The 138,179-nt window shown below is 46.3% G+C and overlaps 7 protein-coding genes and 1 long non-coding RNA gene across 8 annotated transcripts; 3 read left to right on the forward strand and 5 right to left on the reverse strand.

The window, feature by feature from the left end:
• The first annotated feature begins 598 nt into the window (after window positions 1–598).
• LOC122372965 lies at window positions 599–2,338 on the forward strand. The gene is made up of 4 exons (XM_043350652.1): window positions 599–635; window positions 1,456–1,627; window positions 1,913–1,971; window positions 2,149–2,338. Exons 2-4 carry the CDS (start codon window positions 1,461–1,463, stop codon window positions 2,328–2,330), a joined length of 408 nt encoding a protein of 135 aa, XP_043206587.1. The 5' UTR covers window positions 599–635; window positions 1,456–1,460; the 3' UTR covers window positions 2,331–2,338.
• Window positions 2,339–40,074: 37,736 nt separating this feature from the next.
• On the reverse strand, window positions 40,075–43,345 carry LOC122372960. Its single transcript, XM_043350648.1, has 4 exons — window positions 43,218–43,345; window positions 41,687–41,849; window positions 41,384–41,433; window positions 40,075–41,062 (listed from the first exon to the last, which is right to left on the reverse strand). Exons 2-4 carry the CDS (start codon window positions 41,842–41,844, stop codon window positions 40,875–40,877), a joined length of 396 nt encoding a protein of 131 aa, XP_043206583.1. The 5' UTR covers window positions 41,845–41,849; window positions 43,218–43,345; the 3' UTR covers window positions 40,075–40,874.
• An 8,923-nt stretch (window positions 43,346–52,268) lies between these two features.
• LOC122372962 lies at window positions 52,269–58,177 on the reverse strand. The gene is made up of 4 exons (XM_043350650.1): window positions 57,979–58,177; window positions 54,104–54,268; window positions 53,589–53,650; window positions 52,269–53,308 (listed from the first exon to the last, which is right to left on the reverse strand). Exons 1-4 carry the CDS (start codon window positions 58,068–58,070, stop codon window positions 53,127–53,129), a joined length of 501 nt encoding a protein of 166 aa, XP_043206585.1. The 5' UTR covers window positions 58,071–58,177; the 3' UTR covers window positions 52,269–53,126.
• Window positions 58,178–67,011: 8,834 nt separating this feature from the next.
• On the reverse strand, window positions 67,012–69,469 carry LOC122372963. Its single transcript, XR_006254957.1, has 3 exons — window positions 69,171–69,469; window positions 68,604–68,748; window positions 67,012–68,078 (listed from the first exon to the last, which is right to left on the reverse strand). It is a non-coding gene; the product is annotated as an uncharacterized LOC122372963 (long non-coding RNA).
• A 6,396-nt stretch (window positions 69,470–75,865) lies between these two features.
• Window positions 75,866–99,094, forward strand: LOC122372956. The gene is made up of 2 exons (XM_043350644.1): window positions 75,866–76,143; window positions 98,783–99,094. The coding sequence occupies exons 1-2, from the start codon at window positions 75,871–75,873 to the stop codon at window positions 98,825–98,827; spliced, it is 318 nt and encodes a 105-aa protein (XP_043206579.1). The 5' UTR covers window positions 75,866–75,870; the 3' UTR covers window positions 98,828–99,094.
• Window positions 99,095–106,341: 7,247 nt separating this feature from the next.
• On the forward strand, window positions 106,342–110,474 carry LOC122372959. Its single transcript, XM_043350647.1, has 4 exons — window positions 106,342–106,557; window positions 107,659–107,821; window positions 108,085–108,218; window positions 109,752–110,474. Exons 2-4 carry the CDS (start codon window positions 107,664–107,666, stop codon window positions 109,940–109,942), a joined length of 483 nt encoding a protein of 160 aa, XP_043206582.1. The 5' UTR covers window positions 106,342–106,557; window positions 107,659–107,663; the 3' UTR covers window positions 109,943–110,474.
• A 5,720-nt stretch (window positions 110,475–116,194) lies between these two features.
• LOC122372958 lies at window positions 116,195–120,914 on the reverse strand. The gene is made up of 4 exons (XM_043350646.1): window positions 120,486–120,914; window positions 118,266–118,455; window positions 117,302–117,432; window positions 116,195–116,851 (listed from the first exon to the last, which is right to left on the reverse strand). The coding sequence occupies exons 2-4, from the start codon at window positions 118,448–118,450 to the stop codon at window positions 116,658–116,660; spliced, it is 510 nt and encodes a 169-aa protein (XP_043206581.1). The 5' UTR covers window positions 118,451–118,455; window positions 120,486–120,914; the 3' UTR covers window positions 116,195–116,657.
• Window positions 120,915–127,534: 6,620 nt separating this feature from the next.
• On the reverse strand, window positions 127,535–134,657 carry LOC122372955. The gene is made up of 2 exons (XM_043350643.1): window positions 134,518–134,657; window positions 127,535–128,456 (listed from the first exon to the last, which is right to left on the reverse strand). Exons 1-2 carry the CDS (start codon window positions 134,611–134,613, stop codon window positions 128,217–128,219), a joined length of 336 nt encoding a protein of 111 aa, XP_043206578.1. The 5' UTR covers window positions 134,614–134,657; the 3' UTR covers window positions 127,535–128,216.
• Between the last annotated feature and the right edge of the window lie 3,522 nt (window positions 134,658–138,179).

The raw sequence follows: 138,179 nt of genomic DNA on the forward strand, positions 1-138,179 counted from the left end.
AGTGAAAAGAAAGATGTCTTGATCAAATTTGAGGCCAGGGAAGATTGCGAGGAAAATAAATACGAACTTAGCAGAGTGCTATTTAAGCGTTTATTACGCAGGAAAAAAAAAACAAGGCAATGTTCCTATTCAAAAAGCAAACCTTTATGTCTCCGGATACTACAGCAAGATCTTCTGCAATCCAGCGCAGCCCATCCAGATGTCTGCTTTTGAATCACATCCAGCCGTGCGTTAACAGGTCAGTCTGCTGCAAAGGCGTTAAGGAGCGACCGCTACGCACATTAATTGAATTACTTAAGCAATAAGCACAACTGAAGCCTGACGATCAGCACACATCTGGCGTTCTTCAAGCATGTAACGGCGATTTCTCCTGTAAGTAGGAAGGACCGCGCGCAGGGAACCGTTTTACCTCTCCTGGGAATGTTGGTGGGCGCTAACTTTACACCTAACCACTGGATAGTTACAAATTATGCTAAAGGTAGAAACTGAGCTGCGGTGGTTTCGCTATAAAGTTCGTGTTGTGCCATAAAGGCGTGAGTGCTGAATTAGAGACGGCGGAGTGTGGACGGTGCTGACTGTGCTGGGCCCGGCGCGACGGCAGGGATTCCAATCTGGAGGACTGTAATTACAATCAGGTAAGAATGACTTTGTTCATTACGATAATGAGTTTGTAAATATGTATGTCCTTTCCAATTATTTGTTAACTTCGGAAACTCGTTGCAGATTAGAGGGCTAACAAGAGATAAATTGTACGTGGGCATCCATGCAACTAATACTTTCATAAAACATGTAATATATTTCCAGATCTCACCGCAGGCTAGTGACATCTGAAATTGAACTGCTCAGTTGTTTTGCGTTTCCGTCTTACCCTTACTTGAAGGACATGACAATTGCAAGCATAAACAATCAAAAGAGTATTGAATACTTTCGTTACAATGGCGCTTATCAGTATGTTATGTCATTTGAGCTCAAATGACAGATGAAAGTTCACCGTTACTCATGCATCTCATGATCACGCCCAGTAAGCGTTGCTCGAAATGCGAAAAATTCAGTACTCAGTACTACTTGCTGATTAAGAACTCGGCAGTGGAGTAAAGGGGGAGGGGCGAAGAAAAGCGTTCCACTTCAAAATGTTGGTCACCGTGAAGGGATCTCCTCCCACTGAAATCGCTAGATGCCCTCCTCGGTCGCTTGCAAGGGATGACCGTCAATCCGAAACAGATGATGTTTTTGGGTCAGTTTTAGCGATAAAAAGGGACAGGCCAATTCATCCACAGCCCATAACATGCTGGTATATGAGCAGTGGACTGGCAGACCAAGAGGAATTACTTGTCCAAAAGCGACTCAGGCTCTGTTACGCATATCATAGAAGTAATTTACAAACTTATTTTGATTACGTTATTTTGCGAGTAAGAAGACGTCTGCTTGACTTCAGTTTTCATTCTGTGCCCTCAGAAATCATGAAGCTCTCCATTGTCATGTTGCTGCTCTTGGTCGCCCTGGTGAGGACTGACACCTCCTACCAGAACTTTGAGTCCTACGAGAGCAGTCACGACCTGTCCAGCGCCTCGTCCAACTACTACGAGCACTCCCAGCCAAACCGGAGGATCAGCACCGGTCTCACTGGGTGAGACAATTGTGGCGCTGGCGAGACACTTTGTTGAGGAAGGTTTTTTCACGAATGGTTTGCAAATATGGGGATGGTTTAGGGATGATAATGATGAATGATGATTCGAATAGGTATTTACCGTGGTTGAAGCAGTGAATTGTTGCATTTTTTTCGGAAGTGAATTTCGTTTTAACTCTCGTACCTCGCTAGATATGGAGAAATGTGTAGCATTGCTGACATGTGCACGTAGAGTGATATGCAGGCTGCAGATTATTGTAAGTGACAAGTGTTGCATTTTCCCAGGTATCTTCGACAGTATTTGAATCCTATTCGTCGTCAAGGATTCCAGGGAGTTATACCTTGTAAGTTCCATACATTGTTTGCGACTTTTTCTAAATAGGAAAGGTTGTTTATGTGATTATAATTTTGTTGTTAATGGCTTGCAACATGTTTAAATTTTGTCCTAAACCATCCCAAGCTCATCTTGACGAGCCAGGTGGAAAAATTCTGACACATAACCTGTGTGCTTATCCCTGCAGATCTCTGGCCTTTGGGACTGCTGTGCATCGTCATCTTTCTTGCCCTCATCGGCTACGGCTATTACTCTGCACTGTACAACTCGTCGGGCCGTGGCCTGGACACGGACGAGTGGGAGGTGGACCACTCGGTCTGGATGAGCCAGCTCCAGAAGGACTTTGAGGACTCGTGGTCCGAGCACTGAATGACTGCGAAGTCATTCAGAAGTCAAGTCAAGTAAAGAAGAAGTCAAGTAACATTTCCTTTTTGGAAATTATTTCCTTGTGATCAGGCCATTACTACCTATCTAAAAAGATTATCTAAGCTGACTGAATAGTATGAACTATATGTTATTGAAATTTGCATAATTATGTCTTTTTATTGACCTGAAATGTATTTATGGATGTCTTATTTAGAGAGCATAAACTACAATATCAAAGAAAACTAGTCAGATGACATAGCATCGAAAACACTGAATGCTCAATAGTAATTATTTTCAGAAGCATTGTTATAGTGATTTCAATGATCGTTTTCATATACATACCAAATAACTAGCATTCACAGCAAATTATAGTCTATGCCGTAGATATTCATTAGTTCATCAACATGATTTTAATTAGAACTTAATTCTCCCTTGTTTTGTAATGTATTATTTACCAGTTCTCGCACATTAAGTCATTTACGGTAGCTAAGGTTTTAGAACCTACTCCTTTTTTCTGTTACATCATGTCGTGTACCTGAGCAAGATGGTTCGTGTATCAGAAACACGATGACAAAATGGTTAAATTAGAAACTATTAACATCAGATTGTTAACACAGGTTTTCTATGAAAGTGAATTTAGTGAGGAGCTACTAGAACAATGTTTTCTGGAAATTTATATTTTCCTCCAATGTGTCATGGTTGACAAACTTTATCGGAATGATGCTTGTCGCGGAGGACCGCTTGATTACATAGCAGGTTCAGCGCGAGCTCCAAATAAATTTGAGCTGATTTAGAGGAGAAAAAGTGGGAACGACTTCTGAAGTGGGTCAATAAAGTGAAGCAATGTAGAAACAGTATTTGAATATTAAGTCGAATTAACCCTCGCACGACCAGGCCATTTCTCATAACACGAACGACCAGGGGGGGGGGGGGTTGTTACGACCCCCCCCTGGCGTTTCGAAACGGAAGGTCGTAGAGCTTAGCGGAAAAAACCAACGGATTGCTCTCAACGAGATCTCGCGATTGGTGGTATATTTTTTGGTCCTAGGTCAACATTTGACCTACTTTTGACCGGACAAAGGTCAAATTTTCGGAAAAATAGACTTTTTTTCAACTTTCGGCGGCGATTGCGGCAAAATGGTGGGAGATATCGACTTGAAACCTTCACTATCATGTTCCTTGATCAATTCTCTATCGTTTGGTATGTATTTCGTTTCCCTAGCTCTAAAAATGGCGCGTTGGGAGCGCCGGAAGTCGGCAAGGTCACAGTCGGCGGCAGAAATTCGAAAAATCAAAATTTAAATTTTTGAAATCTGATTGTATTTTTGGATTTGGGAGGTCCATTTGCTCCCTATAGAAGCTAATATTGCTGCATATTCTCATTGAGGTGACAAGAATTAGCAAAATAGTGGTTCGGGCGCTTTTCAAAAATAGTACCGGACGCTGTTCCTCTTGTGACGTCATAGCTCCGTGACCTGACCTGACCCGGTCAAATTTCTTATACCATATGATAGCCAATACTTGCCCCAACATGCATGGGAAGTTTCATCACGATCCATCAACCGATGTCCGTACCACCGGCAGGAAACCTCGGGCGTTGGCACTTAGTTTGTGAAAATCCGGCCGGAGGCTGTACCTCTTATGACGTCATAACTCCGTGACCTGACATGACCCGATCAATTTTTTTCGGCAAAAGATGCGCAAAGGTTGCCCCAGAGGGTATTGAAAATTTCAGCCCGCTACGACAAGCTGTTTAGCGTGCACTTCGAAAAAACCTCAGGGGGGTTGATACAACCCCCCCCCCCCAGGCGTTCTAGGGTTAAGCAATTAAGACAAAACACAACGCGAGTAAAATATCACAAACAATGCTAATAAATTTCATCATTACATGTTATTCACTCATATCGTTTTATTTTTATTTTTTATAAAATTTGGTGTCATTTTAAATTTAGAAAACAACTTAGGATCCAAATTAAAAGCGATGTATGAAAATGATAATAATAAACTCTGTTGAGTATGTGCAAAATGCTATAAACAGAAGATGTAGGAACAGAAACCTTAAACTATTTTTCATGCTTAGACAACTTAGTGACAACCTGCTTCAATACAAAACCCTGTGATTGGTCTATTTGAGCAACACCTTTTTAAATCATTGTGAAGGACTTGCTTATGTGCAATTAAAACTAAATAGCATGTAGCTATATAGATGAAAACATCATGCAATAAAAAGACAACAAAGCTTATACAACATTTTTACTAATTCCATCAATGAGTTCTCGTTGTTTAAAAATTTGTTTCATTTTCTCGTCCTGCGTCTTATTGCTAATATCGATAGCAGGCACACCTGTGAACTGTACATGTGAACTGCATTATGAACATGTGAACGCATGTTATGGATGATGCAATAAACTGTCATGGTTGCCACTCAACTCATTTGACATGCACCACGCAGCTAATACACATCTATTGTGTAGGATATTCGTGTGTTCAAGTATTTCTTCATCTGATGATGAATGGATATCTGGATGAATAAAATATCCGACTTGTGAATGTGTTTTTTCTTCAGTGTCAGATAATATGTTCATCGTGTTCTTCAGGCCCGGAGCTATCGTTTGGTATATATGTTACAGGCCGTATGAAAACTCAGTCCGTTTGCAAACGGCCTGGCCCGATTCAGGCCGTTTGCAAACGGCCTGGACAGCCCAGTCAGTATGCAAACGGACTGAAAAGTCAGGCCGTTTGAATACGGGCTGAAATTCCAGGCTGTATGCAAACCGCCTGAAATTTAAGGCCGTTTGCAAACCGCCTAGGCCGTATGACAACTTTCCAGACACCAGACCGTTTGCAAACGGTCTAGGCATTTTGAAAACAATCTGGTCTGCATGAAGTTACAGCTGGACAATGTTGAGTTTGTTGAAGCACGACCGTTTCATGACATTACATGACACCATGAAATCCTGAGGTGCATTCGGCATCCGGAAAAATATTGTCACTCGGATGTTCTCCGCCGCAAAACTATTGTTGAGCGCCTATCTTCAGCATGTCTCGTTATCGCGATACCGTTCGTGATCCCCGATGATTCTCGCTAGTTCCGGACAATTCTCCCTGATTTTCCCGATGACGAATGCAGGTCTGGTCAGGAAGAGATTAGCAGAACTGAGACCCGGCCCGTATCGCGCCCGGTCGACCCGGGCCTCCCCCGGACTTCAAAGTTTCGCCTTCCACCGCAATGGTCGAGTATTGCCGGCGTACGCCACCGGCCAGCCGCCGGCGGTCGAGCGGGCGCGGTGAGGACTCTAATGTGAACCAGTGGCGCGGGAACTTCTTCCAGACTGGGGGGGGGGGGGCTGAACCATAATAGAGATCAACCTAGGGTACCTACCCCCAAATGTAGTTTTCTCACCGGTTTTAGGCCACTTATTTTTCAGACCTTGGCCTTTTCAACAAAAAAAAAAGAGAAAATATTTGCAAAAAAGTCAGGTGTTCCGTCTCAGCCAAAACTACCGTTTTGGCAACCTGGAATAAAGGTATTAATCTGCCAAATGAGTTGCCGAGCCAGTGAAAGAGGTGGACTTTTCACACACACGCTTTCTTCCTTTGTGACCCACAACCCCTAATTTGGGGAGGACAAGTTGCCCCAACGGTTCCTGACCTCAGGAAAAGTTGTGGGGCACCGCCCCCACGGCCGGGCCCCAGAGCTGTGGTGGCAAGCTTCCCCCACTGCCCCCTCCCCCGGTTCCCGCGCCTATGTATGAATCCATGAAATTATGTTGGTAGATTTTCGATTTCGATTCCTCCAGCTGGGGGGCTCAAATACATTACGAGCCCCCCCCCCCCCAGCCGAAAAGTTGGAGGAGCTCAGCCCCCGCTAGCCCCCCCCCCCCTCGGTTCCCGCGCCACTGGTGATGTAATGAGATTACATTTTTTCACCAGACTATGCATAAAATTTTGAACGCAGGCTGAGTTCACTGGTGCACATTCCTCAGCAGCAGGTGTTCCTGTCCCGACCTTCCTTTCCCTCTCCCACGCTACGCGCGAAAACAGCGAGGCATTCCGCCCCAAAATGACGCAGCGAATGGAGCAGGCACACACGCCGCCGCCGACAGATTGGAGGCGATCGGCGCGGCAGAAACGATTGTAACGAGTGTCTATGACCAGACTAACGGCCATTCAGGATGCTCCCAGTAGCAGAGGCGGATCGGCCAAACCTTCCCGAAGTCACGTACTAGAAAGAGGACGCCAACAAATGGCGCGGCCCACCTCCGGCTTCAGTAATTAAGGAGGCAGGTGGCATGCCAAACGGGAAAACAAGGGAAGAGTGAGCAGCAACCACATTGCAACAGCGATCAGCGGGCCAAATCAACGATGAAAGCAATACGACCAAAATCACCATTGCAGGACGAATCCGTAGATACCCGACAACCCACAATCAAATCCAACCCTTGCATAGAAAAGCCATCAGGAGGAGACAGGGATCATTGCAAGACATAAAGCAATGCAGTGAAATTGTCGGTGCTGCAAACCAAAGCTCCGAAGCTAAATGAGAACGGTATACTATTCTCTGGTTCAGGATGCTTATAAACTCAACGGAAGAAAGACAACCGGCAAGGAAGAACAGAGGAATGTACAGTTGACCCAATGTACAGTTGACCCGGTTGCACGACCGCCGGCAAACAGACTGAAAAAAGATGTTTCATGATACCGGCTCGGCAGTACACAGAAAATACGCAAAACATCAGCGGAAGAGTGGTAGTATGAACGGAACCGAATTGTCTGAGTTGATGAGCGGCTTAGTAAATTACAGGCAAAATAGCGAATTCATAATCAAGAACCACTAAAAGAAGAGAAATCGCCCGTGTAGCTCAAAACAGCTAAATCAACAGAGAAGGAATTCGCAAAAAGTTGAGTCCTCACAAAAGCTCACCAAATCTGAAGAAAAGTTAACCGGAAATGAAACCAAGACGCTGCAGAAACTTACTCAACCCGCAAAAAGGGAACCGGTTAATTGCACATGGGAAGGATCCGCCGAATTTAAAGAGCGGGTCAGGTCACCAGAAGATAAACGTGGAACATATCTTTTTACACGGCTGAAACAAATTCAGAAGGGCCGGCTTTTCACGGAATGGATAGATAACTGGAGATGAAACCGTTACGCTTCAGAAAATCGCCCGTCCCCAGAAAGAGCATGTCATTGCAAATTGCAAGGATACGCTGTCAAGGAACAGATCAGGTCACCGTCTAGACACCGGAAACAGACGTGAAACACATCGAATGGTCAGAGTTCGGACCTCTCGGAATCATCCACTTCCAATGCTTGAATGGATAACCATGAAAACAGTTTTTGGTTAAACCAGCAAAGATAAAACATCTGTAAGAGATGAACATCCAGGGAGCTTGACTATGCGTCACAATGTCACATTGAAGATGAGGCAAATATTGGATTTCGCCATGCCGAGACACGAAAGAACAGCAATTTTCTCATCAGGGAATCTGGAGCGGTTTCTGAAAAGAAGGCCAAAACAAGCAAAGATGAGAAGTGAAGACAAATTTAAAATCAATCCGAGCTGAAGTAAAATTAACGGATTACAGCACAAGAAAAACCCGATAAAGAATGGGAAGACCACAGATACAGCAATACTGTCAGGTCATCCGCCTACAAAACCAAGCAAACGCCTCCAGAAAAGGATTTGCAATTGCAACTTTCGTGAAATGGAACAAGAAATTTGTATAACTAAGGCCAGAATCAAGCGAAGGAAATTCACAAAGAACAGAATATCTGAGCACAAGGCCCCTCGAAATCGCGAGAAGCCAGCAAAATGGCGTCGGTGAAAGGCGAAAGATCGAGAGAAAGGACGGAAAGCATAAAAAGGGGAGGAGAGACGGCGCTCCCCCTCACTGTTACTCCGGACGTCACTCCACTCACTGCTCCTCCGGACGTCACTCGCAACAGTGCTCCTCCGGGCGTCACCACGCAGCCGAGATCCAGTCAGCGCTACACTTCGCAGCAGCCTCTTCGGCGACCATCGGTTGCAAGTGAGTCTGAAGCGGACACATCAGAACGCATCCTGGCCCCCTTCACCATGTAACCACGCCTCATAATTCATATTCACCCCTAGCCGCCGGTTACAATTATGATACTTGTTGGTCTTTCCGTTTGTGCGGGTGCCACCCCGGGTATGGTCCAACCCTTTGTAGACATTCACCGGTCGGGGGAGGGGGTTCGTTTAGTAAGTCTACATCGCCCACCCGGTATAGATCATACTGCGGCGCGATAACGGCGAGGCTCGATGAAATACGTCGATCCGAGATTGTAAATACGTTGGGTCAAATGTTTTTTTTTTCCGCGGGCGAGGTGAGCCCGCCCGGCTTCTCAGGCCCGGCAGGATATGTGGGCATTGAATTGCGCTTCAGGATTATCTTTTTTGGGGGGGGCATCAATTATGCATCAGGCATCTAAAGTGTGCCTCCTCCGGTTTTTTTCAGTTAGTGGGGAGGGGTAGATTTTAAGCCTAAGCGGTTTCATCCGATACAAGGGGTTAATGAGTTCGAGTGCAGGAAAGATTTTGTAGCCGCTTGGGGGCTCGCTCCGCCCCAAAACTGTGTGAATAACTTGTTAGGTTACCGGTCGATTTAGTTTTTTTCCGTTCTTTTTTTTTTAATCATTTGCTTTTGTATTGCGAGTTTCATATCTTCTTGTTTGATTGAATATATCTTGGAAAAGTACTCATATCTGTTGGGGATATTAGGGAGGGAATGGTGAACGAGCAGACCCAGCGAGAGCGTTTTGGCCGTCGATACTTGAAAAACCAAGCGAAACATCACCCTTCACACTGCTCTCACCCGTGAGCATGCCGTTTCTTCGCGGAACACAAACACTGGGAAAACGCACGCAGTATCACGCCGAGTCGTTGTTGTACTAGTGACCGTCGTTAAAGCTCTAACTCGTAATAATGAGAGTGAAATAGATATTTGCCTCGGTGTTACATTTAAACTTGATAATGATGAGTCACAGTTACCTTGATTTAGCGTGTTTTTTTTTTTTGTACGTAAGTACATTAAAATCTATGTCTGTTCGCGTTCTCTTCCGAATGTACAAGGATAGGTAGGGTCCACTCTCGCTTAACATGGGCGGAGTCAGCCGGCACGGCCGTCGGTGATCGGCGCAGTTTTTTTCGGGGGGAGAGGTACCGCGTAAGGGACGGGCCCAGCTAGACTAATTTCGGAGAGCGCGGGAGTGACCAGGCTGACCCCGAAGCACCTGAACTGATTCCACATCCTCGTCGTCTGGCCAACTCGCGGCCGAGTTATTATCCTGCCTTAAGACATTGCAGCGCTCGAACGGGAGCTGTTTGATTGTCGTCCGGTCAGAACGGACCGGGTTATGATCCTGCCCTAAGACAATGCAGCGCTCGAACGGGAGCTGTTTGATTGTCGCCCGGTCAGAACGGACCGGGTTATTATCCTGCCTTAAGACACTGCAGCGCTCGAACGGGAGCTGTTTGATTGTCGTCCGGTCAGAACGGACCGGGTTATTATCCTGCCTTAAGACACTGCAGCGCTCGAACGGGAGCTGTTTGATTGTCGTCCGGTCAGAACGGACCGGGTTATGATCCTGCCCTAAGACAATGCAGCGCTCGAACGGGAGCTGTTTGATTGTCGCCCGGTCAGAACGGACCGGGTTATGATCCTGCCTTAAGACACTGCAGCGCTCGAACGGGAGCTGTTTGATTGTCGTCCGGTCAGAACGGACCGGGTTATGATCCTGCCTTAAGACAATGCAGCGCTCGAACGGGAGCTGTTTGATTGTCGTCCGGTCAGAACGGACCGGATTATTATCCTGCCCTAAGACACTGCAGCGCTCGAACGGGAGCTGTTTGATTGTCGCCCGGTCAGAACGGACCGGGTTATGATCCTACCTTAAGACACTGCAGCGCTCGAACGGGAGCTGTTTGATTGTCGCCCGGTCAGAACGGACCGGGTTATGATCCTGCCTTAAGACACTGCAGCGCTCGAACGGGAGCTGTTTGATTGTCGCCGGGTCAGAACGGACCGGGTTATTATCCTGCCTTAAGACACTGCAGCGCTCGAACGGGAGCTGTTTGATTGTCGCCCGGTCAGAACGGACCGGGTTATTATCCTGCCTTAAGACAATGCAGCGCTCGAACGGGAGCTGTTGATTGTCGTCCGGTCAGAACGGACCGGGTTATTATCCTGCCTTAGACAACGCAGCGCTCGCACGGGAACTGTTCGATTGTCGCCTGGTCAGCACTGACCGGGTTATCATCCGTCCACATTTTCCAGCCCATAATAATCTCAGCACAAGGAATGCTTGCCGCTCCGCCTGGTCCGTACGGGTCGATGACTCAAATTGGGAGCGGGGACTCCGCCCGGTAGCCCGGCCGGTGGGGCCGAGCGGCGCAACTACCCGGGGAGGAACGCTTGGGCGGCCCGCCGCCCTGCCATGCGAGTGAACGCTTATGCCATCTAGGGAGTGAATCAGAAACGATAAGCCGAGCCCTCCTCGGTTACCGACGTGACACGCGACCGTAGTGCCGTCTGCAGGACCGACACGACACTTCAAAGGGGGCCGAGCCGACCACGATTACGCTCAGACACTGACAGGTAGAGAATATGTATGTGAGATGCCTGATCGACGTTAAGACAATCCGACAGGGTTAATAGTCAAGTAACGTAACTTACAGAGTCTTCTACTCCCGGTTTCGCTCCATGATAGGCAGAAGTTATCCTTTAGAGAATGTCAGTGATGTGACAGGGGGAGGCTGAATTTAAGTCTTGATTTCGCAGCTGGCAATAAATACACATCTAGGACACTAAAGATACGGGCAGGTTTTGCATGCAGCCCATAATTGGCGATATATTCAATTGAGCACGACCCGATCAACAACTAGTAGACCGCTCTCGGCCATAAGGATCTCAGTAATAGAACACTTGTTTACAACTGATCACCGTCAACCCGGTTTGTGTAGATGACCGATGGCCTCAGTGTAACATGATGATGGGAGGTCATTGAAACAGAAGCCAGTTTCGCTAACACTTAGAGTTTGCAATTACGAGAATTAGCTCGAGTCTAAGGGAAAGATTGACCATCAATTTATATTTGGGTTTCGCGAAACTTCCGTGCATAAATTTGAGTTTCACAGTTAACAAGGATAGTTTTTTTTTATCACACGGCGCCTTAAGGGCATTCGACAGTTTCGGCCGTGAATCGTTTTGCGGGCAATCTCCTGGCGAGACCTACCAGCTATGTAACATTGCTACAGCGCCATTAATAAAAGTTTTGTTTTGTTTTGGGAAATCGTCGATATGAAACAAGACGTAAATTGGGGAAGTATATGCAAACTCGATAATGTGCTATTGATTGAATAAAACCAGTTTCCTTGTATTCAAGTTTACTGTTCAACTTTGCGTACCGGAGCTGCCGTAAAGGTGAATTCCAGTGAAATTGAAATCAACGTAGTAGGCAAGGGTGCTTATCAATTGCTCAGTGCAAACGCTTGCAATTACCACTATTTTCCAGGCCACAGCCTTTAGCGGAGGAACTTATTAAGCCCCGCTACGGTTTTACCTTTTTGAATCAGCGTTCCCTCGGTCGTTAGGATTTTGCTACGATGAATATTGGGGATGTAATTGCAACTCATTAAAGTCAATTAGCAGCAATTTCGGCATAAGGTTGGTGATCCTTGTTTTATGTGGCTTCGGTAATTTCGTGATTAGGCATTTCATTCGGTATCGGCATGATAATTATGGTTTCGTAGTGTGACGGAAATGGTTTCGTAGTGAACAACATAATAGATATCTATCGGGCTGGAGGCCGTTCCATTCGTAACAAAGGGCCTTTACTCGTGACGTTCACCAGGAGGGGCCGTGCACGGTAAAGCACCGCTGACGCTGATTATTCCTCCGCTGCCAATAGTGTTCTGATTTGATCCTCTACACTCTCCCTCTCTCTCTCTCTCTCTCTCCCTCTCTCTCTCTCTCCCCTTCGTTATCTCTCTCTCTCTTCCTCCTTCGTTATCTCTCGCTTCCTCTCTCTTTCTCCCTTTTCTCTCTCTTTTCTCTATCTGTCTCTCTCTCTCTCTCTCTCTCTCTCTCTCTCTCTCTCTCTCTCTCTCTCTCTCTCTCTCTCTCTCTCTCTCTCTCTCTCTCTCTCTCTCTCTTACCCTTACGATGAACACGCAGCTACACGTACGTACAGTCACTCAGGCGGGAACGGGAGACAAGTTTCGAAGGCTGGAGGATTCACGATTCGCCCACCGCGTAGGCATGATATTCTCGCACATATAACCAGGAACCTAGGATTAGAAACGAGACCCCTGACAGGAATGGAACGTACGACATAATAGGACGTGTTTAGCCCGGGCGGAAGAGAGGAAGGAGCATGCGACCACGCCCCTGCGCGTTAAGTTCTGCCGGTAAGGACGCATCATTGGGGAGAAGGGACCTGAAAAACGTCCAAGTATAGTTACATGGGAGCAAACGGAAACGGGACACTAAGACACCTAGGAGCACGCAGTAAAGCGCGAACATACGCTTGTGACCGGAGGGCGGCACTGTAAGACGCGATATACGCTGGTAGTCGGGGAGACACCGTAAGACGCGATATACGCTGGTTGTCGGGGAGACACCGTAAGACGCGATACGCTGGTGGTCGGGGAGACACCGTAAGGCGCGATATACGCTGGCGGTCGGGGAGACGCCGTAAGACGCGATACGCTGGTGGTCGGGGAGACACCGTAAGACGCGATACGCAGGTGATCGGGGAGACACCGTAAGTCGCGAACATAGGTCCCTCACTGGTACTTACACCTCGATAGGTTCGGGAATAACTCCAGTAGAGTTCGGGTAAAATTTAAATATAGGAAGGGCCTGCGTCAAGCTCGGACGTATCCATCACTGGCAGGGTGGATGCCATCGGCAGAGCGGCAGAGAACGTTATATGCGATACGATGGTAACCCAGTGACCGCAGTTAGTCGATGAACGGATCCACATCGCGGTGAGTCGGGTAATTTGGGGGACATTGTGCATTTGTTTATTTAGGTAGGCTGCGACGGCAGTTTAATACGAGGTGCCTCGGAAAGTTACGCCGTAAGACGCCAGTCCCGGTTCCAGGACGGTACGCGCCGTAAGTCGCGAATACGCAATAAAGCGGTGCCAGCCGTAATAAGGCGCGAAATATACGCTGTAAGTCGTCACGTCGTCATCATAGGGCAAGGACGCGGTAAGACGCGAATAACCGCAGGTGATCGAATAGAGACACCGTAAGTCGCGATTATACGCCGGTTATCGGGGGACAATACCGTAAGACGCGAATTATACGCTGTAAGTCGTCACTTAGTCGTTATAGGGCAAGGACGGTGTAAGACGCGAGTTATACGCCGTAAGTCGTCGGGAGATGCAGTAAGACGCGAGATAATACGTAGTAAGACGTGCTTTGTGATCCCAAGTGTAGACCATCGACGAGTAGAAAGGGCCCATCAGGCGGAACGTGTAGAATTAATCGATGTGTTTCGATTAACTCCGATAGGCAGAGTGGAAGTTCAAAGGTTCCAAGGGTACTCCAGAGCCGAGGTAAATTAGGACGTGGGATCGACTGCAGGGATAGGAAAAGGGGGAGGGAAGCGAGACGTCGCAGTTTGGTAATACGGACAAGTTTGAGTCAGATGAGTGAAAGTGTGTGAGACTGGAGGAGTGTCTGCGGGAGCAATTGCGCTTAGGTTAATCAGTTCGACCACCTAGCACCCTTCTATTATCCTCAGGGATGGACCATGCCCGAGGGATCCAGAACAAACGCTTAACTGCCCCCCCCCCGTGTTTTTTGTGGCGGTGAAACCCAATGATGCAGTGCCTGTGTGTTCGCCAAAGACTGACTTGCCTCAAATGGCCTCGCTAAATGCACTCCTCACTGAGGGGGGACGGCAGAGATCTAAGTCCGCTCAGAGCCGACCCGCACCGGGGCCAGCCAACACCAGAGCCCAGGACGAATGAGGAGAGAGGCCCCCCCCCCCCCCCTACAGACTGGCACGCCCAACGTGGGGCCAAGTCAAGTCGATGGCATCACATAAACCCGGCAGAACGGCGCGTGCTCACGAACCCAAAGAAGAAGAATCACAAGCTTACTGAGAGGATCAGGCCAGCCAGCCGCAGTGACGCTCAGGTTTCTTCCACAGAGATGGAGCGATACCGCGTGCTGGGATCTGTCGACAGCTACGATGGACAACAAAACCTAGACGAATGGATCCAGATGCTAACAAGAGCGGCCGAATTTGCGGGATGGAATGAAGAACAGACATTCAAGGCGGCAATGTTCCGGCTTCGCGGAGAGGCCGGAGAACATGCCGAACAACTGCGGGATGAAGGAAAAATTAACACCTGGAAAGAACTACAAACAGTATTAAAGGAACGTTTCATCACATCCGGCAAAGAGCAGTGGCACCAATATCTTTTAAACACGGGAACTCAGGGCACCAAGACTGTCCAAGAGTGGGCCCAGACAGTGAGAAAACTTTCCCTTCTGGCGCTCGGACCCGAGATGCAGGAAATCAAGATGGAAGGAGAAGATGGCGAAGAAAATCAAGATGAGCAACTGAGACAGGAAACAGCCGCCAAAAGGGAAGCTCGCAAGAAACTTTTGGACTACATGAGAAAATCTAACTTCATTCGCGGACTCAAAAGTAGCTTGCGACAAATGGTCTGGAGAAAGAAATGCAAAACGTTTGATGAAGCAGTCCAAGCAGCCGCCGAGGAAGAAGCTGTGGAGGCGAGTCATCGAAAGGAAGAAGTTCTAAGCTGCTACAAACGCGATATCCCAAGCTTCACGAGTCAAGGGCTAATGGAACAGCTAGTGGCTGCCCTAGAAATTCACGACGCTAAGAAAAAGAAAGAGGACACCGACGAAGAAACTACCAAAACAGCTCGAGGAGGACTGAAGAAAGAAACAGCAAAGAAACAAAGCCAGAAATCCCTACCTCGCAACCAGCGCCGACCGATCGACGGGGACTCCGAGGATGAAGACGAAGAGGAGGACGAAGAGGAGGAAGAGGAATACGAGAGACGACCGCGCCGGAGGGGATACCAACAAGGAGGTACAGGATCTCGGCGGAGCGGACAAGATATGGCGGCGGAAGGCTATCAACGCAAACAACACGGGCACAACCAACTACTTACGACAACCAACTACCACTACCCCGTGCAACCCGCAGAGCGACACCAGCCGGCCAGTGGACTCGCCGTGAGAGGAACAACGAAGCGGTTGGAAACGAAGCACGGCCACGGGAATATGACTCACGAGTGATCTGCTTCTACTGCAATGAAGCTGGACCCATCAAGAGGTTCTGTCCCCACAATCGAGAACGGCAGTCGGGAAACGAGAGCCAACGACTGCGCTGAAGCGGCAGACAGCGCATCTGATGCTTCGACGCCCGTACAAAATCCAGCAAAATAATGATGTGGGAAGTTATGTTACGTTCTACCAGATCGAGACCAGAAGGGCAGTCGACCTGACACAATCCCGCTGAATGAAATTATCCAATTTAAAATCTCGCTCAACCTCACGGCTTTCAATGACACAATCCCGCTGAGTGAAGTTATCCAATTCAAAATCTCGCTCAACCTCACGGCTTTCAATACTGAACTACCAGCACTAGAAACAATGAACAAGACAAGCCTACAGGAAATCATCAAACAAACTTCAACCGTGGAAAGAAGCCCGACGTTGTCCGAGCTACAGAAAAAAATGAAGGACTGGGGAACAAAGGAAGAGTCGACCACCTGGGTGGAAGTCGTCGTCGACCACACCGCCCTAATCCTGGGAGCCATTGCCACCCTGGGAGCCATAGGCCTCACCATCCTAGCCTGCCGACGAAGGCGCCAAGAACGAAGGTCCAGTTACGCCCGCACATCCTCGCTTACCACCTCGGACCCGGTACCCGCCATACGCACTCCGGACAAACCAGATCCCTCTGTCATTGCACTCCAAAGCCGTATCTCCCGACTGGAGATAACGGTTCGAGAAATGCAGCGGAAGATGGGGGAACTGAAAGACCAGGAGAGGGAACTGCAAGATCTTAAGAAGAAATGCGACACACTCGCATGCCTTCTGTGAGCAGATGAACGACAGGACCGAAACCGGTCATCTATCAGCGCCACCACCCGGAGGACGAGACAAGGGGCAAGGCGAGGGAGCAGACGTTCGGTGACGCCCACGCCGCGGAATACCGCGGGTCTTCGCGGACGCCCCCCGACGACAGGGAGCCGGAGCGACGGACCAGGCAGCAGGAGAAACTGACAGCCGCTGGGTAAGGGTGCTGGGGAAGGGTGTATGAAGGTTAGGTGTTGTCATGTTTAGAATAGGATTGTGCATGCTCGCGCGTTGACCAACATGTAAAATGACTACCAAAGGGGGGCCCACGGGATGGCACTCGTTCAACCAAAGTAATCAGTCTTGATCGCGGGGTCGCGATCTGAGAAAAGTCAGCCTGAAAATGTAATGAGATTACATTTTTTCACCAGACTATGCATAAAATTTTGAACGCAGGCTGAGTTCACTGGTGCACATTCCTCAGCAGCAGGTGTTCCTGTCCCGACCTTCCTTTCCCTCTCCCACGCTACGCGCGAAAACAGCGAGGCATTCCGCCCCAAAATGACGCAGCGAATGGAGCAGGCACACACGCCGCCGCCGACAGATTGGAGGCGATCGGCGCGGCAGAAACGATTGTAACGAGTGTCTATGACCAGACTAACGGCCATTCAGGATGCTCCCAGTAGCAGAGGCGGATCGGCCAAACCTTCCCGAAGTCACGTACTAGAAAGAGGACGCCAACAAATGGCGCGGCCCACCTCCGGCTTCAGTAATTAAGGAGGCAGGTGGCATGCCAAACGGGAAAACAAGGGAAGAGTGAGCAGCAACCACATTGCAACAGCGATCAGCGGGCCAAATCAACGATGAAAGCAATACGACCAAAATCACCATTGCAGGACGAATCCGTAGATACCCGACAACCCACAATCAAATCCAACCCTTGCATAGAAAAGCCATCAGGAGGAGACAGGGATCATTGCAAGACATAAAGCAATGCAGTGAAATTGTCGGTGCTGCAAACCAAAGCTCCGAAGCTAAATGAGAACGGTATACTATTCTCTGGTTCAGGATGCTTATAAACTCAACGGAAGAAAGACAACCGGCAAGGAAGAACAGAGGAATGTACAGTTGACCCAATGTACAGTTGACCCGGTTGCACGACCGCCGGCAAACAGACTGAAAAAAGATGTTTCATGATACCGGCTCGGCAGTACACAGAAAATACGCAAAACATCAGCGGAAGAGTGGTAGTATGAACGGAACCGAATTGTCTGAGTTGATGAGCGGCTTAGTAAATTACAGGCAAAATAGCGAATTCATAATCAAGAACCACTAAAAGAAGAGAAATCGCCCGTGTAGCTCAAAACAGCTAAATCAACAGAGAAGGAATTCGCAAAAAGTTGAGTCCTCACAAAAGCTCACCAAATCTGAAGAAAAGTTAACCGGAAATGAAACCAAGACGCTGCAGAAACTTACTCAACCCGCAAAAAGGGAACCGGTTAATTGCACATGGGAAGGATCCGCCGAATTTAAAGAGCGGGTCAGGTCACCAGAAGATAAACGTGGAACATATCTTTTTACACGGCTGAAACAAATTCAGAAGGGCCGGCTTTTCACGGAATGGATAGATAACTGGAGATGAAACCGTTACGCTTCAGAAAATCGCCCGTCCCCAGAAAGAGCATGTCATTGCAAATTGCAAGGATACGCTGTCAAGGAACAGATCAGGTCACCGTCTAGACACCGGAAACAGACGTGAAACACATCGAATGGTCAGAGTTCGGACCTCTCGGAATCATCCACTTCCAATGCTTGAATGGATAACCATGAAAACAGTTTTTGGTTAAACCAGCAAAGATAAAACATCTGTAAGAGATGAACATCCAGGGAGCTTGACTATGCGTCACAATGTCACATTGAAGATGAGGCAAATATTGGATTTCGCCATGCCGAGACACGAAAGAACAGCAATTTTCTCATCAGGGAATCTGGAGCGGTTTCTGAAAAGAAGGCCAAAACAAGCAAAGATGAGAAGTGAAGACAAATTTAAAATCAATCCGAGCTGAAGTAAAATTAACGGATTACAGCACAAGAAAAACCCGATAAAGAATGGGAAGACCACAGATACAGCAATACTGTCAGGTCATCCGCCTACAAAACCAAGCAAACGCCTCCAGAAAAGGATTTGCAATTGCAACTTTCGTGAAATGGAACAAGAAATTTGTATAACTAAGGCCAGAATCAAGCGAAGGAAATTCACAAAGAACAGAATATCTGAGCACAAGGCCCCTCGAAATCGCGAGAAGCCAGCAAAATGGCGTCGGTGAAAGGCGAAAGATCGAGAGAAAGGACGGAAAGCATAAAAAGGGGAGGAGAGACGGCGCTCCCCCTCACTGTTACTCCGGACGTCACTCCACTCACTGCTCCTCCGGACGTCACTCGCAACAGTGCTCCTCCGGGCGTCACCACGCAGCCGAGATCCAGTCAGCGCTACACTTCGCAGCAGCCTCTTCGGCGACCATCGGTTGCAAGTGAGTCTGAAGCGGACACATCAGAACGCATCCTGGCCCCCTTCACCATGTAACCACGCCTCATAATTCATATTCACCCCTAGCCGCCGGTTACAATTATGATACTTGTTGGTCTTTCCGTTTGTGCGGGTGCCACCCCGGGTATGGTCCAACCCTTTGTAGACATTCACCGGTCGGGGGAGGGGGTTCGTTTAGTAAGTCTACATCGCCCACCCGGTATAGATCATACTGCGGCGCGATAACGGCGAGGCTCGATGAAATACGTCGATCCGAGATTGTAAATACGTTGGGTCAAATGTTTTTTTTTTCCGCGGGCGAGGTGAGCCCGCCCGGCTTCTCAGGCCCGGCAGGATATGTGGGCATTGAATTGCGCTTCAGGATTATCTTTTTTGGGGGGGGCATCAATTATGCATCAGGCATCTAAAGTGTGCCTCCTCCGGTTTTTTTCAGTTAGTGGGGAGGGGTAGATTTTAAGCCTAAGCGGTTTCATCCGATACAAGGGGTTAATGAGTTCGAGTGCAGGAAAGATTTTGTAGCCGCTTGGGGGCTCGCTCGCGTATTTACAAATTGCAACCGAGCTCCGCCGTAGGGTATTTTATTTCCGCCGTAGTGTATTTCACTTCGGGGGTTTTCTACCATACATCTGCCTGAGCTTAGGGTAATTACAATTTGTCGGCGACGTTAAAAAATGATGCACTTTTTTTCGCAGTATAGGATAACGCATGTGCATATTTCTGCCTTTTTGGGTGCGCTTTATCGGTTTTTCGTGAGTAACTCACGTAAAAACCGTCCGATCGCGACGAAACTTTCAATGCCCCCGATTTTATCAATTTTACACCTACCCTGAAAATTTCACGACCCTGACCCAAATGACCTTTGACCTGTGACCTATTTCTCGAGACCATGTTTGGCCCGAATCGCGATTCGGCGTTTGTCGGCTCGCATTAGCCGCGCGGTTGCAGTCTTCACGTGGTTTCAAGCGTTGAAACATGTGATATGATGCTGGTCCCATGCATTAGGGTGGGTGTCAAGGTCACCTGAAGGTCAGGTCAGCTCAATGACCTTTGATGACCTCGGTTCCTTTTTCGAGTTTTACATGTTTCTAGGCTAGTTTTTGGAGCTGATTTCGAATTTAGCAACCATTTGAACATTACCTACAGGGGGTGTAACGAAATTATACGGACACCTTTCTTCCCGCTGTAATTAAAAAGCAAAACAATCTGGTACTTTTTCTTTTAACTGAGCTTGTAGCCACCTTTCATAAAAACACAGTGGTGAATGTTCTGGAGCATTTCAGCCAATGAATTCTCCAGCACACTGGCTTTGATGCGGACCAACGCCGTCTAAACCTGTGCCTGCGGTTGAGCAGTGCTTATGGCGGGTCTCTTCATACACCTCCTGCTGAACAAGAGCCCACAGGTTTTCGATTGAATTGGGATCGCGACTTTTTCCAAGTCATAAGCGTTAGCCCAGAATGATTGAAGGTTCTATCGGCATCACTTCCCGTTCTTTTAGGGACTTTTAAGTAGCGCGCCGCCCCGCATGAAGACAGCGTGGCTTGAATCAGGCATCAGTGCGCGTTCAGAAATCGTGCCCTCCTATGCCGTCTGGTTGAGCGCCTCCAATCATGCTCCACCACCTTCCTTGGAAAAGCTCCACCCTTGCCTATGGGGCAAAATGAAAGGGACAAAAACACAAAACAAGACAGATAAAAATAAAGCAAAATTAACTCAATACCTAATGAAATTCAGGCTGGAGCAAAAACATAGGTAATAGGTATCTATGTCAAATTAGCATGAAAGATTTAAATCAACCTGACCAGGCCCGGGTCTGACCTGGTTCTAACCACCTTACTTCGCCTAACTTAACCCAATTCAACCTAGCCTACCACCACAACACCTGCAGAGGTACCTTCCTGGAAAAATGACGCCCAGGGAGGTGACTGTCCAACTTATTGGAATACTATCATGATTGCTTGTCAAAATGTGTGTCATCATGCTCTTGTTTGACAAGTGATGTATAATAAATGTGATATTCAATAAGTATCTCCTGGCTGTTGACTGTTGAGTGGTCAAAATATTCAAATAATCAGGGTACAATGTTGTGCATAGTGCCCACTAATCATGTTGTTTTTGTGTAGGGCTAGGCCCTGTGCACATTGTTGTGTGCACTGCTATGTGCACCTTAAGTAAAAAAGTGACTGGTGGTACATGACAAAAGGTTGTGCAACTGCGAAGTTCATGCCCTTGGTCAAGCTGGTGCCAAATGCCTATAGCTATAGCAGGATCAGTGAGGGTTGCAGACATGCTGCTACATACATTGTGCATTGAAGATATTGGCTGGCACAAAGTTCATCCTTAATTTCTATGCTTAACACCTAATGTAAGAAGCGACATAAATGCCCAGATGATAAAACTCTCTGGTCAACATCACACAAATTTATTGACATACTTTGCAGGTGGGTACATATTTACATTCATGGCAAATACTTTTGATTTGATTCAGAAACTAGTTGCTAGTAAGCTTGCATTTTTGTAGGTAGGTACAACAACGACCATATATTAAATCATAAAACCTTCACATGGCATTCATCACATACCTTTTTACTGAACAAGTACCTAGCTACCATGCAATGATTTTAAATTTTTTTCCGCAATCCATCTATATCTCAACTGACACAATGAATTTGAAATACCCTAACAAAACCTATAAATGTACATGAGAAGAATGCAATACTACAAGAACTATGAATTTCTGAAGTTATTCTCACATGCTGGAATGTTGAAACTCTACGTTTGTCGTCCATTTCCACGTTTGATTGAGCCATCACATCGAACTGTTTTCGTTCTTCAGTCACAAGCTTTCGCACAAATCTTGAATTTTTATGCATTATCTTGAACCATGCTCCAGTCTTCCCAAGAAGGTAGGTACTATGTAACATCAAAGCAATTTTGATTTGTTACAACAGCTTCAGATCATGATAGGCTTGAGGTTGTTACACCATTTGTCAGACAAATCTCTACAAAATGTGTATCAATTCCCAAACTAAGTAATTGATCATATCAGTATTATGTTTAGGTATATAAAGAAACTCAAATAATCCACAAATTGTTATTGAAAAACTCCCACTTCAAGAATTCACAGCAATAACAGTACAAGTCAGAAGCAAACAAACATTGCGCCAGATTTCGTATGAAACGCGCCATCGTCCTGAAGTTTCTACCACATACGGTAGTTCAACCGCAGCCGTAGTGCGAAAACCCCTGCCCACCTTACCCCACGGCGGAGCTCGGTTGCAATTTGTAAATACGCGGCTCGCTCCGCCCCAAAACTGTGTGAATAACTTGTTAGGTTACCGGTCGATTTAGTTTTTTTCCGTTCTTTTTTTTTTAATCATTTGCTTTTGTATTGCGAGTTTCATATCTTCTTGTTTGATTGAATATATCTTGGAAAAGTACTCATATCTGTTGGGGATATTAGGGAGGGAATGGTGAACGAGCAGACCCAGCGAGAGCGTTTTGGCCGTCGATACTTGAAAAACCAAGCGAAACATCACCCTTCACACTGCTCTCACCCGTGAGCATGCCGTTTCTTCGCGGAACACAAACACTGGGAAAACGCACGCAGTATCACGCCGAGTCGTTGTTGTACTAGTGACCGTCGTTAAAGCTCTAACTCGTAATAATGAGAGTGAAATAGATATTTGCCTCGGTGTTACATTTAAACTTGATAATGATGAGTCACAGTTACCTTGATTTAGCGTGTTTTTTTTTTTTTTGTACGTAAGTACATTAAAATCTATGTCTGTTCGCGTTCTCTTCCGAATGTACAAGGATAGGTAGGGTCCACTCTCGCTTAACATGGGCGGAGTCAGCCGGCACGGCCGTCGGTGATCGGCGCAGTTTTTTTCGGGGGGAGAGGTACCGCGTAAGGGACGGGCCCAGCTAGACTAATTTCGGAGAGCGCGGGAGTGACCAGGCTGACCCCGAAGCACCTGAACTGATTCCACATCCTCGTCGTCTGGCCAACTCGCGGCCGAGTTATTATCCTGCCTTAAGACATTGCAGCGCTCGAACGGGAGCTGTTTGATTGTCGTCCGGTCAGAACGGACCGGGTTATGATCCTGCCCTAAGACAATGCAGCGCTCGAACGGGAGCTGTTTGATTGTCGCCCGGTCAGAACGGACCGGGTTATTATCCTGCCTTAAGACACTGCAGCGCTCGAACGGGAGCTGTTTGATTGTCGTCCGGTCAGAACGGACCGGGTTATTATCCTGCCTTAAGACACTGCAGCGCTCGAACGGGAGCTGTTTGATTGTCGTCCGGTCAGAACGGACCGGGTTATGATCCTGCCCTAAGACAATGCAGCGCTCGAACGGGAGCTGTTTGATTGTCGCCCGGTCAGAACGGACCGGGTTATGATCCTGCCTTAAGACACTGCAGCGCTCGAACGGGAGCTGTTTGATTGTCGTCCGGTCAGAACGGACCGGGTTATGATCCTGCCTTAAGACAATGCAGCGCTCGAACGGGAGCTGTTTGATTGTCGTCCGGTCAGAACGGACCGGATTATTATCCTGCCCTAAGACACTGCAGCGCTCGAACGGGAGCTGTTTGATTGTCGCCCGGTCAGAACGGACCGGGTTATGATCCTACCTTAAGACACTGCAGCGCTCGAACGGGAGCTGTTTGATTGTCGCCCGGTCAGAACGGACCGGGTTATGATCCTGCCTTAAGACACTGCAGCGCTCGAACGGGAGCTGTTTGATTGTCGCCGGGTCAGAACGGACCGGGTTATTATCCTGCCTTAAGACACTGCAGCGCTCGAACGGGAGCTGTTTGATTGTCGCCCGGTCAGAACGGACCGGGTTATTATCCTGCCTTAAGACAATGCAGCGCTCGAACGGGAGCTGTTGATTGTCGTCCGGTCAGAACGGACCGGGTTATTATCCTGCCTTAGACAACGCAGCGCTCGCACGGGAACTGTTCGATTGTCGCCTGGTCAGCACTGACCGGGTTATCATCCGTCCACATTTTCCAGCCCATAATAATCTCAGCACAAGGAATGCTTGCCGCTCCGCCTGGTCCGTACGGGTCGATGACTCAAATTGGGAGCGGGGACTCCGCCCGGTAGCCCGGCCGGTGGGGCCGAGCGGCGCAACTACCCGGGGAGGAACGCTTGGGCGGCCCGCCGCCCTGCCATGCGAGTGAACGCTTATGCCATCTAGGGAGTGAATCAGAAACGATAAGCCGAGCCCTCCTCGGTTACCGACGTGACACGCGACCGTAGTGCCGTCTGCAGGACCGACACGACACTTCAAAGGGGGCCGAGCCGACCACGATTACGCTCAGACACTGACAGGTAGAGAATATGTATGTGAGATGCCTGATCGACGTTAAGACAATCCGACAGGGTTAATAGTCAAGTAACGTAACTTACAGAGTCTTCTACTCCCGGTTTCGCTCCATGATAGGCAGAAGTTATCCTTTAGAGAATGTCAGTGATGTGACAGGGGGAGGCTGAATTTAAGTCTTGATTTCGCAGCTGGCAATAAATACACATCTAGGACACTAAAGATACGGGCAGGTTTTGCATGCAGCCCATAATTGGCGATATATTCAATTGAGCACGACCCGATCAACAACTAGTAGACCGCTCTCGGCCATAAGGATCTCAGTAATAGAACACTTGTTTACAACTGATCACCGTCAACCCGGTTTGTGTAGATGACCGATGGCCTCAGTGTAACATGATGATGGGAGGTCATTGAAACAGAAGCCAGTTTCGCTAACACTTAGAGTTTGCAATTACGAGAATTAGCTCGAGTCTAAGGGAAAGATTGACCATCAATTTATATTTGGGTTTCGCGAAACTTCCGTGCATAAATTTGAGTTTCACAGTTAACAAGGATAGTTTTTTTTTTATCACACGGCGCCTTAAGGGCATTCGACAGTTTCGGCCGTGAATCGTTTTGCGGGCAATCTCCTGGCGAGACCTACCAGCTATGTAACATTGCTACAGCGCCATTAATAAAAGTTTTGTTTTGTTTTGGGAAATCGTCGATATGAAACAAGACGTAAATTGGGGAAGTATATGCAAACTCGATAATGTGCTATTGATTGAATAAAACCAGTTTCCTTGTATTCAAGTTTACTGTTCAACTTTGCGTACCGGAGCTGCCGTAAAGGTGAATTCCAGTGAAATTGAAATCAACGTAGTAGGCAAGGGTGCTTATCAATTGCTCAGTGCAAACGCTTGCAATTACCACTATTTTCCAGGCCACAGCCTTTAGCGGAGGAACTTATTAAGCCCCGCTACGGTTTTACCTTTTTGAATCAGCGTTCCCTCGGTCGTTAGGATTTTGCTACGATGAATATTGGGGATGTAATTGCAACTCATTAAAGTCAATTAGCAGCAATTTCGGCATAAGGTTGGTGATCCTTGTTTTATGTGGCTTCGGTAATTTCGTGATTAGGCATTTCATTCGGTATCGGCATGATAATTATGGTTTCGTAGTGTGACGGAAATGGTTTCGTAGTGAACAACATAATAGATATCTATCGGGCTGGAGGCCGTTCCATTCGTAACAAAGGGCCTTTACTCGTGACGTTCACCAGGAGGGGCCGTGCACGGTAAAGCACCGCTGACGCTGATTATTCCTCCGCTGCCAATAGTGTTCTGATTTGATCCTCTACACTCTCCCTCTCTCTCTCTCTCTCTCTCTCCCTCTCTCTCTCTCTCCCCTTCGTTATCTCTCTCTCTCTTCCTCCTTCGTTATCTCTCGCTTCCTCTCTCTTTCTCCCTTTTCTCTCTCTTTTCTCTATCTGTCTCTCTCTCTCTCTCTCTCTCTCTCTCTCTCTCTCTCTCTCTCTCTCTCTCTCTCTCTCTCTCTCTCTCTCTCTCTCTCTCTCTCTCTCTCTCTCTTACCCTTACGATGAACACGCAGCTACACGTACGTACAGTCACTCAGGCGGGAACGGGAGACAAGTTTCGAAGGCTGGAGGATTCACGATTCGCCCACCGCGTAGGCATGATATTCTCGCACATATAACCAGGAACCTAGGATTAGAAACGAGACCCCTGACAGGAATGGAACGTACGACATAATAGGACGTGTTTAGCCCGGGCGGAAGAGAGGAAGGAGCATGCGACCACGCCCCTGCGCGTTAAGTTCTGCCGGTAAGGACGCATCATTGGGGAGAAGGGACCTGAAAAACGTCCAAGTATAGTTACATGGGAGCAAACGGAAACGGGACACTAAGACACCTAGGAGCACGCAGTAAAGCGCGAACATACGCTTGTGACCGGAGGGCGGCACTGTAAGACGCGATATACGCTGGTAGTCGGGGAGACACCGTAAGACGCGATATACGCTGGTTGTCGGGGAGACACCGTAAGACGCGATACGCTGGTGGTCGGGGAGACACCGTAAGGCGCGATATACGCTGGCGGTCGGGGAGACGCCGTAAGACGCGATACGCTGGTGGTCGGGGAGACACCGTAAGACGCGATACGCAGGTGATCGGGGAGACACCGTAAGTCGCGAACATAGGTCCCTCACTGGTACTTACACCTCGATAGGTTCGGGAATAACTCCAGTAGAGTTCGGGTAAAATTTAAATATAGGAAGGGCCTGCGTCAAGCTCGGACGTATCCATCACTGGCAGGGTGGATGCCATCGGCAGAGCGGCAGAGAACGTTATATGCGATACGATGGTAACCCAGTGACCGCAGTTAGTCGATGAACGGATCCACATCGCGGTGAGTCGGGTAATTTGGGGGACATTGTGCATTTGTTTATTTAGGTAGGCTGCGACGGCAGTTTAATACGAGGTGCCTCGGAAAGTTACGCCGTAAGACGCCAGTCCCGGTTCCAGGACGGTACGCGCCGTAAGTCGCGAATACGCAATAAAGCGGTGCCAGCCGTAATAAGGCGCGAAATATACGCTGTAAGTCGTCACGTCGTCATCATAGGGCAAGGACGCGGTAAGACGCGAATAACCGCAGGTGATCGAATAGAGACACCGTAAGTCGCGATTATACGCCGGTTATCGGGGGACAATACCGTAAGACGCGAATTATACGCTGTAAGTCGTCACTTAGTCGTTATAGGGCAAGGACGGTGTAAGACGCGAGTTATACGCCGTAAGTCGTCGGGAGATGCAGTAAGACGCGAGATAATACGTAGTAAGACGTGCTTTGTGATCCCAAGTGTAGACCATCGACGAGTAGAAAGGGCCCATCAGGCGGAACGTGTAGAATTAATCGATGTGTTTCGATTAACTCCGATAGGCAGAGTGGAAGTTCAAAGGTTCCAAGGGTACTCCAGAGCCGAGGTAAATTAGGACGTGGGATCGACTGCAGGGATAGGAAAAGGGGGAGGGAAGCGAGACGTCGCAGTTTGGTAATACGGACAAGTTTGAGTCAGATGAGTGAAAGTGTGTGAGACTGGAGGAGTGTCTGCGGGAGCAATTGCGCTTAGGTTAATCAGTTCGACCACCTAGCACCCTTCTATTATCCTCAGGGATGGACCATGCCCGAGGGATCCAGAACAAACGCTTAACTGCCCCCCCCCCCCCGTGTTTTTTGTGGCGGTGAAACCCAATGATGCAGTGCCTGTGTGTTCGCCAAAGACTGACTTGCCTCAAATGGCCTCGCTAAATGCACTCCTCACCGATGGCGGATGGCGGAGGCCAGAGTCCGCCCAGAGCCGACCCGCACTGGGGCACCACAACCTAACAGAGCCCGGGACGAATGAGGAGAGAGGCCCCCCTACAGTGAACTCTGAATTCTGATGTCCATTGCGCGCTCCTGCGTTTTATGCCGCAAAATAATCGGTGAGTCTAGTAGTGATACGTTTCACCAGACTTCACCAGTAGTGGCTTTACCAGGCTCCATCAACTGGATGGCCGTACACAGGCGGACCGTGAACTTGGTCGAAAAACGGCCGGGCCGAGCATCAGCACAGTAAGAAAATGTTCGACGTATGTAGACGAATCCTTTGGCCACATGGATGCAACCTGTTACCTGATCATCGACCAACCTGGATCCATTAAGCTCAATCTTCAGAGGCTGTTGTACTTCGCCAGACCGTTTGAAAACTGACTAGGCCGTTTTCAAACCGTCTAGGCTGTTTCAAACTGCCTAGGCCGTTTTCATACGGCCTGATATTTCAGGCGGTTTGCAAACGGCCGGCTTTTTCAGGCCGTTTTCAAACGGCCTGACTGGGCCAGGCCGTTTGCAAACGGACTGAGTTTTCATACGGTCTGTAACATATATAAGTGTGGAATTCCTCCCCAAATTGTGATTGTATTCGTGGATCAAACGCTGTTCAAGAGTGCGGGAGACGGGTCCGGTCGCAACGATTCAGAACTTCGTCCTTAACCCTCGCCGGCACAGGCCATTTTGAGTCCTTCGACGGCACAAGGGGGGGGGGGGTACGACCCCCCCTTGCCGTTTGGCCCCTGATCGAGCTAGAGCTTCGCGGAAAAAAGCGAGCGTGTTGACCGTCACGAGACGAAGCCGATGATACCCAATTTTAAGGTCCTAGGTCATTGGTTGACCTTGCAGGTCAGGTCAATGACCCGAAAACCGGGAAAATCGGGACCTGTTAGAAAGTCGTAAAGTGTGGCTGCTATGTGGTTTTTCGGGGTGCTGATCACGAATATCGTGTTAGTTTTGATCAGAGATGATGTCTTTAAGCATTTAGACCAGGTCGGGTCAGGTCAGGTCAGGTCAACCGGTAGGGGTTGTGACGGGTATTCGTAATAGGGGAAGCCGGGGGAAGCCCGGCATAGTAAGCTCTTTTTCATTTTTATTACATACCATATGTGCTGTATAAAATGTTGATAGCCTGTTAGCTAGCTAAGTTCATTGGCCGTGTTTTCCCAAAAATTCGGTTTCGTGGAATAAGTATAAGGTTGAGAAAATCGAGTTTTAAAAAAGTGTTGATTTTTCTGGGGTAAGCCCGGCATAGGGGTAACGCCGGCCACCTCCCCAGCGCTTTACAACGAGTTGATGAAACCATTATGTGTCTTCCAAACATTAACGGAAAGTGAAATATTAAGGTACTGATTAGCTCTGGACATCTTAGAGTTTATTTCACTACTGATATTTTAGCTAGCGTCTACCACATATACAGTACAGGTCGATGAAAATCGTGATGCAAAATTCACAAAAAATGTGTATTTCAAAATTCCTTAAAATTTATTTTTCTTTTTACCTTAACCCGCGCCGTGCTGGGGGGGGGGCGTTTTTACGCCCCCCCCTCAGGTTTTTCGCGAATATCTCAAAAACGGCGGCGCGCAGCGCCGCCGTTTTTGGTACACGTGTTCCTACATCATTTCCGCACATTTTGTGAAAATTTCAGACCTAGGCCGTTCAAGGTCAGGTCACCAGGTCACGTCAAGTGACCTTACCTCAGAAAAAGTTCAAAGGCTCGCTATAGCTACACCGACTGAACGATCACTTTGAAACTTTCAGCGATTGATATGAGTAACAGTATGTATAAAATGTATATCTCGGATTTTTGATATCTGTGACCTAAGGTCAGGTCAATTTTGCGACCTCTCCATTATAATGGGAGAAAATTGAAATGCGCCTCTTTTGGACGAATATCGTTCAAAACGCTCTCAAACATCGGTTCATAGGTAAACATGACACACTGAATAGGAAAAATGCACCTGTGACCCCTCTGTGTGCCCCTGAGGTCATCTCAGGTCATGAACGGTCGCCAGCAGTTGTTTGGCTATAACTTTTGATAGAGACGTGCTAGAGCGGTGAAAACACGTCAGATGTGTTCAGCTCGACGATACGGATCGACTGATATGCAACATGACCCTTTTCGGTCAGGTCATGACCTTGACCTGAGGTCATATTTTCAAAATGACCTTTCAAGGTCAACGAATAGTTCATTCGACGCGTCTCGACGAGAGGAACACGATGCTGGCAAAAGTAATGTCATGGCGCTTATGAGTCAAAAGTTATTGACGAAAAAACGTTTTTCGTAAAAACGGCTATTTTTGGAGTTTTTGCCCTCTGGAGGCTAAACCGTTGACCTGAGGTCAAATCTGAGAACATTACTCAGAAAGGTCTGTAAAAGGGCTATCGAATGCGCTTTTCCGCGGCGCTGTAGCTCTATCGGTTCCCGAGATAGCCGTTGGCAGTTTCCAAAATGTTGAAATAGTCAACATTTTACCTTTGGTGACCTCTGGTGACCTGACCTTTGACCTGACCCAAAAAATGACCGAAGTGTTTTCGTCCTTATTTTTGACGCTCTTTCGATTGCCGCTTACCGCGTGTCGCTACGTGGCCCAGGAGCCGAGTTAGACGGGGGGGCGTGAAAACGCCCCCCCCCCCCCCCCCAGCACTCGGCGGAAAGTTCAGGCCACCAGCACGGCGCGGGTTAATGCATCATATTGCATATCATTCGACTCGGCTGATGAAGAAGAACACAACGACACCATTTTTGAAGCTCTAGCTTCATTGTCTGTCGCGTTATCTGCAAAAACGTAGTTTGACCCTAGTTGACCTTAAGTGACATGACTGGCTTTGTCTATGATAACTTGTTTATTTTCGAAATTTATCTTTGATCTAGGTGTAAACCAATCCTGCTCAGTACCTATTATCTCATGGAAAACAATGGTTTAGTGGCATTGCTCTCGGTTGGGGGTAAGCCTGGCCACTCGCCCGGGGTTACCCCAATGTGCTAATTTTTATTTTAGAACAGCGATATTCGAAAAAAAATGTCATACTTAAGCCAGCCTGCCTCGTCACCCCTCACTACAAACACTTAAACGGTCCTTACATAACATTCGTATAAATATTAGTACTGTATGGTATAACATTAACAGTGCAACATATCTCACTTTTTAGCTAAAAACCCTTAAAATATCATTTTTGCGCTATAACTTTAACAATATGCAATTTCTGTTAGCCTTAACTTTTTGCTGGCGTTACCTTAGCTGCCACGCTGAAAGGACAAACAGTTGAGCATTTTATTGTGAATAATTTAGCCGGAAACGAGGTGGCCGGGCTTCCCCCGCGCCCGGGCTTCCCCCGGCTTCCCCTACGTGTCAACCGCCTCGGACAGCTTCGTAACATGTTACGAAGGCACCAAAACTACTTCGTAAATGTTCAAATGGTTACTAAATTCGAATTCAGCTCCAAAAACTAGCCTAGAAACATGTAAAACTCGAAAAAGTGAACCGTGGTCACCCGAGGTCACCAAAGGTCAATGACCTGACCTGACCTTCAGGTGACCTTGATACCCACCCTAATGCATGGGAGCAACATCAAATCACATGTTTGAACATTTTAAACCACGAAAAGCTTGCAAACGCGCGTCTAATGCGAGCCGACAAGCGCCGAACCGCGATTTCGGCCAAACATGGTCACAGAAAAGAGGTCACAGGTCAAAGGTCATTGGGGTCAGGGTCATGAAATTTTCAGGGTAGGTGTAAAATTGATCAATGCGAGGGTACTGAAAGTTACGTCGCGATCGGCCGCTTTTTACGCGAGTTATTCGCGAAAAACCTTAGGGGGGGTTGCATCAACCCCCCCCCCCCCTGTGCCGGCGAGGGTTAAGTTGAGTTTTCGCCAGGAAATAGCAATTGTGTTGGAAAAAGGTAACAGCAATGTTGTATGATCATTTCTGAACAGAACGGTATAAATTTCATTGCACTTCCACAAAGTTCGATTTGTTTACCCATGTCGTGCTAGAACTGGCGATCCGCCCAGTGTGCGGCGCCCGGTGACCGAGTGGTCGGCCAATACCAGTTGACCTTGAGCTGACCTACTCTGACCCCGGGAGGTAGACTGACCCGCTGTTGCTAGGTGGGCAGCGGACAACTGGCTGGGCCGCTCAGCGAAATCGGAAATGTTTGTTTTCAAATAAAAGCGTGATTAGTAGGAACACAGATAACAGTAGTACAGTAGTTTTAACTGTACAGTAGTAGTTATAACAGTAGTTATAACAGTAGTTTTGCTGTCGAGTGAAAATCACCTTAGGGGTTGGAAATTTGGCGATTTTTCCTTAGCTAGAGGCGTATTCAGGATCAGTTTCTCGGTGGTAAATCTGGTCACACTTAACCCTCGCACGACCAGGCCATTTCTCATAACACGAACGACCAGGGGGGGGGGGGTGTTACGACCCCCCCCCTGGCGTTTCGAAACGGAAGGTCGTAGAGCTTAGCGGAAAAAACCAACGGATTGCTCTCAACGAGATCTCGCGATTGGTGGTATATTTTTTGGTCCTAGGTCAACATTTGACCTACTTTTGACCGGTCAAAGGTCAAATTTTCGGAAAAATAGACTTTTTCAACTTTCCGCGGCGATTGCGGCAACACGGTGGGAGATATCGACTTGAAACCTTCACTATCGTGTTCCTTGATCAATTCTCTATCGTTTGGTATGTATTTCGTTTCCCTAGCTCTAAAAATGGCGCGTTGGGAGCGCCGGAAGTCGGCAAGGTTACAGTCGGCGGCAGAAATTCGAAAAATCAAAATTTAAATTTTTGAAATCTGATTGTATTTTTGGATTTGGAAGGTCCATTTGCTCCTTATAGAAGCTAATATTGCTGCATATTCCCATTGAGGTGACAAGAATTAGCAAAATAGTGGTTCGGGCGCTTTTCAAAAATAGTACCGGACGCTGTTCCTCTTATGACGTCATAACTCCGTGACCTGACCTGACCCGGTCAATTTTCTTGCACCACACGATAGCCAATGCTTGCCCCAACATGCATGGGAAGTTTCATTATGATCCATCAAACAATGTGGGTATCACCGGCAGAAAACCTAGGGATTCGGCGCACACGTTTGGTAACTGTCGGCCGGAGGCTGTACCTCTTATGACGTCATAACTCCGTGACCTGACATGACCCGATCAATTTTTTTCGGCAAAAGATGCGCAAAGGTTGCCCCAGAGGGTATTGAAAATTTAAGCCCGCTACGACAAGCCGTTTAGCGTGCACTTCGAAAAAACCTCAGGGGGGGGGGGGGGTTATCTGTACTACTGTTATCTGTGGTAGGAAATAAAATAAATGTAGGGAGCAAAATAGATCTTTGCATTTGGGCCCGGTATCGCTGTACCGGGCCCAAATGCAAAGATCTGTGGCGGCTTGTAAGCAGCAAAAACCGCCAAGAACCAATATATATTATCATTCATTGGAAACACATATAAGGATGGGTTTTGAGGTGTATTAGCGCGACCAGCCTGATCGTGGCTAAAGCTAGTAAGAATAATGAAGAATTACCTATCAAAAGACAAAAACACTCGAAAATATGCGTGATATTCCTAATCCGATAATAATATAATGAAAGCAGAGTTAAATTTGCATTTTAAATCTTATTTGTCATGCTCAGTCATGCTTGTTTTATTTATGACGAGCGATGCCCAGCATGAAGTCCGAAGGTCCATGCCACTAAAAGCTAAATTCTAGGTGTTTACCCTGACCTTGACCCGACTCGTATCCTCCAAATTCAACATTGAAGTATTAATCACAAGTGTATTGTCACCAGTTTTCGTTTGCCGCCTCACGCGTCTCGCTGCGGTTTGGTTATCAGCTTAGTTATCAGCTTAGGCGTTAAATACCCACCAGAAAGTGGTGACGGCAAATAGCCTGGCAACTACCAATCTAAGAAGACATTTGTAGGTATTGAGAGTATGGCTACTGCTCATGAGTCTCTGTGGTTGATTAGATGGTTATGGGCCCGGGTGCTTGTTAAGCGGAGCTTGTTGCGGATGAAACCGTATTGCCCTCGCAAAGCAACCGCTATTAATTAAGATCGAACGCTTCAAGCAGAGAGCGGTAGATGACGTTCTTCTGCGCTGTCAGACTCTCGTTGATGAACAGATCGTTGTGTCCTCTAAGTTCAAGCCGTCTGGTCATCAGCCGGTCGCGCACACTTCCCGGTCCCGAGCGCACGAACCGGACGATAACCTTGTGGTTGGGTCCCGGGAGACGGTGCGCTCGGTCGATGTCGTCCTCCGCGATGTCCAGACCGGGAAGACGGGCGCGCACAGCATCAATCACCAGACCGTTGACGTCCTCCACCTCGCCCGCGCTCCGCCCGCCGCCCTGGCGCTCACCACGCGCCCCGCCCGCGGCGCCGCGGCCGGGCCCGGCCGGCGCGCCAGCTGACGCACGGTCAGCGGGGCCGGCCGCCGCACCGCCCGGAGGTACGGCGTGACCGGCCGGCGGCAGGGGCGCGCCCAGGCCCGGCGAACGGCGGGGCGCCATGGCCCGGCCCGATAGGATGAGGCAGGGGATCCTGGAGTTCATCTCCGCGTTCTCGGTCCTGTTCTGGAGCTCCTTCAACTCCTTCCTCGTTGAGGCCAGGGTGGTGGCCTCAAAAAGAAAATCCAAACTGCGAAGAAAGAAGGAAAAAGAACTGGTCAATGAAGTGGATAAGGCTTATTTACTATACACGCAAGATAGATGCGTAGAAAACGCTTCCCATCTTCAGAAAAGTAAGGAAGAACTAGAGCATCATCGACAAATATACATAAATGGCCTGATCATTAGGTCCAGGACAAAATGGCATGAGGAAGGTGAAAAGTCTTCAAAATACTTTCTAGGATTAGAAAAGAGAAATGCAATTAAAAAAACTGTGACAACACTCAAAGTAAATGATAAAACAATAACAAGTACAGAGTCAATGTTGCAAATATTCACAAATGATATGCAAAATAAATACAACAATACACACACCTTGACACCAGAGGTTGACGATTATATTAACACAAATGTCACGACCACCTTAACAAATAACGAGCAAAACATTTTGGAACAACCTATATCATTCCAAGAATTAACGGACGCAGTAAAGAACATGAAAAAAGGTAAATCTCCTGGGTCAAATGGATTTACCGCATGCTTTTTCAGACACTTCTGGAATAGAGTAGGACCCTTTCTCTTTAGAGCGTTCACTTTCTGCGCCGCTCAAGGGAAAATGCTGCAGTCACATAAGGAAGGCATAATTACATTAATCCCGAAACCTGGAAAAGCAACAAATAATGTAAAAGCCTGGCGTCCTATAACTCTGCTAAACGTCGACTTCAAAATTATATCTTCTGCCGTTTCCTCCAGACTACAGCGTGTAATCGAAAAATTAATAGATCCAGCTCAAACTGCATATATCAAAGGGAGATACATCGGAGAGAATACAAGACTTGTTTATGACGTGATTGATAGCGTGGTCAATAACAAAGATTCCGGTTTAATAATGTCAGCAGATTTCGAGGCAGCCTTCGATTCCCTATCATGGGAATATTTGTCAAAGGTTTTAGGGCAATACAATTTCGGACCTTACTTGCAGAAGATCATTAAAACGTTGTATCTTAACCCGGAAAACTTTTCTAGAGTAATATTAAATGGTCATCTTGGAGATAAGATACATCTAAAATGCGGGATACGACAAGGTGACCCGGTTTCCGGATACCTCTTTAATCTTGCTGTTAACCCGCTTGCAAATCAAATAAAATCTTCCAACAAATTTACAGGTATCAAACTTACAAACAGCATCGAAGTTCGTATATCTCAATATGCCGACGATACTTTACTTTTCCTAAAAAACTCCGTTGATTGCTTGCAGGGTGCATTGCGGGAATTGAAAGATTTCTCGAATATATCCGGCCTAAAGCTAAATGTAGAAAAAACGTCATGTCTTTCCATTGGCGAACCTAAACGGCAGAATATGGAGGATCACGGCGTCAACTGGGTAGACCGTATGAAGGTGCTAGGTGTAACATTCATAAACAATAACAAAAACATTACTCAAATAAATCTAGAACCAAAAGTAGCAAACATTGAGAGGGAAATAGCTCAATGGAAAAGGAGATATCTAACCCCAATAGGAAAAATAACTGTTATTAAATCACTATTGATATCTAAGATAGTGCATCTATTAATAGCTTTACCAAATCCCACCCAACAAGAACTAAAAAAGATTGAACGTCTATTTTTCTCGTTTCTTTGGGGTGGCCAACGGGATCCCATCAAAAGAGCTAAAACAATACAAGACTACGAAAGTGGAGGACTACGGATGCTAGATATCAATGCCTTTGCAAACAGTATGAAACTGACGTGGCTAAAAAGATTAAACACTTCAAATGCTCCGTGGACACAAATGTTAGAATGTAGCTTACCAAACGCCAGAGATATTCCACTATACGGTGCTAAAAAACTAACAAAAGTAGCGAATAGAATACAAAATCCATTCTGGAAGGACGTACTTCAGACATTTATCACTTATAACTCTCTTTCCAAGCCAGACACGCCTTCATTACTAACCGAAAGTCTTTGGTACTCAGACTACGCAAAATTTAAAGGCTCCATCATCAAGGACTGGGATCGTAAAGGAATTCGATTTATCGTAGACCTTTTTGACGAGGAGAATAGAAAGTGGTACACAAAGGATATGCTAGAGAACAGATACAACATAAAAATGACATTTCTTTGCTACTCAAGTTTAATAAGAAGCTTACCAAACATACCAAGCTACGAACTACCTGTCAGTATCGAACGTCCCGTAATACCCTCCAAAATGAATCTGATATTAAATCATCCGAATTTCCCTCGCTTAGCATATCACACGTACGTAAAAAGCAGAAAACGCGAAATAACCCATAATCGTGCCAGGGATAAGTGGATGCGTGATGTAGGATACTTTGCTCAACAGAGTTTCATTAAGCTTTCAAAAGTAACACAATCGACTCGATTAAAAATGTTCCATTACAAGCTCATCAACCGTATTATCACAACAAATAGATACTTAAAGATAATATCCATTAAAGATGACGATTCTTGCACATTCTGCAAGCAGGAATGTGAAACAATATTACATATGTACTGGGCATGTCCAATAGTACAATCATATATAACATCTATAAAAATAGCATTTGGGAGATCATTAGCGATCAATCTAGAAAGCCCGAAATCGTGGTTTTTCTTTGAACATTTAGACGACATAGAAATAGTTATAGTAGCATTAGCGAACATAGTTATTTATGAAGCTAGATACAATGAAATAGTTCCTAACATAGTATCTCTCAAAAATAAACTTAAAAGGGAAGCCGAAGCCGAGTTATGCATGGCTAGGCAGACTAAGCAGTCGAATCTCTTACACACATTCGAAAAGAAATGGGACAAAGTCAAACAAGTGTGCGACATTCAGCCGGAAACTACATTAAACCAGAGAACGACTTAGAGAACTTACTTACAGTCATTCAAAAACTTAAAATCATCAATCCAAAACTCATTCATGTATCAATCCACACATCGTCACAACATTCACAAAAGCAGCGCATTGCTGTACATGGTATGCTTCTGAGTTTAGTGCGTGTGATCCTTAGCTTCCTATCCTATCATCCCCAGAATCCAGTCCTCTATCTTTCAGCGTTCCCCAAGATGATGCTGGCGGCGGGCTGGCTGCGGGGGCGTGCGCCGGCTGGCCCACGCGCCGGTCTGGAGACGGCCATTAACTAGTCCGATATTGAGGGGTGAGCGCGGCGCCCGCCCGGCTGTCGCTGCCGCTGCCGCTGGCGCTGGCGGGTGATCGGCCGCTGCAGCTGCCGCCGCTGCCGCCGGGGACCCGCCTGTTCGGTCCTTCCGCTTTACCTCTACTTTCAAACGCTCTTTTTTGTCATTATGTTCCATTCACTGCTATTTCGTTTTCATTGTGAGCTGCTCTTGTTTTTGCGTTCCGCGTATTTCGTGTTGTTGCGGTCACGTGTAAAACAAATAAGAAAAAGATATGACTGGAATCATGGCGCAAAAAAAAAGTTTCTGGTCAGCATCAGCGAGTGTTCGCGTCACTGACCTTCCCGAACCGGGCACGGGTCTTCGAGGAAGGCACCGATTGTGGGACAGTATGAGAGGTCTACTATACCTTCTACCTGTATTGGCAATGAGAGCCATTGGTTATCTGTCCGTGACATGTGAATTGTGATCATCACACTGATGAACTGTTGAATAAACACGGTCAATTTGAAAAAAAAAAAAAAGATCGAACGCTACCATAGGTACTGCAATAGCTGGCGAATCGACTCCACTGGGTCTAACGCAGCCCCCCTCGGTCCCGACCAGCGCGGCGGTGATAATGTTCAAGATGGTTTGTGTTCAACCACAACAACGACGTTTTTATGGTCAATGTCATTTATTAGTGTTGTGTATGTGTCGAGATGCAGTTTTTGAACATACTGACTGCACGAGTTTGTGTTTATATGCCATTACACCTAATCACATGTAAACAGTAGACACATTTTAACAGGTCCGCAATTCGGTTTATTTGACAAAGACATCGGTTTCAGAGGGGCGTAAAGTAGGAACGGTTATGCATTATACAAGCTGTTCAACAGACATTGTATTCATGAACAAGTCTGGTATTTAGTTGAGCATTGCAATACACATCTGGAAACAAGAACAACTGAGCACAACAAAAAACAAGCGTAACCCTGGACAGTTTGTGTGCTGAGCGTTGGAGTTAGGTCACTTGTTGGGAATCAGGAGTCTGAAGCATTAGGAGAAAGCTTAGGCAAAAAAAAAATTGTAGGCCAGGTCAAATGTTTTGAATTATGTTTAGGCTAGAGCGTTTGATGCATAGACGGGTTATGGTATATTAGAAGTAGATGTAAGCAAAGAGATGGCTCCATGAGTTCTTAAAAATAGCAGTGTCATTGGTAAGTGCTGCGTAGACATGGACTAAACAAGACAAAAAGGCACCACAAAAGGATGAATTCGCAAAGACTACAGGCATGGCAAGCGTCGGTTTCCTTCGAATAGGCAGCGCAACACACGTTACAAATCAACTAATTTAGTAGTGTCAGTATTCACAAGAAACTTGAGTTACATTTGCAATTATGTTCCCGCATGAAAAAGCTGTATACATTTTAGCGAAGTAGAGAGAATGCAATCGTGGCAGCGAGAGATACATTTAACCCGCGCCCAGATGGGGTCTGCCGAGCAACGCGGTCTGATGGGGGGGGGGGCCATTTTGGCCCCCCCCCCTCAGATCTCGAGAACCACGCAACATAGCGACAAGCGGTAAACGGTGTTGGATAGTCCCAGCGGGGAACTACCTTGTGACCCAATTTCATTGACCTCGGTCAAACCGATGACGTCACAGGTCAGGTCAAAGGTCGAATTTTCACCGTTTACAGGCATTTCAAGAAATGCGTTGTAAAATCGAGTAAAATGCATTTCATTGAAAATCATCGATGGAGAAATGTTCTTCAAACACATATTTTGCTATTTGAGGTCACTGATACCAGGTCAGGTCACAGAGGTCAGGTCACTGAGGGGGTCACAATATGAAAGTGTCGTGTGATACATGTTTTATGGTCCATTTTACATGACAAATGCGATTATGTGGGTCAGACAGACTTTAGGGCCAGCTTAGGTCACGTTTTGGTCAAGGTCAGGTCAAGGTCAGGTCAAGGTCAGGTCAAATTAGGTCAAATTTCAAAGTTGATATTTTTGCATAAAATGGGTATCGATTCGATGCAGCTCGTCACGGGGAGTTCAATGGTGGTCTCCGTTTTGCGCTACGAGGTCTAGAATTGCTAAAAATTGAGTTCAAAAATTTGACGTCATCAATTTTTAACAGTTTTTTCGCTATAACTTGGCCAAAAAAAGAGGTATCGATCTAAAATTTGGTATGTATATCGAAGAGCGCAGGGACTATCACATATATTCCGGTTTTTTCGAAATTCGAAAATTTTTTGGAAATTTTTTGAGTTTTTCTAAAAAAATCAATTTTTTTGATTTTGGGGGGTCAAAATCCCAAAATTTCGAAAATCCGAGATAGCAGTTTTGTAGCGCCGTCTTTTCTCTACACAACCACATAAAGAACTTTAAAATTGCTTGTTAACTGTAGAATTGGTGAGCGTTTCAAGATGTCATGTTTTTTGCACATTTTTGCTCGAACATGACCTCAGTTTGACCTCAATAACTCCTGACCTGAGGTGACCTGTGACTTGAAATTTTGTGTGAAGGTGTCAAATTGATGCCCGGTAAGGTACCCAAAATTTGGCGGCGCTGCGCGCCGCCGTTTTCTCGCTATTTAAGAAAAACCACAGGGGGGGCCAAAATGGCCCCCCCCATCAGGGCGCGGGTTAATAAATATGAAGCACAAGCTAAAGGGCAAAAGTGTTAGTAAGCACTGACATTGTTACAATGCGGGAATACGTTTGCTTTCTTAAATATAAGAATCCAAGACTTTTGATCAAACTTTGAATTTCACGTTTAAAAAACAAGTTGTCGGTTTCAGGTACTTCAAACAAAATGAGTGGAGGAACTTTCTGATAAGCATAATCTAGATAGGAAACAGTTGAAAAGAAATGTTTTAAAACCTGTTAATGTGTGTAAAGCAGTTTGGTCAATTATCTCGTAAAAAAGAAATCTATAATAGTAGGAGTCATTTTTGATTAATATCAATTGCAATGTAGCATTATATCTGTAAATTGAGCTATTCAACGCATCAAATGATGACAAAATGTAGCAGGTTGCAACTATGTATATCTTGTGCCTTGCACAGAATAGGACATATTTTAGAAACACACATTTATAAAATGTGGACAGCCAGGTTTTTGTGTGAATCATTTTCAGTTGCAGATAGCGAGAACAGCTAAATGAGGTAGTGGCAAATGATTGTTGGTATGAAGCTAGCAGGAAATACGCACACACAGGGGCGGGACGAATATACAGCTATAACGATTGTCGCAATGTTCCTCTGAGTACCTTAATCACAACACAACATCAACAAAGACTGGGCAGCCGCATAACAAAAACCAACAGTAACAACAGTCTAAACCCAGCAGTAAGTCAACAGTAACGGCGCAAAATATCAACTTCCGCATACCTTCAACCACTTATCAATTGTTGATTTCCGGTCACTTACAACTTCTATTTCACAACGCGATCACTCTTGGGACCACGAATCCTCAAAGTCCTTCTGGAGCTGGCTCATCCAGACTGAGTGGTCCACCTCCCACTCGTCCGTGTCCAGGCCACGGCCCGAGTTATTGTAGACTGATGCGTAGAAGGAGACGCCAATCACAGCCGCGCCGACCAGGAGGGCGGCGCCCACCAAAGGAAGAGCGCTGCTTGCTGTTGGAGAGAAGGCCAGAGTGTCAGAAGTGTGGTCAGGTCACGCAGATCGCCACACGTAGAGTTGTATCAGATACTGAGATAGCTACTGCTGAGTAGTTTGAATTAATTATTCAATAATGATCTTGGTTGATCGTATACAGTTAATTAGGGTTGATAACTGCAACGCTGAAAGACTATGGCGTTATTGCCTTTATCAAATGAAAAAATGCATTTACTTGTCTTCGCCAACACAAGAAATGTTCTGGAGATTGAAAAGTTGCAGTACTTGAATGAGGGCTACTGTTGTACAGAAACACACCAGTCAGCACCCATACATACCTCCGCTCAAGTCCTGGCGCCGGATCGGATTAAACAGTCGCTGGATGAGTCTGAAGCGAAAATAGACAAGCCACGCGTCATTTGCTTGAAACACACCACAGTTGGCTAGCTCTTTGAATAAGTTTCCGACTGTATAGCAATAAACCGGATTTAAAATTTCCTTCGTTCAAACTGCAAACTTACTTATAAAGCAATGCTTTCTCCTTATTTCTAAAAACGTTTGTCCTTCTCTGAGTAGTCCAAACTAAGTGATAAATGATTGTAAACTCTTGCTCTGTTACACTGTCCCGGTGTTTTTCTCACCCGATGACTCCTTTGCTGCTCCGCCTGGCAGGTCGGTGGTCGTAATAGTTTGAGCTGGCCTGGTTGGCATGGTCAGTGTAGGTCTGGAAGTTCTGATAGGAGGTGTCGGCACACGCCGCAGCGGCCAGGGACAGCACGAGAACGGCAGTCAGCTTCATCGTGTCTGTAAAAAAAAGAGAATGACCTTATAGGTAAACACGATAGGTTATTATTCAGAGACTTACCGCATCTATACAATACGTAAATATTGAAACAGCGATATTTCAATTCAGTTATATCAGAATCTGAGGTATATCAAATCGGATAGTTGGCTAGTGAGTTCAGGTCCTATATCAGTAGATGTGACAGGTTTCCCGGAGATCATTGTTTTCAGGTGATCATCCTCGCCTCGCTAGCTCATACGATTGGGCATTATTGGCAAAAGAGCGTTACCGAAAAATCAAATTGAGCTTCAAGCCACGCAAGTCCAAAATAAAAAAGGTGAACATGGGATCGTGTAAAGGATATGCCGAAACCAGTAATTCTAAACTTGAGATAGGATTGCATGTAGTGATGTCGAAGTCGCTAAGAGGCCCATCTGCCTTCAAGTGACTGATGAAATTCCAAAACACACAATATGTGGAGATTCTAGAGCCTTATGCTTCCTCAAAGCTCCGTCATTTTGAAACTGCTTCCTGGCAATAAAAGCACTTCTAAATTGGGACCCTGTTCATGTTCATGCTCAGTGCTCACTTGTGCTGCCAAGTGCTAGCATCCATGCCCTGCCCTGAGACTATCGCTGGTTCAAAACAAAATTTTGCGCGAATCAAAAATCAGTTATACTAAATCTTAGCTCTTCGAATAAGTTATGTGCAATCGCGAAAAAAAAACGTCAGGAACACCACCCTTTTGGCGGGAGGGGGGGATAAAGCCAGAATTGCAGCAGAGTCAACTGCGTTGATATGGTCCTCCCAGACCCTATGTCTGCCTTACGGCTATCCCTGAGCATCTATTCTAAAATCGTTTCGCTGATTTATTTACGATAGCACTTGCCGGTATAAAGTGTATGGCAAATTTACCCAATGTATTGACAAAATTTTCCTGAAACTGTAAGCTATAGTGGAGAATTTGCAGCGAAAATAATCGTCGCTGACTCACCGGGCAACTATTGATTACATGTACAGTTCTCACGAAAACAGTTCACGAAAATTGAATGCATAAACAACAATGCTTTATAGCTAAATTCAAAAACTTATAAGTGATTACAAATTTTATTCACAGGTAGAACTGTGCAACATTTTGTACATATGATAAATAATTGTGGTTGTTATTTGCTATTGGCTTGGCTTTACCCATGGCTTTACTCTCATTGCCATGAGAGTAAGAGTACAACTTTTCAGTTTGCCCTGTCATCGCATCTACTCACGCTTGGAGCTGATCGTGGCACTTCTCGTTCCAAACACTCCGGTCAAGTCATCGTGCGCTACCACCACCAACACTGCACAAAGCTCAACTCTGTCACAAAATAAAACACCGCCACACCACCAGTTACCTGTTTCAAGAGATATCCTGTGTGATGATGAAGCTCCTGAAACCGTCCTTGACTCGTCCTCAAACCACTCTCGCCCTCACCCCACTGTTCACCCCCCGAGTTCGAGCCGAGACTGAAGGGATCTCACCAGCACCGCCTATAGTTATATGCACTGCAGCGGTTTCTTTCGCGGACATCCAGCAATTGGCTCGAGTAATTGCCTCGGCACTGGCCTCCGGTAAAAGTGAAGGCGAGTGTGGCATGGACAAATCTCACGCTGGGGCTTTAGTGGGTCGTCAGCGGGTACACAGACAGACAGACATACACACTGACATGAGTACAGACACACCGACTGCATCGCTCTCGGCGAGGGCTGACTAGAAACCGGGCCCATTCGTCATTATTGACACTGAGCGGAGGCCTTGCAATGCCCTCGTACGAGCGTTAGGTACTTTCTGGGAGTGGCAGTAGCCTAAGTCAGTTGATGAGGGGGAGTGCCACCGCAGAAACGCCTTAAACACACCGCTCAGAGACAGAGTGAGTAAGAGTTGTAATTGTGGTAGCATGAACGCTTGTAATCGTGTGTGAACACATTAGCAAAAAAGCTATGTTTTAACTGACGTCTATAGTTGACAAATGACAAGCTTCAGAAACAAATCACCATACTCAGGACTGCAGTCCGTTAGCGTACTTAACACCAATTTAGAACGTGTCTCAAGCGATGTTTGCGTAACATATGCCAATTGAAAGATTTCTTTGTAGATGTCAGCTCTCAGGTGACAAGTATAATGAACATTGAATTATTCAAAAGCGGCTTTCGATATAGAAACATTTACCACCAATTTATCAACATTCAATCACCATCGATCTTCAAATTTATCCAAGTTCATTCTTCATGGCAATATTGCAAACCAGGTACGTTTTTCACATTAATTAATTCAGTTTTCATCCATTTCCAAACGCCTGAAAAAAAAAATCATCAAAATATGTCTCGCTACACTATAGACGCTTTTCAACGACAGCGAAAATATGTCCGTCGCCATATTGCAGTGTCTTTTCCTGCGGCAGGTACTTCATAAATGAAAGCAAGGAAGCTTCTCACGGGTATGTGGGAGGACTGCTACTTTCATTGGCGCTGGCACAGCGGCATTGCGTCTCCAGGCACTGTGGCAATAGTTATGGTGGGAGCGTATTTACTGCCTAAATGCAGCAGCGAGATAGTTGTGCTGATTGGGGGCTATGCATTACTGGGCAGCGTTGGTTTCTAATCATTTATTCATCAAGCATTGACGCATGAAACTAATTCTTATAAAAAGTGCGAGGTAAAAATTGCTTAGTCGATTTCCGTTTTGCGATATTTTCACATAGACCCGCTAGTTTATGCTTTTTGAACCCGAAGCATGTCTAAACTGAACATTTCTTCACATAATCCTTTAGAATGGGCTTCTTTGAGGGGAACTGGAGCGGTTGCATTTCGGTACAGTGGGAAATGGAAGAGGTCTTATTGGGGATTGGATCATACATTGATTGTTGGTAAAGGCCATGGTTGCAGCGAACGTCTGGCATAGGTGCTTGGTAGGCTCATGAGTTTAAAATTAACCCGCGCATGACTGGGGACTGGGGAGCCCCTTCCGGTTTTTTTTGCAATACCTTCTAAGCCGCTGAATGTATCAACACGAAATAAGCAGTATCCTCGGCTGCACGAATTTGGTACCTTGTGTCTAAAGGAAAATTTCGTAGCTGGAAATGACGTCAGAGTGCATGTCGGCCGATTTTGATGCAAAACTGAACTACGGAAATCGCTCGAAAGTCGAAAGAGCTTACATAGACCCGATTTCTTTACATGAGACGACTCAGATACAAAGGGCAGATCTAAGTGTTATCTCGGATTTTAGCCCGCGCCATGCTGGGGGTGCTTTTACGCCCTGTTCGTGCATCAGTTCCGCACATGTGAAAATTTCAGACCCGGGTCGTTCAAGATCAGGTCACCAGGTCACGTCAAGTGACCTCAGGAAAAGTGCAAAGGCTCGCTATAGCTACACCGACTGAACAATCACTTTGAAACTTTCAGCGATTGATATGAGTAACAGTATGTATAAATGGTAATCTCGAATTTTTGTATATCTGAGAGCTAAGGTCAAGCCAATTTTGCGACCTCTCCATTATAAGTCAATGGGAGAAAATTGAAATGCGCCTCTTTTGGACGAATGTCGTTCAAAACGCTCTCAGACACCGGTTCGTAGGTAAACATGTCATACTGAATCGGAAAAAAAATGCACTTTTGACCCATCTGTGTGCCCCTGAGGTCATCTCAGGTCATGAACGGTCACCAGCAGCTTTTTAGCTATAACTTTTTATAGAGACGAGTAAGAGCTGTGAAAACACGTCAAATGTTTTCAACTCGGCGATACGGATCGACTGATATGCAACATGACCTTGACCTGAGATTAAATTTTGAAAATGACCTTTCAATGTCAAAAAATAGTTCAATCGACGCGTCTCGACAAGAGGAACGCGATGCTGCCAAAAGTAATGTTGTGTCTTTTAACCCTCGCCCGCACATGCCATTTTCCCATCCTAGAACGCACATGGGGGGGGGGTAGTTGCAACCCCCCCGCGCCATTTCGTTCCTGTTGGAGATAGAGCTTAGCGGTAAAGACCAAAAATATTCTTTGCGAAGAGACGAATCTAATGATACCCAGTTTTACCTTCTCAGTTCAGTCATTGACCTTCCAGGTCAGGTCAAACTAAAAAATGTTGCTGTTTTGGGTCACCGTTGGATATCAAGTGCGCTGCTTATCAAATACCGATGACGATGCCGTTTTCTGGTGCCAAGCCAGCTAGAACCTCTTTGTCACACTACCCGACCAGAATTTTGCTGCTGAGGTCATTTCAGGTCAAGTTAGGTCAAGGTCAATTATATGTGGTTGTATGTCTGTGTGTGTCTGTGTGTATACTGATGTGTGCACCGATTGTTTTTGGTTCCATATTACATGAAATCATGATCTGAGAAGCTTTTACCAAAAAATGCAGTCAAAAAACTTCACAAAAAGTAAATTCGGCTTGCCTAAAACGCAATTATGTTAGATGACCTAGGTTGACCTTGACCCTGACCTTGACCCCTGTACATCGTCGAAAAACATGTTCCATGATAGGTGGGAGGTAAGACTGGCAAAAAAGGCCGAAATCAGGGTGTCAAAAGCTCACAAGGCCCATGGCAAACGCAAGATGTTGAGAATTGGCCATTTGGGTCATGACATGACATGAAAAACAAGGTCATATCTCCGAAACCAAAAATCACAGAAACTTGAAATTTTCAGTGGACATCAAGAAAGGATAGAGGAGCAGCTATACGAAAAATCAGCCTTCTAGCTCCAAAAATGTTGAGTGCAGAGCAGAAAGTCTACCTGGGGGGGTGGCAACCGTCCCCCCCCCCCACCCATGTGCGGGCGAGGATTAATTAACCCTCGCCCTGGCAGGGCATTTTTCATAACACGGCCTGGCAGGGGGGGGTCGATGCGACCCCCCCCCCCCCTCGCGATTGGCTCCTATGGCACCTAGAAACACCAAATTTGGTAGGTAGGTGGGCCCCTGGAGTTCTCGCCCCTGTGCAAATTTGGTTGCTCTAGGTCAATATTTAGGGGGGTTTTGGGGGGTATAAATATAAAATTTTTGCTAAAAACAGGTCAAAAGTTTTTCGCTTATAACTTTTGATCTAATTAAGATAGAGCAAAAAGAAAAGCACCATTGAACTGAGCACTTCAAGGCGCGTCGAATGATATACCTTTTAGCTTGCTTAAATGTACTTAAAGTTTTTCTTAAATTTTAAGTAAACTTAAATTAATAAATTAAGTTCAAGTTAACTACATTGCATCATATCGCATATCATTCGATTCGGCTGATCACCAGGAACACAATGATACCATTTTTTAAGCTTTAGCGTCATTATGTGCCGAGTTATTAGCAAAAACGTCATTTGACCTCAGTTGACCTCATTTGACCTGACCCATGGATAATTACACCATACAAAGAAGCACCAAGTGACCTGCTGTTAAGTACTGTGGTTTCAAAGCACAAAAGTGATAGAGCAAAGCGGATATCTCCAGTATTTTCCGAATTTAGTATTTTCCCATAGGCTTAATATTACGACGTAATGACCTCTAACTGACCTCAGGTCAGTGACCTCAAAAAGCCCGAACTATATGTTATACAACTCGGTGAACTTAGCACATCCTGAAAGTTTGAAGGAAATCAGTCCAAAACTGTGAGTTGGACGGGTGCAAAAAGAAAATTGAAATTTGACCATGACTTTGTACCGGTTTTTCTGACCTGGTGACCTGACCCAATGTCACCCGGACCTGAAATTTACAGGTCATGTGTAAAAAGGTTGCCTCATAAGCTGTGCCAAATTTGGCGGCGCTGCGCGCCGCCGTTTTTACGCTATCTTCGAAAAACCTTAAGGGGGTGTCGCATCGACCCCCCCCCCCCTGCCAGGGCGAGGGTTAAGTTAAAAGTTATTGCCGAAAAATATTTTTTTCGTGAAAACGGCTATTTTTGCATGTTCTGCCCTCTGGAGGCTAAACCGTTGACCTTAGGTCAAATTTGAGAGCAATATTCAAAAAGGTCTGTCAATGGGCTATCGGATGCGCTTTTCCGCGGCGCTGTAGCTCTATTGGTAGCTCTATTGGTTTCCGAGTTCGCCGTTGGGAGTTTCCAAAATTATTAAAATGGACTAAATTTGACCTTTGGTGGCCTCTGTTGACCTGACATTTGACCTGACCTTAAAAATGACTCGGGTCTTCCCATCATTATTTTTGACGCTCTTTTGACTGCCACTTACCGCGTGTCGCTACGTGGCCCAGGAGCCGAATTAGAGGGGGCATGGACCCCCCCGCCCTCCAGCACGACAAGGAAAGCACAGGCCACCAGCACGGCGTGGGTTAAAGAGTTTGCAAATTTTGAGAGTGTAACATACAACTTCTTTAATCATTTTCCTATTTTTTTCGTTTTTAGAAAAAAAAACGGAATATATGTGATTAAACACATACCTACCGATGATCTACTCCAGGAAGTTTTAGGCAAACGTATTCAAAAATAGCTCAGTTATACGCTTTGTAGTTCATATTTCACCATTTTTTTTTACATCATACTTTCAGTACGTTTTTTGATAATGTAGAGCAAATGAATAGCTCCATCGTGTTCCTGAGCTCAAACTGCATCTGACAGATGCCTTATTTGTTGAAAAATGTCAATTTAGAAAAATGTGATCCCTTGTAACTGAAAGTGATCTGACCTTAGGCTATATTCAACTGAAAATTACATAAAATGATGCAGACGACACCGTGTTAGAAATATATCGCTGAAATGGGCCGTAAAACATGTGTCACGTGACCGATACATGTTAAAAAAAATCCGTGACCTATGATGACCTGGCCTTGACCTGAAAAGTTTTAACTACAAGTTTGGCACTCTCAGGATATAAGGCGTATATCAAGGAGTGAGTAAACCAAAAATGAGCCTGATCGGACTTGTCGGCGGCCAGAGGCTAAATTGCGAACAAGCAAAAATGCCGATAATTTTTACTTTGACCTGCCCTGTGATGTCATCAGACACCGTTTGAATTTTGAAGATCAGCCCAGTAGTTTTGGAGATAGGAGCGGGGGGAGGGCTTTGTAGGGCTCAGTCAGCCGCGTGAAAATACCCGGCCGAGTCATGGGTGGGTTAAAATTAAACATATAATATATACTTCAACGGAGAGAGGAGTTGGACATCAGGACAGAGAGACAGCGAGAGGGGTTAGAGAGAGAGAGAGAGGGGGGGCAGTGACGCACAGCGCACACCGGGGGAATGCGCCACCGATGCGTGAAGTCAGGAAGTGGTCGTTCCGTCCTTGGCCGCGTGAGGCGCTGGCGAAGGATTCGGTATGCAAATTTCAACCGTCAACAGGGTCTTAGCTGATTGAACAAGGTGGTATGTATTACTGAAATATTGAAAAATGATAGTTTTACCTTTTTCTTTCTTGTAGTCATTTGCTGAATGTGCAGTTGTTTGCTTCGTTAGTTGCAGTTTCTTTTTTTCCTAGCTGTGAATTATCCTATAGGTTTTGAGCAGTAACGCTCGCCGCGCTAAGCCATTTTCTGTCGTTATTTCGTTCGTTATAGAGACTAAAACGACACATTTGTACTAACCCTGAGAGTAATTTGACCAAAACCGAGAGCTTACAATTTGTGGACTGTCATAGTTAGTCAGTCTTTCTCACAAATGGAAACGTCTTTTAGGCATCTTTTCTTCCTGAGATCGTATTAAAAAAAAAATTAGCATGTAGATTTAAGCGCTTATACATTGTCCGTTTAGGACGGCTAGAACTAGCCAAGCTTATCTATTTCAACGACATATGAGTACATATACCTACCATCACATCTCCCCATTTCTGTCATGTACATACTCGTGAGTCGTGAGTCGTAGTGACGTCTGATCCCTCACAATAGTGGCACATTACACCTATGATAACCTTATCGTTCTTATTGACAATGCATGTCTCGCCAGTCACCGTGAGGGCATCAGGTTCATGGCCCATGGTGAGGGTGATTTGATGCTCCATGGCACTTTGGGCAGAATTTGAGGGTTGAGGGCCTTGAGGAGGAGGAAGAACGGAGGTTGGAACCGTATTGGTGGTCTGAAGTTCGACTTCGCATTTTGCAATGAATGCCAAGCAATCGTATTCAACTTCTTAGAAGCGTTATATTGCACTCCGTGCATTAGTTCACTACACAGCCATTTTATGTATGTGCCTTATGCTCTGCAAAACAGCTTCATTTCTACCTACCTTTTTTCAATATCCTTTTCCAAAACCTTAACCCTCGCCCTGGCAGGGGGGGGGTCGATGCGACCCCCCCCCCTAAGGTTTTTCAAAGATAGCGTAAAAACGGCGGCGCGCAGCGCCGCCAAATTTGGCACAGCCTATGGGGCAACCTTTTTACATATGACCTGAAAATTTCAGGTCCGGGTGACCTTGGGTCAGGTCACCAGGTCAAAAACCGGTACAAGGTCATGGTCAAATTTCAATTTTCTTTTTGCACCTCTGCAACTCACAGTTTTCGACTGATTTCCTTCAAACTTTCAGGATGTGCTAAGTTCACCGAGTTATATAACATATAGTCCGGCTTTTTGGAGGTCACTGACCTGAGGTCAGTTAGAGGTCATTACGTCGTAATGTTAAGCCTATGGGAAAATACTAAATTCGGAAAATACTGGAGATATCCGCTTCGTTCTATCACTTTTGTGCTTTGAAACCACGGTAATTAACAGCAGGTCACTTGGTGCTTCTTTGTTTGGTGTACTTATCCATGGGTCAGGTCAAATGAGGTCAACTGAGGTCAAATGACGTTTTTGCCAATAACTTGGCACATAATGATGCTAGAGCTTAAAAAAATGGTACCATTAAGTTCAGGGGCGAATCCAGAAAATCTCCAAGGGAGGGGCCATTAGAAACCAGGAGGCCCCCCCCCCCATAATCCCACCTGTTGGAGGCCCCATCTTCCCACTTGTTGGGCCCCCCCCCCCCCAAAAAAAAACTGCGTCTATTGAGCTTATCTAGCTGTTCAGGCAACATCTCAACATCTGTGCAGGCTTGGAGGCCCTCTGTGCATGTTAGGAGGCCCTGTAAAAGTGGTCATCTCTGTGAGTATAAGAGACCTCCAAGTTATGAAAAGCTTTACCAATCTTCTAACAAAGAAGTCTTCTCAGCTAGTTTTCTAAGAAATAACTAAGTGGGTAGGTTAAAAAAACTCATCGGATTTCGGCCACTTTATTTTCAGGAGGCCCCCTTTTCAGCTTTTTAACTTTTTAACTTTTTATTTTATTTTTGAAAAAAAAATCGGCCAAGGGGGGCCATGGCCCCCATGCCCCCCCCCCCTTGTATCCGCGCCTGATTGTGTTCCTGGTGATCAGCCGAATCGAATGATATGCGATATGATGCAATTTGGTTAACTTGAACTTAATTTATTAATTTAAGTTTACTTAAAATTTAAGAAAAACTTTAAGTACACTTAAGCAAGCTAAAAAGTATATCATTTGATGCGCCTTGACGTGCTGAGTTCACTGGTGCTTTTCTTTTTTCTCTATCTCAATTAGATCAAAAGTTATAAGCGAAAAACTTTCGACCTGTTTTTAGCGAAATTTTTACATTTATACCCCCCAAAACCCCCCTAAATATTGACCTAGAGCAACCAAATTTTCACAGGGGCGAGAACTCCAGGGGGCCCACCTACCTACCAAATTTGGTGTTTCTAGGTGCCATAGGAGCCAATCGCGAGGGGGGGGGTCGCATCGACCCCCCCCCTGCCAGGCCGTGTTATGAAAAATGCCCTGCCAGGGCGAGGGTTAAACAATAACGTGACATCTTAGGAATTTCAGGTGCTTAATGCCCACATGTGATGAAAAATGCGCCCACCGCCATGTGATGTCTGTAGCTATGCTACGCTCAGTAAACACAGACGGTCATGAATGTCCCTACATACAGCGTGACACAGTGTTACAAGGCCGTCGTCACGATGCAGCATTCCCGTCACGCTACGATGGCCCGAGTGACGAGTCAGCTTCGTGACGGTAAGCGAACGACTGGAAGTGGAGTGACCCAGCTGGATCGAGTGTTGCACCTTATCCAGTTAGTGATATTTTCGCCGTAGGGAATATAATGAAAAGTTGGCGAAAACGCACAGTAATAAATTCTAGAAGACAATTGCAGTGACTTTGCGTTTTTTTCAGCTCAATGCTACATTTTATCACTGCAATATCAGTGTGACTTGGCAAAACCAGTGTGCCGTTCTGAAGGCTCTTTCTGTACCTGTCTAAAATGTTTTTTTTTAACGGTTAGCTTGATAGTTTGCAACTATTTTTAAAACCTATTTTCACTTGACCAATCCAACTGCACTATGCAAACTAGTATCCGAATATAATTTGGAAGCTTGGAATTATTTGCACTAAATTTATCATGTCTTTGAATTTGCAACTTGACTATCTTGATGTCATCTAGTTCGTCTTCGTTTTTACGAGGCTGCTTAAAAACAGGTGTATAGCAGTCTGTGTTGTATTCCTGCACACTGCATTAGTGAAGAACAGTTCCACGAGACGCACACAAGTTTCGATATTGGCAAGACCCGTCAATTGAACCATCCCAGAAATGTACACCTTGCTGTCTATATAAGAAACATGCAACAAATAACAATACAAAACAATAATGAGCACTTTAAAACAAACATCAGTTAAACGGTGGTTTGTAACACAGCAGATCACAACAGTCAAGTGTACCAGCGTGAACAGTTAGGCACACACATGATTTATGGAAAGAGCAAAAGGGTGAATGAGTCGTCGTTTCGTGTAAGCAATAAATAACTAGGCGCATTGTCGGTTACAGTTGAGCATGGTCTTCGTCGGTGAACATTAGCTAGTGAATATGGAACGTGAGTAGTTATGTCATTTTCAAAACGTTTTACATCTTTGGGGTGCCAATTTACCGTCGAAGTCAGCTTATTGTTGACAAAAGCTCACTTGTTTTGAAAAGAGTTTTTCACAATGGCTCTCCTTATAACGATTTCTGGCACAAAACAGCATATATGTAGGTACATGTAAAATAATTTACCAACACCCCAAACATAGCGTAATCAAAAGGCTCAGACATTCAACAACGATAGATATACGAGACTGGCTCACTGTCAGCTTGATAAAAAACCGTTGAAAAAAATGTTGGCCGATATTTACAAAGAACTGGCATTACTTGCACCTAATGAAACAGACATGTGATATGACAGCGTAGTTCGACAACGACTCGCTCGAAATAAAACCTGAAAAAGTCTTCATATTCGTCCGTCGATTGTCCATTGTCAAAGTCATAACAACAAGACAGCTATTCTCCTAACAACCTCTCCCGCATCATTCTGTGCTCCACGAGTCCTCGAAATCTCTGTTGAGTTGTTCCATCCAGACCGAGTGGTCCACCTCCCACTGGTCCGTGTCCAGGCCACGGCCGGACGAGACCGTTGAAATGTAGGCCGCACCAGCCAGAAGGCCAGTGCCGATCACGAAAATCCCGACCAGGATGAGCAGAGGTCCAGCTGTGGGAAATAGAGAAAAATGCGTGAATCTGGGGTATTTTCCTATCGATTATTGCGTGTTTAAAGAGAAAAGGAGAATGATGATTTTTGGACCGTATTGACTCAAAACCATTGAATTAGTAAAAAAAAAATGCAATGTTCTGATGGCTCAGACTTTATTTTTACAAGTTTTCTGAACGCATATTTTGTAACAAAAGTTTTTGTTCAAAAGTATTTTATTATTCTACCAGCTCTACATGTGCGTTAGGTTGGAGGCTCATACATAAAATCATTTTCTTACCCAGTCCTCCACCAAGAACATCAAATTGACGTCTGTTGCCTCCCAGGAGACTGTCCAGGATGCTGCAAAAAATAGACATCATTTTGTGACGCTTCCAGTGCCGTAAAATGATATCCTGCTTTTTAAAAGCAGCAGATTTAGTAAATAATGACTCGAATACGTGCCCATTTCTACCGCATTTCAAAATGATCCTTCATTTTATTTGAGCAATATCACCTGTAATTGACTGTTTGAATAGTAACTTAGCAGGTTATGTTTGAAGTTCAAGGCAGCATACACAAATATTTCAGCAGCTTTTAGATGAGCGTAAAAAATATGTGCATGCTTCATGAGATCGCTGACCATCCTATATATGCGCGTTATTGCATAGTATGCGCGCAGCGCGTGCCTTTGGTAACCACAACTATTATCTTTAACATCCTCCCTTATGACAACGAATCGCCAAACGGCAGCATAAGACTCGGCTACAGTTTGCAAGGGACAAGGGTGCACAAAATAAGGACTTGTTGACCTACCTGCCACCAGAGCTGGTCGGACCGGAGGGGTAGTAGTTGCTATAACTGCTCGTGTGCTGGGGCTGGTAATACTGAGGCGCAGACGCACTGTAAAACTCCTCGTCTGATCTGGCAACTGCTGCCAGACCGACCACCAGAAGAGCAGAGAGAAGGCGCGACATTTTCCTGTGGAAAATAGGTAGGGATTAGTGATGTCAATTACGGAAAATCGGAATACCGATACCAAACCAAATACCAACCAAAACCACGGGAAAATACCGAAACCAAACCAACTTGGGAAACTGAGGGAAATACCAACTTTTTACCGATTTCTTAGCCTCTTATACATTGCTGAGGGCTTATGATACCAACAAAATACCAAACACATTACGATTAAAATACCAAATACCAAGTTGGTATCGGTTTGGTATCGGTATACCAAAAAGTTGGTATCCGATTAACCCGCGCCCAGCTGGGGGTCCTGGATTTCCACGCCCTGCTGGGGGGGGGGGGGTGTTTGAACACCCCCCCCCCCTTCTAACTCGGCTCCTGGGCCACGTAGCGATACGCGGAAGGCGGCGTTCGAAAGAGCGTCAAAAATAATGAGGAAATCACTTCGGTCAATTTTTTGGTCAGGTCAAAGGTCAGGTCACCAGAGGTCATTGAAGGCAAAATTTCGCCGATTTCCAGGTCGAATGTCGACAATTTCCAAGAACCCAACGCATAACTCGGGAACCAATAGAGCTACAGCGCCGCGGGAAAGCGCATTCGATAGCCCTATTAACGCCCTTTCTGAGTAATTCTCTCAGATTTGACCTAACGTCAACGGTTTTGCCTGCAGGGGGCAAAAACTGCAAAAATAGCCGATTTTTTCGGAAACAGTTTTTCTGCAATAACTTTTGACCCAAGCATTGTACGAGCTTACTTTTACCGGCATCGTGTTCCTCTCGTCAAGACGCATCGAATGAACTATAACTTGACCTTAAAAGGTCAACTTGAAAATTTGACCTCAGGTCAAGGTCATGACCTGACCGGAAATGGTCATGTTGCATATCAGTCGATCCGTATCGTCGAGCTGAACACATCTAAGGCGTTTTCATCGCTCTAGCATGCCTCTATCAAAAGTTATTTGCGAAAAACTGTTAGATACCATTCGTGACCTAAGATGACCTCAGGGCATAAACAGGGGTCACGGACACCATTTCCATGTTCAGTGTGTCTAAAACACTTGTAATTCAGTGTTTGGGAGTGTTTATAATGTCTTTCGTCCAAAAGAGGCGCATTTCAATTTTCTCCCATTGACTTATAATGGGGAGGTCGCAAAATTGACCTGACCTTAGGTCATCGATATCAAAATTCTGAGATATACATTTTGTACATGCTATTGCTCTTAGCAATCACTGAAAGTTTCAAAGCGATCGGTCACTTGGTGTAGCTATGACAGACATTGAAACTTTTTATGAGGTGAGGTCACTTCAAGTGACCTGGTGACCTGACCTTGAATGACCTTGGTCTGAAATTTTCACAACATGTGTAGAATTCATGTATGATAAGGTGTACCAAAAACGGCGGCGCTCCGCGCCGCCGTTTTTGAGATATTCGCGAAAAACCACAGGGGGGGGGGGGTGTTCAAACACCCCCCCCCCCAGCAGGGCGCGGGTTAATATCTCTAGTAGGGATCGTGTCACCGCTTCACCTGAAACGTGCTTTACACTCGAGGAATCCTAGCAATTCGGCTTCGTAACCTCCGATGCATTTATATATGCTGGTCAATAACTGTCCATCAGCGACAACACTTTTAAATCAATAAACGGTAATTCAAGCTGATAAAAGTGACATCGGCTGATTAAGAAGTTTGTCAGAGCTTTTGTCTAGCCTTCGTCGTAATATACCTAATACCTATAAGCTCCATGCACCAGTCATGCCCCTAACTCTTATTTACTACCACTCAAGTCGAGGTGACGACCATTCCGCACGGTTTCGCTTGATATATTTTATTTTAGAGTCAAAATTGTCAGGCCAATTACAACCTGAAAACAGCCGGAGGATGACCCCGGAAGGAGAATAATTTATGTGAGCCAATCAGACTCATAAAAATTACAGCGAGAATAAGGCATCCCACAAGTACAAATGACAGCTATCACAAATTAGCACATTTTCGCCCATCATTTGATCCGGATCAATCAAGCCAGAAGACAATTCAACCAACGGGTATCTCCATTGACAGCCTTTGCTAAACTTGCCTAGTCATCGTTCTTCTATGATCCACACCGGAAGGGAAATGTCAGCTGTCATGAGACGGACAACACCCAGAACGGTAACGCCTGTGTTTGTCTTGTCTGCCATTTCCAGTGTCCCCCGTACCGCCTTGTGACTGCTTACAAGAGGGCGGGGGACAAGCGACCTTAATAGCCTCTACTTGGGGAGAAACTGTGTCACATTGACCGGCAAAGGATCTCACAGCTCGGTGGTTACACCGAATGGCATCGTACCATTATTATGGCATGGTATTAGACCATCGTATTGGTCCAAAGCGATGATGAGAACTCCGTAACAGACAGGGTGGGCATATTGTTACATTTTTGTAGTGCGTAGCAAAATATTTGAGTCCTTTGGGCCAAATAAATAACGGAGCATGTTTTCAACTTTTAGCATGCGAGTGCGACTATCAATTTCATATCCACACAGTTCATGAGTGAAACAGGGCGATTGTTAGCATAAGTCCATTAGCGCTAATGATAGACATAATAAAACTTCCAAACAGCTGGTGATATGCCAAATCACATTTCGAGGCTTGCTACGCTCTAATTATCGCAAAAATATGGTAAAATTCCCAGCAAAAAAAAAACTGGTGGTAGCATCATAAGTTTTAAATCATTCAATGGCCACAATTTTCTTGTTGAGGCTATGTGGAAAATAGACTGGATAGAACTATAACAATTTTCTGTCGGTTATCTGCCTCAACACAAAAACAAAACGCCAGAATCTACCCGTTGCGTGTTTATCACAGCTTGTTTAGCGGAGCAACCTTGAGTAAAACGTTCATTGAAGCTGCGAGTTTCGATGAATTCGCAATGTCATCGCAAAACTGCCTGTCATTATACGTAACCGGCTGACACCGAAAAATCAGCCATCGGTTAGCGAATAGACACACGCCTCATGGACTTTTCCTGCTACCGGAAATAGCGTTGACCTTGCTTGGTCATTTTCAAATGGTCGGTGTTTCGCGAATATTTTAGTAGATATTTTTCCTAACTAAAAATTAACGAATAAAAACATTTAATGTACAATTTAATATCCCGCATTGTTTGCACTAGCAAAATAGCTGTAAAAGAAAGGTAGAAGCTCTTTACTTAAAAATGTTTAAATTTTTGCCTTGTAATTTTAATGTGAAGCTCATTTGTACATTATTTGCTATGAGATTTTCGGATCGTAATTTTGAACAGATGATGGATGAAGATACTGAACTTTACGGCCGGTTTAATCTGAGATGAGGAAGTCAGAAACAAACTTGAGCTATTTAGTTTAGATGCAAAGAAGTCCGATCCATCGAGCAGCTAAATAACAATTTCAAAATGAGAATTTACGCAATAAAAAAGCTTTGAAATGAGAAAAAAAATTGCATCGTGTCGCACTAATCATACTTTTGCTCGATTGCCACTCCAAAACGTTTTCAACAATGTTTCCACGAGAAGAAAAATCACCAATTGCTTCCGAATCGAAACGCAATCAGCTCACACAGCTGCCACGGCACTGATGCTTTACGCCAAAGCACAACATCGGGACCTCGAAAACACTGCTTTTGGTCTCCTCACTGCCTCGAATCCAAGCTTGCATCCTCTCACCACTCCACAAAAGATTCTTCACTGTCCTCCCACCAACTCCGCTGTGCTTACCTGAACGGCAGAGCACCTCTCCAAGAGATAAACACAAACACACCCGGCAGCGCACTGCATTTCCCGCCGGGCGCCACACTTATATATTGCATGTCTCGGCATCGCTACCTCCTCTGTCGGCTCGACTTTGTCCATGCGCTTCCGTGCACCGACCCAAGCCACAGTCGCACGTCTATGCGTGAGGCTAATGTGTCGCTAGCTGTGGAAACGAGGCGAGGGAGTGAAAGAGAAGCACCTGACGCCACTGGCGGGGCCATGTTTTTGGTCATACAGTATGCAACAGATGGTAAACAGTCGGTGGTTGACGCACTGGCTTTCGATAGTGGCAAGAATTGGTGGTGAGGCATGAAAGGTTTATGAGTGGTGTTTTTGCTAGGTTTAGAGGTATTTTGGTATTTTGACCTACGTCAAGGGACGCAACATGACCTTTGACCTTCTTTAAAATATCGGAAACAGCAGAAAAGCGGTTCTCATTGGTTCACATTGATATACGATTCCGAATATGTGACTTGAGGAAATCAAAATAGGACGGAACTAAGAGAGAAATAGGCCTTACAAACTATACAGATTTTAGGTCTTTTTTAAAAGCAGAGACAGTTTAGTCGTTCCCTGCGGCAGAGGTGTGTTGGCCCCCCCCCCCCCGCCCCCTGACGTTTATTTGCGGTGGCTTAGAGTGCATTACAGAGAGCTGAATATATGCTAACGTGATCTTTGATTCAAGCCATGGGAAGCAGGGACTGCTTCTATTGCATTTTCAGGTAAGATCAGTTCATTGACCTATCACATTCTACATGGACCTCTGTATGATTCAGAAATGTCGCAGTTTCGTAATGCCCTCATCTCAGTGCTGGCAAACGTCTGGCATGTTGAATGAAGCTTTCAGGGAGTAATGAGCTTCTGGGAAGGTACTAATGAGCTCAAAATACACTGCCAAATTGAATGACATACTATACGACATTTCCCTTCCTCGGCCAGCCTCATAACTGGGGCAGCTTTCACCTGACCTTGACTTGAGGTCAACGTCCAAGTCGGCCCTGCTCAATCAGAAGTATCTGAATCGACTTGAGTATGCACAATAAATACCATGAACATAAAAAACACATATTTTTGGACATTTTTTGCGGGGGGAGTCTATCACAAAACCAGATCCATTCCTTGGATCACTTGACATTACCTCAGAGGTCACCGGTTGAGCTGAGACCCTGCGAATTGGGCACCAGTTGCGGCGATTCGTAGCGTATTTTTTTCAAAAGGTTCTTGCTCAATTAGGACAAAACGGCAATAGGATCACCCTCCCCGATCGATTAACCCTCGCCCGCACATGGGGGGGGGGGTGGTTGCCACCCCCCCCCCAGGCAGTCTTTCTACTCTGCACTCCACATTTTTAGAGCTAGAAGGCTGATTTTTCGTATAGCTGCTCGTCTATCCTTTCTTGATGTCCACTGAAAATTTCAAGTTTCTGTGATTTTTGGTTTCGGAGATATGACCTTGTTTTTCAGGTCATGTCATGACCCAAATGGCCAATTCTCAACATCTTGCGTTTGCCATGGGCCTTGTGAGCTTTTGACACCCTGATTTCGGCCTTTTTTGTCAGTCTTACCTCCCACCTATCATGGAACATGTTGTTCGACGATGTACAGGGGTCAAGGTCAGGGTCAAGGTCAACCTAGGTCATCTAAGATAACCTTCGCCCTAGTGGGGGGGGGGCATATGTTACCACCCTGTCGCGTTTTTTGCGTGTGACTAAAAAACCGCGGCGCGTAGCGCCGCGCCGCTTGGGGTAGCTTTTGGTACATCAATTTTGGACAATGTGTGAAATTTTTGACCCCAGGTCATGTCAGGTCAGGTCACCAGGTCTAGTTAACTGACTAAGCCTAAAAAAAGTTTGCAATCATGTCCAGCCTGCAGTGTTTGTCAGAAAGGTTTTAAACTTGGTGGAATGCATGCTGTTATGGGCGCCTACAATTTGTATATCTCGGATTTTTTATATCCGTGACCTAAGGTCAGGTCAGTGGCGTGACCTTTCCATTACAAGTCAATGGAGAAAATGAAAATGCCTCTAGATCCGTGTGTACGCATCGGAACAGTCCAAATATTTCAGAATCACAATGATTTAGTCCACTCGTGATGACCAAGGTGTCATTTTTGCTGATAGCCTCTAGACAGGTCATCCGAGGTCACTTGAGGCTACAAACAGTTTTTTGCCAATAACTCGCGATTGGAAAGAGATAGAACGCTGGGGATGGTCTCATTGTGTTTGTCTTGTTGAGACGCATCGACTGATATGCAACATGACCTTTTCCGGTCAGGTCATGACCTTGACCTGAGGTCAAATTTTCAAGTTGACCTGTCAAGGTCATATTATAGTTCATTCGACGCGTCTCGGCGAGGGGAACACGATTCTGGCCATAGAAATGTCGTGGCGTTTTGTAGTCGAAAGTTATTGTCGAAAAACACTTTCCTTAAAAACAGCTATTTTTGGAGTTTTTGCCCTCTGGAGGCTAAACCGTTGACCTGAGGTCAATATTGATAATGACCTTTTCAAAAGAAGAGTTCAAAAGCTATCGTTTTCTCTTCCATGCATTTTTCTAGCCACCATAGTTCCTGAGATAGCGGCATGTTTTCTGAAAAATATAATGGCAATTGGCAAATTTTGACCTTTGATGACCTCTGGTGACCCCAATATTGCTCTAAGGTGAAAAATGACCGAATACTTTCAAACGTACGCATTGAGAGCTATCGACTGCTTTTTACCGCGTCTTTCTAGCCCTCTTAGTTTTTGAGTTAGAGGCGGGTGGTAACATATGCCCCCCCTCACTAGGGCGAAGTTGGCTGAGACCGCCACTGGGGCGCGGGATAATTGCGTTTTAGGCAAGCTGAATTTACTTTTTGTGAAGTTTTTTGACTGCATTTTTGGTAAAAGCTTCTCAGATCATGATTTCATGTGATATGGACCCAAAAACAATCGGTGCACACATCAGTATACACACAGACACACACAGACATACAAACACATATAATTGACCTTGACCTAACTTGACCTGAAATGACCTCAGCAGCAAAATTCTGGTCGGATAGTGTGACAAAGAGGTTCTAGCTGGCTTGGCACCAGAAAACAGCATCGTCATCGGTATTTGATAAGCAGCGCACTTGATATCCAACGGTGACCCAAAACAGCAACATTTTTTAGTTTGACCTGACCTGGAAGGTCAATGACTGACCTGAGAAGGTAAAACTGGGTATCATTGGATTCGTCTCTTCCCAAAGAATCTTTTTGGTCTTTACTGCTAAGCTCTATCTCCAACAGGAACGAAATGGCGCGGGGGGGTGGCAACCACCCCCCCCCCCATGTGCGTTCTAGGATGGGAAAATGGCATGTGCGGGCGAGGGTTAAGAAAGACTTAAGTTCAGTCAAAATATAACGTCACCCTTCAAATTGAAATATCTTAGAATCAAAAGTGATTTTCCTCCATCACTACCATCTTCCGTCAAACCTTCTCTTTCAGCAATGTCTGCCGTCTGCATTCCTGTTTAACAAACAGTAGTCATCTCTCAAAGTGGACCCCCGCGGCGCCATTCAGCGTTTGTTTGCTGATAAAGAACCCAGGCACAGTGGGCTGGCTCCGTGGTTTTTATCTCACGAGGACATGACGCGGCGACTTGGTGGCACTTCCCTGCGGAGATGGGATGGGAAAGGAGACCGCGGGCGCGAACAAAAAGAGACCGCAGCATCCGGGCGGCACGGGGCCACCGTGCCAAAGCAGGCGGGAGGGGGACGGGGACGGGGACGGTGACTCCGGCAGGGAGGGGGAGAGGGAAAGCCTGCTTATATGTGGATATGTAAAGCAATTAATTACTTAACCCTATTAGTTAGTGGCAGGGGGGGGGGGGTTGTTTTCATCCACCCCTCAGGTTTTTCGGGAATATCTCCGAAACCGCTGAAGCTACGATGCTGAAATTTTCTGACTTTTCCTAAAACTAAATTGGGCACATTCCCTGAAAATTTCAAGTTCATAACTTTACCAGGGGCGACTCCAGAGCACTGGGAATTGGGGGGTCCTATTCGTGAAGCGAGTCATTTGGGCGAAGATCACGATGCTGATGTATTATAACTGTATGCACCAGTTTTACGAACAGTGAATGAAAGGTATCATGTGATAACATATACAAAGTTATTGCGCATCCTCTTTTGACACGTTTTTGCTATAATAGGCGGATCCAGGCGTCCAAAAAGGGGGTTATGTTTTACCTCCCAACAAAGGTGCCCTGACACCGCCTAGGCATGACCAATACAATTGTAGTCGTTCTCTCATAAGAAAATTGTAACATAACAAGACCATTACCACCCTTTTTAGAAACAGTACCAACAAAAACCTTATTTACTATACTTTTTGTGTACCCCCAATCTCAATGATCTGTATCCGCCTATGATTTTTGAAAATGCATATTTTTAGGATCCATGTGAATTCCTGGTTCATTCTCTATCGATCGGCAAAAGTTGCGTTAAGATTGGTTCAGAAACCTGGCCGTGATAAACAGTCTAAAATGTATCTGCAATTTGCCCGTTTTTACCCCCCTCTACCCCCTATTGACATTTTCTTAATTTTTTGTTTTTTAGAAATGTAGATCACGTTGAGCGAAATCGAATGCGGTTTGAATTTTGAAAATCGGCCCGTTAGATCTCGAGATATCAAGGGGGGTCGTAAACAGCCCCCCCCCCCCTGCCACTAATAGGGGTAGCCAGGAGCCTGCCACTAATAGGGTTAACGCTCCGAAGTTATTGCGGCATCACATTTGAAATGCCGACGCATGTAATAATGTTTCATGTAGAAAACAGTTCGAGTTATATTGATAAAAGATTGAGTATAAACCTCGACGAACTTTATGGGAACAATCGATTGTAGACGTTCCGGTTGCAACGCCAAAATATTTAATGAAGCAAAAATGAATAAACGAATATGCTGGTAAATTTTAGGAAAATAAATAAGAAATAGTTAGATACGCATGCAAAGACAACAAACGTCAATAAAAAGGGTGCCTATATTACACAACTTGCAAGTCATCAACGATACGGGGCAGTATCCTGGACCAAGTTCCCGGAACCTGCCTACCACCCGACCCATATCACGACTACAAAAACACCCCGCATCCTGCCGGAGGTGCGGCCTACATTTTTTTTCGCCGCGAGCCTCGCTAATGCCCACCGATGAATGGTGGTACGTGCCAGCGTGCCATGTCGGATCATCCCGTCTGCGCTTCCTCAACAGGAGGTGTTCACAGGGAGAAAAAGCGCGAGTGCCGAGCTAACAAAGGTTTGGAAGTGTTGAAGGCTTGAAAGCACGCACATAGTGAAAGGAAGAGTGATAGTGAGTGCTGGCTGATAAGGGGAGTGTGGTCTGATTTGTTTGCTTTGATTCGCTTGTGATTTTCAGCTGTGCAGATTAGGTATTGTTTTGTCGTGTATGGGTTTGGTAAGAAAACAAATGTGCTTACCTGCCAGCGCAATGACATTGTGTTCAGCTGCACCCGAACCTTCAGGGCCGAGTGCACGTAGATGCACGCGTGTCCCGTGGACGAGGCGCCTATTTCGGTCTCTCCCGAGCGGGTTTGTTCAGCTCGCAGCTCCCTGGCCCTGACGGGCCCTGACAAAGCTTTCCTTTGGCGAGCCATAGTATCCCCGACCCTGTTATTTGGTTGTGCTCTGTGCCCTCTGGGACCCGCCGACATCTCTCGTCTCGAGTCCTGGCAAGCAGCAACAGTCAAAGCTGCCTTACGTTTGCCATCCAGAGCCCACCACACAGCTTTGCTCGCTGCTCTGCACATACCGAAGGTGCAGGAGACTCTACGTCGCTCCATCATCGCGTGCTTCCGTGATGCGTTCCGCGAAAATCACCGCCTACGCCAAATTCTGGTTGCCAGCCTGGCCACTCTTGTTCTTGGGGATGCCTCATCGGGACACTGCGCGCCTATCGTTAGATGTATGTTCATCGTATGTGGGGCCAATATGAGTGTGCTTCTACAGGTTGCTGGAGGTCATATTCCACCTGAGATCATGTACACCCCCCTGTGGAGTCACCGACTCGCTCAGTTGGCTCCTGGCTCAGAACACTGGGGAGGCATGGGCACTAATACAAATGATATTAGCGCCACCCATATGATAGTGTTATGTTGTTTTTGGTATGCCTATGTTTTGGTGTAGGTATGATTGTGCATATGTTTTCTGGCGTATGTCTTGTGTGCATTGTGTATGTTTGTTATGCCCATGCTTGTCTTGTCTCTAGACGTAATACAATTGATGATGATGATGATGATTGCTGTGCAAAGCAATGCATTGGCATTAACAAAACTACACCACCTAGCTACCTCCTAGTTATGATTCCTATCCCACACAACATCTTCATCTCCCGTTCGTCGCAGCTCCAAAACGCCACCCGGAGGCGAAAGTGCGCAGCGAAAGCCGGCACCAGTGAGCTCGATTCTTCCCGCGCGCGTGCACCGCGTGTGGATGTCGGGACTGAAGGTGGCGTTTTTGCGTCGGACGACCCGGCATAGGTGGCCTGAGAGACTGGCCGATGGGACACTGAGCGTGCCGAGAGAGAGGAAACGGGGACGGTAGAGGTCGGGGAGGGAGAGGGAGAGAGATAGATAGAGGTCGAGGGTAAATAAGGAGATGTTAGAAAGAATTGGGAGTTTTCGAAAGGGCACAGAAATGTTGAGAGAAGTTGGGGAATTGGAAAAACGAATTTGGTCGAAAAGTGTTCAGATAACCAGTGATGCCCATGACAAACAGAATACCTATAGGAAAGCAGAACACCAGATAAGAGAAAAATTAAAAGACATGTAAAAAGGTTTGGACACCAGGCTGTAGATTATGCTTACATACTTTATTGAATAAATGGGGTTGAATAGACAGCAACGCAAACGCAGGTGTGTCTAAATAACCTTGCGGGAACATATATTCTGTCATAAAACTCATAGATAGGGGGAGATACCACAACTCTGCGCTTCACTATTGTAGGATCTAGCCCGGACACCACACACTTTTCCGAGCACCGTCCAAGCTCGTATGCGTGCGGAGCCGTGACTTTTGGTCACACTTTTGAGCGCCGTAAGAAGCTCTAAACCGTGGGATTGCTCGCGCATTTAGACCGTACTTTCACTACTTTACGGACCAGTTCAGTCGTTTTGTCTCTGCCGTCGTTGCATGTCTGGCTGCGTGCGTCCGTGCGCATGGGAAGGAGGAGGGGGGTTGGGGTGTCATAAAGGGAAGGTGAAGTGTCACAGAGGACGGAAATCTGTCATGGAAGACGGGTGAGGTGTCACAAAGATCACCTTAGGTGTCACAAAGGTGACTGAAGGCATTACTAAAGGGTGATTAGAGGTATTTATGAACAATGGTTGCAGTTTGATTTTTTTTTTAAAAGGGCATCTGGCTTATTGCTGTTAACCCTCGCCGGCCGAGGGGGGGGGGCGGGTGCCGCCCCCCCCCCCCATAGGGTTTTTTCGCGATAGCTCCGAACACGTTGGCGATAGAGAGCTGAAACTTGGCGTATCTGACCTTCGATCCAAGCCGCATCTTTTGACACCAATCGCATTTTTGGGTCAGGTCAGGTCACTGACCTATGACGTCATAAGTGAACCTCTGCACGGTCTTCAGATGTCGCAACTTCGCAACGCCCTCACTGCCAGAGAAGATGTTACAGGGAAAGGAAACTTGCAGGATCTTGTATCCATTATGAGTCTCACAATTTGTATATCTCGGATTTTTCCTAAAGGTCATATGAGGTCAGGTCATTTTCGTGACATCACCATTATAAGTCAATGGGGAAAAATGAAAACTGCTATTCTGGCGCCGGGAACGATCTCCAACTATCTCAAGCACACAGAATCGTGATTTGATGCACTCCTTGCAAGGTGAGATGCGTCACTTTTGCAATGTTGACCTTGCGTGACATCATTTATGACGTCATCAAGGTCATATTAGTTTTTCGTCAATAACTCTTGATCAAATTGAGCTAGCGAGTCGGGAAAGCCACCAATGGACTCAGGAAGACCTGCCAAATCGAATGATATGCGACATGACCTCTTTCGACCAACTTCGTGACCTGGGGGTGCTGACCTGACCTTGACCTGAGGTCAACACCCCAAGTTGACCTGACCCGAACACAAAGTATACCATTCGACGCGCCTGAGCAAGGCGAACACGATGCTGCCAAAATCGCGGCTCTGCGGCCGTTTTTTGCGAAGTTATTCACCAAAAACTGAACCGTACCCTGGGGCACTTGACCTGACCTCAGAGGTCACCGGTTGACCTAGGACCTTAAAATCGGGTACCAATCTCTGCGTCTCGTAACGGCGCACACGCTCGTTTTTTCCGCGACGCGCCAGCTCCACCAGGGGCGAAACGGCGAGGGGGGGTCGTACGCCCCCCCTCGGCCGGCGCGTATGTAGAAAACCAATAGGTCCGGCGAGGGTTCTTCCTCTTTGGGACGATAGAGACAGTTCTCGGTAGTATCTTAGGCATCCCAGGAATGCCAATAAAAGTGAAAAGGATTGAATAATGAGTTCTGACCACCAGCTTCCTCTCTCATAAGTTCCCCACCTCCACTTTATAACACGTCAATCACCAACCTTCGCTAGCCTTGTGCCAACAAACACTCGCCACTAATGGGGATGTTCGCGCTAAGAGTTCCGAAAAGTCTCGCCAGGTGGCAGCACGGTATGCTTTGGACACAACGCGCCGGCCGGGCGCCGGCCGGGCCGCGGATAACACTGCGGGCGGCGAAGGCGGCCGACGCGCCGCGAACGGAAACTGCGTTCCATGTCTTTTTCAGGTTCATCATTTTGCTAAAATGAGTAGCTACAGTTGATTTCGATATTAGGAAGACAATGACGCGTATGAAAGGCAAACTACTACATCGTCATTGAGTGGAAGGAAAGGGAGCTGATCGAATGGTCACCAAAAGTTACGGAGTACGAAAGATACAATGTTATCACATATTTTAACTTACACAGTTGAAATTAAAAACCTTATTACATTCAGACATATATTCACACGCATGAAACAATCGATTTGCAGCACACATTCCATGACAAGAACGCATACCTACGGTCTTAAGTTGACCTCTAGCGCTCGTCACTGTCAGATAAGTCAATCACATCCCTGTATATAGTTTGTACACTCTATTGACTTAACCCTTCATCCGGCATGCGTTCATTCTGTAATGATGGGCAACGAATCACCGGCGATTTCTGCGTGGCTCTACATGACATCCTCGTCCGTTCCCCAGGTCAATTGGTTCGGTGACTTTCAAATTATAGCAGGCCCTTCCTCGGTCAGGCTTGATGGATCCACCGTCACTTTGCGCGGTACTTTTAAGACAGACTGTACCTACTACCAACACGACTGACTGATAACAATCTGATGCGAAAGGGACAATATCTCGTCGGTCTTCAGTTAAAGTTTAATATTCAGCGACACAAGTGTGAAGGCTGCCTGGAAAACTTGCAACAAACTAAGTAAACTAAGCTTGGCTTGTAATGGGCACAAACTTGTAATAAAGAGGTACTTAATTAACAAATCCACAATGTTCTGTTCAGTCAAGTAGCCTTCACATATGAAGCATTGCTATGACTGCTCTTCTAGAGCTGATTGATAGCTTTTGAAGGAAGGAGCTGAGTGGCTGAGCCCTACCATTCACCACTTATCACCTTCAACAATTGCTTAAGGCATGCAGTTCTCTATCACTAGAAAATATCTGAGTATCTGACAATTTGCTGGCTCTCATTTGTGTATGATGCAACACGCTTTGCATCAGTGATGCTATGACACAAAATGTTGAACACTAGCATAGGTTGCAATGTAGATCCAAGGTGTCCCAGAAGCCAGAGCAAAAATTGACAACTTAATCAACTTCATGATTGTGGTAAAACTCCACTGCTTGACTACACAGAGCACCGACTGTTTGCTCCTCTAAACTTTCACCAAAGGAAGTGTTGCTGATGTCATTTGTAGCAGCAGTGACACTGGTAACTTCAAATCACAGGATCTGGTAGCATCCATGCTCTTGAATCTGGATCTTATCAATGCAGCATTGCACCTGTGAATAAATGAAAAATGGCATAAGACAGGGAAAGATCTTGGCAAGTCATAATGAGATACATATGTTTAGCATGCATGGATAAAATGACATTATATACTGAAGCAATTAGCAAAACATTGCAGTTTAAGCACAGTTGAAATCTGATATGATGAACTGGATACAGTGACTTCATCAAGACCCATGAACTTTACACAAAGTATTTGCAATTTTGAAATGCACTTTTATTGCAGTTACCTATACAAATATTCTAGAAGGTGAAAATTTATTTTAAAAAACAACAAAAAACTTGCCCGTATTTAGTTGCTAAAAAAGCTGAGTGAATATTCTAAAATAGTGTTCACTTCAGTGTGAATCAAAACTTAGAGTAAACAACAATTTACCTGATGAAATGAAGATATTATATCAATAATGAGTACCTAGCTTTCCGTGGTAATGAGTTAAAAAAAAAACATTTTGCAAGAAAGGCTATCAGTTACTTCTGGATGATATGCTGCAGTGCACAAGCTGTTCACCAACTCCTACCTGGTCTTTCAGTGGGATTCCTCTGTATGCACCTCAGAACTTCATCCGCAGGGCTGGTTCCTTCATACGCAGGTCCTCTGCCGTCCTTGATTCCTCGGACTCCATCCTGACAACTCCGCACCAGAAACATTATTGCACTGGGCACCTGTAACACCATGTAGGATGATCAATACTTGTAACAATTCATAAATAGTAGGTAGCTTAGTGTTCTATTACATACACCTTCTGGTTGCTGGTGTCAAAATAGTAATTTGTCTTTTTCCATCATAACCTTTAGCTGCTTGCAATATCTTTGGTACCAGACAAAGTAGAACACTGCTAAAATGCTTGCAATAAATCTTGAATTTATATAATCATTCTCAGCAGCATGTATCATCTTTTAATGCCTTTCTCAAAGGGTGCAGGTCAATTTCCTATATTGATATGCCCATTAACTTATACAGGTAAATTACCTCATATGGGCAATACAAGATCCAGCTATGAGTTAAGTTAGACTATTCTATACTCTTGGTTATGCTCGCCATAAAAAAAAATGTCGGGAAACGTGTTTAACATCGATGGAATTACCGTTTGGAGTCGGTCTATCTTCGGCTTCTCGCCTCTCTTCGGCTACGTCAATTGAAGCCTTTCTAAGTCTCCTGTCCTTTGTAAACTTGCCTTTCCATGTTTGTGACACTTGCTGAATATAAATTCACAACCCATCTGAGCAAAATTCAAATCAATTGCTATCAAATTCACCGAAATTCAGTCCCCCGAACCGACACCGCACGGACTCCACACAGTGCAAAACACAGTGGCGCATTCGCCGCCACAGTTTCTGTGTCCAAAGAAGGCAGTGCTGCCACCTGGTGAGGAAATAAGCCGAACATCCCCATTAAACCGTTTCACCCTCCTCATATTAAACCCTTCGCGTCTAATTACGCTGATGAGTACCGTCTTGTTGAATAGACGCCTCACGGTTACCCAAGTGAGTCCGGTTGGTTCCGTTCCGATCTCACGTCGTCCCCGTTTTACAGTCATCGTTCATCCTACAGACACACTGCCTCTGGCTCTCTCGTGGACAGCAAAAACGCCGCCTAAAAACGTGCGGCTTTGAGCTAATGGTCCCCGGTTGCCACTGCTGCCACCGCTAATGCCATCGCCATCGCCATCGCCATCGCCATAGCTGTGTCATCGTGCCATCGTTGGCCAGACAGGTGGCAACGATAAGGCCATCGTTGCCGCCACCGATGGTAACGATGAAACCGGTGATGGGACTTTATGGAAACACTATATTGGAAGATGAGCGGTGAACATTGCGGGTGACTTGTTCATAGACCCGGGAACAGGGGGGGCAGCGGGGGCGCTTGCCCCCCCAACTTGGGAGCCGAGGGGGCGGCGCCCCCTCAACATTGAGGCAGCGAGAAAGGATCTGTCCTCCCTTTTCCGGACTTCTTTCCTTCTTGTTTCCTTTATACATCTAAACATCAACACATGGCATTTTCCTTGCCATCTGAATGGTTTCTGCTGATGCAGTATCGATTTGACAACATCTGCTGTTGTCATCCCGCTTTGGTTTGGGCCTGACCTTGGCCATAAGTTTGGCAGGCCAGATTTTATACTGGACCATTTTGAGTCAACTTTGATAAATACATAACGTACAACAGTGGTAAAATCGTTGCTATAGGTATAACACAGTTTATTCCGCTCCGGGTGTGAGGGAGGGGTGTGGGACAGTGAGTGTACTGACCTGGCGCCCTCGGAGGGCCGGTATGGGATTAAAGCTCAGCGACACTAAGGGCTTGTGATGCCTTCGGTTATCGCGGTAACACCCTCAGAATCACCGGCGTAGGGCCTCAGAGCCGCCGGTAAGGGGCCGTCATGCAGGTGTCGGTGTGGGCGCTCAGAGGTGCTAATGTGATTCTCTCAGAGGCGCCGCGCCGGTGAGGGTCCTTACAGGCGTTGCTATGGGCCCTTATAGACGCTGGTGTGGAGCCATTACAGACGGGTGTGGGGCCTTTAGAGCTGCTGATGCGAACCCTCTACAAGCCGGCAAGGGGTCTCAGTGACCGGCAAGGGGCCCTTAGACCGGCAGAAGAAGTCCTGTGGGGTCCTTAGAGACCGGTATGGTACTGTCAGACGCCGGTGGGGCCCTCAGAGTCACCGGTGTGGGGCCCTCAAAAGTCACCAGTGGGTGGCCTTTAGATGCGCAGGTGTTGGTTGGGTCCTCAGAGCCACCGATCTAGGGCTTTAATAGGCACTGGTGTAGGCACTCAGAGTTCGGGGTGTGAAACCCTCAGAGACACCAGTGTGGGCCCTCACAGGCGCCGATGAGGGCCCAGCAGTTGCCGTTATGGGGCCCTCAGAAAAATAAGTGTGGGACCATCACAGGCGGGAAATGCCCCTAGAACTGGTCCCTCACAGGCCGGTAAGAACTCTCAGAGGCCAGTAACGGGCCTTTGGAGACCACCGAGGGGCCTTTAAGAGCCGCAAGAGGCCCTCAGAAGCCGGCTTGGGGCCCTTATGGAGCTCTTAGTGTGGCTATTTAGGGCCCATGAGGTGCTTTAACGAGCCCATGGGGCCCTTCAGCGAAATATGGCGAAAATATGGCGAAGTATGGCGAAATATGGCCTCAGCGGTCAATGGCGCCGCAGGGCCCCTCGTACCCGAGGGTCCCTTTGAAGTTCGAACCCGAGTCCTCTTAACACTAGAGATGTCAATCGGATACCAACTTTTTGGTATACCGATACCAAACCGATACCAACTTGGTATTTGGTATTTCAATCCTAATGTGTTTGGTATTTTGTTGGTATTATGAACCCTTACTAATGTATAAGAGGCTAAGAAATTGGTAAAAAGTTGGTATTTCCCTCATCTTTCAAAGTTGGTTCGGTTTCGGTATTTCCCCACGGTTTTGGTTGGCATTTGGTTTGGTATCGGTATTCCGATTTTCTGTAATTGACATCACTAGTTAACCTTCGCCCCAGTGGGGGGGGGGGGGCATATGTTACCACCCTGTCGCGTTTTTTGCGTATGAATAAAAAACCGCGGCGCGTAGCGCCGCGCCGCTTGGGGTAGCTTTTGGTACATCAATTTTGGACAATGTGTGAAATTTTTGACCCCAGGTCATGTCAGGTCAGGTCACCAGGTCAAGTTAACTGACCAAGCCTAAAAAAAAGTTTGCAATCATGTCCAGCCTGCAATGTTTGTCAGAAAGGTTTTAAACTTGGTGGATTGCATGCTGTTATGGGCACCTACAATTTGTATATCTCGGATTTTTTATATCCGTGACCTAAGGTCAGGTCAGTGGCGTGACCTTTCCATTACAAGTCAATGGAGAAAAATGAAAATGCCTCTAGATCCGTGTGTACGCATAGGAACAGTCCAAATATTTCAGAATCACAATGATTTAGTCCACTCGTGACGACCAAGGGGTCTTTTTTGCTGATAGCCTCTAGAAAGGTCATCCGAGGTCATTTGAGGCTACAAACAGTTTTTTGCCAATAACTCGCGATTGGAAAGAGATAGAACGCTGGGGATGGTTTCATTGTGTTTGTCTTGTTGAGACGCATCGACTGATATGCAACATGACCTTTTCCGGTCAAGTCATGACCTTGACCTGAGGTCAAAATTTTCAAGTTGACCTTCCAAGGTCAAATTATAGTTCATTCGACGCGTCTCGGCGAGGGGAACACGATTCTGGCAATAGAAATGTCGTGGCTTTTTGTAGTCGAAAGTTATTGTCGAAAAACACTTTTCGTAAAAACGGCTATTTTTGGAGTTGTTGCCCTCTGGAGGCTAAACCGTTGACCTGAGGTCAATATTGATAATGACCTTTTCAAAAGAAGAGTTCAAAAGCTACCGATTGTTGTTCCATGCGTTTTCCTAGCTATCATAGTTCCTGAGATAGCGGCATGTTTTCTGAAAAATATCATGACAATTGGCAAATTTTGACCTTTGATGACCTCTGGTGACCCCAATATTGCTCTAAGGTGAAAAATGACCGAAATACTTTCAAACGTACGCATTGAGAGCTATCGACTACTTTTTACCGCGTCTTTCTAGCCCTCGTAGTTTTTGAGTTAAAGGTGGGTGGTAACATATGCCCCCCCTCACTAGGGCGAAGTTGGCTGAGACCGCCACTGGGGCGCGGGTTAAACCCCTAGCTACGCCACTGTTTCATATGCATCATGCCAGGTATTTTAGGCTCGCCCCCCCAACTTGAAAATCGTTCCCGGGCCCCTGGACTTGTTTGTGTTTGTGGGTCAAATAGTTATTAGGCTATTAGTGGTCATGCAACTTTGCTGATCGCTATGAATTGTGTTAAAAAGTAGTTGCTCTTATGTGCCTTATTTTCTTTTTTCCTCTTATTCAATTGACTCGTAATTCGTAAATGCTCAAGCATTCAGCCTCACTTGACCTAAAGCGGCGCTAAGAACTAAATCGACGGAAGGTAAGTGTTATTTTAGGAGAACTGAACATCTCTTCAATAAGGATGGCAAAAGACGAGACGAGACAGCGGCTAATTTGACCACCGACTAGCACTCCGCATGAGCTAAGCCCGTATCGTTGACACGGAAGTGCTCTGGAGAAACAGACCATTCAACCACGCATTGGGTTCCGGCCACCCCGAGGGGGGGTGGGGGGGGGGTCTGGTGGGACGACCGTCAGTTCGAGTCAAGGAAGAATTATCAACGATTGTGATTGGCTGGCTTTGGGGATGGAGCCGGCGCATGCATCTGACTTCAGCATTCCTCAGGACATGTCTTGTGCCCGCTGTCCGTTGTCCAGTCCGCAAGAGGGCGCCACACAGTCGCTGTCCAGTAGCGATTGTGGCGCCACACTCGGTAGGAATCGGAACTAACTACATTGTCCGTCTGCATCACGAAACCGTGTCAGCCCAGGCATGACAGCTTGCTTCTCTGTGAGGTGTGATGGCATGGCTCGCGGATTACAGTAAGTCACATCCGTCTTTTGTATCCTCAGGACCACCCCATCGTGACACAATTCCGAACTGGAGGGCAGCCCAACACACAACCGGAGCATATGAAGGAGCAGATCAATCCCTTCTAGGTGACCGTTTGAGCGGCCGGGGGGGGAGGTCTGTTCCGACGGGACACTCCTCTGCTAATGAGATAGCCTCAGCCGATAGGACTCACCAAGTGGTGGTCAAATGAAATAATGAAATGTCAAATATCAAATCGGTATTTGGTTTCATATTGTTATACAATAAAAGTGTATACCTTATCACCGTAACTTGCCTGATACCTATGTAAAGCAAAAGAGTCACACACATGATAGCAAAACGATATATGTGCAAATAAGCAAAAATATGTTATAGGTGAGGTAATTAAGCTCAATTTTCGAACTTTCACATTTCATGCACATAAAAAACGCTGCATATTTCCATCACTCCTATGCAGGCAGTTTATTTCCCACCAGGTCCAGCACTGAGCCCAAGGCCAGTCAGACAATTTGTTAGCGACAAACCAAAGGGTTGGAGTTACCCTGCCCAGCACGAATTTAGTGTAACCTTTCCTCCTAATTACTCCAAATCCCGGAAGACCGTCAAAAGGATACGAGGCGCCCCGCCAGGCGCCTGGCGCGAAGGGGTCCGGCGACAGGCTTATCAGTAAACGACGCTCCCCTCCCCTCCCCCGCTGTGAGGAAGCGAGCGACTGGGGGAGGGGGTCGGTCTGATGACGGTCCAGGTATTCAGCAAATGCTACCATGGTGGGAACACGCTGTAATTTGGTGGATTGTGCTCGCTGAGGCGTGTGATGCTAGGCGACACCGAATGATTGATGATCAAGTTCGGGGGCTAATTCATAAGACGCGGGCTACTTACATAGAGCAGTAATCATTTCAGACTGAATGGCACGGAGTTGCAAAATGGGAGGCATGACTATTGGGCGCTCTATTTCGTTTAACTGGTATTACAGGTTAAAATAGGACATTTGTAGTTCTATTGAAATCATTGTTAGCAATCATATCACTATCAGTGATGTATTGAATTGGAGGCTGGAGCTACATATATTGAAGTCAGTGTTCAATAATAAACTGGCATGTAACCGAAGCACAACAGTCATTTTGGTTGCTGGTGGCTCGTAGTCTCTGTCTAAGCAAAACATTAGGTTAACAACAGTCGACGATAAGCCATTTTGACCTGGGAGCGGAGGGACGATAACACTATCAAAGACCGACCTGGGGAGGGGATTATGGGTACCCCGGTGAGGAAATCGGGAAAGGGTAGCGTCGGGGCCGCGAGGGGGGGGGTTAACGAGGGCGGGGCCGGATTAGGACCCGTCCCGTTACTCGGCCGATGGGGGTGACAGGGGGACGCCAGATGTGCCCGGTTTGAGGGGGTCGGCAGATAACTCAGTGCGGAGGCGACTTCAGTCGGTGTTGGAGGGTCCTGGTGCGAGGTTCTGCGTGTAGTGAGAGACTAAGCGAGGTTCTGCGTGTTCAGTGAGCGAATACCGATAGCTATGGATTGCTCTGAGGTGCGACAGGGAGGGCAGTTTTCGGCTCAGCAGATGGTAAGTGGAAGCTCAGTTGTGTGCTTTTGCAAACTTCAGTATAATGTAACTTTTCCGTTGCTCAAACACGGTGTCAGCCCGTTCAAGTTCCTGTAAATTCGGTATCCCGAATTATATCTCCGTATGCAAAATAATGTCATTGCTTTTATCCACTGCATTCAATAAATCATCGCTCAGCTTCATAACTTTGTCGTTACAATGTAATTTCTTCTTGCCAACAACCGCCTTTCCATTCCAGGATAACGGAGAGTTCTGCTACGGCATCCCCGCCTGGACAACCGCGTCAGGGTCCATCCCTTCTCATCCGGAGGTCCCCGCGCTCACCCCGAGTGGGGAAACACCAGAGGACGGTACAGAGCCACAGGAGGAGATCTACCCCTGTGAAGAGTGCGGTACCAACGCCACCACCAAATGTAAGCAAAACTTGTCCTATGCTATTTTCGCTATTGAACAGGTAACTCATGTGTGTAACTGATGTCAGATTTTTATCCATTTGTAATTACATTACATATTTGTGGAAATATGATCAACGTTTTGCAAATATGATCAGATTCTATAATGATACATTCCCTGTAGCATATTATATTCACTCAAACGGTGAAAAAATATACATTTCGCTGCAAATATTCAACGATTTTATGTCAATAACAAATTTCAGCAGCAAACTAGTACGGTATTACAAACACTTTTCAGCCAAGTTAGCTCTAGCCTCTAACCTCCCTCCTCTCGCTCCCTCAGGCTGGCACCAGATGAGCTACGAGGAGTGGCTGGTGGACGTGCGACGCGTCGAGGCCCTCCGTCAACAATCCGCCGCCGCCGCCTCCGTGGCAGCCTCCTCTCGCCCCCCGCCTCAGGCGAACTCCCTCGAGATCGTCCTGAGTCACCGCGGTCGGCGCCGGAGACAGCAGTGGCCCCGTCCTGCGCCTCAGAACGCCGTGGCAAAACCTCTGCGCGTGCAGATGTTGAAGGTCCACCTCCGGCAGAAGATGATGCCGGCGATCATGGAGGTTCCAGCCCAGCAGGTGAGAATGGAGCGAACGGTGTGTGTGTGTCAGGGTACTGTTATAGTGTCACTGTCAAGATAATCCTGCTCTTATGGGCTCGTTTTCATAGTAGTGTGAAGTGCCTTTGCGATAGCTGCATACAATTTCAAGTATATCAGAGGGTGTTACAATCTACTATTATAAATCTTAAAAAGTCCGCCGCCCACGCCGCCGCCGTCGGGGTTACTCCCTAAAAGGCTTATTAAGGCGCCGTCGATTGACGCAGGATGGTGAAATTTTCACGACTCGTGGGTCACGTAAATGAACAGGTCGTATTAAATTTTGGGCACGATGCGGCCGGGGGTGCGCCCGTGGCGCGTGCTCATGTGCGCCATAGGGTTAGCATTAGAATCGGCATAAACACTTATTAAACAGGCTATTGCTCGGAAACGGTGAGGGCTACGGGGGTGAAATTTTCACGCCAAGTCTAGCGCGTACACTCATTTGTCGTATTAAATTTTCGAGGGTGTGGGTTCAGCGGTGTGCACGTGATAGGGCCGCGACCGGCGCCGAGCAGAGGGCACGTGCTTTAGGCTCAGTTGTTCGCTTAAAAACTGACTGGAAATAATCAGAGCCGGAAGGTCATTGACCTTTGACAACGAATACCGGCGCCGGGCACCGCTCGCAAAGGGGATTCGCCAGTAAATACAATTAATTTATTTTTGCAATATCTCAGCCGTTTCTGGGCCGATTTAGCTGAAACTTGGACTGTCGGTGGTAGTGTAGTGTAGGGTAGGGTAGGGTAGGGTAGGGTAGGGTAGGGTAGGGTAGGGTAGGGTAGGGTAGGGTAGGGTAGGGTAGGGTAGGGTAGGGTGGGGTAGGGTAGGGGTAGGGTAGGGTAGGGTAGGGTAGGGTAGGGTGGGGTACCCAGCAAACATGCCCACATGGGTCCCATATGGGGTGAACATGGGCCAGATGGGCCCACGTGGGACATGGGCTACAGATGGGCTACCCATATGGGCCCCATATGGGATCAAGATGGGCCAAACGCATGTGGGCTGGAGATGGGCATCCCATGTGGGTCCCATATGGGGTGAACATGGGCCAGATGGGCCCACGTGGGACATGGGCTACAGATGGGCTACCCATATGGGTCCCATGTGGGCGCCGCGTGGGTCCCATATGGGGCCTACGTGGGCTGGCCCATATGGGTCCCACGTGTCACCCACTGCCATTCCCATGTGGGACCCATATGGAAGAGGTGGGGGGCCCATGTGGGCCCCATATGGGAACCATGTGGGCATGTTTGCTGGGTAGGGTAGGGTAGGGTAGGGTAGGGTAGGGTAGGGTAGGGTAGGGTAGGGTAGGGTAGGGTAGGGTTGGGTAGGGGATTGTAGGGTAGGGTAGGGTAGGGTAGGGGATTGTAGGGGATTGTAGGGTAGGGTAGGGTAGGGTAGGGTAGAGTTAGGTAGGGTAGAGTTAGGTAGGGTAGGGTAGGGTAGGGTAGGGTAGGGTAGGGTAGGGTAAGGTATAGGGTAGGGTAGGGTAGTGTAAGGGTAGGGTATGGTAGGGTAGGGTAGGGTAGGGTAGGGTAGGGTAGGGTAGGGTAGGGTAGGGTAGGGTAGTGTAAGGGTAGGGTAGGGTATGGTAGGGTAGGGTAGGGTAGGTTAGTGTAGGAGTAGGGTAGGGTAGGAGTAGGGTAGGGGTAGGGTAGGGTAGGGTAGGGTAGGGTAGTGTAAGGGTAGGGTAGGGTAGGGTAGGGTAGGGTAGTGTAAGGGTAGGGTAGGGTAGGGTAGGGTAGGGTAGGGTAGTGTAAAGGTAGGGTAGGGTATGGTAGGGTATGGTAGGGTAGGGTATGGTAGGGTAGGGTAGGGTAGGGTAGGGTAGGGTAGGAGTAGGGTAGGGTAGGGTAAGGGTAGGGTAAGGTAGGGTGGGGTAGGGTAGGGTAGGGTAGGAGTAGGGTAGGGTAGGGTAGGGTAGGGTAGGGTAGGTAGGGTAGGGTAGGGTAGGGTAGGGTAGGGTAGGGTAGGTAGGGTAGGGTAGGGTAGTGGTAAGGTAGGGTGGGGTAGGGTAGTGTAGTGTAGGGGTAGGGTAGGGCAGGGTATGGTAGGGTAGGGTAGGGTAGGGTAGGTAGGGTAGGGTAGGGTAGGGTAGGGTAGTGTAGGGGTAGGGTAGGGTAGGGTAGGGTAGGGTTGCGTTCAGTAACATCTCAACTTACAAAGGGCTCGAAGAACTCGCATGCATCACCATCATACCTTACAGTTCAATTAAAAGCAGTTACCCACTTCTACAAAAATCATACCAATAAAAATGCAAGTTTCTACACCCAAACTAATGCATCCGTTAATCATATATATCAAAACATACAGTTATCGCGTAAACCTGTACCTCTAGTCTACTATTATAAATCTTAAAAAGTCCGCCGCCCACGCCGCCGCCGTCGGGGTTACTCCCAAAAACACTGAAAAAAGTTTTTACCATCAATTTACTAAGTTACTAGCTTTGGTAAATTTTACCATCAGCCTACCATCATATTACTACCAGCCTACTATGGTGCTGAATACTATCCTGCCTTGACATGTTGATATTACCATGGTTACGTTTATCAGGGGTGGTTTTGTACCCCAGTTTACAAGGTGGTAACCACCTGAGGCTAGTAGATACCCTCGTAAGCTAATATTCCCTACCATAGTAAAATCAACCTTTCCACGGGCGGATCCAGCAGGTGAATTCGGCGATCAAGTCTCCTCCTTTCCATAGAGGTGTTTGCCAATTTTTGATATGTTGGAAGGAGCGTCATCCAAGGACTAGCTGAGACCCTGAGCAATTAATAGTTTTATGGACGAAAGGCCAGAAATTTCTTGCAACAGTTCCCTGGGTGTGCTTCTGCTGCTATGGTAAGGTATACCATGGCAACACCATGACAACACTACACCCTTACTAACAATCCACGTGCGTCTGACTCTGCTGCAGCGGCGCCGCCATGTCAGTTCCGGCCGCGCGCCGGCGTTGTGAAGGTGCTCCGTGGTTTTAAATATTTGAACGGTGATTGTGTGGGTGGTTAGCGTAGCTGACGGTGGAGGATACTCGGAAATAACAAGTAAGTCGTTGTATCTTCAGCATAATAATACTTATCTCACGAGTGCCATTTCCAGCAAAGATCGCAGCCTTTGTTTCGGTTCATGTTGTTGAATTTCCTTGAGACCCTGTTGGACCGGGTAGGGGGAGGGTGGTGGGGTGGGTATCATTGCGGGCATTTCCCAGCGTCGGAAATCAACGTGTTTTTTTATTTGTTAACCCACGCCTCACTGGGGTATGTGCTCTAACGCGCCCCACAGCACGTTACAGCACGTTACAGTGGGGGGGGGGGGGGCTCCTAACTCCGAAACTACTGGGCCGATTGTCAAAATTCAAACGGCCCCTGGTAGCCCTGGAAATATTGTTGAGCGAAGCCTAATGTCATTGACCTCGAGGTCATCGATGACGTCACAGGTCAGGTCAAAGTAAAAATATCAGCGTCTTGGCACTCTGGGCGCCGGCCAACAAATCAGATCAGGCTCATTTTTTGTTTGCACACTCGTGAATATATGCGTAACATAACCTGAGGGTACCGAACTTGTACTTCGAATTTTTCAGGTCAAGGCCATCTCATCCCAGGTCACGAAAGCTTTATATCGTGCATCGGTGACGTGAGACATGTTTTATGGTTCATGTAGGCCATATATATCGAAATCAGTGTTGTATGTGTCAGTTTAGGCCATTTTAGCTGAATATAGCTGAGGTCAGGTCAGGTCACTTTAGGTCAAAAATGGTCAAATTTTGAAGTTGACATTTTTCAACAAAAAAGGTGTTTGTCAGATGAAGTTCACATATATTCAACGCATATGTGTTCAAACACATATAGACCCCGTTTCCATGGGCATCACTGATCCAGATCAGCAAACTTAAATCGTATTATATTTCTCGAACTCTTCGTTACATGATATAATTCCAAGTGGATTAGGCTTATATAATCAGTTAATCCCTTATTTTCATTTTCATATATTGTCTAACTATACTGGATTAGCTAATCCATTTTTACTGATCCGGATCAGTGATGCCCATGGAAACGTGGTCATATTCTGCTTTTTTTTCATTCAGAAACGTATATGTAAAAAAATAAAAAATACAATTTCTGAGTTTTTATATTTATAATTTTCAAAATATTCAACATTTCGAAAGTCCGAAATCAGTTTGGTAGCCCTGTAGAGTCCACCCATGCAAAAAAAAGGATCTAGCTTAACCCTCAAGGCGGTGGGGGGGGGGGCATTTTTTGCATCCATCTTTAGTTTTTTTTTTCGATATATCTCCAGAACCGCTGCGCCGATCTTCACCAAACTTTCAGTACCCTTTTGCACATTGTGACCAAATTTTTTTTCCAAAGGCTATGATAAGTTGGCCGCTACGTCGGAGTGACGTCATTTCTGCCATTGTCGACCAAAAAAAAAGCTTCGCGGGAAGAGCTGTCAGGTCTATAAATTTGATTATGCATAAAAATGTTCAAGACATGAAATGTGTAGAATTACCAGGGCTACTATACTGTTCTCTCGATTTTGTTTTTGAAGTTGACCCCAAAAATAAAAAGAAATAGATATAATAGCCAAAAAATCCCAAAAGTTTTTCGATTTTCGAAACAAACGGAATATATGTAATAGCCACTATGGACTTCTATTCACATTCCAAGTATTAGATCGATAACTCCTTTTTGCCAAGTTATAACAAAAAAAAAACTGTTCAAAATTAATGACGTCAAATTTTCAAACTCGATTTTGGCAATTCTAGACCACAAAGCGCAAAACAAAGACCACCATTAGACTCGCCGTGACGAGTGGCATCGAATCAATACCAATTTTATGCGAAACTATCAACTTTGACCTGAAATTTGACCTTTTTGACCTGACATTGACCTGACCTCCACCAGAAAGTGACCAAAAAACCGTCCCTGATGGTCTTATAACCAACACCATTGAGGCGAATATGAAAAATTGGCCATAAAACATGCATCGCACAACCCTACTTAGTAAAGATAGGTTCATGTGCTGACCCTTGGTGATCGGACCTGGTATTATCAGTGACCTCCAATAGCAACATATGCTCGTATAATAGGCAACTCACGCCCTATCGCTGATTTTTGACAAAATGCCCTTTACTCGATGTTGCAGCGCATTCCTTAAAAGACCCGTGAACGGTGAAACATTTTATCTTTGACTTGGCCTGTGATGTCATCGGTGACCCCGAGGTCAATGAAATTGAAGTTCCCTCGACAAATTTAACAAGGCTATCGAACGCCATTTAAATTTTACCGATCCGTCATAGTAGCTTCGGAGATTCGGGGGGGGGGGTCAAAAATCCCCCCCCTCCCACCGCGCGGAAGGTAGCCGGGAGGCCCACCGCTTGCCGGGTTAAAACTCAGATCTTGAGAGCGATTACCGTTGTTCAATGCTTTGCATCAAAATCGGCCGAACATGATGTCACTCTGGCGTCATTTCCGGCCGATCTATAGTAGCTACGAAAATTTTATTAGTGCACAAGGTGTCAAATAAATTGATGCAGCCGAAGGTCCTAAAAGCTTTGTTTTGATACGTCCAGCGGTTTTAAAGATATTGCGTAAACACGAGAGGGGCTATGAATAGCCCTCCCCACAGTAGGGTGGGGGTTAACCCTCGCCCGTATTGGTGTTTTTCAGCCACGAACGTTTAAGGGGGGGTCCGTTGAACCCCCTCCTTGCCGTTTCGCCCCTGATTGAGCTAGAGCTTCGCGGAAAAAACGAGCGTGCTGCCCGTGACGAGAGAAAGCCGATGGTACCCAATTTTATCCTAGGTCGTCGGTCCTAGGTCATCGGTTGACCTTCCAGGTCAGGTCAATGACCCAAAAGTGGGGAAAACTGGGACCTGTTAGAACGTCGTAAAACGTGGCTGCTATTGGGTTTTTTAGGGAACTGATCACGAATATCATGTTAGCTATGATCATAGATGATGTCTTCATGCATTTAGGCCAGGTCGGGTCAGGTCAGGTCAGGTCAACCAGTAAGGGTTTTGCCGGGTATTCGTAGTAGGTGCACTAGGTGGCAACCGCCTCTGACAGCTTCGTAACATGTTACGAAGGCACCAAAACTACTTCGTAAATGTTCATATATGGTTGTTAAATTCGAAATCAGCTAAAAAAACTAGCCTAGAAAGATGCTGATAAAACTCGAAAAAGTAAACCGAGGTCATCAAAGGTCAATGAACTGACCTGACCTTCTGGTGACCTTGACATCCACCCTAATGCATGGGAGCAGCATCATATCCCATGTTTGAACGCTTGAAACCACGAAAGGACTGCAAACGCGCGGCAAATGCGAGCCGACATACGCCGAATCGCGATTCCGGCCAAACATGGTCTCGAAAAGTAGGTCACAGGTCAAAGGTCATTAGTCAGGGCCATTACATTTTTTAGGGTAGGTGTAAAATTGATTATAACTCGAGGGTACTGAAAGCTTCGTTGCGGTCGGCCGCTTTTTACGCGAGGTATTCGCGAAAAACCGAGGGGGAGTCCGTTCGACCCCCCCCTATACGGGGGAGGGTTAACAAGCCAAAACGTTGCTAATTTTTATTTTGATCTGACCTGTGACGTCAACGGTGATCTCGAGGTCAATAAAATTAGGTTTTGCTCGACAGTTTTTCCAGGGCTATCAGACGCCGTTTCAGTTTTGACAATCGGCCCAGTAGTTTCGGAGTTGGAGCGGGGGGGGGGGGTTCTATAAATAGCCCCCGCCTCCCCCAGTGGAGTGCGTTACAGAACATACCCCAGTGGGGCGCTGGTTAGGAGTAGAATTTTTGAATTATTGCCAACACTCAACACTGCACCTCATGGCAATTAATTCATTATAGGGCATTTTACCTGAACCAGCCTCTGGCCTAATGTCCCAAATTTGCTAAATTCCTCACCCTACAAATCCCCTGTTCTATTAGATGCTGCCATTTTTTTAAAACAACTTATCTTAAATCCTTGTTTCATCAAACTGGGAGCTAGGTCACGGGACACTGCGAGTCAAGGTGGGAGGGGTAGGAGATAGAGTGTCACTGCAGCACACACAATCAATCTTTCCATTGGTTTATCTTATATCAATGCCTGCTCTTTTCCAGAGCTGGCTTTCGAAGTTCGAACCTTCGGTATATGGCTACCAATGCCCTTGGAGAAGGTGTTGCGTGATAAATCGCTGGAAGGGCGACATTCAACGATTGTGTGAAAAGAGACCGATTGCATTGTGATGATAAAGTGAACTGTAATAATTGTTGTTCATGCGCGTTGTTTGGTTATGTGCAGACGTAACTTTGTTTGTGGCCAAATGCTTTTTATGTGTGAAATATTTCATGTAGGTTACTAGGTAGATGCTTTGGAAAAGTGAAGAGCTGCTTTGTCGACTGCTAGGTAGATACTGTCATGCATGCTGTTGTGCATCAGTAAGTGGCTGTCGTAATGATAAACAAATTTGGCATGGATAGGCTAAAGCACAGCATATGAAGCATGCTGGTTGATGACTAGTAAGATCCTGTTAACCGACTGGTAATATCACAATAAATGTCACATAGTAAACTATTGTTTTACGATGGTTGGCCAGCAAAGCAAAGCTGGTATCCAGATGACAAAAGGATGGTTTTACCATGATAAGTAATTAGTAAGCATTACCAGGGAGTAGCTAACGATAGTAAAGTCCTAGTTTTGTGCTAGTATCACGTGGGTTTTTGGGCATGGTATGACGACATATAGTTACCGTGTTAATACCATGGTAATTTTTACTGGCATTGGTATTCACATGGTTTTACATTCATATTAGGCCTAGTATTTGGGTCGTAAGTTAGTTTACCATAGGTAAGAGGCTGTTCAAAATATGACCACCACTCGAAAACTAACTAGGGTGGTATTTTTCTTAGTAGGCGGTACCAGGATAATACTAGCGTTAGTAGAGCTTTGGTTTCTTATTAGTTATGCTTTAGTTTCAAGGTAGTATGATGAAAAAATATTACCGTACTAAGACCATGGTATTTTGATGAGCATTGGTAGTTGCATAGTATTCCTTTGATATTGGGCCTAGTATTTGGATCGTAAACTGGTTTACCATAAGTAAAAGGCTGTTCAAAATATGACCACCACCCAAAAACTAACTAGGGTGGTATTTTTTTCTTTCAGTGTTAAGGCTTATTGCGGCGCTGTCGATGGACGCAGGAGGGTGAAATTTTTACCAGTTGTGGGTCACGTAAAAAAACAGGTCGTATTAAATTTTGGGCAAGATGCGGCCGGGGGTGCGCCCGTGGCGCGTGCTCTTGTGCGCCATAGGGTTAGCATTAGAATCGGCAAAAACAGGCTATTGCTCGAAAACGGTAAGGGCTACGGTGGTGAAATTTTCGCTGTAAGTCGGACGCGTGCACTCATTTGTCGTATTAAATTTTCGAGGGTGTGGGTTCAGCGGTGTGCACGTGGTTGGGCCGCGACCGGCGCCGAGCAGAGGGCACGTGCTTTAGGCTCAGTTGTTCGCTTAAAAACTGAGTCAAAAGCATCAGAGCCGGGAGGTCGTTGACCTTTGACAACGAAGGCCGACACAAGGCACCGCTCGCCAAGAGGATTCGCCAGTAAATACAATTAATTTGTTTTTGGAATATCTCAGCCGTTTCTGGGCCGATTTAGCTGAAGCTTGGACTGTCGGTGGTAGTGTAGTGTAGGGTTGGGTAGGGTAGGGTAGGGTAGGGTAGGGGTGGGGTAGGGTAGGGTAATGTAGGGGTAGGGTAGGGTATGGTAGGGTAGGGTAGGGTAGGTTAGGGTAGGGTAGGGTAGGGTAGGGTAGGGTAGGTTAGGGTAGTGTAGGGTAGTGTAGGGTAGGGTAGGGTAGGGTATGGTAGGGTAGGGTAGGGTAGGGTAGGGTAGGGTAGGGTAGGGTAGGGACTAGGGTAGGGTATGGTAGGGTAGGGTAGGGTAGGGTAGGGTAGAGTTAGGTAGGGTAGGGTAGGGTAGGGTAGGTAGGGCAGGTAGGGTAGGGTAGGGTAGGGGAAGGGGTAGGGTAGGGTAGGGTAGGGTAGGGTAGGGTAGGGTAGGGTAGGAGTAGGGTAGGGTAGGGTAGGGTAGGGTAGGGTAGGGTAGTGTAGGGGTAGGGTAGGGTAGGGAAGTGTAGGGGTAGGGTAGGGTAGGGTAGGGTAGTGTAAGGGTAGGGTAGGATAGGGTAGGGTAGGGTAGGATAGGGTAGGGTAGGGTAGGGTAGGGACTAGGGTAGGGTAGGATAGGGTAGGGTAGGGTAGGGTAGTAGGGTAGGGTAGGGTAAGGTAGGGCAGTAGGGTAGGGTAGGATAGTAGGGTAGGGTAGAGTAGGGTAGGGTAGTAGGGTAGGGTAGTAGGGTAGGGTAGTAGGGTAGGGTAGGGTAGGGGTAGGGTAGGGGTAGGATTGTGTTCAAAAAGGGCCCAACATACAAAACACTTGAACACTCCGCAACTATCACCATCCCTTACAGTTCAATTAAAAACAGCTACCCAAATCTACCCAAATAATACAGCTAAAAATACAAGTCAATCACCCAAACGAATGCACCCGTACCATAACATAACTCAAAACATACAGTTATCGCGTAAACCTGTACCTCTAGTAGATTATAAATCTTAAAAAGTACCACGCCGCCCACGTCGGGGTTACTCCCTAAAAGGCTTATTACGGCGCCGTCGATTGACGCAGGAGGGTGAAATTTTCACGACTCGTGGGTCACGTCATTCAACAGGTCGTATTAAATTTTGGGCACGATTCGGTCGGGGGTGCGCCCGTGGCGCGTGCTCATGTGCGCCATCTACTATTATAAATCTTAACCCGCGCGGGGCTGGGGGGGGGGGTAAATTTTACCCCCCCTCGCGAATTTTTGCGATATCTCAAAAACGGCGGCGCGCAGCGCCGCCAAACTTTCAGTACCTTTTCTTACATCAATTTGACACGTTCCCTGAAAATTTGAGCGAAATCCGTCGGAAAATTTTTGAGAAATTGACGTTTTAGTGACGTCATGTTCGCCATTTTCGCCTCAAAAACGGCAAAAGTTCAAACGCCGCTAACATCTTCATTTTTAAAGGAATCAAGACGTAACAAAAAAGGTTATACGTAATTTTACTTTGTCTATCAAATGGCTATCTCGGTTTTTTGAAAATTTTGGATTTTGGCCTAAATTTTTTTCAAAAAACTGACTTTTTTGGCAAAATCATTATAAAATCCAAAATTTTGAGTTTATCGAAAAAACCGGAATATATGTCAGAGAAGTGGTCTATGTGCACCTACATACCAAATTTTAGAAGAATCGGTTCAAAAATGTGGGAGTTATTCAAAATTTTATGACGTCACGACACACAAAATTTTTGAAAAATGACTTTTTTGGAAGTTCTAGACCTCGTACGGAAACAAAAATAGCACCATTCGATTCGTCGTGAAAAACTGCATCAGATAGACACCTTTTTAGGCCTTAACAACCAACTTCAAAATTTGACCTCACTTGACTTGACCTTGACCTGACCTCGACCTGAAATTCATCCAGAGGTGGTCCATATCACTTATTGAGTGTGCCTATTGAATTCTATGAGTAAAATGACCCATAAAATATGTGTCGCACATGCCCTTTTCTATATTTTGTTTTTTGGTGACCTGACCTGACCTGACCTGACCTTGACCTTGACCTCTGAATGATATTGTATGCAACGAATATTGTCTTGGTAGCCTAAGAACACGTTTTGGGCGATCAGTCTCAGTCCATGACTCCATTTTTCGGCAACTACGGTGCAAGGCCGATACTGTAGAAACTTGCAATTTGTACCCTTGACCTGACCTTGACCTTGACCTCAAACTTTAAATTAAGTACATGTTTTTAGTAGTTCGTGATGAGAGCTTTCGATTGGCGTTTGAATTTTCCAAATCGGACCATTAGTTCGGGAGATAACAGGGGGGGTAAAATTTACCCCCCCCCCCCCAGCCCCGCGCGTTCGGCTGGAGACCCCAGCCCCGCGCGGGTTAAAAAGTACCACGCCGCCCACGTCGGGGTTACTCCCTAAAAGGCTTATTACGGCGCCGTCGATTGACGCAGGAGGGTGAAATTTTCACGACTCGTGGGTCACGTCATTCAACAGGTCGTATTAAATTTTGGGCACGATTCGGTCGGGGGTGCGCCCGTGGCGCGTGCTCATGTGCGCTATAGGGTTAGCATTAGAATCGGCAAAAACAGGCTATTGCTCGGAAACGGTAAGGGCTACGGGGGTGAAATTTTCACGCCAAGTCGGTCGCGTGCACTAATTTGTCGTATTAAATTTTCGAGGGGGTGGGTTCAGCGGTGTGCACGTGGTGGGGCCGCGACCGGCGCCGAGCAGAAAGCACGTGCTTTAGGCTCAGTTGTTCGCTTGGAAAACTGAGTGAAAAGCATCAGAGCCGGGAGGTCGTTGAACTTTGACAACGAATACCGGCGCCGGGCACCCCTCGCCAAGGCGATTCGCCAGTAAATACGATAAATTTGTGTTTGCCACAGTGTATATAAATACAGTGGCGGCAAATGCGCTTGGTCACGTGACCAAATCTGCACGTGCGGTTGTGGCGAGGGCACTTCCCGAAACTCTGGTGCCAACGGCCTCGCGGCGCCCATAGAGAATACATGGGACCTTTTCTTTTCAGACCTATCGTGTCTAAACCAAGCCATTTAGTGCAAGGATACGACTGGTTTGAGATTCAGTAGTCTTTTGGCTACAAGTTGGCATAAGAAACGTATTTTTATCGGCAAAATTCGCAAAGTACCAGGTGGTTTTCCGATACCCTGCACGCCTCCTTACCCCCGGCGGCCGACCGGAGGAGTCAGTAGCGCTCCACTCACGACTTTTGGCGATAGCTGAAAACACCTTACAGCTAGAGGGCTGCTATTTGGCACACCTTATCTTTGCTTCCATACGCATCTTTGGAAACCGTCTCAGGTCAGGCATTTCCGTCTCAGGTCAGGTCACTGACTTATGACGTCACACGTGAACCTCTGCAGTAGTCCCAAAATACCGAAACTTCGCAATGCCCTCGGTGCCAGAGGAGCTGTCACAGCGAGCTGATACTTACAGGACCTAGTATCCTCTAGGAGTCTCAAAACTTGTATATCTCAGATTTCTCCTAGAGGTCACATGAGGTCAGGCCGATCGCGCGACGTCACCATTACAAGTCAATGGGGAAAATATGGAAACTGTAATTTTGACGCCGACAATGATCTAAACCTAGCTCAAGCACATGGAATCGCAATTTCATGCAATTCTTGCAATGTCCAATGCTTCACTTTTGCATCTTTAACCTCGCGTGACGTCATTCATGACGTCACAAATGTCACAAGTTTTTTCGTCAATAACTCCTGATAAAATTGAGCTGGCAAGTCGGAAAAGTCGCCAATAGACTCGGGAAGACCTACCGAATCGCCATGCGATATAACCTCCTCCGACCAAGTTCGTGACCTGAGTGCCTCTGACCTGGCTTTGATCCGATGTGAACACCTTATGTTGACCCCACCCAAACAAAAGTGTACCATTTTGACGCACCGGAGCATGACAAACATGATGGTACTAAAATAGCGACTCTGCGCCGTTTTTTGACAAAGTTATTTTTCAAAACCCGAAATCGTATTTTGGCCCTCGGGGCACTTGACCTGACCCTCAGAGGGCATCAGTTGACCTGAGACTTTTAAACCGTGCATCAATCGCTGCGTCCCCGGTCCCGTAACGGCACACATGCTCGTTTTTCCCGCGAGCCTAGCTCAATTAAGGCGAGGGAGTCGTACCCGCCCACTCTCGCGGCTGGGGCGTAGGTATGTAAAAAAAAACTAAGAAGTCTGGTGATGATTGATGCAAGATTCTTACAGATAATGGTAGATGAAGGTAGGGCATCAGTTATTAAATATAGGTAAAAAACAAATTTGCAGCCCTCAGTAGCATTGATTTATGCATTAAGAGTTATAGAACCATAGGCGGCGGAACGGGGATGGCACCGGGGCACCGTGCCCCCTATAATTTTGGCATTTTAACATTAGCCCTACGGGCGTTGCATGGAAAGAATCGGACCGAAAGTCGGCAGTGCCCCCCCCCTTAATTGAAGGTGTTCCGCCGCTACTGTATAGAACAACTGTAAGCTGCAGGCTCAGCTTTTCAGTTTCTACCTATGCCTGCAAACACAATTAAATCAATGGAAGAGTAATAATTGATTAATTGCATTTTATTGATGCTATTTAAGTATCAATGGTAACTATGTCACCGATGATTCAATATTATTTGCACGGTATCATTTATCACCACACGCCTAAATATTTAGTATCTAAAATAATGCAGTAAAATAAGCTGCGCCACGTCTGTCGACAAAATCTGGTGCCAACTCAAGGTCACACGGAAAATGTGGTCACGTGACCAATGTCCGGCAGCTGGTGTTTGCAATATCTCAGCCGTTTCTGGGCCGATTTAGCTGAAACTTGGATTGTCGGTGGCAGTGTAGGGTAGGGTAGGGTAGGGTAGGGTAGGGTAGGGTAGGGTAGTGTAGGGGTAGGGGTAGGGCAGGATAGGGGTAGGGTAGGGGTAGGGTAGGGTAGGGGTAGGGTAGGGAAGGGTAGGGTAGGGTAGGGTAGGGTAGGGTAGGGGATTGTAGGGTAGGGTAGGGTAGGGTAGGGGATTGTAGGGTAGGGTAGGGTAGGGTAGAGTAGGGTAGGGTAGGGTAGTGTAGGGGTAGGGGTAGGGTAGGGTATGGTAGTGTAAGGTTAGGGTAGGGTAGGGTAGGGTAGGGTAGGGTAGGGTAGGGGATTGTAGGGTAGGGTAGGGTAGGGTAGGATAGGGTAGGGTAGGGGATTGTAGGGTAGCGTAGGGTAGGGTAGGGGTAGGGTAGTGTAGGGGTAGGGTAGGGTAGTGTAGGGGTAGGGTAGGGTAGTGTATAGGGTAGGGTAGGGTAGGGTAGGGGATTGTAGGGTAGGGTAGGATAGGGTAGGGTAGGGGATTGTAGGGTAGGGTAGGGTAGGGTAGGGTAGGGTAGGGTAGGGTAGTGTAGGGTAGGTTAGGGTAGGGTAAGGTAGGGTAGTGTAGGGGTAGGGGTAGGGTAGGGTAGTGTAGGGTAGGGTAGGGTAGGGTAGGGTAGGGTAGTGTAGGGGTAGGGTAGGGTAGGGTAGGGTATGGTAGGGTGGTGTAGGGGTAGGGTAGGGTAGGGTAGGGTAGGGTAGGGTAGGGGTAGGGTAGGGGTAGGGTAGGGTAGTGTAAGGTAGGGTAGGGTAGGGTAGGGTAGGGGGAGGGTTAAGTTAAAAAAGGGCCTAACATACAAAACACTTGAACACCCCGCACCTATCACCAACCCTTACAGTTTAATTAAAAACAGCTACCCAAATCTATCCAAATAATACATCTAAAAATACAAGTCAATCACCCAAACTAATGCACCCGTAACATAACATAAATCAAAACATACAGTTATCGCGTAAACCTGTACCTCTAGTCTACTATTATAAATCTTAAAAAGTCCGCCGCCCACGCCGCCGCCGTCGGGGTTACTCCCAAAAAGGCTTATTGCGGCGCTGTCGATGGACGCAGGAGGGTGAAATTTTTACCAGTTGTGGGTCACGTAAAAAAACAGGTCGTATTAAATTTTGGGCAAGATGCGGCCGGGGGTGCGCCCGTGGCGCGTGCTCTTGTGCGCCATAGGGTTAGCATTAGAATCGGCAAAAACAGGCTATTGCTCGAAAACGGTAAGGGCTACGGTGGTGAAATTTTCGCTGTAAGTCGGACGCGTGCACTCATTTGTCGTATTAAATTTTCGAGGGTGTGGGTTCAGCGGTGTGCACGTGGTTGGGCCGCGACCGGCGCCGAGCAGAGGGCACGTGCTTTAGGCTCAGTTGTTCGCTTAAAAACTGAGTCAAAAGCATCAGAGCCGGGAGGTCGTTGACCTTTGACAACGAAGGCCGACACAAGGCACCGCTCGCCAAGAGGATTCGCCAGTAAATACAATTAATTTGTTTTTGGAATATCTCAGCCGTTTCTGGGCCGATTTAGCTGAAGCTTGGACTGTCGGTGGTAGTGTAGTGTAGGGTTGGGTAGGGTAGGGTAGGGTAGGGTAGGGGTGGGGTAGGGTAGGGTAATGTAGGGGTAGGGTAGGGTATGGTAGGGTAGGGTAGGGTAGGTTAGGGTAGGGTAGGGTAGGGTAGGGTAGGGTAGGTTAGGGTAGTGTAGGGTAGTGTAGGGTAGGGTAGGGTAGGGTATGGTAGGGTAGGGTAGGGTAGGGTAGGGTAGGGTAGGGTAGGGACTAGGGTAGGGTATGGTAGGGTAGGGTAGGGTAGGGTAGGGTAGAGTTAGGTAGGGTAGGGTAGGGTAGGGTAGGTAGGGCAGGTAGGGTAGGGTAGGGTAGGGGAAGGGGTAGGGTAGGGTAGGGTAGGGTAGGGTAGGGTAGGGTAGGGTAGGAGTAGGGTAGGGTAGGGTAGGGTAGGGTAGGGTAGTGTAGGGGTAGGGTAGGGTAGGGAAGTGTAGGGGTAGGGTAGGGTAGGGTAGGGTAGTGTAAGGGTAGGGTAGGATAGGGTAGGGTAGGGTAGGATAGGGTAGGGTAGGGTAGGGTAGGGACTAGGGTAGGGTAGGATAGGGTAGGGTAGGGTAGGGTAGTAGGGTAGGGTAGGGTAAGGTAGGGCAGTAGGGTAGGGTAGGATAGTAGGGTAGGGTAGAGTAGGGTAGGGTAGTAGGGTAGGGTAGTAGGGTAGGGTAGTAGGGTAGGGTAGGGTAGGGGTAGGGTAGGGGTAGGATTGTGTTCAAAAAGGGCCCAACATACAAAACACTTGAACACTCCGCAACTATCACCATCCCTTACAGTTCAATTAAAAACAGCTACCCAAATCTACCCAAATAATACAGCTAAAAATACAAGTCAATCACCCAAACGAATGCACCCGTACCATAACATAACTCAAAACATACAGTTATCGCGTAAACCTGTACCTCTAGTAGATTATAAATCTTAAAAAGTACCACGCCGCCCACGTCGGGGTTACTCCCTAAAAGGCTTATTACGGCGCCGTCGATTGACGCAGGAGGGTGAAATTTTCACGACTCGTGGGTCACGTCATTCAACAGGTCGTATTAAATTTTGGGCACGATTCGGTCGGGGGTGCGCCCGTGGCGCGTGCTCATGTGCGCCATCTACTATTATAAATCTTAACCCGCGCGGGGCTGGGGGGGGGTAAATTTTACCCCCCCTCGCGAATTTTTGCGATATCTCAAAAACGGCGGCGCGCAGCGCCGCCAAACTTTCAGTACCTTTTCTTACATCAATTTGACACGTTCCCTGAAAATTTGAGCGAAATCCGTCGGAAAATTTTTGAGAAATTGACGTTTTAGTGACGTCATGTTCGCCATTTTCGCCTCAAAAACGGCAAAAGTTCAAACGCCGCTAACATCTTCATTTTTAAAGGAATCAAGACGTAACAAAAAAGGTTATACGTAATTTTACTTTGTCTATCAAATGGCTATCTCGGTTTTTTGAAAATTTTGGATTTTGGCCTAAATTTTTTTCAAAAAACTGACTTTTTTGGCAAAATCATTATAAAATCCAAAATTTTGAGTTTATCGAAAAAACCGGAATATATGTCAGAGAAGTGGTCTATGTGCACCTACATACCAAATTTTAGAAGAATCGGTTCAAAAATGTGGGAGTTATTCAAAATTTTATGACGTCACGACACACAAAATTTTTGAAAAATGACTTTTTTGGAAGTTCTAGACCTCGTACGGAAACAAAAATAGCACCATTCGATTCGTCGTGAAAAACTGCATCAGATAGACACCTTTTTAGGCCTTAACAACCAACTTCAAAATTTGACCTCACTTGACTTGACCTTGACCTGACCTCGACCTGAAATTCATCCAGAGGTGGTCCATATCACTTATTGAGTGTGCCTATTGAATTCTATGAGTAAAATGACCCATAAAATATGTGTCGCACATGCCCTTTTCTATATTTTGTTTTTTGGTGACCTGACCTGACCTGACCTGACCTTGACCTTGACCTCTGAATGATATTGTATGCAACGAATATTGTCTTGGTAGCCTAAGAACACGTTTTGGGCGATCAGTCTCAGTCCATGACTCCATTTTTCGGCAACTACGGTGCAAGGCCGATACTGTAGAAACTTGCAATTTGTACCCTTGACCTGACCTTGACCTTGACCTCAAACTTTAAATTAAGTACATGTTTTTAGTAGTTCGTGATGAGAGCTTTCGATTGGCGTTTGAATTTTCCAAATCGGACCATTAGTTCGGGAGATAACAGGGGGGGTAAAATTTACCCCCCCCCCCCCAGCCCCGCGCGTTCGGCTGGAGACCCCAGCCCCGCGCGGGTTAAAAAGTACCACGCCGCCCACGTCGGGGTTACTCCCTAAAAGGCTTATTACGGCGCCGTCGATTGACGCAGGAGGGTGAAATTTTCACGACTCGTGGGTCACGTCATTCAACAGGTCGTATTAAATTTTGGGCACGATTCGGTCGGGGGTGCGCCCGTGGCGCGTGCTCATGTGCGCCATAGGGTTAGCATTAGAATCGGCAAAAACAGGCTATTGCTCGGAAACGGTAAGGGCTACGGGGGTGAAATTTTCACGCCAAGTCGGTCGCGTGCACTAATTTGTCGTATTAAATTTTCGAGGGGGTGGGTTCAGCGGTGTGCACGTGGTGGGGCCGCGACCGGCGCCGAGCAGAAAGCACGTGCTTTAGGCTCAGTTGTTCGCTTGGAAAACTGAGTGAAAAGCATCAGAGCCGGGAGGTCGTTGAACTTTGACAACGAATACCGGCGCCGGGCACCCCTCGCCAAGGCGATTCGCCAGTAAATACGATAAATTTGTGTTTGCCACAGTGTATATAAATACAGTGGCGGCAAATGCGCTTGGTCACGTGACCAAATCTGCACGTGCGGTTGTGGCGAGGGCACTTCCCGAAACTCTGGTGCCAACGGCCTCGCGGCGCCCATAGAGAATACATGGGACCTTTTCTTTTCAGACCTATCGTGTCTAAACCAAGCCATTTAGTGCAAGGATACGACTGGTTTGAGATTCAGTAGTCTTTTGGCTACAAGTTGGCATAAGAAACGTATTTTTATCGGCAAAATTCGCAAAGTACCAGGTGGTTTTCCGATACCCTGCACGCCTCCTTACCCCCGGCGGCCGACCGGAGGAGTCAGTAGCGCTCCACTCACGACTTTTGGCGATAGCTGAAAACACCTTACAGCTAGAGGGCTGCTATTTGGCACACCTTATCTTTGCTTCCATACGCATCTTTGGAAACCGTCTCAGGTCAGGCATTTCCGTCTCAGGTCAGGTCACTGACTTATGACGTCACACGTGAACCTCTGCAGTAGTCCCAAAATACCGAAACTTCGCAATGCCCTCGGTGCCAGAGGAGCTGTCACAGCGAGCTGATACTTACAGGACCTAGTATCCTCTAGGAGTCTCAAAACTTGTATATCTCAGATTTCTCCTAGAGGTCACATGAGGTCAGGCCGATCGCGCGACGTCACCATTACAAGTCAATGGGGAAAATATGGAAACTGTAATTTTGACGCCGACAATGATCTAAACCTAGCTCAAGCACATGGAATCGCAATTTCATGCAATTCTTGCAATGTCCAATGCTTCACTTTTGCATCTTTAACCTCGCGTGACGTCATTCATGACGTCACAAATGTCACAAGTTTTTTCGTCAATAACTCCTGATAAAATTGAGCTGGCAAGTCGGAAAAGTCGCCAATAGACTCGGGAAGACCTACCGAATCGCCATGCGATATAACCTCCTCCGACCAAGTTCGTGACCTGAGTGCCTCTGACCTGGCTTTGATCCGATGTGAACACCTTATGTTGACCCCACCCAAACAAAAGTGTACCATTTTGACGCACCGGAGCATGACAAACATGATGGTACTAAAATAGCGACTCTGCGCCGTTTTTTGACAAAGTTATTTTTCAAAACCCGAAATCGTATTTTGGCCCTCGGGGCACTTGACCTGACCCTCAGAGGGCATCAGTTGACCTGAGACTTTTAAACCGTGCATCAATCGCTGCGTCCCCGGTCCCGTAACGGCACACATGCTCGTTTTTCCCGCGAGCCTAGCTCAATTAAGGCGAGGGAGTCGTACCCGCCCACTCTCGCGGCTGGGGCGTAGGTATGTAAAAAAAAACTAAGAAGTCTGGTGATGATTGATGCAAGATTCTTACAGATAATGGTAGATGAAGGTAGGGCATCAGTTATTAAATATAGGTAAAAAACAAATTTGCAGCCCTCAGTAGCATTGATTTATGCATTAAGAGTTATAGAACCATAGGCGGCGGAACGGGGATGGCACCGGGGCACCGTGCCCCCTATAATTTTGGCATTTTAACATTAGCCCTACGGGCGTTGCATGGAAAGAATCGGACCGAAAGTCGGCAGTGCCCCCCCCCCCCTTAATTGAAGGTGTTCCGCCGCTACTGTATAGAACAACTGTAAGCTGCAGGCTCAGCTTTTCAGTTTCTACCTATGCCTGCAAACACAATTAAATCAATGGAAGAGTAATAATTGATTAATTGCATTTTATTGATGCTATTTAAGTATCAATGGTAACTATGTCACCGATGATTCAATATTATTTGCACGGTATCATTTATCACCACACGCCTAAATATTTAGTATCTAAAATAATGCAGTAAAATAAGCTGCGCCACGTCTGTCGACAAAATCTGGTGCCAACTCAAGGTCACACGGAAAATGTGGTCACGTGACCAATGTCCGGCAGCTGGTGTTTGCAATATCTCAGCCGTTTCTGGGCCGATTTAGCTGAAACTTGGATTGTCGGTGGCAGTGTAGGGTAGGGTAGGGTAGGGTAGGGTAGGGTAGGGTAGGGTAGTGTAGGGGTAGGGGTAGGGCAGGATAGGGGTAGGGTAGGGGTAGGGTAGGGTAGGGGTAGGGTAGGGAAGGGTAGGGTAGGGTAGGGTAGGGTAGGGTAGGGGATTGTAGGGTAGGGTAGGGTAGGGTAGGGGATTGTAGGGTAGGGTAGGGTAGGGTAGAGTAGGGTAGGGTAGGGTAGTGTAGGGGTAGGGGTAGGGTAGGGTATGGTAGTGTAAGGTTAGGGTAGGGTAGGGTAGGGTAGGGTAGGGTAGGGTAGGGGATTGTAGGGTAGGGTAGGGTAGGGTAGGATAGGGTAGGGTAGGGGATTGTAGGGTAGCGTAGGGTAGGGTAGGGGTAGGGTAGTGTAGGGGTAGGGTAGGGTAGTGTAGGGGTAGGGTAGGGTAGTGTATAGGGTAGGGTAGGGTAGGGTAGGGGATTGTAGGGTAGGGTAGGATAGGGTAGGGTAGGGGATTGTAGGGTAGGGTAGGGTAGGGTAGGGTAGGGTAGGGTAGTGTAGGGTAGGTTAGGGTAGGGTAAGGTAGGGTAGTGTAGGGGTAGGGGTAGGGTAGGGTAGTGTAGGGTAGGGTAGGGTAGGGTAGGGTAGGGTAGTGTAGGGGTAGGGTAGGGTAGGGTAGGGTATGGTAGGGTGGTGTAGGGGTAGGGTAGGGTAGGGTAGGGTAGGGTAGGGGTAGGGTAGGGGTAGGGTAGGGTAGTGTAAGGTAGGGTAGGGTAGGGTAGGGTAGGGGGAGGGTTAAGTTAAAAAAGGGCCTAACATACAAAACACTTGAACACCCCGCACCTATCACCAACCCTTACAGTTTAATTAAAAACAGCTACCCAAATCTATCCAAATAATACATCTAAAAATACAAGTCAATCACCCAAACTAATGCACCCGTAACATAACATAAATCAAAACATACAGTTATCGCGTAAACCTGTACCTCTAGTCTATCTACTATTATAAATCTTAAAAAGTCCGCCGCCCACGCCGTCGGGGTTACTCCCTAAAAGGCTTATTGCAAAGCCGTCGATTGACGCAGGAGGGTGAAATTTTTATCAGTCGTGGGTCACGTAAATGAACAGGTCGTATTAAATTTTGGGCACGATGCGGCCGGGGGTGCGCCCGTGGCGCGTGCTCATGTGCGCCATAGGGTTAGCATTAGAATCGGCAAAAACAGGCTATTGCTCGGAAACGGTAAGGGCTACGGGGGTGAAATTTTCATGCCAAGTCGAGCGCGTGCATTCATTTGTCGTATTAAATTTTCGAGGGTGTGGGTTCAGCGGTGTGCACGTGGTGGGGCCGCGACCGGCGCCGAGCAGAGGGCACGTGCTTTAGGCTCAGTTGTTCGCTTAAAAACTGAGTCAAAAGCATCAGAGCCGGGAGGTCGTTGACCTTTGACAACGAAGGCCGACACAAGGCACCGCTCGCCAAGGGGATTCGCCAGTAAATACAATTAATTTGTTTCTGTAATATCTCAGCCGTTTCTGGGCCGATTTAGCTGAAACTTGGACTGTCGGTGGCAGTGTAGGGTAGGGTAGGGTAGGGTATACGGTAGGGTAGGGTAGTGTAGGGTAGGAGTAGGGGTAGGGTAGGAGTAGGGTAGGGTAGGTTAGGGTAGGGTAGGGTAGGGTAGGGGTAGGGTAGGGTAGGGTAGGGGTAGGGTAGGGTATGGTAGGTTAGGGTAGTGTAGGGTAGGGTAGGATAGGGTAAGGGTAGGGTAGGGTAGGGTAGGGTAGGGTAGTGTAGGGTAGGGTAGGGTAGGGTAAGGTAGGGTAGGGTAGGGTAGGGTAGTAGGGTAGGGTAAGCTAGGGTAGGGTAGGGTGGGAAGGGTAGGGTAGGGTAGGGTAGGGTAGGGTATGGTAGGGTAGTAGGGTAGGGTATGGTAGGGTAGGGTAGCGTAGGGTAGGGTAGAGTTAGGTAGGGTAGAATTAGGTAGGGTAGGGTAGGGTAGGGTATAGTATGGTAGGTTAGGGTAGTAGGGTAGGGTAGGGTAGGGTAGTAGGGTAGGGTAGTAGGGTAGGGTAGGGTAGTAGGGTAGGGTAGGGTAGGGTAGGGTAGGGTAGGGTAGGGTAGGGTAGGGTAGGGAAGGGTAGGGTAGGGTAGGGTAGTGTAGGGTTAGGGTTAGGGTAGGGTAGTGTAGGGTAGGGTAGGGTAGGGTAGGGTAGGGTAGGGTAGGGTAGGGTAGGGTAGTGTAAGGGTATGGTAGGGTAGGGTAGGGTAGGGTAGGGTAGGGGAAGGGTAGGGTAGGGTAGGGTAGGGTAGGTTAGGGGTAGGGTAGGGTAGGGTAGGGGTAGGGTAGGGTAGGGTAGGGTAGTGTAGGGTAGGTTAGTGTAAGGTAGGGTAGGGTAGGGTAGGGGTAGGGTTAAGTTCAAAAAGGGCCTAACATACAAAACACTTGAACACCCCGCACATATCACCAACCCTTATAGTTTAATTAAAAACAGCTACCCAAATCTATCCAAATAATACATCTAAAAATACAAGTCAATCACCCAAACTAATGCACCCGTAACATAACATAAATCAAAACATACAGTTATCGCGTAAACCTGTACCTCTAGTAGCGTTATAAAATGTGTGCGTTCGTCAGAATTTAGTTTGTGGTTCGTATATCGAAAGATGCGCTTAGATATCGATTAGTAAAAAAAGATAAGCTCAATGGAATCCATTCACCAGACAACTTGAGTTTCCAAAAGGGCATTGACTAAAGATCGCCCGTTATTTCTGTAAGTCGATATACTAACATATCTTTTCTCTTTTTTTGCAGATGGAGTGGTCAGATGACGATGATGACATCACCGTTATCGTCTGAGTCTGTGTATTCATCATTCCCAGCGAGTGTGAACTGTGAAGTGTCATCCATGCCTGTGTATCTCTGCGCATGTGCCGCGAGTAATTGTCTTCGATGGCCCAATGGTGCACGGAGTGCTAGTGTCACAGGCTGTGATATTCTGTGCCATGTGTCAACCATGGCACCAGTGCGATGATACATAGTTGTGGAAATGTGATAACGGGTTGGTTGCAATCATCAGGGTTTTCACTCAGCAGTGTTTTATTTGCTTACAATACATGAATGTGAATGTCACGATAACTTTTAGAAAGATGAGAGAGAAATAGAGAGTGAGAGAGAGAGAGAGAGAGAGAGAGAGAGGGAGAGAGAAGAAATACATGTAATTCATACGAAGGAATACAAGATAGGGTGAAGTCGTATAAGAGTACGCACTTAGTGGACTTCTTGCTCTCATTTGTTTAATATTTGAAGGAAAGAAATCGCAAATAGGGAATATTAAAGTTCATTGAATTAGCCATCAACCCATGGGGCAACGATCCTTCAGCGTAAATGGAAGTGGTCTAAAACTGACATTTTCTGAACCGTTGCACTTGCGTACTCTTACCATATGGGGTGTGTAAGAGTACGCACGCCAGGCGGGTGGAGTACGCAAGCATATGAACACACACCTATGCAGCTTGCACTGTCCAAATGCTTAACTTCAAACTCAGAAGGCATTTAACCCTATTCCTGGCGGGGGGGGCCTCAGAAGCCCCCCCCCTGAGGTTTTTTGGTTATTTCTCCCAAACGCGTTGAGCTAGGAAGCTCAAATTTTCTGACTTTTCCTATAAGGCTTCTACGCAACATGTCTGAAAATTTTGAGTTGATCTGACCTCAGGTCAGGTCACCAGAGGCGGTTTGGTGACCCTACCTCAGAAAAGTTTGCAATCACGCCAGAGCTAGAGTTTTTGACCGATCAGTTTCTTCTCTTCAGGCTTTAGTTAGGGTACCAGTATATGCAATTTGTATATCTCGGAATTTTGATATCGGTGACCTAAGGTCAGGTCAATTTCGCGACCTCCCCATTATAAGTCAATGGGGGAAAAATCAACTCCCTGTTTTTACCACTAAAACGGGTCGGAATGGCCCCATATACCATACATGACTTCATATACGATCAACCTTCACTACCTTGAGGTCTGTTTTGCTGTTGGGCAGCTGTGAGGTCATGTGACGTCATCAAAGGTCACCAAAGGTTTTTGGCCAATAACTCCGTACAGGAACAAGATACAGACGCGTGGCTGGTCTCATTGTGTTCAGCTCGTCAAGACGCATCGAATGATATACATGATGACCTCAAGGTCACGTGACCTGAGGTCAACCTTTGACCTTGACCTTTCGAGGTCAACATATATACCATTCGATGCGGATTGACGAGAGGATCACGATGATGCCCTTAGTTTGTTCCTATCTTGACTAATTCGAAAGTTATTCGAGAAAAACTCTCTCCATATCTAGCGCCGCCATTTTGACTTTTTCGACCCCTGTGACGTCATCTTTGACCTGACCTGAAAATGACCTTAGTAAAAATTGTAGACCTTGTCCATGCGTATCCGATGCCGTTTACCGCTTGTCGCTATCTTGCTTCGTTCTCGAGATCTCAGGGGGGGGCCGAATCGGCCCCCCCCCCGCCAGTTTCTTGTCCCGGCGGAGCCCGCCAGGAATAGGGTTAAGTTAATTCTAGTATCCCAAAAGAAAAATATAAAATAAATCTTTTGAAGTCTATAAATCAGGAAATAATCATGTCGTGTGTTTCTTTAAAAAAAAATGCACAATCAAAAGGAGAATAACTCGTATTTGGAAGAATTTCGGGTACGCATCTGCATCACAGTGCTCCATTGATGATATACCTACAAAACAAACGTCATTGAGCGATAGATTAACCCGCGCCCCACTGGGGTCTGTGTATAACACGCCCTACTGGGGGGGGGGCTATTCATAGCCCCCCCTCCTAACTCCGAAACTACTGGGTCGATCGTCAAAATTCAAACGGCGTCTGATAGCCCCGGAAAAACTGTCGAGCGAAACCTAATTTCATTGACCTCGAGGTCACCGATGACGTCACAGGTCAGGTCAAATTAAAAATTATTAGCACTTTGGCTTGTTCACATTTTGGGCTCTGGCCGCCGTCTTACAAGTCAGATCAGGCTCATTTTTGGTTTCCACACTCGTGAACAGATGCTCTAGATATCTTGAGGGTACCAAACTTGTACTTTGATTTTCAGGTCAGGGTCAGGTCATCACAGGTCACGAAAATATTATATCATGCGTCGGTCACGTGACACATGTTTTATGGTCCATTTAGGCCATAGATTTCGAATTTGATGTCGTCTGTGTCATTCGAGGTCATTTTGAGTCGAATGTAGCTTAGGTCAGGTCACTTTCAGGTCAAAAAAGGTCAAATTTTGAAGTTAAAATTTTTCAACAAAAAAGGTGTCTATTGGATGCAGTTTGAGCTCAGGAACACGATGGTGCCATTTATATTGGTGTACGATGTCAAATACGTACTGAAAAATTGATTTGAAAAATTAATAATTGTGAATTTTTTGCAATAATGCGTATAACTTGGCCATTTTTGAAGATATTTAGCTAAAATTTGCTAGAATTAGTCATAATCATGCGTTCTGTCACATATATTCTGGTTTTTTTCGAAAAGTCAAAAACTTTTTGAAAAAAAAAATGTAAAAATATAAATTTTGAATATTATTATATAAGATTTTCGAAATTTTCAAAATTTTGAAAATCCGAGATAGCAGTTTGATAGCGCCGTCAATTCTGAGTCCTTTCATTCAAAGAAATTGGATCTAGCTTAAAAACTGAGCTCTTGGGAGCGATTGCCGTGGTTCAATGTTTTGCGTCGAAATCGGACGAACATGACGTCACTCTGACGTCATTTCCGGCCGACCTATGGTAGCTACGAAGTTCAAATTTTGACACAAGGTGTCAAATTGATGCAGCCGAAGGTACTGAAAGTTTGGCGTCGATCCGTCAAGCGGTTTGGAAGTTATTGCAGAAAAACGGGAGGGGGGCTATAAATAGCCCCCCAGTGGGGCGCGGGTTAATAATTATATATTTCTGCATATTCGATTTAATGTATAATTCTGCGTACTCTTACTCTCCTGAGCAGTGCGTCCTCTTACCGTACATGCAATTCGCGCACAAAACAACCCCGAAACGTTGTGCAAAACTTCGCAAACAGAATGTTGCACTGTACAATATTTCCCCAGATAACCTCACAAGTTTCCCACAACAATCACGGAAATGTACCTCATCTCAACTGCCAAGTATCAAAATTATTGTACCATATCATAATAATATCATAACGCTCGAAAATAATATTCATCGCCTTAAACTCAACAGCGTCGCCGCTCAACGCCCACGTTCCGTTGGTGACATGCACGCACTGGCGGCTTCATGTCACTTCATGAACTCGACAAACCCGCGTTGCTAAGCAACCGAAACAGCTGATGCGTACTCTTATCGCCCGCGTACTCTTACCCGCCCTTACCCTACTCTATTGGACATGCATATCCAAACGCGAACGTTTTTCCATCACCTAACCTAGTTCAGTTTCATTCCTACAACGTTCTAGAGAGGTGGCCATAGATAAGCTCCAATGATGAAAAGGTGCACTAAGAATTTTACAACGATGCACTATCCTGTCTATAACTGTAATTAAGACTGGACTCAAAAATCATCTTCTCGAAAATTATAGGACAATCCACACTTTGAAGCATTAGAAATTGGAATCGACATCAGCCACATAGGCGAAGCTCAGACCATTGAATTAGTTGAAGCAGATGCGACGCTGCACCACTCCTTCAGCGAATCATCTGCATCATGATGACAAAGTAGGTGAGTACGAAGCTGAGCACGGACAGCAGGGCCTCCTTCCTGACGGTGAACACGCCGCAGACGTGCAGCGTCAGCGGGCCGCGCGTCTGCTCGAGCAGCGCGCCCAGCCGGCGCCGCTGGGCGGCCCCCCGCGCCGCCGGCCAGCACTGCTTGGCCAGCGCGCTGTGCAGCTCCTGGGAGCGCTCCAGCAGGCCGCTGCCGGACACGTTGACGGTGAGCAGACAGACGAACCAGTACACCATGACCAGCGAGAGGCCGGCCACGTCCACCGACAGGCCGCGGCGGCCAGAGAGGTGGCCGGCGCCCACGTAGCCGGCCAGCAGCAGGATGGCGGCCACGGCGGCGTGCAGGCCGAGCAGCGGGGCGCCGAACACGGACACGGTCTCCGAGACGAGCAGGAACACGCGCCGGTACCGCTCCGAGAGGCGCTGCAGCCGCACGGCCGGGTCAGCGGCGGCGAACGGAGCGGGGCTGGTCGGGCCAGAGCCAAAGGCCGAGTCAGCGCCGGGAGCGGCGACATCCTGTCTTGGGTTCGCCTCTTCACAAGAAGGACCCGCCATTCCTTCTTCGAGAGCGCTTGCGTCTTCCAGCACCCACGCCTTCTTGGCGCCAGCAGAGATGGCATCTCCCTGCTTTGTTTCTGAGTTGATGTCGATGGCCCACACACGACCTTTTCCCTCTTCAAGTCTTGGAGGATCGTCACTCCTTGAGCTGTTCCATTGAGGGCTGTCTGTTGAGCCGGTCTCGTCTTTGAAATACATTTCAAGCACCTCCCGCTGCACGATTTGCAACTGCACTGAAGCGGCGTCGCACAGGCCAGCAACCATCAGCGTGAACAACATCAGTTCCACTTGCATAAGCGTGGCAAGGAGGGACTGAAAGGTCAGTATTGCTGCGAGGCCTGCTCCGTAGCGCAGCTGCTGAGGAACCCATACAAAGAACAACAAAGTTCCGTAGCCGTAGCCCTCCGAAGACAGTACAATGGTGTAACAGACAATACAGGCACAGGCAAACGCCAAGGCCGTTGATAGGATCGAGCGGAAACCTCTTACATCCTCGGGTTTGTAGAGACGACTTTCGTCGCTCTCAAGACTCGCCGCTTGACGAAGAAGAGAATGCAGTCGTTGACGTCTCCATAGAAACCACATCAGGATTAGAAGACCGAGGCCAGTGGCGATGCCGAAGCACATGGTGACAAGTGTCTCCTGAATCGCGAGAGCTGTTGTCACTTTCTTGATGTTGAGGGCGAGCCCACACGACACCACTGCGAGCGGAATAACTCTGAGAAGATGCCACAGGGGAGGCAGGGAGCGTTCCTCGCGATGGATTCCGGTCAGGGTTAGAACAGACCCTATCAGTAAGATGCGTCTCAACAGGCGGGAGTGCGAAGACATGGCGAGAAAGCCTGGATACTAGAGCAGCCAGAAATGGAGCGGTAGAAGTTAGGAGGTAGGTTGTGAGAGGTAGTTCCTTCGGCGAAGTCCTTTTCCTCACTGCTGCCAACTGTTCCGAAAGTCGGGATGCCTGCCGTCACACTGAACAGCGCCCACTGTGTACTTTGCTGAACTCCACTGTGTCCGCTTCTGAATGGCCACGCCCTTGCCTTTGGCCAGTCTACACATTGTGACATGCCAGTCAGTCTGAACACCACTGACAATCGTTGGCAATCCCCATGGCTATTTGATGTCCATATTTCCCACAAGACATGGCGGCCCGGTGTTTGCTCTACCTGGCTGCAAGCAGGTCCCTAATGGATATTAAAGCTAGAAAACTGCAGGCCGACGTCTTTACTATGGAGAAGCGAGAACAACGACAGTCGCTGATGTGGATGTGTATAGTCCGTCTGTATTTCCACTTATAATGCTTAACTTGAGGGCTTAAAAGGCTTCATCCATTAGCAAACTGCGTTCTGCTAGGCTGTTTTGTCTTGTTACCTACTTTGCAACGCAGAACTGTGACAATGTCCAGATGTTGAATGTTCTGACGTCAAAATTAACACATCTATAATCAGAATTAAATCTTGGTAAACAATGGTTGCAATTTGTCACCGTTCTGTAACCCCAATAAAGACATTCTGATGCCGTACTCCTGCCCAGGCCACTCCTACCAAATTATCCCATTTTCTCAGCCAGAACTTGCATTTAATGCCCGCCCATGCGCCAACATAACCACCGATCAATTATTGGAGTGATTGTGCCGTATCACTCTGAAATAATCTCCGTCATATGCTCAATTTGACACGGTGGAGGCACAATGCACATCCATCATCGGTGTGCATTCGTCACTGCACAAGTGCACAAGTGCTCGAGTCATGTGGTTAGGCAATTGCCTGATGACGTCAAATGTGTCGTGGGAAGTAAAAGTCTGGACTAGGCGACACGTGTGATACATGTCACTACAGTTGCACATTGGTACGGGTGCATTAGCGACACAGTAAATCAAAGCAGGGGCGGAGGGCATGATTAGGTTGAACGTCAATGCTGATCAGAACAAGCGAGCATAAGATTGGCAGACTTGCTTATGTTTAATGCTGTTATACATCCGACCATAGGAATATGTAGGTGCTAGGATATTTATTTATTTATTTATTTCACAATTCGCTACCCATCCACGGACACCGTGGCTATTCCGGGTAGTACGTCAGCAGTACACAAGGTTACACAGGGAGTAGCACACATACCACATTCGGTGACAAACCATGCTCCGTTCACTACACGATGCACTATGTGACCTGAGTGCTCAGCAGGTACCGGCGCAGCTCCGACTTGAAGCGGGGCAGGCCTAGCTCACGCATATCATGGGGCAGTTCTATATAATACTGAACGAGGCCGGTGTAAATAAATTTTCAAGACCGAGGTCCTTACTGGATTTTTGAACGAGGCCGAAGGCCGAGTTCAAAAATCAGTAAGGACTGAGGTCTTGAAAATTTATCACCGGCCGAGTTTGGTATGTATTTTACTGTATGCCAACGATAAATTTATTTTCTGGACCGAAGCTCTTAGCCGACTTAGGAACGAGACCATCCCAAAATGATGGCTTAAGTGCATTCTGGTAATGCATTTTTGACCGTGGTCAATTTGCTTACACCAGTTATTACCACACCCCTGTGGCTAATGTATTTGAATAGGCCAGGCATACAGTAAATTGTATTCCTTCAAGACAGAATACATGATATTGTTAATGTAATGAGATACATACTTTCTACATTTAAAGCTCTCAGTTGTACACCGTTCGTCGTACGCCTAGGTGGCTGCTGAGCACATCAAACGAGGCTCGTTATCACATTCACGCCTTACCAATAATTTTCAACTAGCCCTCATTTACCAACTCGTTGTAATGGCTCCACCCCCACCATTGCATCCTAATTGTCAATTTTAAGGCCACAAAAGCGCGCCCATTTGATCTAATAACTCACATTTCTTCTGTTGTCACAAATGGATCACCGTGACTAATTACCCACCCATCAGCCGAATAGGAAAGCCACGCCAGACGGTTAGCGATGCTCCTTTTTCGGGGTGACTCAGCACGGGGTGCAGCCGCCCCGCTACCGGCATCATCTCCGCTGACACGTGAGAAAAATGTGCCAGCGGCGAAAGTAAGTAAGCGACATTTTCCACATAAAACTGACGGTCGGTGTTCGGATCGGCACAGTGCGACACGGTGCTCGGATCAGAACGGAGCAGATTGCAGAGGATCGAAAAGCAGCGCGGATCGCTCAGAGTGCACGTGATAGACGCTCAGAGGCAGCTTGTGACAGCAGAGCTCTGTGCTTTGCTGTAGCTGTGCTCGTGTGTGCTAAAGTGTGAGCGAATAAGCGTTGGAGGTGTTCGGATTTGGTCGATTCGGATCAAAGTCAGGTAAGTTCGAGCTGCGAGCGAAATAGCAGCAGCCATATCAACCTTTGATCTCCTTCAAATACCCTTTTCAAAGCTGAAAATTTCCTAGATATTTTTTCGGCTATTTCTCGCTCCGTTCATAGACACGAGGGAAGCTGCTTTTTCCTCCAGAAGCCAGGGATACCTAATTACCTACATAAAAATTGCCGGGTTATTTTGTTTGGCATTACAGTCGCCGTCAAGTCTTGCCAATCAAGCGAGAAAAATATTGATGTGCAAAGTATCAACGAAGCTGGCTGTTTTTATCAGCTTTTTTTTTTGCTTAGTGCGGCTAGCAAAATGCTGGACAAATAGCCGCTCCTGGCGATTTTCTGTTGGTAGAACATAGCCTCAAATAAACCATCACTTTTTCGTAGAAGCATCTGTTTATGCTATCAACCCCTAAGGAGTAAAATTATTCTCTTAAAAAGACTTTTGTATCACTCTTCCTATATTTAGACGTCCAAATTCGATTAAGAGATAGAGCACTCTATTGCAACTTTTTTTTAATTTGATGCCCACGTCCCACAGGATAAAAATTGATTATTATGAACCGTTTCCGAGTTTTGATTCACATGGATTAATTACAGAACCACTAGTAAAACCGTCACCCTGTATCAGTTTTTTTCTGCCATTAAACTCCATTGGAACTTTGTCCCCTTGGTTGAAAAGACGCGATTACATTTCGCTCTCTTGCTAAGAAAACAAGTACCATGAAACAAAATTTGAATAAAAACTATTTTGCACGAAAAACATTTTTGCCAGTTTTTCGACATCATTATCCTGACAACCGAGCACGTAGTAGCTAATAAATGGGCAGCCAGTCTGACCAACGAAATTCAATATGTTCGAATATCGAAAGTAAAAGAAAAGAGTACTTATCAAACCATAACTGTAACACCTAAGTCCAGTGCAATATTTATCTTGTCTATAGCTATCAAAGTAGTATTTCAAATAGTGTTTTGAAATTCACTCACCGTCAAGCAACAGCAAACTGCTGTCATTGCAAATCTGTTAAAAACAAAAACAAAACAAAAACAACACTCTCCTGTAAACAAAACTCCCCTCTCCTTTCTTCATCAGGAGCAATGAAGTTGAGCTGCGTCCTCCTGCTGGCCCTGGTTGCCATGGTAGTCGCCGACTCCAGCGAATATTACCAGAGCGACTACAGCCAGGAGTACAGCCAGGAGCCGTCCAACTATTACAGTAGCAGGAGGGGCCGGCCGGCCAGCCGAGGCATTTTCGGGTTAGTTTTACATAGAATGGATACCGGTGAATGTGAGAGAAATGTCGCCTACTTGCTTATTATAGTAATATCTGGGAATACATGCCTTGGGTAGTGTGAAAAGACGTGTTGCGATTGACATTTTCCTGATTGAGCTAAAAGCATCGCTTACATCTGTTTCGCCTGTAATCAGTTTTGAAATGAATTTTCATGACCAGCAGCCTACACCCGGCACGTAGCCCAAGTCCCAATATCTCAACACAACACCCCTCCTGTCATTCCAGGAAGCTGAAGAACCTGCTGGGCCTCGGAGCCACGCGCCGTCAGTTCACGGGTCCCACAGGGACCGGCACTGGGTTCACCGGAGTGGGCGCCACCGGGGGACAGTTTATCGCCCAGCCCGCCACCGGCGGAGGATGTGAGTTTTTTATCCTTTTGGTGGTTTAACCCGGCAGGCGGTGGGCCTACCAGCCACCTTCCACGCGGTGGGGGGGGGGGCACTTTTTTGCCCCCCCCCCTTATCTCCGAAACTGCTGGACGGATCCGGAAAATTCAAACGGCGTTCGATAGCCCTGTCAAATTTGTCGAAGGAAACCAAATTTCATTGACCTCGGGGTCACCGATGACGTCACAGGTCAGGTCAAAGATAAAATGTTTCACCGTTCACAGGGCTTCTAGGGAAAGCGCTATAACACCGAGTAAAACGCATTTTGTCGAAAATCAGCGATAAGGCGTCAGTTGTCTAGTACATATGTTGCTATTAGAGGTCACTGGTCATACCAGGTCAGGTCACAGGTCAGGTCACCAAAGGTCACCAAGGGTCACCACATGAGCCCAACTTTACTAAGGTGATGTGATGCATGTTTTATGGCCAGTTTTTCATTTCCAACTCAATGGTGTTGGTTATAAGACCATCAGGTACGGTTTAGGTCACTTTCTGGTGGAGGTCAGGTCAAGGTCAGGTCAAAAAAGGTCAAATTTCAAAGTTGATATTTTTGCATAAAATGGGTATCAATTCGATGCAGCTCGTCACGGTGAGTCTAATGGTGGTCTTTGTTTTGCGCTACGAGGTCTAGAATTGCTAAAAATTGAGTTTGAAAATTTGACGTCATCAATTTTGAACAGTTTTTTTCGCTATAACTTGGCCAAAAAACGAGGTATCGATCTCAAATTTGGTATGTAGATAGAAAGCGGTGGGGACTATCACATATATTCCGGTTTTTTCGAAATTCAAAAAACTTTTTGGATTTTTTGGCTATTATATTCAAAAAATCTATTTTTTGATTTTTGGGGGTCAAAATCAAAAAAATTAGAAAAACCGAAATAGCAGTTTTGTAGCCCTTTTGATTTCACACCTTTTATGTCTAAAACATTTTTCTGTATCTCTAAAGCTGTAGGCCTGACAGCTCTTCCCGCGAAACCTTTTTTTGGGTCGAAAATGGCAAAAATGACGTCACTCTTACGTCATTAGCGGCCAACCTATCATAGCCTTTGGAAAAATTTTTGGTCACCATGTGCGCTAGCTGCTCCCGGGAGGGTACTGAAAGTTTGGTGACGATCGGCGCAGCGGTTCTCGAGATATATCGAAAAAAGTAAAGGGGGGGGCAAAAAATTGCCCCCCCCCCCACCGCCTGGAAGGTTAAGTCTGTGCTAGACGCATGGTGGGGGGGGGAGTGAGCTCCAAGCTGGGTTAGGAGGCCGCGTGCTGAGTTTTGCAGTCTTTCATCAATTTGGCTTTTGTATTGCTTTTTAGAAAAAAAGTCGTCTCTTTTTCTGCAATTTTGTGTATTTGTAAGTAAATTGCAGTTAAAAATTAATGGATGGCTTTGAAACAATTTACTTCCTAATTTTTCATCAATATAAACATTCATATAACCTCCCGCATTTATCCAGCGCAGCGCATTCAACTTGTCCGCTGACGCCAGTTTCCGTTGTTTTTCTCTCCGTGCAGTCCCCCTGCTGCCCATCCTGCTGGGAGGACTCGGTCTGGCCGCCCTGGCCGCCCTCATCGGAGGACTTTTCCTCGCTACTCAGCTCAACAACTCCGGCCGTGGCCTGGACACGGACGAGTGGGAGGTAGACCACTCCGTCTGGATGGACCAGCTCCAGAAGGACTTTGAGGATTCGTGGAACACTCAGTAGCGTGACAGACTGAACTGAACGTGTTTTGAATACCTGATGGTTTGATATATTTATTCAGAAGTCCATCTTCTGGACTAAACGCTTGCCGACCTTATTGCTCAACTGTTGTTCATGCGAGAAGCAGAAAACGTCTAAATGACCAGGGCTTCAGGAGCCGTAAGCTAAAATACTTTCGCGTCAAACACTTAAACAAATTATTTCAAACGCTTCGGCCTCGCCATGGTGACCTTGTGCTTTGTTCATCAAAATTACACCAAAATCTGCAAATGTGTATTACTTGCAATTTAGAAAAAATGTTGAACGTGTCTGGTAATGCCAAATACCCCCGTCTTTCATACCAGGCAGACCGCCGAATTTCTTATTTTTGTTAGGAACTTGACATTCTACAAGATCGCTTCTATGTGTTGTTATTTTTGTTGTTGTTGCTACCTCTGTTATTTTGTTTTGTTGACTGTTGTATTTAGTATTGAACTGGTGTTTGCTTGTGATTTACATGTTTTGTTATTATTGCAATAAAATGAGTTTGATCACACATGCATGTGTTTCTTCTGCTTAAAGGGACCCTCCCACCTTCAAAAAAGTTTATGAATTGGCATGAAAGTGATGTCGCTCGGTTCAGAAAGAGCGAAAACGAATATCTACCAAATTTCACCAAAAAATATTCACCGGTTTTAAAGATATTAGACTTTTACTTTTGTTTACTTTTTGGGATCTCCGCTGTTCCTAGCGACTTTATTTGGAAGCAATAGTTTGGCAGTTGAAAGTGCGGCACTTGTTGCGCGCAAAGCAGCATATACCACCGCGTGCTACAAAACGTTTTAGTCAAACATTTAAAAATCGTTAGATATCTGCGCTGACGTCACACATTCAGAGGGTATTCCTATGCATTAGCCCCTCTGAATCAAAATGCTGCAATTTTGAAATTCAATATTTCCGATTTAACCCTATTCCTGGCGGGCTCCGCCGGGACAAGAAACTGGCGGGGGGGGGGGCCGATTCGGCCCCCCCCCCTGAGATCTCGAGAACGAAGCAAGATAGCGACAAGCGGTAAACGGCATCGGATACGCACGGCCAAGATCTACAATTTTTACCAAGGTCATTTTCAGGTCAGGTCAAAGATGACGTCACAGGGGTCGAAAAAGTCAAAATGGCGGCACTAGATATGGAGAGAGTTTTTCTCGAATAACTTTCGAATTAGTCAAGATAGGAACAAACTAAGGGCATCATCGTGATCCTCTCGTCAATCCGCATCGAATGATATATATGTTGACCTCGAAAGGTCAAGGTCAAAGGTTGACCTCAGGTCACGTGACCTCGAGGTCATCATGTATATCATTCGATGCGTCTTGACGAGCTGAACACAATGAGACCATCCACGCGTCTGTATCTTGTTCCTGTACGGAGTTATTGGCCAAAAACCTTTGGTGACCTTTGATGACGTCACATGACCTCACAGCTGCCCAACAGCAAAACAGACCTCAAGGTAGTGAAGGTTGATCGTATATGAAGTCATGTATGGTATATGGGGCCATTCCGACCCGTTTTAGTGGTAAAAACAGGGAGTTGATTTTTCCCCCATTGACTTATAATGGGGAGGTCGCGAAATTGACCTGACCTTAGGTCACCGATATCAAAATTCCGAGATATACAAATTGCACATACTGGTACCCTAACTAAACCCTGAAGAGAAGAAATTGATCGGTCAAAAACTCTAGCTCTGGCGTGATTGCAAACTTTTCTGAGGTAGCGTCACCAAACCGCCTCTGGTGACCTGACCTGAGGTCAGATCAACTCAAAATTTTCAGACATGTTGCGTAGAAGCCTTTTAGGAAAAGTCAGAAAATTTGAGCTTCCTAGCTCAACGCGTTTGGGAGATATAACCAAAAAACCTCAGGGGGGGCTCCTGAGGCCCCCCCCCCGCCAGGAATAGGGTTAAGGCATTTCTCGATGTTGTGAGTGCCGAAACCGGTAATTGTGAGCCAGGGACCCCATTTTGGCTATCTCAACTCAAATCTAATGTTAAGGTGGGAGGGTCCCTTTAAAAGAGGGAGCAATTATTGAAATAAAGAAGTATATTATTTGAAAAAAAAGACGAATGATGTGCGATTGAATAGTGTCGGGCACTTCTAATGCCTAACTTCCAGATACAAAAATAAATAAAGCACTTCTCGATAGCTGATGGGAGCATTGCTAATTAGTGATAAACAAGTGCGGAAACACTAATCTCGGTAACATTTAGTCAAACATGACTTCCAAGAACTTCGACCATTCATTGAGAAAAAAAAATATTGAGTGTCTCAAGATATTCTAGGAGGGCGCTGACCATGCCGTACAAAACAACATAACAGACACAACTTCTTCCTCCGCCTGGTAAAAATGAAACTCTCGACATATATCTTTAAACTGCAGATTTAACGACGTTCTATATGAACTAACACGCCCACAGAGTTACGAGGGAAACTGCACTGGGGTGCTGCATGAGAAACTCTGCAAAATCTCACCGGGCGCCACAAACTTTCGATCGGGGTGAATGAGAACCACCATCACCGTTTGAGGCGACAGGACTCTCCATTGCGATCATCGGGGTGAATATGGCCGGATGTAACCGGTATGAACCGGTGTCGCCTGGCGTTGACTGGTAAGATCTGCTGTAAACCGGTGGCAACCATGAGAGCCTGAGTGGTGTAATATCTTGCTGGCGTGAGTTATACATATACAATTCATATTAGGCTGATTCCAATATCTAAAAAAAAATAGATACCCACCCAAACCCACAGAGACCTGTCAGTTATCAATGAGAAGCCTTGCTCCAGCTTCGTTATGTACCGAGACCCGTTCAAAGGGATCTTCGTTTCTTTTTCTGGCGAAAGCTCTTATCAGGATCAAAGTCAGATTTTGGTCCAAAGCACTTATTCGCAAAGGCAAAGGTTCGTCTCTTTACAGCGTTTTGTTCATCTATACACTGCACACTTGTGGTCGAATTATCACCCTAGTGGATGCTGCGCCGACCGATGGTGGCTTACGATACGGTATTAGGAACAATGTTGGGCATTTTTCGGTACGAGAGTTCTTCTCACACATGTGTCGTGCACCGTGTTCCTCATGGTGCCGTTCTCATCAGACAGCGCATCTATAACTTCATGTGCAGGCTGAGTACATGTGATAGTGAGCTGGTAAAAAAGACTGAGAATTCGAGTGCAAAATGCCAGTCTCGCCTGAGACGCCATTGGAACCAGCAACTGCATACGTTCATTTTAGCACATAGCTTAGCACGAGTGTTGTGACTTGCATGAATGAATGCATACTTGATAGTCGGTCATCTGACCACTGGCTGAAATAATCAAAATGTTAGAATTATGGACCTTGAGTCTGAAATAAAGCTTATCTATCTATCTATCTATCTGTCCCTACCAATCTATCTATATATCCGCATTTAGAAGTCATTTATAGAGGCAGGTATCCGTCAATACTCTTTTGACTTGAGTTATCAACTTGGTCATTAATTGACCACAATTGCTCAAATAAGCAGCCTCAAACATGCAAAAGTTGCTGAGCTCACCATAGTTAAAACAAATGAAGTCTACAATTCACTTAAACTGGAGCATTATTTACATGTAAGAACGTTCTAAGGCAACGTGTGTGGTACATGGATTCCTGGAAAATAATGACATTAACCTCACCATTATAGTTTATCCCGTAACCATAGTAGTTCAACCACCATAATTTTTATCCCTTTAAAATGAATTTAAAAGTTTTGGCCGTATATGCACTTATATGTCACATAATAGGTATGTTATGCTCGTTCGTACAAAAAAAAAACTAATAATGATAATAATTTTTGTTTCATGTTGGAATGAATATCATAACAATGGAATATATATAGATGTAATTCATGAGATGTAGGATGAGGATGACATTTTCACATGAGGACTATAGTTCGTTTTTCTTAAGTTTGCCCCTCACTGTAAACGTCTTTTTGAACACAGCACGAGAATTGCTAGCTTAATTACTGAGAAAACTGGTTGGCGCACATTGTATTGTAGATATGAATAATATTTTCAAAATAAGCTTTGAACACCGACGATTTAACGTTATGCTAAGCGCCGTGCAATTTATTTATTAGTTCAGACATAATTCCTGAGAAGTCGTCTATCCCTGTGGGGCTGTAGGTATTGGCAAATACGAGCTACGAGTCTGTGAAAAAGTAAATAAATTTGATCAAATTGATCGTCTGTCAAATCTGGTCAAATCAATGTGCGCCAACCAGTTTTCTAAGTAATTCAGCTAGCAATTCTCGTGCTGTGTTCAAAAAGACGTTTACAGTGAGGGGCAAACTTAAGAAAAACTAACTATAGTGATATGCGGAGTTTTGGAAACCCTAAGTTTGTTCTTGATGCTTAAAAGCTCTTTTTGAATTCATATTTTTCGGCAACAATGCCTGTACTTGTAAGTTGTAATAAAGTTCTACAAATTTTCAATGATGACCGTCTTATGGGTTACCGAAACGAATTCGTTCAACAGGCGATAAATTCTCATGTATTTATTTGTTTTCAGATTACACTTGCAGCATATGAAGTATGTAAAACGATGTACATGAAAATCGCAGATCAGACGCGTTTGTTTCAACAGCTCAGCAGACAACAAATAGGGCGTAGTCCTAAGCAATTCTAGCAAAAATGCGATATAATATAACAGTACAGGCACAGGGACATGCATAACAAGAAATAAATAACTCATTAGACCAGCCTGTCACACGATTTGAACAATAAATTGGGCAAATATTGCACGAGCGTGATAGCTACATTATGTGACAGGAAATAAGTAAGAGTGGTTGCGTACCAATGCAGAACCATGAAACGCATAAACTAAGCAGCAAAATGCAGTAAAACTATACAGCTACTTTGAAAATTCATACGGTGAGCAGAATTCACGGACAGTAAAAAGGAACTGGTGAAAAGGCGGGCTTCAAGATCACGAAAAATAATCTCATACAAATACATAGCACTAAAATTCAAACAGGCGCGTGATTAACCCACGCCCCACTGGGGTCTGTGTATAACACGCCCTACTGGGGGGGGGGCTATTCATAGCCCCCCTCCTAACTCCGAAACTACTGGGCCGATCGTCAAAATTCAAACGGCGTCTGATAGCCCCGGAAAAACTGTCGAGCGAAACCTAATTTCATTGACCTCGAGGTCACCGATGACGTCACAGGTCAGGTCAAAGTAAAAATTATTAGCACTTTGGCTTATTCACATTTTGGGCTCTGGCCGCCGTCTTACAAGTCAGATCAGGCTCATTTTTGGTTTCCACACTCATGAACAGATGCTCTAGATACCTTGAGGGTACCAAACTTGTACTTTGATTTTCAGGTCAGGGTCAGGTCATCACAGGTCACGAAAATATTATATCATGCGTCGGTCACGTGACACATGTTTTATGGTCCATTTAGGCCATAGATTTCGAATTTCATGTCGTCTGTGTCATTCGAGGTCATTTTGAGTCGAATTTAGCTTAGGTCAGGTCACTTTCAGGTCAAAAAAGGTCAAATTTTGAAGTTAAAATTTTTCAACAAAAAAGGTGTCTATTGGATGCAGTTTGAGGTCAGGAACACGATGGTGCCATTTATATTGGTGTACGATGTCAAATACGTACTAAAAAATTGATTTGAAAAATTAATAATTGTGATTTTTTGCAATAATGCGTATAACTTGGCCATTTTTGAAGATATTTAGCTAAAAATTGCTAGAGTTAGTCATATTCATGCGTTCTGTCACATATATTCCGGTTTTTTCGAAAAGTCAAAAACTTTTTGAAAAAAAATATAAAAATATAAATTTTGAATATTATCATATAAAATTTTCGAACTTTTCAAAATTTTGAAAATCCGAGATAGCAGTTTGATAGCGCGGTCAATTCTGAGTCCTTTCATGCAAAGAAATTGGATCTAGCTTAAAAACTGAGCTCTTGGGAGCGATTGCCGTGGTTCAATGTTTTGCGTCGAAATCGGACGAACATGACGTCACTCTGACGTCATTTCCGGCCGACCTATGGTAGCTACGAAGTTCAAATTTTGAGACAAGGTGTTAAATTGATGCAGCCGAAGGTACTGAAAGTTTGGCGTCGATCCGTCAAGCGGTTTGGAAGTTATTGCAGAAAAACGGGAGGGGGGGCTATAAATAGCCCCCCCCCCAGTGGGGCGCGGGTTAAAAGCCAACTGTACCATCAGCATAGAAATGAATTTCAGCTTTATAAAATGCAGCTGTATGCATACATTACAGCGTTAACAATTTGAAGAGTTGTGCTAACTAATCAAGTAAGACGATTGATATGTCGTGAAGCATTTTATAAGATTGAGCAATGAAAATGTGTTTTATGCACACATAAACAGCATTTATCAATAAAAGTCTTCGGCACACACAGAAGTTTCAGACTGCAATAACAATCCAACAATACCTACAATTTTTAGTGAAGTTTAACTACAAAAACGAAAATGAAAATCGTATTTCACTAATTTATGAAAACGATAAGAGAAACGCAACAAAACAAAATCTGAAGAAAAAACTGGCAAAAAAATACTGCTCTTTGAGCATAACTGGAGAAGAAAACGGGTAACGTCAACGACCCTACCTCATGATAAATTATCAACAAAACAGAACACACATATCACAATTCGGTCGTCATGGGTTCAACCCTTGACCACCTCACTGTCGCTTTACTCGGTGCTCCACGAGTCTTCAAAGTCCTTCTGGAGCTGGTTCATCCACACTGAGTGGTCCACCTCCCACTCGTCCGTGTCCAGGCCACGGCCGGACGAGTTGAAGTCGAGTGAGGCGAACGCGCCGACGAGCGCGCCGGTTCCCAGCCCGAACAGAAGACCCAGGAGGAGGTATGGCGCGAGCGACGCCGCTGGAAACGACGGACGGTGAGGGGAGGGGGTCAGAGGGGTCACCGGTGAGTGACGGCAAATCGAGCACGCCGGACCGTTAGAGTTACACCGATGAAAAGCAAGTCGAACTACAAAAATGGAACTGAAGCGGAGCTACCTAAGTAAACTAGACAAAACTAATTTCACTGCTGAGAGAGAGAAAGAGAGGGGGAGAGATGGAGGGTGACGGAGGAGAGAGAGAGAGAAAGAGAGGGGGAGAGATAGTGATTTTTGTCAAAATCATAACATAACATCATAACTCAATTATTTGTCAAAGTCGACTTTGAAGTAAAACAAGAGATTAAGCACGACTTCAATACAATGGGATCGTACGTCCCTCAACATCAAAAGCGAAACAAAATCACATCTAAGACAGTATTTACATGACGCTAAACTAAATGTTTTCAACTAAAGCCTCCCAATCCCCGTACCTGAAATGCCACCGGTGGTGGTGGTTGGCGCTGCGATCAGAGGACCTGTCTGGAACCCGGTACCGAAGCCGGTTCCCGTTCCCGTAAACTGACGACGCGTGGCACCGAAACCGAACAGCTTCTTGAAGATCCTGCCGAAAAAGGAGTTGAACGTCTTAGAGGTGGAAATAGATGGTTTGTTTAGGTGTTACTGTGAATTGTATTGCTGGATATTTCGTTGGTTATGTTTGGCAGGCAGCACGCTTACACATGATATGTGACTAGCACTTAGGCATCACACATGAGTGTGAATAGAAAGTGTGTACTACAACGCAGGTGATTTACATACCTGACGCCCCTTATAGCTCCTTTACAACTTTGGTCGAGAGTAAGCTTCCGGGATACGGTGCATTGAATTTTACGACAAAATTTAGCAACGAAAGCGTAGTTTTTCTTCTGGGGCGTATCCTGTCATAAGTCACGGCAGTTATGACATTGTAGCGCTGTTTTAGAGCGTCCTTGGTAATTTCCAACTCAGCAGTGGTTGAGAGAGACTCGGCATTAAGCAGGCGTGTCAAATGTTGACCGCTATCCATTAGCAAGGTGGTGTGAAACCATGTCGGCGCATTTCTATTTTTATGCGTTAGAAAAGGTGAAACGCAACGTGAAACGCTGCAATGACTAGGTTACGGCTAGTTGCTTACTTGATAGCACAGACGCTAAGGATATACCGTGCACAAAATATGTGATACCACAGTACAGGATGTCGTTTTGACATTGTAAATAGTGTCGGGAGCAGCATCACACACAAACATTCCTGCCAAGTGTCAACACTATTGGAGCCATGCATAACCAACCCCCTAGTCCACACTCAATTTAGCATTACTCCTTATCCCACCCCGTCGTACACCTTATCCCGCCCGTCTTCCCCGAACAGTCTTACATTACCCACCACTCCCCCCCCCCCCTATCCACCCGGTCTTACCCGCTCAGTCCCGACTGCTGCCGCGCGGTGCGTCGTTTTTGACTGCTGTAATAATTTGGTGACGGTGCACCCTGGTCGTAGGAACTCTCCTGGCTGTAGTCTGTCTCGTAGTTCTGGTAGTATTCGCTGGAGTCGGCGACAGCCACGGCGGCCAGGGCCAAAAGGAGGATACAGCCCAGCTTCATTGCTCCTGTTGGTGTAAATATGGTGTGATTTTACACCCAGCTGTTGTGCTATGCGAAACGAATGAATATTTTAAAAATCAATGCTTTGTTCTGTATGTAGGTTGAATGCCGAGAGACCGCAATTATTTTAAATGTCTTTCGGAGCCAGGGAACAGAGTAAGTGAGCGATAGCGTATAGGAAAATTTATTCAAAGTTATGTCAAATTAATTGATTAACTAAGAAGCATAACTCGCGCGTTTCTACTTAGTTCATTTGGCTTGGATCTCAAAATTTGGTATGAGCTCTTTTATTCGAATATGTATTTACAAAGTGAAGAACAGATTGCTTACGATTAACAACAATGCTTTATGCGATAAGTTGCAAAAACTGTCAATTATTATAGCTACGAAAAGTTTTATATATTCCCGACCGGGGCTGGGAAAATGCGTTTTATTCACCGAGGTTTTTGTGCGGAGGACCGAGTGCCGGTAGGCACGAGGTCCGTAGCAAAAAACCGAGGTGAATAAAACTGCATTTTCACAGCCCAAGGTTGGGAAGAGATTTACCACAAAGGCCTACCGGCGCAACAGTTAATATCATATTCATTTGATATTTTACACTTTAATCTTAATATTGTGTTAATATTATATTAGTACTATGTTCATATTTATAGTCACCGTGATTATTTTTTGTGTTTTTCATTATTGGGCTGCGTCGAGTATGAAAGATGAAATTCCTACTTCCCCCTTATTTAGGGTTTGAAAAAGCTGAGGATGAAGATGGTGAAGCGCCAGAAGTTAGAATAAAGATATGGAGTCCAGCAGGAAAGAGGAAACCGTGAGGAAAACTGAAAATTGGGTGAAACGCTGAATCAAACGCGTCTTGGATCCCAGCTGGAACAATATCAAATGTTACATTGTGGCACGTTAAGATGCTTCACGCATTTAAATTGATCGTTTTTTGCGTGCATTATGTAGAAATAATTATGATTCTGATTTCCGACCATGTTCTGCAGCAATAAATACATTGGCATTGGAACGATAACCTTGTTTAGTTGAATTACGTTGACAGCAAAAGTAAGTAAACACGCAGTGGCAGTCACTTACTTTTGCTGTTGCTGTTAGTGAACACACAATCCGTAAATATCTCCTTTGAAATTGGTTCTTCCGCTCAGAATATTCAATAAAATTTTGTCTGGGAAAATCAAAAAGCCCTAGGGCCGAATCGTTTCCCAAATACCTTCAACATTAGCCGAGGCGGGCCGAAGCCATTTCCCAAATACACGTGCTAATGTTAAAGGGATATCTCGGCATGTGGTAAAAAGCATTAAAACATCCTGACCCAAGAATTATGATCCAAAAAGGTCAGTAATTGACGACAAATGCTCTGTGATAATGCTAGTTCACACAACTTCAGCCTGCCCAAGCCTCAATCAATTTTAGATGGGCTATATTCTCAATTATTAATTCACAAACCTTTTGGGAGATTCTTAAGTAAGCTGCATTTATTTTTCAATTTAGTTTCCTGTTCCTTAGGTTAGTATCTGGCAACTTTGTCTAGTGGTGGTGCAGGCTTGGATTTCATCCGAAGGAACAAGGCGCTGGGCCGACCAAATCCTGATAAATTATTCTTACTCCAATTTACTACAGCCCGGCAATCACAAGTTTTTTTTATATTTGCCAGTAATTATAATCGAATGACCGTTTAGAAGCAATGGCTGGAAAGCGTTGCCTTGTGTCTGATAATGATAAATAAAGCGTATATTTCCCACATGATAAAATGCTCATTTTATTATCGACTGCCAGCCAGTAAAAGGCATTTTCTTCTCTGTTTTGTCAGTAGCAAAAAAAAAAGTAGTAATCTGTTAGAGAGTTGCGCGACGGATCCGACCGCGGGCAGACTGCCGACTACTGCCTTCGACTAGAAATATCAGAAATGTCGCTTCCTCCACAGTTGTTGCTTCGATTGCAAAAGCAAATTGTATCTACCTATTATCTAATGATTTTTTTTTCTCGCACAACTTTGCCACACCATCCATCGATGAGTTGTCCTCACCTGTTTGGAATCCAACCGTTCTATCCAATGGCTCGCACTCGTATTCCTCTCGCGTCCTCCCGAGTGCGTCCTCCCTGCGCGGCGTGTCCTCCCGCCTCCCCGTGCACCTCGAGCCGTCCGACCAGCGCGTCAGCCACCGTCTCACCGACCGACACACAGCCAACTGTGCCAATCAGTGCAACCGGGCCGCTTTTATGCACAGTTTTCACTAGTTTTGTCACACTTCTGACTCGTCTTTTCTGCAATGTGGCCAACGATGGGCGTCTTCAGATGGAATAACCACATTACTCCCAGGCGTTGCGGCGAGGCGCTCGCGCGGGTGCATTAGCGCGCGCGACGGACCGACGCGACCTGAGATGAGTTGGCACTCTGTCTAGAGCGCGTGCGACACATGTTGGAAGGGAGGGGCGCCGGAGCATGACGGTAGATCTGGTGAAAAGAGGAGGACAGCAGGACAGACAGTGATCAATTGATGTCGGAATCGGGTGCTACTTCATCCGACGATGACTTTTGTGAGCTCAGTTTTGCTCACTGTGGTTGTTAGGTGATTTGTCAAAGCTGGCAGTGTCATTGGTGTACTGTCAAGGACGTTTCGCTTTCATTTGACCGGATAGTGGAACATTGCTGATAGGAAGCGTTACAGTTTTGAAAACGATTAATTCACACTATGATGAGTGCCGAATAGCCCCACATGATGGCTGATAACCGTTATACTGTTGCGATGCAAAACATTGTAAAGAGAACAAGTTTTTGAACTGTGATCACTAACAAGTCCCATCCGATGTTTTCAAGGCGTTTCATATCTCGTCGAAAACCGATGGCCTGTTCCATTGGTGTATGAATGGCTAGGCTAAAATGCAATGGATTTTGGGTGCCTCCATTTGTGGCACAACCACTTGACATTGAGCGCTGTCACCGTACAGCTTACTATAGCTACTTTAGCTACAGCTACTTTGTGTTTCATTTTGGTATGAGAATGCAGTAGTAGGTATTGTCCGTTCCATATCGTTGCAAGAAGTTAGTTGAATCAGCATCGCGCGAGGTATCATCTCAGGCCGCGACAACTTTAATCAACCTTCAACCACCAGCCTTAGACCGTCAAATTGAGGTCAGTCGGCAATCCATTGGATGCTAGCCACCGAGTCCACTGCTGTTAATCCCTACCGCCAGCGCGGCGCTAATTTTCCCACGGCCGGAGTCAATTCTCCCACGGTTGGAGTCAATTTTCCCACGGTCGGAGTCAATTTCCCACGGCTCACATCCGACGTTGGGAGCCGGTGGCAGACAGCGGATGGACGTCTGGTGGGCGGGGGCACTTGCTGCAGCAGAGTGCTCACACCCAGGAATGCTGTTGAGCATGAATATACTGTCAATGTCATTCATTGATACATTCAGCGATGCATCTATCTTCATTCTATTGGGCGGTGCATTCGTTCATTCATTCATTCATTCATTCATTCATTCAACGATGCATGCTGACAAGCATGAATATACTGCCAAGTGCCAATGTCATTCATTGATACATTCAGCGATGCATTTAACTATATTCTATTGGGTGATGCATTCGTTGATTCATTCATTAATTCATTCAACGATGCATTCATACATTCTTTCATTCAATCAATCAACCAATAAATAATTGATTCATTCACTGATATGTCCGCTTATTCGCATCCTTCATATATAATTCAATCACCAATCAATCATTTGCGTATACATTCATACATCATGGTGTGTCAAAAGGGGAAATAGCCGGTGCCCCGTCTGGCAACCCGGCAGCCCGCCGCCATAGGGAAATTCATGCTTTTTGTCGCTTTTTCGCTCCTTATGAGTCACTTGATCTAATTAGAGCTTAACTAGGAACGAGGCGGGTCACTTGGACGTATTCGGGAGCCGAATGCGGTGTTTTGGAGCCAATACCTGGGAAACCCTATCCGCCCAATGCGAGTTTTTAAGAGTCTGCATGTCCAAATTAACGTTGAGCGCGGCCGTTTTCGGTCGGTTTTCCGCGACCTTGTGGCGAAATCGCCTTATTTATTCAACCAGGGTGGGCTAATTCGCTTAACTAGGAATGAGGCGTTGAAGAGAATTGTTCAAGGAATAGAGCTGTGCAAAAATATTTTTTTGTATTGTTAAAACTGTATCCGCCCTCGAACGATAAATATTGTTGACCCATTAGAAACACATCCCCTAGGATGCGTTTGGACTTGGCTGGATCTAATATTAGCGAGTATCTGCTAATGCAGTTTCTTGGCTTACACAGTACGCACACAAGCATACATACTTCCTGCCCTTGGTTATTCCTCACTTGAATGAAAATTTTGCTGTAATAACTATTCCCAGCAGTTAACAGGTTTTAGTGCAGTGCCAATTCGGAACCGTTCAGCGCCGCCATTCGGCGGCCGGCGGCGGAGCGGCGCCGCCGCGCCGGCCGCAGCGCCGCCGCTCTGGCAGGGTGTTTGACTTCACATCTCTGTTGCTAGAAAAGTTGTGGACCGATTTACTTGATTCTTGCATGAAAAGATCCGCCATTCAATTCTTAGCAGGTAACGAAAATTTGACGTCAATTGCACGATCTGCTGCCCATATTGTGGTACTGCCATCTATTGACAAGGCTGGCGAACTAAAGCCGGGCGGCTATTTCCACTTTTGACACACCATGTTCTGTAGCAAAGCATTTCAAGTGTCTTTATTCATGCCTAACGTACCTAAGAAATAATGTTTTCCACATCAATCTTAACTGTTGTAAAAATGCAAAATATCCAACCCATATTTGAAATGGTAACAAAAAGACAGATGGCATGCATGCGAGCAGCTGCCAGGCTCAGAAGTCTGCAGTCTGCACTGACCTAGGGCTGTGCCCCCAAATGGATCCATGTCACGCCACCATGTGTTTGGGTTTTCATGTGTCGTATGTAGACTGACGCTGACGGAAGCTGTAGCTGTGGGTCGATGGAGGTTCGTCGCCGAGGGATGGAAGGTTTCCGGGAGACCAGGGTGGTGGGTTACATCGCCTTGCGCCCATGGACGAACGGGGAGTCGGTTCAGAGTTTCGGGAACTTTTAGCGCAGGAAGGTACGTATGGTAAGGTGTGGATGGACGCTGCTAGGTAGGTATATTTGCTTGCTTTCTGCTAATCTGGTACTGTCTGATGCGTGCAAAAGGTGATCGAGGTTTTTTGAAAGTAAGTTGTTTCACACTTGTAAGTTTGTTTACAACTTGATTTTGTAAGAAGTTGTTTACGATTTGTAGTTGTTGATTGCTTGCTTGAGTTACGTAGGGAGGGTCAGCTATGTTACATGGAATGTCTAAAGAGTTGATTGGTTAGTCTGGGGCAGACGCGGTGTACCTTTTCGTACATTATTTGTAAACGTTGTTACATGTTTTATTATTTCAAATAGCGTAATTCGGAAGGTCAGTTCTACTGGCCACTCAACACGCGATTGTAAAATATTGAAGCGGAGTGGAGCGTAAGAACGCTTTCTTCTAACTGGGCACCCTGGTCACGTGAAGACGAGCGGTAACCGGCGTGCGAAAGGTAAAAAAAAAAAAAACACGAAGAAAGTAATGCGATCTTTTTTGTCAAAATTATAGGTAAATATCCTACACTGGTTTCCTTCAGCTCAACGATACGGAACGAGAGACGAAAATGACCTCTTTGCGTCAGATCATGCAATGACCTCGATCATAATATGCAGTTTATCTTTCAATGTCAAATCTTATCGACATGACACGCTTCGACGGGATAAAACGATGCTGATAAAAAATCAATTTCTTGCATTCATTTTGTCAAGATCGCAAGTATCGCAGATCACAAGTATGTCAAGTATCGCAGAAAACTTTTCCGCAAAAAAAAAATCATGAGCTATGGATGGACCAATCTTTTCGAGATCGTCAATAACGATCGAATTCGACGCTTGGAGCTTGGCGACAACTCTGGTGACCAGAGGCATTTTAACTGCAGAGGTATATTGTGATTTTTTTAGACCTTTTGGCGGTTGCTTTCCTTTTACCGGTACGTTTTGCCCAGAAGCTGAGTTACAGAAAGGTGAAAAATGTGATAAACGATGTCAAACGCTGAGAATACCCCTGCAAACTAACCAATGTCGTTATCGAACAGGCGTCACCAAAACCCAGGGTTGGCATTTTTGCCGGCAAAAACTAGTTTTTGCCATTTGCCGGTTTAAACCGGTTTTAACCGGCATAAAGTGGCAAAAACTGGCAAAAACTTAAACAGTCAAAACGCTATGCCTCTACATGCGTTTGAGCAGAACACGTTTCAAGTAGGATTCAGTCAATACAATATGCTTTCAAACAGAAGTGGTATCTTGACCATTTTAGTGTTAAATAGTTCCGTGGGTCCTCTATAATTAACCAATAAGGCGCCTTTTTGGTGAGACAAATGAGAAAGTGCGCCGGCGGGCGGCGAGTATTGAAGTGGGAAAGGGCATCTGCCAATGACTTGTGCACCGGACCCTACGAACCGGTTCCCAACAGTGTCAGTGCCAAATTTGTGCTTAGTCGACGTAGCCGTTCTCCCAATCTGGAAGCGTCACCCCGCACGTGCGCACGTGCAAAATGGACCCTGACCGACTATGCACGACACCCTACTAATCAGTCCCTAACGGTGTCCCAATTTGAGCGTAATCGACCCAGCCATTCTCGAGGTCTGGGAAACGACTCCTGCATATGCTCATGTGCAGAAGCACACCAACAGCGATGCATGAAATTGCACTTCCTGGTGGACATGTATTGACTACCGACAGACATTTTAAGCAGCGGTAAACTAGCAAGACAATGCTTACTGGGTCCCAATGACAGACATGACTTTGTACATTTCAATCGATTGCTTTTTAGGCAAGCAACGCAGTTTTGGCCACTTGAGTTTTTGCCAGTTTCTGCCAGTTTTTGCCACCATGGTTTCTGCCAGCCGGTTTAAACCGGTTAAAACCACTGGCAAAAACCAGTTTTTGCCACCCCCTGCCAACCCTGCCAAAACCATCAAATCAACCGGCGGAGACTCTATCCCAGCCATGGCCCGCCGTTTGACCCCTGGAGAGGGTCATTCGGCGACCCGCGGCGGCCTCCTTCGTCTCCTGATGGTGCTACTTCTCTCCCATCACAACAACGGCTGTATGGAAGTTCCAATTAAAGACCTCCGTCTTGAAGCGAAGTTCGAGATCGCTAGTTACACCTACGCTGACCCGATTGGAAGCTGCAGATGCTGCGGGCTCTGCCATCAGCACAACTGCTCCAGTTTCAGCGTCAAGGGTCTGGAGTGCATCCTGTACAACAGTGTGGGGAGCTACGACACAGCCGTCCAAGACAAAGGCTGGGATTTGTACATCATGCCAGGTCGATCCACACATCATCAGTTTTGTTCGGATGACTCCGACTGTCTTGAAGCTGGAGATATATGCAGAGCTGCAACCTGCAACCAACTTGAAACGATCACGTGCCAAGTGATCTACGACACCCTGGGGGCCGGGGAACGTGTCGCTACCAATGATAGAAAGCATGCGAAGCTGCCTGGTTGGCTAAATGGGGCGCCCCTTCTCCTAGGCTGCTTCATGTATAGCGGAAGGGGCTACACTCTTTTAGTCAAGTCGGATAAAGACCGTCTCTTTAGCCACAACGACATCATGAGTCGCAACGAGGATCACAGGGGTCACGCCTACTCGATCCTACGGCTAGGTCAGGACATTGTCGACTTGAGAAGCACGTCCACCTATCACATGATCATCATGGTCTCTGGCAGCGGCGAGAGAAGGATGGAACTGGAGGTGCCCAGAACCGAACCCGTGCTAGCAGCGCAGTTCAGATCACTCAGTAGCAAAGCTACGGTGATCAGGGATGACTTCAGCATTGCGCCTTTTGTAGGACTTCTGTGGAAAGTTCCGGATACCGGGGAGGCTCAGATTCTGACCATGGCTGATCTGTCCAGCTCAGAGTTCAACTTCGGAGACATTGCTCGAAAAGATGGGATCATTTACCTTAACCAAATCTACAACAAGGTGAAGGTTCTTATTTCGGAAGAGTGACGAAGTTACTCATGCCAGCGCTTGTAAGACTAAGGTTGGCATGTAGATGTTGGGCTTCAAGTTCATTGACAAGAAAACTCACTGACAAACCTAAGAAAGAACAGATTAAAAGCGCAACCGTCATTGATGCAAGTGCCTTTATATTGCCTAAAATATATCCGAAAACATTTCTCTCGAGGTTTTTCGCACAACTTTTCTCCGAGCCATGCAATTTCCCGTGATAAAAACACGAGCAAAGTGATGCAGGCGCTTTCACTCCATTCTTTCTTAGGTTTGCCAGACTGTAGTGTGCAAGACACACAAGCACCCTGTGGCTTGGGACTTGTGTACGTGTAGTTCATGAAGCGCAAACCACACCGACTGATGCGAAATGCTGCTATCGGCGCAGCCCACAATTCTAGTTGCTTGAAACTGACAGGTCATTGACGTAAAAACAGCGAGGGAGTACGAACAATAACATTCCGTCGTATTTCAAATGCACTTTATTGAGCCTCAGTTTGTGACATATGAAATAATAGGCACGAGGTCGTGTTGTTTACCTCTTCTCAAAGGACAGAAGTCACTGGAGTTTTCGTACTACGGTCTGCACCAGACTGAAAATAGTACCTGTATAGTGTATGATAACCAAACACACAATCATGTCTTTTCAGTTGCATATACATAATAGCTCTTTTTGGGGAAAGTGTGTTATCGTGCATAGTGTTAGTTTGACTTCGCATGTCAGTGGGGGTCCACCTTGTTGGTGAGTACTTGAATAAAAAATAAAAATAAAGAAGTTTGACCCGTACACTGCGTTCTGCAATGACCATGTAACTTGAGTATAAAATACACAGAATTGCGCAGTTAAATGGTCTATGGATATAAATCAGTCAAAAATTTGAAAGCTGGACATTTACAGAGCATGTCTCGATCTCACCAACACAGGGATAAATGTCATGGCAGGCGAAACAGGAGAGGTACGACAAAACAGAGACGGAGGAGAGAAAACTGCGTAAAAACTGCAATAGATGCATTGCACAACACATTTATTTTTTCACAAAGTTTACAAAAATGTTCAGTTCAAGACCATCAAAATCATATCGAATATCAGTTAGGTAATAATTCACTCTTTCAGACAAATGCATTGGTGGGAAAGATTTGTACCATATTTGGATACGAGTAAGCTTTCGTCCAATGTAAGTATCAGAGCCATTCCCACAGCATTATGGAGAAAGTTCTGCCAGACACTCAATGAAAACTTCATGTGGTGGCATTTACTTCTGAACGAAACATATCACCACAAAAAAAAAATACAACAAAGCAGAAACACTTTTTAGCTACCTCACGATAGACATTAATCCGCTAACACAAACTACGTAATCACGATTGAAAACGACCGTATTACACGAGTCATATCGTGCTTAAATGACATAAATCCGTCATACTGGCAATATCAAGAACAATCACTCACACACATACACTACCTGCAAGAGTAACTGCAGGCGCACATGCCTATTTCACGTTTTATTCAGCTAGCTATTGGACGGGAACACGCTTATTCGGTCGGCGATTTGAGACGTACATTTCGTGACGGTCAAACATAAATTTCGGCCGATTCGACGTTGGCTGCCCCCGGGCCCCTCACCTAGTGAGGACCTTATCTACTCCCCCCCCTCACACACATACACAGACACACATAAACACAGGCCCCTCACGAGTGTGGTGAAGAGTCGGCAGTCAGGGCGGCCTGAACCAAAACCTGGCGCACGGCGCTCTGCACGGTCCGAACAGCGCCCGCAGCGCCACCTTCCGTCAGCGGCACGTACTTGTAGTTTGTAGTAGGATTGATAGTTAGCGCCACCTCCGGGAGGGCTAGAATTGCTGCGTTTTCCTCCAAAAGGGCCACCCGACGAAGGTAACCCCTGGCGAGGCGTCTGATTACCGACAGATTCTGTGAAATACGGGAACAAAAGAGTGAAAAACGCTGCCACACAGACTTTGAGAAATTGTATGTTACTTATCTCAGGTTTTTAAGAAATACATGACGGACTGAAGTAAATGATCCTGCACTGTTGAAAAATGATCCGTCTTGCTATCGTTTACATAAAGTCGTGATAGCGTAAAACTTCGAAGCTCTTTAATGTCAAGATTCTAATAAAGTAAAGAGCATGATACACACAAAAATTATAAAATACCCAACGATTATCATAATCACGGCACCACCACGACATTCTTATAAAGTCCGTCTTTAGCCAGCCCTCTCCCCTCACAAACACACAGGTACTACACCTTTTTGCGTTGTTCGATGGCCAATCGTCATAACCATTTCGGCATCAGTTTGGACAAGCGTCATTCAGGATAACCCATCGGCGATGTGCATCACTGTTTGACGGTCGGCAAAACAGGCTGGACTCCATTTAACCATTCTGCATAACTCTTTGTCATTGAGCACAATGTTCGTCATAGGCAAAACACTTTGTCAGATTGTCATAATGCTTCGACATTTCACAAAATGGTTAGTCGATGTGCAAAATTCATCGGTACTGTGCGTAAACAATGACTGTTTATTTAAAACTTTCGTCAATGATCAAAATGTCAATGATGTAGTGCTTTTCTAGCCATATTCAATGTTTAACGTTAATCACGCATTCAGGGATGAGGCTTATGACAGTTCCAGCGCAATTTGCAACCAATTAACCATTGAATTCCGAAAAAGGCAGTTATACCATAGCTACGAGGAGACTGCCGGCGCCATACCGAGTAGGCATGTAGATTCTTGAGCGTCGGGCTCCTAAACGCTTCGATACAAACCACGAAGTCGGCCGTCATTATCGCGTCACTGCCCGTGCGATGTCATGGGACAACGCCTCGGGCGGCCGCGCCGGTCGGACTCGCGAGGGAATGGCTGACAAATGGCGAGCCGGGCCCGGTCGGACGGGCACCTTGGTGTTTGGGACGGGGCCAGGGCTGGAAAAAGTGATTCGGTGGTTGTCGTCCAAAGGAAAACGGGCTTATTTGGTTGTCAACTCAAGATGTCCAGCCCGCGCCCCGCTGAGGGTCCTTGATTTCCACGCCCTGCTCGGGAGGGGGGGGGGTCAAACAACCCCGCCCTTTTAACTCGGATCCTGGGTCACGTAGTGACAAGCTGTAAACGGCATTCGAAAGAACGTCCAAAATAAGGGCGAAAATATGACATTCGTTTTATAGGCTAAGTCAAAGGTCAGGTCACCGGAGTCATGAAAGATATTGCCTTTCAATATTTTTTTTTTTTTAACACCGGCGCATAACTCGGGAACCAATTATATAGAGCTGTACAGCACCGCGGAAAAGATTAGACAGCCTTTTTGACCCTTTCGGTGACCCTTCAACGGTGCCACTGGTCGACTTCCACTCACCTTTGAACAAAACGTGCTCAAGTTGGTACACTTCAGTCGTGCAGACGCCACGTACCCTGCGTGCGAATATATTATAATTCCGCTCCTTTTTGATAGCGCAGGGCGCTCAGCCGTCAGGCTCAACTGTCCGACGATCCGTGTTCTTCGACCTCTGAAGTCCTGCAAGTGCAGAGCCACCATATCCTCGTGGGCATGACATGGCGTGCCCTCCCCTCGGCCTCACCAAAACATTACCGGCACTGACACGGTCCACTCAAGATGTCCCGCCGCGGACCTACCCCCAGGCGCCACCGGGGGGGGGGGGGTTTTGACGTCACAAAAGGAGCCCCGGCGGATTAGAGGGGACGCTAACTGGCCGCCGGCCGGGGGCGCACTGTAGGCCGGCAGCCTGAAAAAGCGCTAGAAATTCCCCCAAACTGACTGTCCGCAATATGAACAAAATAGGTATCATTTAATCCCAAATTGATCGAAGAATACGATTCCGATGCTCGTTTTGCCCTAAGGTCAAAATTGAGGCCGTCAGTTGTCATCAAACACAAGACAATTTAGACTCTCTATAGGCCACCACATTTACCGATTTTAATGATGAACTTTAGTGGTAATTTATTAGTTGACCAATCGTCGTTTTGAACGAAATTTCCTGTCAGACTAGTTCAGGGCACTGTTGTTCACTGTGCCAACATCATTCTGACATATTGCATCGCTTTTCTGCAAGATAAGCTAGCTGTTTGCAAGCAGCTGCAAGACGTAATTTAAAATCATATCCAATTTTTTAATTAGACTTTTATAAAAACGTTATTTCGAGCGGCTAAAAATGAACATTCCATACTAGCCTCTGATTACTCATCTTTTGTTCCATATAGGTGCTTTGCTGCTTTTCCCTGCTACTTTTCGAGATATGCGCCAGTAAACCACATGATGTAGGGGCAATTGTCACCTCGCCGCTCTACTGAAGGCCCGGCGCTCTTTAAAACGCTGGAAGTTGTGAAAAACAAACGCTTATAATCTAAATGAAATATATGTCCCTGAGCTCAGAATTGATCAACGCACACAATGCTGTCAACATTTCTGGGCCAAACTAAAAAACTCAGTCATTATTAACCCCTAAACACAAGTCAGTGATAATCAACAACAACTTGCTCTTTAGTTAGACTTTTTGAGAAATGTTATTTCGAGCCGTTAAAAATGGCCATGCCATACAAACCACCAATCATCTTTCTGTCATGCCCTACTCGCAATTTTTGCTAATGCCTGCTACTCTTCGAGGTCACGTGACTTCACCATTAAAAGTGAATGGGGAAATAAGGAAACTGTTGTTTTTGCGCATGGAATGATTTCAAACTATCTCAAGCACACGGAATCGTGATTTCGTGCACTCCTTGCAAGATCTGATGCTTTACTTTTGCATTTTTGACCTTCCGTGACGTCATTTATGACGTCACACCGGTCATAGGAGCATGGGTGGAGAACCTACCCCGGCCACCCCGGCCGTGGCCGGGGTAACTTTCAGCCAACCCCGGCGCGGCCGGGGTAACTTTTTCACCCTTATAAATCCTAAAACCTGTCTCCAACCGAGAAAAAGCTGAGTGCTGCCTACAAAAGTGTCTCTCTTCACATTTATCTACCTCTTAAAGTTTTTGAAGATCTATTTATTTTGATTTTGGGACTTCTGGGCAAATATTTTATCGCTGAGCCCGATAAGTTTGATCAACGTGCAAAATAAAACGATATTCAGGGGTCGTTATCGTAAGATCACCTTACAATAATATCACAAAAGAAAACAGGTCTAGGGTAATATCAGTGAGACAAAATGGGTAGCATCGAAGATCTGCGGGGCTTAAGGCTCCCCCAACTTAACCGGCGCCAGGACGGCGGCGCTATCGAAAACGTTGAGGCGGGAGGTAGAGTAGACGTTATACGCCTTTTAAACTCGGCTGCTGGGTTGCGTGGCGGGGAGTGGCAACGCCGTTTTAAAGAGTGCTAAACATAAAAAGAGAAATTTCGTCATATTTTAGGCCAGCACAAAAGTAAAATCACCACAGGACATTAAAAGTCAAATTTTCCCTTTTATAGCGCGCTTTGACAACTTTTCTTCCAGCTTGTGATTTAGAGGACCTAGAGGCTAGAACACTGCAAACAAAACATTTGATAGCTCTTTTAGGACTTGCTCGCGAGTAACATTTCAGGTGAACATGAAAATTAATCGCTTGTCTTCAAGAGGGTCACAACTCAAATTTAACATTTTTGTGTGGAAAAAGAAAGTTTCGTCTTTCTAGGAAATACCCAAGCTCTGCAAATGACATGAACGCAGACTTTTAAAGCATGGTTATCTAGCAAATTCGACCTGATGTCCTGACCCTAGGTGACCTGGGAGCGAAATTCAGAACCGCTATGGGAAACTGATTTATTATAACCTTAACTGAATTTCACACAAATGCTTGCTGCGGTTTCACCTACACACGTAAAAGCAACTGGGGACTAAGGCTAGAAACGTCCCCGGCCCCCAACACTATCGTGATTCGTGAAAGTTGAGACGAGTTCACTTGATGTGACCTGTTGGCCTGATTTGAATGAGCTGAATTAGGATAAAACGTTCATCCTTGAGCAAATACAACATCCATTAGCCCGGTTTCAATGGACACCTGTGATCCGGATCAGCAAAAGTGGATTAGCTAATCGATTAAAATTAGCCAGTACATGAAAATTTGAATAAGGGATTAACTGATTACCATAGCCTAATCCACTTTGAATTATAACCTGTAACGAAGAGTTCGAGAAATATTATACGATTTAAATTTACTGATCCGGATCACGAGTGCCCATGGAAACGTGGTCATTATTTCATTCAACGGAGAATGGGTTTGTTGATAACCGTTTACAAATACTATTTGAGCATGTCGTCTTTCCCATGAATATCAGTCGCCGGTCGGGGTAACTTTTTCAAACATTCTCCACCCATGCATAGGAGTTTCTCGTCAATAACTCATGATCAAATTGAGCCAGCGACTCGGGAAAGCCACCAATGGACTCGGGAAGACCTCCCGAATCGAATGATATGCGATACGACCTCCTTCGATTAAGTTCGTGGCCTGGTGGGCTCTGAACTGACCTTGACTCGAGGTCAATACCTTAAGTTGACCTCACCCGAACAAAAAGTATACCATTCGACGCGCCTGAGCCAGGCGAACACGATGGTGCCAAAATCGCTGCTCTACGGCCATTTTTTGCGAAATTATTTGCCAAAAACCAAACCCTACCTTGGGCTTTTTGACTTCACCTCAGAGGTTACCGGTTGACCTGGGACCTTAAAATCGGGTATCAATCGTTCCGCCTTGAAACGGCGCACACGCTTGTTTTTTTCCGCGAGGCTCTAGCTCCATTAGGGGCGAAACGGCAAAAAGGGGTCTTACCAACCCTCCCCCCTCGGCCGGCCGAGGGGGTGGGGGGTCCGACAATAGGTCCGGCGAGGGTTAAGCAGCCCCACTTCGTTTTTAGCATGTTTGCTTGTCACTGAGATCAACAACTCAATCACAAATAATTTCTAGCACTTTTCCGGACCCCCGGCCCAGTGTGGGGCGGCGCTGAAGGGTGCGGGCAGGGGCCGGCCGAGTCCTGGAATGTACTAGATTTGCCAGACACGTGTTGCCAGCGGACAACCACGGCGACCACTTGGTATGCCATTGGTCGTCTTTATGAGGGTCGCCGATCGGCCGTCCGAACGATGGTCGAACGACGCAGTATATACTAAATAGCTACGGGGAGTTGGAATATGTCTGTAGCTACCAGGAAATTTTCCACTGGGATGCCGCCACGTACGGGAGGTAACGGACTCGAGAACTGCGAGTCGATGTGATGGGGAGGGACAGAGAATAGTTTGCGTGGGCAGAGGTGATTGGGTTGCATGGGCAGAGGCGGATGGAATGTGCGCTTCTAACCGCACTAAGCGGAAGGAGTTAATCAGTTCAGGCGCTGCGCGTGGTGGCCATGAGATAGTCTTCTGGGTTGTCGTCGACAACGACAAAACGATACAATTTTTCACCCCTGGACGGGGCTGACTTATCCAGCCTGTTGCCTGTTCCTTGGTGTTTGAGGCGGGGTTAACTTATCCAGCCTGTTGCTCTGTTGCCTGCCCATTTTTCAATCAGCCGATAACATGTCAGCTACGTCCATCTACATTGTACCTATGGCGCTCATGAACGCTACCGATTTTTATGTGGATCAATGGTCTACGAGTTTCGCCACCTATGCCTCGCACTGCACTGTATAAACGCGGTCATATTTATACTTCTCTGTAAAGGGGCGATCTGTTTTTAGTTTTGACGAAATGTTATGAGGAATGCCGAAATTAGCACGGGGATGTTTTGGTGAACGACGAAGGGATATCAACGAATGACGAAGCATTTATCCAAATCGTCAAAGGTTTTGCCGGAACTCAATCAGTTATGGCGAATAGCGAAGGTAATACCAACTGACGAACTGTGGAGTGGGATCAGCATTCCGTTTTGCCCATATGCTGAAGGTTTTGCCGGAATGCCTCTCACTGGCGCCACCTATGTGCTGATCGGACGAATGGGTTTTGCTGATTGGCCATCGAACAACGCAAAAAGGTGTACTAACCTGTCTGAGTTTCTTTCTGTTGTTGTAGCGCTGCCAGCCGGCGGCGATGCGTCTGGCAGCACATCGTCTCCGAAAACTCAGCACCACGTCCTCCATTTCAATCTCACGACGACGCTGGCAGAGAAAACAGACAGACAGTGGTGATAAACAGCACAGTGCCTAACGAGAAACCAGGCACATGGTTCCACTGACGCTGGCGGACAGGGGAAGCAGTCAGGCACTGGTGATAAAAAGTGTCTAACGAGAAAACAGCCACATGGTGGGCATAACAGCAGAGTTCGTGGACTGAGGTGGGCAGTTGCTTAACGACACGGAGTCTACAGACGAGACAGGCTGGTTCCACGGTGCATGGTGTACCAGAAAACACGAGAAAGAGAGACAGTCAGTGGGTAAGAAAAGGAAAAAGGGGAAAGATAGAAGAGGGAGCGGAAAGCACGAAAGAAAAAGGTGATAAATGTGAAGAAATATTGAAAAGGAGAGAGAGGGGGAGAGAGAGAGAGAGAGAGAGAGAGAGAGAGAGAGAGAGAGAGAGAGAGAGAGAGAGAGAGAGAGAGAGAGAGAGAGAGAGAGAGAGAGAGAGAGAGAGACAGAGACAGAGACAGAGACAGAGACAGAGACAGAGACAGAGACAGAGACAGAGACAGAGACAGAGACAGAGACAGAGACAGAGACAGAGACAGAGACAGAGACAGAGACAGAGACAGAGACAGAGACAGAGACAGAGACAGAGACAGAGACAGAGACAGAGACAGAGACAGAGACAGAGACAGAGACAGAGACAGAGACAGAGACAGAGACAGAGACAGAGAGAGAGAGAGAGAGAGAGAGAGAGAGAGAGAGAGAGAGAGAGAGAGAGAGAGAGAGAGAGAGAGAGAGAGAGTGTGTGTGTGTCCCCGTGTGATACAGACACCTGAGGTCGCCTCCTGATCCTGGAATTTCTCTGCGTCTGAGAGTCACAGACCACGTGACCGCGCGGCGCGCCTTTTCACTGACATTTCCCGCGCGAAATGTCTCCGAGCGAGGCGGATGTAATGTTTGGGGTCTCACGGAGGTTTATGTAGCGGTGATGGGCTGACCGCCTCTTTAGGGAGAGGTGGTAACGGTAGGAGAGAGTAGGGTGGGGATTTGGAGAGGTATCAATGTCAGGGTGAGAGTGCCCAGTTGTTTGATGAGGTCCGAGACGATATATGGTTATTTTTGTTATGGATGTTAGTTGTTAAATCTAGCCTTTAAGGCTAATTCTCCTTGCAATGGTGACAAAACTAAATGAGTAAATATGCGTGCATCAAATATCGCTGTTCAATTTTTTTTTGTCCCATACCTATTGAATTGTCCATGTGAAACATAGTGGAACAGGTATGCAGGAGTGCCCTTCCATGCCCATGTGACCTGACTACGTTAAGTACCATAGAACTTCATTCAAGGAGGGCAATTCAAGCACATTAGGTCACATCACTCCCCGCTCTTTTTTCTAGCTATGGACAGCCCGCCACCACAGGTATTAGTAAAAAGGTTACCCCTGGGGACCCAGCAGACAGATAGCCATGGCTAGTGACGTCCGCTGAGTACCCAGGGCTGACAATGGTTAGGTAGGATAAGGACAAAAAGAGACGAAATATGAAAAAGCAAACAATGTATGCATAAACAAAACTAAAGAAAAAACGACAAAAAACGACATTTGAAATACGCTTGTTCAATGGGCATTACAGGAACCAAATTCTTCCATATCTAGCGAGTGGAAATGATGGAAGAACCCTACCCCTGCCTTTGCCACCTCCCCCCCCCCCTCCCCCATATAACGTCGTCCACCACAGCCAGCCTCGGTCAGCCGTTCTGTCCTCTCTTTAGCTCGTTAGTCGGTATCGAACCCACAAACGACCGACAGACCAACCGACCGGGCTGGCTGGGCAGATCGAGCTGAATGTCACGCTGTGTGGGGGAGGGGGGGGGGAGGACGGTGTATAAAGAACAGGTGATGATGGGAATGGGGAAGGGTTGGGAACGGATAGTGTATAGAAGGAGAATGGTGATGAGGGGGAGGGAAGGGGTGGGGTAGGGTAGGGTAGGGAGTGGGGATGGGGATGGACAGTGGGTGGGACAGAGATATTAGCAGAACGACTGGCGATGGAACGAGGAGTCACCAAGTAGGCATCATCGTTAGGAAAGGCGGGACACTGACGCATCGACCCTACATGCGCTATTTACAACAATAACAAAAAAAAAAAAAAACGCCACTGAGAAAGCATGCGCTGAAAACTTGATCAATAAAACAGGAAATAAAAGCAGCTTTTAAGTTTAATTTTTATAAATCCTGGACATCTAAAACGAAAAGCACGCCTAAATTTACCTGCAGCAGAAGCCGTCCCACAGATGCCAAAACCACGCCTTATCACAAGTTCCTACAGACCACTACCCACCGTCCATCGCCTCACCTATCGTAACCCCCGAATTAACCCCCACTGGCGCGCCAATTAACCCTGAAAATAGCGCGCCTCTCGCGCCGTGCCAGGCGGCACCGGCGCGCCACTAAAAGCGCGCGCCCGATGCGCGCGTTATCGACAGGAGTTTGGCGCGCTTTATGGGCGCGGGAGTGGCGGTGCCGGGCGGTGGCCAGCTCCGAGGCCCAATATACCGCCAAGCTCCAAGGCCCGATATACCGCCAGCTCGACTGGACGAGAGTCGCTGGAGTAATTAGATCGGGAGTAGTGTGTTGTTGAAGGATCAGCGGGGAGGGGGAGTGGGATTAGGGGGAGGGAGAGGGGAGGGGAAGGTCGACGAATGACCCCAGCGTTGCTGGAGCGCCGGACTGGTCAGTGATGTGGTCTGTGGATGTCACCGGTGCTGATGTGGCCGAGAAAAGGGTTGAGGGATTTGGGGAGAAATATGCATGTCGGGGAGACGTAAGATCACGCAAATATCTATTCCGTTGAACGAATAAAGTATATGAACTCGTAATTTGATATGCAATTTTTCCATACACGCAGCAGATCTGGGAAAATTACAACTTGGCCGTGAAAATATCATACAGATTGTAATTTTTGGGCGCCTTGATTTCAGAGGTCATGCGCGCATCCTTTACTTCTTCAGACTGCTAAGAGTTTAGGCACAAGGAGCATACACTCAGTGCAAGCAAGGTGGATTTACCTCGTCCCTCTCAGACACACGCACTGTTGGCTCAATGGTCAGCATCACGCAAAAACAAGAAAACCACAATAGTAAAAACGTGTGAAGATAGAAAGCAGCGCTATGTTGGGAAAATGTTTGATGGAACGCGTAAAACAAGACGTGATTTGTCTTAAACTTTTACCTTTACGGGATATTATGTGAAACTCATTTCGGTATAAAATAGCTTCAGCGTAAGATGGCTGTAATAATAATCCAGTGGATACCAACGAGGAAATATGGTGTCAGTCACGTTTCCAATTTTACCCAGCATATAGCATGAGAAACAATATCGCCAGAAAGTGAAAACTTTCGCTCAGAAAATCGTACGTTTTCAGATCATGAAAATAGCATTACTCTCTACCAGTGTAGGCCAGATATATGAGAAACATATTTTAAAAACCTCAACTCGACTCTCTATCTCTGCCTCCATCCCCCTCTCTCTTCTCTCTCTCTCTCTCTCCTCTCACCCTCTCTCTCTCTCTCCTCTCTCTCTCGTC

The sequence above is a fragment of the Amphibalanus amphitrite genome, unplaced genomic scaffold (genome assembly GCF_019059575.1).
Source record: "Amphibalanus amphitrite isolate SeventyFive unplaced genomic scaffold, NRLGWU_Aamphi_draft 001424F_arrow, whole genome shotgun sequence".
In the NCBI taxonomy this organism is placed as follows: domain Eukaryota; kingdom Metazoa; phylum Arthropoda; class Thecostraca; order Balanomorpha; family Balanidae; genus Amphibalanus; species Amphibalanus amphitrite.

Coding starts and splice junctions, on each gene's coding strand:
- LOC122372962 (XM_043350650.1), bottom strand. CDS start 58,070: ATGCAATATATAAGTGTGGCGCCCGGCGGGAAATGCAGTGCGCTGCCG. Junction 54,269..57,978: donor AGAGGTGCTCTGCCGTTCAG/GTAAGCACAGCG, acceptor TATTTTCCACAG/GAAAATGTCGCGCCTTCTCT. Junction 53,309..53,588: donor TGTTCTTGGTGGAGGACTGG/GTAAGAAAATGA, acceptor TATTTCCCACAG/CTGGACCTCTGCTCATCCTG.
- LOC122372955 (XM_043350643.1), bottom strand. CDS start 134,613: ATGGAGGACGTGGTGCTGAGTTTTCGGAGACGATGTGCTGCCAGACGC. Junction 128,457..134,517: donor ACAGAAAGAAACTCAGACAG/GTTAGTACACCT, acceptor CGTATTTCACAG/AATCTGTCGGTAATCAGACG.
- LOC122372956 (XM_043350644.1), top strand. CDS start 75,871: ATGAGCTACGAGGAGTGGCTGGTGGACGTGCGACGCGTCGAGGCCCTC. Junction 76,144..98,782: donor TGGAGGTTCCAGCCCAGCAG/GTGAGAATGGAG, acceptor CTTTTTTTGCAG/ATGGAGTGGTCAGATGACGA.
- LOC122372960 (XM_043350648.1), bottom strand. CDS start 41,844: ATGAAGCTGACTGCCGTTCTCGTGCTGTCCCTGGCCGCTGCGGCGTGT. Junction 41,434..41,686: donor AGCAGCAAAGGAGTCATCGG/GTGAGAAAAACA, acceptor TTTTCGCTTCAG/ACTCATCCAGCGACTGTTTA. Junction 41,063..41,383: donor GCGCCAGGACTTGAGCGGAG/GTATGTATGGGT, acceptor TCTCTCCAACAG/CAAGCAGCGCTCTTCCTTTG.
- LOC122372959 (XM_043350647.1), top strand. CDS start 107,664: ATGAAGTTGAGCTGCGTCCTCCTGCTGGCCCTGGTTGCCATGGTAGTC. Junction 107,822..108,084: donor GCCAGCCGAGGCATTTTCGG/GTTAGTTTTACA, acceptor CTGTCATTCCAG/GAAGCTGAAGAACCTGCTGG. Junction 108,219..109,751: donor GCCCGCCACCGGCGGAGGAT/GTGAGTTTTTTA, acceptor CTCTCCGTGCAG/TCCCCCTGCTGCCCATCCTG.
- LOC122372958 (XM_043350646.1), bottom strand. CDS start 118,450: ATGAAGCTGGGCTGTATCCTCCTTTTGGCCCTGGCCGCCGTGGCTGTC. Junction 117,433..118,265: donor CAGCAGTCGGGACTGAGCGG/GTAAGACCGGGT, acceptor CTTTTTCGGCAG/GATCTTCAAGAAGCTGTTCG. Junction 116,852..117,301: donor CACCACCGGTGGCATTTCAG/GTACGGGGATTG, acceptor CGTCGTTTCCAG/CGGCGTCGCTCGCGCCATAC.
- LOC122372965 (XM_043350652.1), top strand. CDS start 1,461: ATGAAGCTCTCCATTGTCATGTTGCTGCTCTTGGTCGCCCTGGTGAGG. Junction 1,628..1,912: donor ATCAGCACCGGTCTCACTGG/GTGAGACAATTG, acceptor GCATTTTCCCAG/GTATCTTCGACAGTATTTGA. Junction 1,972..2,148: donor ATTCCAGGGAGTTATACCTT/GTAAGTTCCATA, acceptor TTATCCCTGCAG/ATCTCTGGCCTTTGGGACTG.